At 39.2% G+C, this 144,179-nt stretch overlaps 4 protein-coding genes and 1 pseudogene across 5 annotated transcripts; 1 reads left to right on the top strand and 4 right to left on the bottom strand.

Annotated features, from left to right (window-relative positions):
- Positions 1-2,927: 2,927 nt before the first annotated feature.
- Positions 2,928-4,153, bottom strand: LOC308338383 (small ribosomal subunit protein eS6-like; annotated as a pseudogene). Its single transcript has 2 exons — positions 4,081-4,153; positions 2,928-3,644 (listed from the first exon to the last, which is right to left on the bottom strand). The product of its transcript is annotated as a small ribosomal subunit protein eS6-like (transcript).
- Positions 4,154-16,390: 12,237 nt separating this feature from the next.
- On the top strand, positions 16,391-25,501 carry JCHAIN (joining chain of multimeric IgA and IgM). The gene is made up of 4 exons (XM_080796126.1): positions 16,391-16,550; positions 20,805-20,931; positions 23,801-23,881; positions 24,553-25,501. Exons 1-4 carry the CDS (start codon positions 16,487-16,489, stop codon positions 24,755-24,757), a joined length of 477 nt encoding a protein of 158 aa, XP_080652252.1. The 5' UTR covers positions 16,391-16,486; the 3' UTR covers positions 24,758-25,501.
- Positions 25,502-42,267: 16,766 nt separating this feature from the next.
- On the bottom strand, positions 42,268-55,192 carry ENAM (enamelin; the record flags this gene model as incomplete). The annotated part of the gene is made up of 8 exons (XM_080797168.1): positions 55,181-55,192; positions 53,324-53,392; positions 52,950-52,994; positions 52,220-52,261; positions 50,370-50,642; positions 49,132-49,212; positions 47,640-47,690; positions 42,268-45,117 (listed from the first exon to the last, which is right to left on the bottom strand). The coding sequence occupies exons 2-8, from the start codon at positions 53,375-53,377 to the stop codon at positions 42,268-42,270; spliced, it is 3,396 nt and encodes a 1,131-aa protein (XP_080653294.1). The 5' UTR covers positions 53,378-53,392; positions 55,181-55,192.
- A 20,623-nt stretch (positions 55,193-75,815) lies between these two features.
- Positions 75,816-102,312, bottom strand: AMBN (ameloblastin; the record flags this gene model as incomplete). The annotated part of the gene is made up of 13 exons (XM_080796378.1): positions 75,816-76,352; positions 78,379-78,423; positions 78,832-78,876; positions 78,970-79,029; positions 79,294-79,332; positions 80,225-80,461; positions 82,070-82,180; positions 82,672-82,719; positions 84,034-84,084; positions 86,817-86,885; positions 99,226-99,327; positions 101,568-101,742; positions 102,122-102,312. 13 exons carry the CDS (start codon positions 102,310-102,312, stop codon positions 75,816-75,818), a joined length of 1,710 nt encoding a protein of 569 aa, XP_080652504.1.
- Positions 102,313-105,280: 2,968 nt separating this feature from the next.
- On the bottom strand, positions 105,281-136,250 carry AMTN (amelotin; the record flags this gene model as incomplete). The annotated part of the gene is made up of 8 exons (XM_080796377.1): positions 105,281-105,498; positions 122,885-123,149; positions 125,791-125,817; positions 127,127-127,162; positions 131,283-131,372; positions 132,287-132,352; positions 134,149-134,235; positions 136,197-136,250. 8 exons carry the CDS (start codon positions 136,248-136,250, stop codon positions 105,281-105,283), a joined length of 843 nt encoding a protein of 280 aa, XP_080652503.1.
- Between the last annotated feature and the right edge of the window lie 7,929 nt (positions 136,251-144,179).

Genomic DNA, 144,179 nt, shown 5'->3' with positions numbered 1-144,179 from the left:
ATTCCCCTAGCCAGCAGCACAGGATCTTCAAGCCTCTCATTCACTTTTTCACTGACTGTCCTACCTCCCTCTTTTCTTTGTGATTACGCTGGACCCATATGGATAATCTAGCATAATCTCCCCAGCTGAAGGTTAGCTGATTAGCAAGCAAACGTCCACCTGCAACCTGTGTTCCTCCTCACCATGTAATGTAACATATTCACAGGTTCTGAAAATTAGGACATGGACATATCTTAGATGGGCCACTATTCTGCCAACCATTATACCTTAGCATTTATGTAATTCTGAAAGAAGATGCTATCTTTTCTCAACATAAAAGAATAATAGTGGCGGGATGCCTGGGTAGCTCAGTCGGTTAAGCCACTGTCTTAGGCTCAAGTCATGATTCCAGGGTCCTTGGATCGAGCCCCTCATGGGGCTCCTTGCTTGACAGGGAGCCTGCTTCTCTCTCCGTCTCTGCCTGCCACTCCCCCTGCTTGTGCGCACGCTCTCTCTCTCTGATAAATAAATAAAATCTTAAAAAAAAAAAAGAATAAAAGTGACTAAAATAATTGAGTGTTTATATGTTGCTGGCATGTTCTAGGTGCTTTACAACTGTTAATTTTCATCAATCCCATCTAGTATGTACTATAGTTATGCTCACGTTAAAGATTAAATTGAGGAAAATGGAGGTTAAATAACTTACCTAAGTGCCATTTGAACCCAGGCAATCTGATTCTAGAGCCTTTGCTTTGTTCAGTAGGAAGATGGTAGATAGAATAGTGTGTCTCTTAAAACATATCTTTACAGTGTAAAGTATTATGTTGTTTTAGGTATTATATAAATTATTAAAATTAAGATACATTTATAACTATAATATTGCAAAATTGGTTGGGAGATAATCAATTGTTGCATACCTTTTGGGCCAAAGCAGCTCATTTGAAACTCCGAGAGATACAAAAAATTACTGCGATTGTCTTGAAAAAATGCATTAAGTATTTGAAAAATAGTTGACTCTGTATTCTCCATCATGAATTTATGCTTTCTTATTATTAGGAAAAACAGAATTAGTATAGTACTTATACATGATGTAAAAACTCTGAATAGAAGAGTTAGAGCAAAAAAATTTTTATTTTTTCCTCCATTTTTCTAACTGATTCTTTATAATTCTTTTTGGTGTTTCCTCATATCCTGTTCTTTGGTGCCAATTGCTACTTCTCTTTATTAGCCCCCCTTCTGCATCTAGAAAGCGTTAATTTAGCATATGAGATAAATTGTACACATATGAAGAGAAGTAATAAGAATGTAATATGCTAACTCATGTAAAATGATATAAAGAGATATCAGATGGGCAACCAAGTACAGAGAGTAATAGAGTGAACAGAATGAGATGACATTATGTGGGGAAGACTTATCAGAATTAATTTTAAATGATTTCAGGACTTTTGAAAAGAACCTGCAGAAAGGAAGAAGAAATTTACTGTGAGGAAAATGACAGAGTAAAAAAGATTCTGCCAACAGGAATTAGCAAATCATGTATAGGAAAAGGAAAGCAGACATATTTGAATAGAGCAGAGGCCTCCTCTGAAAACAGCTTAGAATTTCCTTAAAGCATCAAGGGACCAGACCACTGGAATTCATGAATTGAAAGGAACATGTTATTGTTTGAGAAGTTTCCTGGAAATCTTGTTTATTATTGTGTCTCTGAAAAAATAACCGTGACATCTGAACTGTTAGCTTTTTTTAAAATGGATTTTTGGAAACAGGTTATTTATAAACTAGGACCTGTCCAGAAAGTAGTGGTAAGAGGAACAGCTCTGCATAATAGTCAAACGACCGACATGTAATATCCCAAATAGCAGTTCTTTGAAAAGCCACTGCAGGTGCAAGTTTATTTAAAAACAGACCACAACACAGGTGCAGTTCTCCTTATAAACATTTAACCACAGAAGATTACCCTAAAAGTCTCTGTGGAAAGCCGTTGGAAAAAAGAGAGTTCAGTTTTTTGTCTTAATTTTTTAATTTTTAAAAAGAATTTGGGATGAAGTCTCTTCTTCATGTTTTGTATTCTTTTTCAACTTAGTTTTGGTCTCCTGATATCTAAATATAAATTTTACATATACATGATTAGATACAGATCAATATTAAGAAATTCTGTATGCAATAAGCAAAAATGTTTAGAGTTAAAAAATGTCAAATAGAAGAAATTTCTCCATGTATATATGAAACAACTAATATTAATGACTTGTAGCTTCATAAGGTGAATTGGACTAGAAGTTAGGAGGCCTATGCTCCACATTTAATGACTTAATTCTAAAATTCAAAATACATTCTAAATTTATACTCAAATGGGAAAAATATGACTCCTATAAAGAAGTGCATGGTGTCATTCCTATAGTTCTCTCCTTCACTCTGCTACAGTTGTAGGGCCTTCCTCCCTGCTACCTGACCTGTCCAAATTCTTTCCCATCTTGGGCCCTTTACTTGCTATTTCCTTTCTTTTTGGAGCAGTGTCTGTGTGATTCTATTGTAGGCAAGATAATGTCCCCTCCAACCACCCCCCTCCCAAGTACGCGCCCTAATCCCTAGATCCTGTGAATATGTAAAACTGTTAAATAGGAAAAGAGATTTTGCAGATGTGGCTAAGGGTGTGGGCCTTAAAATGGCGGAGTTTACCCTCAATTACCTGGATGGGCCAAGATAATCACATGAGGCCCTAAAAGCAGAGAACTTTCCCTAGATGGAAGCAGACGAGATGAGGCAAAAGCAGAGATCAGAGCAGGACTTGAGTCACTATTGCTACCTTTAAAGATCAAGGAGGCCCGTAGCCAGGGAATGCTGTCATCATCTAGAAGCTGAGAACAACCTCCGCCTGACAGCCGAAAAAGGAATGGGGACATCACCTCTAAAGCTTTAGGGACCGAATTCTGCCAAAAACCTGAATGAGTTTAGAAGCGGATTCTCTGCCAGAACCTCAAGATAACAGTCAGGCTGTGTCTCTTGGCGACCTGTGGCTGGTGTTTTTCTTTGGCCTCCTTCATTCTCTTGGCCAAAAGTTTAGCATATTCTGCAGTCTCTTCCTTAGTTTTCTTAGTGCGCTCTTTCTTCAAAGCAATATGTTGATGTTCGTGTTGGAGGACATGTGTAGTAACAAGACCCTGAATTTTGGGCCCTTTGGTTCTAGGCGTCTCATCTTCTTTGTTTAGGGGCTTTATTACAACACACTGTGGCCATCTTTTTTAGAGTTTGAAAATTTTGTGGGTTCTGCTAGTTATTTTAAGCTCCAGACAATGAGGCACAGTCATATCGGTGAGTCTAGAAATATGCTTCTCACCCTTTTTTGCAATGATGAAGTTGAGAGCACTGAGATTAGCATCCACAATGCAACCCCAAACAGATTTGCCCTTTCTTTCTCTAGTCCTCCTCGGTTTGTGGCAGGAATGCTTACTCATCTGCTGATAGACACAGCCATGGGTCAGGACACCCTGCTTCATGGTGTTGAAGCCTTCGTTCCTCACTCAGACTGTTAACAGCAACTTCTGTGGCCCTATCTCCTCCTAAAGGGTACAAAGTTGCATTCATCCTCCACTTCAGTAAGTTTCTGGCGCCAGTGGCTGGGAAAGGGATGTTTAGTTTCACCCTAAAGTAGCTTACGGCCTCCAAGGCTCCATGGAAAAGAGCTGATAATGGTTCTTGTTAAGTTCCATCTGCTCTTGTGGAGTTGCTCTACAGGAGCAATCCAGCCAGGACCATCCCGTGGGCAAGAGTAGATTGCCGGTCAGATAAAAGGCTTTAGCTCACTTTAGAAAACCCCCTCTTCAATCCTTGCGAATAACTTCATACACAACAGATTTGTGGAACTCTGAGTGGCTATAGGATGTTTGGGACTTTCAGGATGTTTAAAATTAAGCCGGTTGCAATTATATATTCATTATATCGGGTATATATAGACACATAAAGAATTTTCCACTTTTGAATGCTTTATCTTGTTTCATGTCTCTTGGAGATCACTTATTTTAGCTTGTCTTGGCTGAAGTCCCTTCCTCTGTTGCTAATAGGATCTTCTCTCAGTTTATTTTTCTGGGTTGATTCAAAAGTTACTTTTGTATTCTGTAGTGTCCCAAAGGTCTAGAAGGTAGAGATATGGTACATATAGATTAGGTATAAAGGCCATGTTCCTGATGACCCTGTGACGTATTTGAGATGGTGTGTTTTTGGAGATAATTTGAACAATACTATTCATTACCAAAGCTTGTTTTTAATATATCAACTTCAAGGACAAATGGGAACAATGATTTGTTAGACTGAATGCAGAATTTAGTCCACTAAAAGGAAAATAAAGGGAGTCCAGCTACATCTTTGGTTTAAAGCCAAGAAGGCTATTAAAAAATATCATCATCCCTTGTAAGTGTTTAAGTGGCAAGATTCCAGGAAGTCAAGGTCTTTGTATATTATGAAAGACTTTCAAGGGGAGAAATCACATGATATTAAAGATATAGGCTAAGGAGAGACTAATTACTTAAGATAAGTATTCATACAATCCTTATGGATGACATGGAGAATTATAGTCTGTGTGATAGTATGGTATTGTATGAATTAACTTAAAATGAAGTGCTATGCCCCAAATGTGCTTATGAGTGGATCAGTATTAGATTAGAGGCGAGACTTCCGATGCGTGCCAAAGAAGTCTGTTTTCAGCACTAGCCCACTGAACATTTCTCTAAACAATTTAAATAAGGACCCTGTTGGCATGGGTATCAAGTTTGTAGATGCTGTGAAGTTGAGAGAAGTAACCAATGAGCTGAGTTTCAGAATCTGGGCTTAAAAAGAATCTAGTAAATTATAATGTTGGTCTGAGTTTAATAAGATAAATCTTAAGGACCAATGCTAAATCTCATACCCAAATCCCAGCTGTTTAAATATTAAATGTTTATAGAAGCACTTATTTATTTTTTTTTTAAATTTATTTTACAGACAGAGATCACAAGTAGGCAGAGAGGCAGGCAGGGAGAGAGGAGGAAGCAGGCTCCCTGCTGAGCAGAGAGCCTGATGTGGGGCTCCCAGGACCCTGGGATCATGACCTGAGCTGAAGGCAGAGGCTTTAACCCACTGAGCCACCCAGGCACCCTAGAAGCACTTATATTTTAAAAGGGGGATTTAGTTGACTATAAAGTTGTTAGAAGGCAATAGTGTGACATAGCTGCCAAAAGTGTGATACTGTTCTCTTAAGTGGCATTTATTGAAAAATATTACTGTTCTGCTGTTTTATACTTGATCAGATAACGCTTGGACTACTGTATGCATATCTGGGAACAACACTTAAAAAAGCAGCATTGACACTATAAAGCCTGTTCAAAAAAGAGATTAATATTGCTGCATACAGTTAAAATTAGAGACTTTTTGACTCCTTAGGAAAATGTTCTGCATTCATCTTTTATTCAATCAATATATTTTAGGTTTTTGTGCTGTGATCTTGGAAACAGAAGTGAGCAACAGGGCAATGCCATTTTCAGAAGCTTTTATTCTAATGAGGAGACAGATACTAAATAAACTAAATAAGAAATTCAAGTATGGTAAATACTATGAAGAAAATAAAATAGGGTCATACGACAGTGATTGCGGGTGGGTTAGGATGGTTTGCAACCAGGGAAATTCTCTGAGGCAATGATCCTTAACTTGAGACTTGAATGATGATGAGGGGCCAGCCATGCAAAGATTTGAAAAGCGTTTCATGCAGAGGGACTAAAAAGTCCGAAGACTCTGAGTAAGTAGCTGGAGAATGATAAGTGAAAAAGAGAGTTATGGGAAATCAGGCAAGATAATGAGTTTGAATTTATTCTAAGTGTAATGAGAAGCCAGTAGAGGTTTTGAATCACATATGATCTAATTTACCTTTTGAAAAGATCACCGTCTGCGGGGCAAACAATGAGTAATGGGGGTAAGACTGGATGTAGAGAGGAGTTTGGAGCAGTGAAGAGTTTAATGAGTTATAAACATGAAACCATTTTTTCCCCCAAATTTTGCTTCCAAATTACCATGATTAAATTTTTCTTTGCCTTCCCGTGACAGTGTTTTAAGACAATACAATAATTTTGCAAATTTTCTATCATTAAATGTCTAGTATATATTTTTTGAACCTAAAACAGGTCTAAAGAGTAGTCAGTTAAAAAAAAAAAGTCCAGGGCGCCTGGGTGGCTCAGTGGGTTAAAGCCTCTGCCTTCGGCTCAGGTCATGATCTCAGGATCCTGGGATCGAGCCCCACATTGGGTTCTCTGCTCAGCAGGGAGCCTGCTTCCTCCTCTCTCTCTGCCTGCCTCTCTGCCTACTTGTGATCTTTCTCTGTCAAATAAATAAAATAAAAAAAAAAAGTCCAGTTCAGTGTAAAAACATATCTAAAATTCACTTTTCACTTCAAATCTCTAATACTCAGTTTGAAACAAGATGGAGTAACAGAGACCAGATCTACTCTCCCACCAGAAACAAGTAGAAGAAACGGACAGACTTATGAAACAATGGTTTTTGAGAGATTGGACATTAGGCAACAAAAGGCGTCATCTCTGAGAGACAGACAACAAATGCGAAGGCCTCTGCCATTGCCCCGGCTTCTTGCCTTGAGAGAGTTTCCGGGACCCGGCCTCGCTGCCGAAGTCTGCCATACATGTAAAGAAAAAAAAAAAAGACTAATTCTACACAAACTCCTCTAGCACATTGGAGAGGAAAAGATACTTCAAAACTTATTCTGCTGGGTAAGGATTATCCTGATAACAAAACTAGGCAAAGACATTATAAGGAAACAATTTCAGACCAATATCCTTGATGAATATAAATGCAGAAGTTCAAGGCAACATTTTAGTAAATTGAATCCATCCGTTTACAAAAAGGATATTACATCATGAATAAGTGGGGTTTACCCCCAGAAATGCCAGATTAATTTAACATTTAGTCATTATAATTCACTGTACTAAAAAGCTAAAAAATGAAAATCATGTGGTCATCTCAATAATCAGAGAAAAACCATTTGAAAATGTACAATACCCATTTCTGAAAAAAAAAAAAAAAAAACAAACCAAAAAACCAAAAAAACAGGAAACTAGGAATAGACGGGAACTTCCTGAGCTTGATAAAGAACTTTCAAGAGAAACCTAAGATCATACTTAAAAACTGAATTCTGAAGATATGAACTTTTAATAGCTTTATTGAGATGTAATAGATACACAATGAAATGCCCACATTTATACAGTAACTTTTGACATGTATATACAGTCAGGAATCTGTAACCACCGTCAGGATAATGAACACGTATCCTCCCCAAAAGTTTCCTTAGATACCCTTGTAATCTTCTTCCTCTCTTCTCTCCCTGCCCTACTTTCCCAGACAATCACTGATCTGTTTTCTGTCACTGTAGGTTTGTTTTCACTTCCTAGATGATTTGTATTAAAACAATAATTTTTATTAAATTACAATTTTATTATAATTATTTGGATTAAAAAAGTAATATATTATTTAATACAGCACAAAATTTAATACCAATATCTTAAAACATAATTTAAAAATAATATTTAAAATGTACTACTACATATTTTTATGGTATATATTCAAAATTTTTTTTCTTTTCAGATTTTATTTAAGTTCAGGTTAGTTAACATAGTGCAGTATTTGTTTCAGGGGTAGAATTTAGTGATTTGCCATTTGCATATAACACTCACTGCTTATTACAAGTGCCCTCCTTAATGCCCATCACCCATTTACTCCACACCCCCCACCTCCCCTCCAGCAACCCTCAGTGTTAACCCTATAGTTAAGAATCTGTTACGGTTTGCCTCCTCTGTTTTTTGTCTTATTTTTCCTTCCCCTCTCCTATGTTCATCTGTTTTGATTCTTACATACCATATATGCATGAATCATATGGTATTTGTCTTTCTCTGACTGACTTATTTTGCTTAGCATAATACACTTTAGCGCCATCCATGTCATTGGAAATGGCAAGATTTCATTCTTTTTGATGGCTGAGCAATATTCTATTGTATATGAACATCTTTATCCATTCATCTGTTGATGGACATTTGGGCTCTTTCCATAATTTGGCTATTGTGGATAATGTTGCTATAAACATTGGGGTGCATGTGCCCCTTTGAATCACTATTTTTATATCTTTTGGACAAATAACTAGTAGTACAATTGCTGGGTCATAGGGTAGCTCTATTTTTAACTTTTTGAGGAACCTCTATACTGTCTTCCAGAGTGGCTGCACCAGTTTGCATTCCCACCAAAAGTGTAAGAGGGCTCCCCTTTCTCCACATCCTTACTAACATCTGTTGTTTCCAGACTGGTTAATTTTAGCCATTTTGACTGGTGTGAGGTGGTACCTCATTGTGGTTTTGATTTGTATTTCCCTGATGCTGAGTGATGTGGAGCATTTTTTCATGTGTCAGTTAGCCATTTGTATGTCTTCTTTGGAGAAATGTCTATTCATGTTTTTCTGCCCATTTCTTAACTGGATTTTTAATTTTTGGGGTTCTAAGTTCTTTATAGATATTGGATACTAACCCTTTATCCGATATATCATTTGCAAATATCTTCTCCCATTCTGTAGGTTGCTTTTTAAAAAAGATTTAATTAATTAATTTAGAGAGCCCATGAGCAGGGGGAGGAGCAGAGAGAGGGGGACAAGCAGACGCTGTTCTCAGCTAAGAGCCTGATGTGGGGCTTGATCCCACAACCCTGAGATCAGGACCTGAGCAGAAACCAAGAGTCAGATGCCCAACCCAGACACCCAGGCGCCCTGGCTGCCTCTTAGTTTTGTTGGTTGTTTCCTTTGCTGCGAAGAAACTTTTTATCTTAAGTCCCTATATTCAAATTCTCTCTCTCTCTCTAGAATCATACAGTATATACTCTTTTTTAAAAATTTTAAAAAGATTTACTTGTTTGAGAGGGAACGTGTGTGTGTGTGTGTGTGTGTGTGTTAGAGAGAGAGAGAGAGAGAGAGAGAGAGAAGGAGCAGGGGAGGGGCAGAGGGAGAGGGAGGAGCAGACTCCCCGCTGAGCAAGGAGCAGAACACAGGGCTTGATCCCAGGACTCCCGGATCATGACCTGAGCTCAAGGCAGACGCTCAACCAGCTGAGCCACCCAGGCGCCCAAATATATACTCTTTTTAAGATATTTTGTCTGGCTTCTTTCACTCAGAATAAATTATTTTGAGATTCATCCTTCTTGTTGTTATATGTTTCAACGGTTTATTCACTTTTATTGCTGAATAACTTGCCACAATTTGTTCACCCAATTTGTGTATGGATGTTTAGGATGCTTCCAGTTTTAGGCTATTACAAATAAAGCTAACAGTTCTTCCAAGTGCTGTCTTCCTTCCCCACGTTAGTAAAACTGGTTGTATTCTTTTTCTTTTCCAGCTTTATTGAGAAATAATTGGCATATAACTGTTTAAGGTGTAGAAAGTGATGATTTGATACATGTATATTGTGAAATGGTTACCACAGGAAGGTTAGTTAACATATCCTTCACCTCACATAATTATCATTGTCCTTGTTATGCAAAGAACATTAAAGTTCTCTAATAGCAACTTCTAAGAATACAAAACAGTATTATTAACTATAGTCACTGAGCTATACTTTACAACCCCAGGGCTTATTCATCTTATAACTGGAAGTTTGTTTTGTTTTTAATTTAAATTCAACTAGCCAACATATAGAACATTATTAGTTTCAGATGTAGAATTCAGTAATTCATCAGCTGCATATAACACTCAGTGCTCATCACATCATGTGCCCTCCTTAATGCCCATCACCCAACTACCTCATCCTCCCACCCAACTCCTCTCCAGCAACCTTCAGTTTCTTTCCCATAGTTAAGAGTTTCTTATGATTTTTCTCCCTCTCTGATTTCTTCTCATTCCATTTTCCCCTCCCTTCCCCTATGATCCTCTGCACTGTTTCTTATATACCTCATATGAGTGAAACTATATTGGTAATTGTCTTTCTCTGATTGACTTATTTCCATCAGCATATCAGTTTGATATAAATGGTGAGATTTCATCCTTTCTGATGGCTGAGTAATCCTCCATTGTATAGATACACCACATCTTCTTTATCTATTCACCATTGATGGACAACTCGGCTCTTTCCATAGTTTGGCTGTTGTGGACATGCTGCCACAAACATTGGGGTTCATGTGCCCCTTTGGATCACTACATTTGTATCTTTGGGGTAAATACCTAGTAGTGCCATTGCTGGGTCATAGGGTAGCTCTATGGGACCTCATCAAGATAAAAGCTTTTGCACAACAACGGAAACAGTCAACAAAACTAAAAGGCAACCTATGGAATGGGAGAAGATATTTGCAAATGACATATCAGATAAAGGGCTAGTATCCAAGATCTATAAATACCTTTGTCCCCTTTGACCAGCATCTTTCCATTTCTTCTACCCCTCAGCCCCTGGAAACCACTAATTCTACTCCCTGTATCTATGAATTCAGTGTTTTTAAGTTCCACATGTAAGTGAAATCAGTAAGTGTTTTTGTCTTCTTGCACTTAGCACAATGCCCTTAACGTCCATCTGTGTTGTCATAAATGGCAGGATTTCCTCCTTCTTCTTTTTTTTTTTTTTAAAGTCACATGCTCTACCAACTGAGCCAACCAAGTGCCCCTAGCCTCTAAACTTTTAAGTTTCTAGTCTAGTGGGTGCCTGACTGACTCAATTGATAGGGCCTGCAACTCATTTTTTTTTTTTAAGATTTTATTTATTTATTTGAGAGAGAGAGAGAGAGAGAGAGAAAGAGCACGGGCTCATGCACAAGCAGGCAGAGTGGCAGGCAGGGACGGAGAGAGAAGCAGGCTCCCTGCCAAGCAAGGAGCCCGATGCAGGTCTCGATCCCAGGACCCTGGGATGATGACCTGAGCCAAAGGCAGTGGCTTAACCGACTGGGCCACCCAGGCATCCCAAGAGTTCCCTCTTTTTTATAGCTGAAAAATATTCCACCATATATATCACATTTTCTTCATTCATTCCTGTGTTTATGGACCCTTGGGTTGTTTCCATGTGGCTATTGTGAATAATGCTGCAATGAACTTGTTGTGCAGATATCTTTTTAAGATAGTGTTTTAATTTCCTTTGGTATTCTTTTGGATATTGCCCAGAAGTGGGATTGCTGGATCATACTGTAGTTCTGTTTTTAATTTTTTGAAGAGCACTTATATTGTTTTCCATAGTGGAAACATTCCTGCCAGCCACGCACAAGGGCTCCCTTTACTCCACATCCTTACCAGCATTTGTCATCTCTTGCCGTTTTGGTAATAACCATTCTAACAGGTGTGAGGTGATATCTTATTGTGGTTTTGATTTGTGTTTCCCTGATGATTTGTGACATCGAGCACTTTTCATACACATGTTAACCATTTGAATGTCTTCTTCGGAGAAATGTCTGTTCAAGTCCTCTGCCTATTTTTAAATTGGATTGTTTGGGTTTTTTGCTATGTAGTTGTAGGATTTCCTTGTGTCTTCTATATGTTAATTTCTTATCAGATATATGGTTTGCAGATATTTTTCTCCCATTCTGTAAATTGTATTTTATTTTTGTTCATTATTTCTTTTGCTGTGCAGACGATTTTAGTTTGATATAGTTCTAGTTGTTGATTTTTGCTTTTGTTGTTTATGCTTTTGGTGTCATATCCAAAAATTCACTGCCAAGGCCAATGTCAAGGAGCTTTTTCCACTATGCTTTTGCCTAGGAGTTTTATGGTTTCAGGTCTTATGTTTATGTCAATCCATTTGAAGGTGATTTTTGTGAATGGTGGAAGATAGAGGCCCAATTTCATAGTTTTGCATGTGAATATTCAGTTTTTTCAAGGCCGTTTGTTTAAAAGAATCTCATTTTAGCATTGAATATTCTCATCTCCCTTGCCAAGTAATAGTTAACCCTATGTGTGTGAATTTATTTCTCGGCTCCAGATTCTGTTCCATTGTTCTATGTATTTGTTCTTATTTGTTTTTTATTTTATGTGTGTCTGTTTTTATGCCAGTACCATACTGTTTTGGTTATTATAGCTTTTTTTTAGACATTTTCGTTCATACCTTATAAGGGTCATATAGCATGAACACATATCAATTTCTATGTTCCTACATGCCCACAACCTAAGGGGAAGTGTCCAGTTCTCCCATGAATGCTTTCCTCAAAGTAGATAGCTCCAGGCTGGGCTTGCATTTTGTGTAACTCAACAGGGAGTGACCACGATGGTGGTTCTGATGATAATAATCACTACTCATGGAGTGCTTACCATATGCCAAGATCTTTTCTAACTTCTTTATATGTTATAATACATGTTAAGTTCCATAACAATCCTAAGAAATATGTATTGTTATTATCCCCATTTTACAGATAGAGATTACACGAGTGGTCAAGGTTTGTCCATTTCACCCAGCTAGTAAATGATAAGTTGGGTAATAAACTCAAGGAATCAGACTCAGAATACTTTCTCTTAACTATTATGCTCTCTTGCTTCTCAATTTTCCTTTTTTGCAGCATCCCTGATTTCTTTGAATTATTTTCTTGAATCTCTCCCTCACTTGACTTTGAGGAGGAAAAAACTACCCTGTCCTTTCCTCTCTCAAGAGTAAAGGGGGAGAGGCACCTGGGTGGCTCAGTGGGTTAAAGCCTCTGCCTTCGGCTCAGGTCATGATCTCAGGGTCCTGGGATTGAGCCCCACATCGGGCTCTCTGCTCAGCAGGGAGCCTGCTTCCCTTCCTCTCTCTCTGCCTCCCTCTCTGCCTACTTGTGATCTCTGTCAAATAAATAAATAAAATCTTTAAAAAAATAAAAAAAGAGTAAAGGGGGAAATTGTCTTACCACAAACATTCCTATTTCCACAAAACCAAGAGCTCCAAAGATGTTACTTCCCTTTTCCTTCCAAAGTCCTCTAAAGACTAGAAGAGAGAGCTCAAGAATGGGGGGTGGGGGTTGATGGCCATAAGTTGAGTTCTGTTCTTCCTTCCTTCCAAGTTAAGCCTTGGGGAAGTATCTGACTCTCTTTAGAACTTGGGGTACTTAGCCATTCTTGTTTATTAGCTGTGAGCCCTAGTAGCCAGTTCTGGGGCAAAGGAAAAATAACTTTATGACTGAGGCTATTGTAGTAGTCTAGGCTAGAGGACAGAGACGTGGGCCGGGGTGGCAGTGAAAATGGAGAGAATCAGGTAAATTTGGGATATATTCTTCAAATAAAACCAAAAGGGTATGGTGGTAAACTGAATATGGGGGAGAAGAAAACAGAGGCATCAAAGAAGGGGATTTGGTTTGAACAACCAGGTGGATTTACTGAGAGAAGGAAGGCTAGACACAGGAAAAGATCAGATTAGAAGTGTGAGGGTGTCTTGATTGTCTAGAGTACTGTTTGCCTGGTTAAGTTTTGGGTACCTGTCAGACAGAGATATCAAATAGCAGAGATATCAAATAGCAAGTTGGGTGTAGGAGTTTGGAGCTCAACAGGCAAGGTAAAGTCTAGAATTATGCACTTGAAAGTCATGGCATGTCCTGAGTCAAAGCCATGGGATCAGATAAAGTTAATTAAGGAGAAGATGAGAAGAAGAGAAGGCTGAAGATCAAACCTTTGTATTCACCAGAAAATTCAGCAAGAGACTGCCAAGGAGTCACCAATGAGATGGGAGCAAAACAAGGAGAACGTCTTTTGTGTCCCAAGAGAAGAAACTCTTTGTCATGGTTTGACCGTCCCAGGTATAGAATAAGCTATGTCCAGAGGAAGTGATCCATTGACCTATTTCAGATGGTTTTGAAGCAAATGCTGAACTCAGACTGTCTGCCATATAGGAAATTCAAACAAAACTTGAGTGGGAGTCAAGAAGGTGAGACTAAATTATTTTAGGATCTCTTTAATCCAGATGAGTCTATCACTGAACCATTTACTTTCAACAGTCTTATATATGAATGTAGAAAAATAAACCATTTTCGGTGAAGAATTTAGAACAATGTGGCTAAGCTCCCAGTACTTAACTTAACTAACTTGCATGGGAAGTGTTCTACGATTCACATTTTGTATTTTTGGTGGGAAGAACATAACTAAAAGTGGAGATTGAAATGGTTTAAAGATTAAACCAGGACCTGTTATTTATATACAATTGATTAGTGCTGAAAAGATTATGAAACAATTTGCCTATAGCACAGAACTGTAAAAATAAATAGAAGCTTCAGCTAAGTTGTTTTCAATGTAAGCCTGTTTGTTTGTTTATTTATTTATTTATTTGACAGACAGAGATCACAAGCAGGCAGAGAGGCAGGCAGAGAGAGAGGGGGAAGCAGGCTCCCCGCTGAGCAGAGAGCCCGATGCGGGGCTCCATCCCAGGACCCCAGGATTCATGACCCAAGCCGAAGGCAGAGGCTTCAACCCACTGAGCCACTCAGGCGCCCCCCTGTTTATTTTTTTTTAAAATTACCTTTATTAACCTCTTGCTCTTCTATAAACAGATAATACTGCCAGTTATTATCCCCCCCGCATGCTTCTAGCCTATGAATTTTCAAACTTCACTGTACATTAGACTCAACTGGAAGGCTTTCTAAAAAATACACATTCCAAGGTCACATCTCCAGAGATTCTGATTGGGTGTGGCCAGGAAATCCGTATTTTGACTAGTATTCCAGGTGATTCTAGGGAAGATAATCCCTGGACCACACTGGGCGATACACTGGTCCTGATCCTATATTTCAGGTATAGGTAACTCTCTTCGGGGGCAAAGGTGCCACTTGGGTCTCCACCCTTATTTTAATTTAATTTTATTTTTTTCTCTTTTAGATGAATAGTTTACATAACAGAAATACAAAACTGTAAGATTAAAAGCCTAGAAACATCAAATGTAGAGCTTTTCTTTGGCATAGTAATTATGAATAAACTACTATTTGCTTTTATAAAAATAAGATTTGGGGAAAATTTTTGTCCCCAAAGATTCATCCAACTTGCTTTGGGGGAGAAATCTAGACTTGAGTTTATTTTCAAGAAAATAATGACTTAAAAAAAAAAGTATCCAGCTAACTTGTAATTACTCCGTTTTGAAGTGAATGAATAAATCAGTTATTTAGAAACTACAGCTAGAGATGAAGAGTCTTAAGTGTTGATACTTGTTTTGACATCCTGGCCATACATTAAAGTAATGTGTTTTCAGATTTGTTTTTTCCCCCTAATAGATACAATTGTTCTTGTAAATCCAGTATGTTTTCCTTAACACCGAATAGTTTCTAAGTCTTATGATAGTAGAAGTTAAAATGACAGTAAAGTTTGACAGTATAGTAATATTATATGTTTATTCTCTATGGGGCTTTGTTCATGTTAGACATTCAGTACATGACTGGAAGAGTGCAATTATGTGCGAGTCTTTAATAATTAGTTTTTACTCTGCCCCCTTCTGTTCTTAGCTATGAAATCTGCTTGCCTACTTGATCCTGAAGCATTTTTTTAGTGCCTCTCAAGATTCTAGGAGACCCTTAAAAAATTAGAGAACTGAGAACCAAAAGTAACATAATTGATGTTGCATATGTAGATATATAAACAACATGTTCCTGGAACCAACCCTGCCTAAGAGATAGGAAATTCTAACATGTTGGGGCAGAGGGTAGGGGGAATGTCCTGTCCAAAAGCTCAAGGTTTTGTTTACTTGTTTGTTTGTTTGTTTGCTTTGTTTGTGTGTTTGTTTGTTTGCTTTTTGACACTAATTAATAACAAAACATTACAGAAATACTGCAGTGATTAAGTTTTCTGTTCAGGCATCTCAGATGAAAATCATTTCATGGGCTCATAATTCCAAAAGCCGGTATCAGACACAAGGTCTGCCTTAATGCTATCAAATTAAACCATGGCAACTGATACATCTAATATCCATCTGTTTCAAATTCCAATTTTGTGTTTGAGTTTATAAAGTCACTGAAAGCAATCAGATTATGCATATATTATGTATGTCATATATAATATGTATATTCAAATCTGGTAACTAGGTTAATTAAGGACTAGGAGAAAAAGTTGACATAAGGTACAACTGGGACCTTGAAAGGTTTTAATTAATTTCTCCTTCTTCTCTTGCCTTCATTTACTGCTCTAGGCACAACAAATGTCCCATATTTGATTTGAAACTTTATTATCTAAGAACTAAAGTTGAGAACCCCCATTTAAACATTCTTCATGTACTCATGACTTGAAGTTATTAATAATATTCACATCTAATTTTATAGAGTAATTGTAAAATAAAGAGTTACTGCATCAAAGCATGGCTTTTGGGGAGATACTTTGGAAGAAAATACAGAAACCTGAGACATACATCTCTGTACAGGGCAGCATTTAAATTTCTGACTCCAACCACAACTGTGATTGTTTTTAGTTTGTTAACTGCCTGGGAGTGTTATTTTAAGAAAGCAGAAGCACCATCATTTGCACAGTCCTTATAGATCACACACCTTAGCCCTGACTTTTCAGCTTCGGTTTCTCAAAAGGATTGAAGTCAAGATGAGGAGCCATTTGTTTTTCTGTGGAGTCCTCGCCATTTTTGTTAAGGCTGTTCTGGTAACAGGTATGTGCTATTTTGAAAATTAACCCACATAAAAGGAAAAATGTAACACAGATCTGCTTTTCAGATTTAAACTTTGATGTTTGTGCTTTGGTTAGCTAGCTAGCTGGCTACTTTTTCTAACATGCCTTAATCTTTCTATGGGCAGTGATCTTTATGCAGAGAAGACTCACTCTAATTCTTTTTATTCTTTTTTTTTCTCTTGTTTACCTACTATAACTTAGAGAATAAGAAAATATATATTTGTGAATAAGTATTGATAGCTATGCTTACATAAATATCCATTTTAAATCTTGAAAATCAGTAATGCTCTCCTTGAGTATCTTAAATGAATATTCTGGAGATACGAAGTAATAATTACTATAACTACCATATGGGATGCATTGGGCTTTTACTTCCCTAGAGAGACTGATACTAGTTCTAACAATTTCCCTGAATATGAGCCTACAGATTTAGTATGATAATTTAACAGTGTTTAGTGTTATACAGGTTGCCTATAACTCAATGGCGTAACTTTGGTTGTTTTGTTTACTAACCTTTCAAACTACTGTAGAAAATGGAATACACTCTGAATACAGATGTAATAATTGTCCTCTAGAAGGGTAATGAGTTAGAAGTGATGTAATTTGGCCTGATGTTTTCTAACACTTACTGAGCTTATTATTTCAGAACAGGGTATGATGTAATTAAGAAGAGTCATTTTACATATATTTTTATACTAATTTAGCATTAGAAATAATGCATTTCTTTTTTTTTAAGATTTTATTTATTTATTTGACAGAGAGAGATCACAGGTAGGCAGAGAGGTAGGCAGAGAGAGAAGAGGAAGCAGGCTCCCTTCTGAGCAGAGAGCCCGATGAGGGACTTGATCCCAGGACCCTGAGATCATGACCTGAGCCAAAGGCAGAGGCTTTAACCCACTGAGCCACCCAGGTGTCCTGAAATAATGCATTTCTAACAATATTTTAAACACAAAGATAGTAGTATTAAAACAGGTACAGTATATGTATCTATATATGTAAATAAATGTTCATGAACATGTTTATATACCTACAAACATATGTAAAAATATATAAAAGATCTATCATTGAGTACATACTATTTTCCAGGCATTATGCTAACTGCTTTACATATACTATTCCATTTAATTCTCACAATAACCACTTGAGGGTAGGTACTATTAATATTTCTAACATATAGGGGTGCCTGGGTGGCTCAGTCGTTAAGCGTCTGCCTTCGGCTCAGGTCGTGATTCCAGGGTCCTGGGATCAAGCCCTGTATCGAGCCCCACGTCAGGCTCCCTGCTTGGCGGGAAGCCTGCTTCTCCCTCTCCTATTCCCCCTGCTTGTGTTCCCTCTCTCACTGTGTCTCTCTCTGTCAAATAAATAAATAAAATCTTTTTAAAAAATATTTCTAACATATAGTTGAATCCACTGAGCTTCAGAGAGGCAAAGTAACTTACCTACAGTCACACAGCAAACATGTAGAACCCAGGCCATCTGACCCTATAGCCCATGGTCCCAACTTCTATCCTATTCTGCCTATATTGGAGAATCACCCTTTAGTAAACTCATTATGTTCATATCTACTATGTGTTGTTAAGTATATTTTCTTATTTGTTTGAACTGAATTTAACAAATATTTATTGGCACCTGCTATGTCTCAAGTACTTTTGGGGTAAAGCAAGGCACAATCTATAACACAGGTTTATTTGGAAAAATATTGCCTGTAAGTGAGAATGTTAGAAACTTTTAAGGCTTGGTGAATTGACTGTATTTGTACATTTCCTGGTAGATATAGTAGACTGCCTAATATTTTTATTTAGTAACAGTAAATAGTAATAAAAATTAATAGTTTTTTCCTAGGTTTCTGGTAAGAAAATAAATTTTATCCTAAAAATAAAATACAGAAATTTTCTATTTAAGACTTAAATAGTCAAGTCACATACTTGACTCAAATCTGTATTTTTGTCAGGCATTACACATTCATTTGTATTTTATTGAGAACAACATTTAATAAAATAAGATGAAATCAGAGAGAGAGATAGACCATAAGAGACTCTTAACTATAGGAAACAAACTGAGGGCTGCTGGAGGAGAGGTGGGGGAGGGGATGGGGTAACTGGGTGATGGACATTAAGGAGGACACTTGATGTGATGAGCACTGGGTGTTACATGCAACTGATGAATCACTAAACTCTATCTCTGAAGCTAATAATACACTATATGTTAATTAATTGAATTTAAATAAAAAATAAAAACACTTAAGAGTCATGAATATAGGAGTAGGGAAGAGGACACCATTTAAGTCATCTTATTCTTCTCAAAATGTTGAGTTATATTATTGTCTTGTATTCATAATGTTTCTTCTCCAATACTATACAGACTTTTATCAGAAGATGTATTAAGAAGTTATGAATAATGCCATAATAATGCATGGTAAAATACTTCCAACAGTTAGAAGTACAAAACAATGGTCTTAAATGTTTTTGTAATGACTGTTATCATCAAGACTGAAATACTACAATTAGGTCCTCTCTGCTTTGGGACACCTCTGAAATAATTAGACTTCCAGTTACAATTATATCTATCCTGATCATTTAACCTTTGTAACTTCAATTAATGTGTTAAATATATATATTTTTAAGTTGAGACTTGATGGGAGAAATTTTAAAGGTCATTTAAAATTAAGATTAAAGTTTAAATTATAGAAATAAAATACATATTTAGTAGGTTAATTTTATGGTAGTGGAGTATAAGTTTGTTTTAAGTACCCTACACTGAGTAAAAGCTAACATTGGTAAATTCTATCAAATTGAGTATTCTAGTTGGGAAATTGTACTATAGTTTTTCAGTATGTTACCACTGGGAGAAATTGGGTAAAATGTACATGTGTTCTCTTTTTAGTATTTATTATAACCGCATGTGACTTTACAATGATTTTAAAAAGTTTAATATAAAAACAAAACAAAAATATATCAAACATCATCATTATTGTTTAATTAGCACTAATAAAGTTGTTATTGAGTCTTCAAATGCCTGTTAACTGATCTGAGTCCAGATAATGTGAAATTTTCTTTGCTTCTTCCTTGCAACACTTCCCAGACCTCTTTGTCCAATATTCAGATTCAACAATAAATGTTGATACTCAGAGTTAAGGCTTTAATGGTCATCTGTGTATCCATTCCCTTACTATTTTTTCTGTAAACAGCATATTAAGTAGAGCTTGTACCTCACAATATCTTCTAAAATGTTTTTGTAAATTCATAGCACTTTACATCTATATATGCCATATCTTTTAAAATAATTCCTATAGGAATTATTAATAAATATAACACTTATTATTTTATTTGATTGAATCATTATTCCATGATAGCCTTGTTATTATTATGAAAAAGAAGAATACAATTAAGTTTAGGAAAATTGTAGTAAAGAATATTTAAACATCTCACAAAAAAGTAGGGTTACCTTGGGGAAAATGTGCCTGTTCTTAACTGTAATCCAATCTATGGAGAAAAAAAAGTATATAAGTGGGAGTTCAGGAAGGATGTGACACTTCAAACTGGGACTTATAAAGGCTAATATTATTTGTTGTTCACTTTTGAATTATTACTTTGATCTGAGAGACATCTCGTCTAGATTTTTTTTTTCTCTATCATTTTGTCATTTGGCACTGATATTTGTAAGGCTACATTATTCAGAGCTGTGCCTCTATTAAAAACATTAGATGAAAACTAGAATTCTTCTAGCCCAGGTTCCCACAGACAGGGCCAAGAGAAAAAGAAAACAATTTGTCTGAAGCGCATTTGGAGTTCCTTCACGATGCTGTGAGATTCCACTTAGCATGTTAGATTAGCAAAGAAGACAAAAATGGAGAAAACTGAAACTGATCAACCATAAAACTTAGTTTTTCTACTGGAAAAAAGATAAATCAACCCAATAAAAGTACAGAAACATACCTTTCCCCCTTTCTTTTTTTTTTAAATTATTTTTATTAACATATAATGGATTATTTGCTTCAGGGGTACAGGTCTGTGAATCGTCAGTCTTACACACTTCAAAGCACTCACCATAGAACATGCCCTCCGCAATGTCCATGACCCAGCCACCCTATGCCTACCCCCCCCACCCCCCAGCAACCTTCAGCTTGTTTTGTGAGATTAAGAGTCTCTTATGGTTTGTTCCCCTGATGATCCCATCTTGTTTCATTTTTTCCTTCCCCACCTTCCTTTCTTTTTAATATGTTTTATTTCTCAAGCCCAAGACGAAGATGGAATGACTGTTCTTGCTGACAACAAATGTCAGTGTGCCCGGATCACTTCCAGGATCATCCCTTCTCCCGAAGACCCTAATGAAGACATTATAGAGAGAAACATCAGAATTGTGTACGTGGCTCTTTAAATTTCTTTTATTTTTTCATGTTGTAAGCAGAGATACTTTCTGATATTAGCCATTGTTTGAATGTATTGACTGTAATACCTATGTCTCTTCTTCTTTTTTTTAAGGGAGAGAGAGAGAGAGTAGGGTGGGGAGAGAGGCAGAGAGAGCGGGAGAGAGAGTCTTAGCAGGCTGGGCATGGAGCTTGGTGTGGGATTCTATCTCACAAACCTAAAATCATGGCCTGAGTGGAAATCAAGGGTCTGTCACTTCATCAACTGAGCCACCCAGGAGCTTCTCTACTCCTCTTTTTGATGTGTAATACTTACATGAACCTGTTTCCATAGATATTATCTATGTGTGTATAGAGACACATACACTTTATGTGAGGATTAAATATGCTAAATGGACAAAATTAAATATGCTAATGGACAAAAGCATCTAGGACAGTGTTTAAAAACCTATAGTAGGTACTCATACATGTTTATTTTCTTTCTCATTATTCAAGGCTTCTTCTGATATTACTAGAGCCTTTACAATCTAATAAAGAGATTCATTCATTCATCAAACTTTTATTGAGGGTAACTGAATGCCACTGAGGATTGGAGCTGGTGATACAACAATTTATATAAAACACAGTCCATGCCATCAAATAGTTTACAGTCTAGTAGGGAACTTTAACCAACTTAAAAGGCAATTGCAATACCATATTGTAAATGCTGTGACAGGAATAAATGCAAAGTGTTATGGGAGCACTAAGGAGGGGCATCCGGTCCAGTCCTGGAGGGTGAAAGGAGGGTGGCAGTGGGAGTCAGGCAGGGGTGTTGGAGTACGCGATGGCAGTGGCGGTTTAGCTGGCCCAGTGGGAGTTACTGGGTAAATGTGTGTGTGGGGAACGACAGGGATGGTAGGTGAGGCAGATCATTCCAGGAAAAGGAAACAGCTGCCGTGCTGATTGTATGAGATCATCACAGAACGCCCTTCCCACAGTACCAGGCACATTGCAAGTTTCATAAATGTTAGAACTCTTGGTGTTTTGTGGCTGTTAAGACTTGGAGATGAGAAAAGCATGGCAAGTCTGTGGAATTGCAAGCAGGTGTTTCCAGCTGGCGTTTAACGAGGGTGGCCCCGGGGAGAGATGGGGCTGGTGAGCTGCAGGTGTATCATCAGTGCCTTCTGTGCCGTTTTCTGGGTGGGAGATACTGTGGGATTAAAGCTGAGAAGAACATCGGGCTTGTATCTTAGAGGCCGTTTTGGCAAGAATGTGGCTAAGACATTGAGGGGGTCAAGACTAAAAGAGGGCACTGCTGTAACGTAGCCGAGAAATGGCAGTGTCTTGAACCAAGTGCACGGATTGCAAAGAATCAGAGTCAGCGGAACTGTGAGATGGATGAGGTATCGGTCGTGACGGAGAGGGGGCGCCCCGGAATGGTATCTAAGGGTCTGACTTGGTATCTATGTAGACGGGACTGCTAAATCCATCCTCACGTTTTCCTTTGTGTCATTTGGAGGGAGGGGTACATGTGAGGAGGAATGATGGCATATATTTTTGCATCAACACGGATGGGACTGGAGGAAATTATGCTGCATGAAATAAGTCAAGCAGAGAAAGTCAATTATCATATGGTTTCATTTATTTGTGACTCATAAGGAACAGCATGGAGGACATTAGGAGAAGGAAGGGAAAAATGAAGGCGGGGGGAATAAGACAGAGAGACAAACCATGAGAGACTATGGGCTCCGAGAAACAAACTGAGGGTTTTAGAGAGGAGGGGGGTGGGGGGATGGGTTAGCCCTGTGATGGGTATTAAGGAGGGCAGGGATTGCACGGAGCACTGGGTGTTATACTCAAACAATGAATTATGGAACACTACATCAAAAACTAATGATGTAATGTACGGTGACTAACATAACATAACGAAAAAAATAAAAAAATTAAGAAGAATAACTAAAAAAAAGAAAAAATGTGAAATTAATGAAACTACCTCAACTATTTGATGTTACCTAATTTTTCATGGAACATCACCAAATCAAGAGGCCTGGAGTCCAGTTACAGTTTTACTACTTAGTTGTTATGTGAACTTGGGTAGGTCATTGAGATCTCTGCTTTTTTTCGGTATCCCATAAATATGGATAATAATGTCTGTTTATTCCATAAATATTGAACATATTCCACATGCCACACATCTAGAAAAGCATTGAGAAAACGTAACTGGTTTTGCCTCAAAAAACTTATGTAATCTGGGGAAGCAATTTCTCTACAGACAAGAAACTATATGGCACTTATAATAAAGATATGTGAACTTTGGGGCGCCTGGGTGGCTCAGTGGATTAAAGCCTCTGCAGCCTCTGCCTTCGGCTCAGGTCATGATCCCAGCGTCCTGGGATCGAGCCCCACATCAAGCTCCCTGCTGAGCGGGGAGGCTGCTACCCCCTCTCTCTCTGCCTGCCTCTCTGCCTACTTGTGATCTCTGTCTGTCAACTAAATAAATAAAAAATCTAAAAAAAAAAAAAAAGATATGTGAACTTCAGCGAGTTGAAAGAGAAGGAGTTTGTTCAGGAGTGAGAATGGATTATCATAAAAAGGGGGAAACTTGAGTTGATTTTTAAAGGAAAAGCAGGGATTTGCTAAGTGAGCAATGATCATTGACAGAGGAGTTTCTGTGAGGTTTACTTTGAATGGGAAATGTTTAAAATATGCAAATTACTGTGAAATCTGAGTAATAGTATTACTGTAGAGTGGTTTTAGTCTTATAAAGTGCTAAATGTGCTAAATTCCTGATGAAATAGTAAATACTGTCCCAGCAACATACCTATTACCAAAAAAGCAGTATCTGTTCATTTCATTATTTTGATTTATTTTCTTTCTTTTTTTAGTGTTCCTCTAAACAACCGGGAGAATATCTCTGATCCCACCTCACCAGTGAGAACGAATTTTGTGTACCATTTGTCTGACCTGTAAGAGATTTTCCTTCATGCTAATATACATATGGAAGTTAATAACTTTAAATTTGTTAGTAAGAATGTTTCTGAAAATATGGGGTATAAACATTTACCAATATAATTTGAGCTTTTGAATACATTAATTTCTATGTTAATTAATAGATATCATAAATTTATAAAACTTTATCACAGATAAAAGTTAGCTATAAATTTATTCTGAATAAGAAATAATTGCCAGTAGTACAGAAGGGCCAATTTGTCTTAAGTTAAATAATTAGATTTCAGACATATTAACATGCAGCTGTTTCTTTGGAAGCGATAGAATCCAACATCAAATAATTTCTTTTTCTTAAAAATATTCTGCCTTCCTTGTTTAGGAACTTGTTTAATCCCAGTAAAGAACTTGTTTAATCCCAGTGTACAGGTCGGAAAAACCTAAGAGAGTAGAAGTTGCTGTATGGTATAGACAAAACAATCATATTATCATATCATTAATTATATTGTTTACTTTCAACTAATTTTTATATATTAAAGGTTGAAAAATCCCATTAACTATTCCGTAGAGTAGCTGAGGTCTGAAAGGAGTTATGAGCAAGAGCTGCTAATTTTGGATAGAAACGAATATTCACTCAGATTCCGAGACAACATTTGATGGGGATTGTCTAATGAATGTATTTGTTTTTCAGCTGTAAAAAATGTGATCCTGTAGAAGTGGAGCTGGATAATCAAATAGTTATTGCCTCCCAGAGCAATCTCTGTGATGAAGACAGTGAGACCTGCTACACGTACGACAGAAACAAGTGCTACACAAGTTGGGTCCCATTTACGTATGGTGGTCAGACCAAAATGGTGGAAACAGCCTTGACCCCGGATTCCTGCTACCCTGACTAATTTAAGTCATTGCTGACTGCACAGCTCCTTTTCTTGAAAGGCTCTTCATTTTGATCCAGAAAGTTCATGTATTTACTACCAATGAATTTGAAGCAGTGATTTTTTTGTTAATATAAAGCTACCCCCCAAATAGAAATAGTAACATTATTATTTTTATTGAAATTACTTCTCAACTATATGTTCTAAGTACTGAAATCTCTCATAGTCCTTGCCCAGAGGGTTATATGAGCTTGAGAATTTAATTTCTAGTATTTAAAAATGGACAAGAGGAGAAAGTAAAACTCAAAGAGTAAAAATAAGAAGACATAATTAAATTTCACTTTTTTTTTTTTTTGGCCTTGCCTTGGAGAGCCGGAGCTTTTGCACTTTCCACACTCTTCTCTTTTTAAAAAGTATCACTGTGCAGAGAAAATTTATGTGTAAACATAGGTCAGTTACATGTTTTCACTAGAAAAATAATAATTGGAAAACATGTTTTAGAAATGATTGCAAAAATAATTTAAAATGGGATCTCCATTTATGAAACCAATGGGCCAAAAGTGACATAATTAAATGCATAATTGAAAAAATATATTTTGACATAGTACAGATTTGGTGGCAGATGATGCAGACGCTTTTTGATAATCAGGAGAGTGTAAGAAATTCCCATTGGAAATATCTATGTTGTAACTGTATCTAATGAAGTATGTATCCAAAATATGTATTCTCTAGCACAGCTTAAACAATTAAATAGATTCATAAGCATATACCTGTGTGAAATAATTTATTGAAAAGTTTACTCGTGTTAACTTCGTTGCATGTAAGGTAAAATATAATTTATTGCTGATGAGCAGTTTGTAAGTATGGTATAATTATGCATTGATCACTGAATTCATACATGTACATATTTGAAGTACCTTTGTCATTTAAGCCTAAAATTAAATTAGAAGGCAAGGTCCCTCTTGACAAACATAGTGTTTACCATGGCACATAAAATTTCTCATGGCAGAAAACCCAAGGCCAACTGACATACACATCCAAGGGTTCTGTGGAAAGTAAATGCTGACTCAGGATTTAAAATAACAGGAGGCTGTTTCGTAAAAGTCAGTTTCCCGAAGAGGCATTGTTCTTTTTAAAAAAAATTTTTTTTTAATAAACATATAATTATTTTTATCCCCAGGGGTACAGGTCTGTGAATCGCCAGGTTTACACACTTCACAGCACTCACCATAGCACATACCCTCCCCAATGTCCATAACCCCACCTGATCTTTTTTTTTTTTAATGGGAACAGTAATTACTCATAACTTCCACTGTGTTCATATGGATTATTCAGTGTCAGGTTTTTTGTTGTTGTTTTGGGGGGATAAAGCTAGGAAACTCTAGTGCTTCAGTAGGAATCATAGTTGATGCACGAAAGACACATCATTCTTGACTAATCTAGTGTGTGGTTTTAGCCAAGTTTTTAAATTTTATCTAATTAGTAAACATTTATTAAATATTTATGCCATGCAAGGAACTGTGCTACATTTTTTGGTGATTAAGCTGTGATTAAATGCCCTCCAAACAGCACCACTCACTCCCTAGGCGTCTGCTCAGTTGTCATCTTCTCATGAAGCTCACCCTGTTTTTAAGAACTGTAAACTCTATTTCCTTATCCTGGTTTACCTCTCCCTGTATACGTATTACCTTCTTGTGGACTATGTAATTTACTTATTTACCATTTTATAGTTTCTCCCCCCCACTAGAGCATAAGGTCCACAAGGGTGGCCATTTTTGTTTTACTCGGTGATGTATCCCCAGCACTCAGAACAGTGCCTGGTACATTGAGGTTCTCAGTACATGTTTGTTGAATGACTGAACATGAATACAGTTTACTTGAGGAGACAAGACATACACATAAAAAACGACAATCATTTGGGGCGCCTGGGTGGCTCAGTGGGTTAAAGCCTCTGCCTTCGGCTCAGGTCATGATCTCAGGGTCCTGGGATCGAACCCCACATCAGGCTGTCTACTCAGCGGGGAGCCTGCTTCCCCATCCCCCTGCCTGCCTCTCTGCCTACTTGTGATCTCTGTCAAATAAAAAAAAAATCTTAAAAAAAAATGACAATCATTTGACAGAATCTCATAAAGACAAACAAATAGGGTCCAAAGTGTTATGAGGATTTATGGGGGACTTCCTGTTGGGGAATGTGGTCCAAAAAGATGTGACCACTGATTGACTCGTGAGCTGCACCTGGGCGCTTAGAGGCTTCTCTCCCCCTCCCTGTCTCTGGAATGTGGGTTCTGCTAGCCTATCCCACTCCTGGAGGCTGCGCCAAGGACATTGCCTTGAGATAGTGATGTGGTGTTGAAAACACCTGCATAGTATACATGCTTGAGCCAGTTAAGGCCTCTTTATAAGATTTTAAGATTTGACGGGCAGGTGCGGGGATCCATTCGTCCTGTTGGTGCCCAACATATGTAAGTTTCCTTTGCTATTATTAAAATTGCCACCTACCAGCATGGAGTGGCCTGCTTGTTTCTTTGGTTTCTCTCTGACCTCTGTCAAGGGGCTGGTTTCAGATTATACCAGGAAAGTCCCTGAGAGGCCTGTGAACCTACATTTCTCCCTCCCCCCCCTTGTTTTATTGAGATATAATTGACATAAAACACTGTATAAGTTAAGGTGTACAACATAATAACTTTGCATACATATCTATTGTGAAATGATTACTGCCATAAGTTTAGTTAACATCTGTCACTTCATACAGTCACAAAAATCTTTTTTTCTTGTGATGAGAACTTTTGGGGGAGACTGTTTCTGAAGAGGGTCCTTCATTCTTTCCGCACCCTTGCTGTAGTTTTTCTGCATACCCAATAGAAAACATTTTGGGGCTGGGGCACCTGGGTGGCTCAGTGAGTTAAGCTTCTTCCTTCGGCTCGGGTCATGATCTCAGGGTCCTGGGATTGAGCCCCGCATGGGGGGGGCTCTCTGCTCAGCAGGAAGCCTGCTTCCCCTCTCTCTCTGCCTGCTGCTCTCCCTACTTGTGATCTCTCTCTCTCTGTCAAATAAGTAAATAAAATCTTAAAAAAAAAAAGAAAACGTTTTTGGGGGATGCCTGGGGCTCAGTTAGGTTAAGTCTGCCTTATGCTCAGGTCATGACCCCAGGGCCCTGGTATCGAGTTCTGCATCGGGCTCCTTCCTCAGCGGGGAGCCTGCTTCTCTCACTGCCTGCTGCTCCCCTGGCTTGTGCTTTCTCTCTCTCTCTTTCTCTCTCTGACCAATAAATAAATAAATCCAAAAAAAAAAAAAAGGAAAGCATTTTAGGGTATTGTGGACATTGCTACCATAAGAAACTCTTAACCAAAGGAAACAAACTGAGGGGTGCTGGAGGGGAGGAGGGGCGGGTAGGAGTACGGGGAACCGGGTGACGGGCATTAAGGTGGGCATGTGACGGAAGGAGCACTGGATGTCATCCGCAGACGATAAACGGCTGAACTCTACCTCTGATACTAGTGATACACTCTAGGTATGTTATTTATTTATTTTTTTTAAGATTTTATTCATTTATTGACAGACAGTGGTCACAAGTAGGCAGAGAGGCAGGCACAGAAGGGGGTGGGGAGGAAGCAGGCTCCCCGCTGAGCAGAGAGCCCGACGCGGGGCTCGATCCCAGGACCCTGAGATCATGACCGGAGCCGAAGGCAGAGGCTTTAACCCACTGAACCACCCAGGCGCCCCCACTCTATGCATGTTACTTAATTGAATTTAAATTAAAAGAAAGAAAATGATTGTGTTACCACGTGGCAGGTTCTTGTAAGAAAGACCCTTACTCCGGTGTGGTCGCCTCGTCACACGCCCGCTGGGAGAGGACGGCAGACCCCGGTTCGGCAGGTCTTCCCTCTTTCGGGAGCTCCGAGAAACTCTAAGACCCAGCACGGTAATAACACTTTGGCCACTTACCGTGTGCTGAGACACCAGTCTCCTTGCTTTGTTGAGCATTAACTCATTCCGTATAAACCCAGAGCAGCTGCTGCCTTTTAGGCGAGGCTTGTGGGAGAGAGACTGTCCTACATTTGCTTGTATCACGGGACCCTTTGGCAGGGGGCGCTCGGGCATCGGCGCAGAAGAGGCAGCTCTGAAGGGGCCCTGGGCTCCTTGCAGGGGGGCTTATGTGACTGGTGGCGCTAGTAGGAATCACTGCGTTCGTGTGAGAGCTCCACGAGCGGCCTCCCCGCCAAGAGTGATCGAGTGTGGCAAGAACACCAAGACAGGCTCGTTCCCGGGAGACACAGGACTCCCCTGACGGGTGACTGACTCGACTTCCCAACCAGCTTCACTAAAAATTTCTTGGCACTGAACTGCCCTTAGGTGTCACCTACCCAGCCTCCCTTCCTATCCTCTTTCCTCCACACGGGCCAGACCTGCATCAGGGTCTCATAGTTCTCCCAGTGTTCTTGGGCTCCCACCCATATTCTCTTACAGGCGTTTTTTTCTAATAAATCTCTTGCACCTTTAATCTCATCTTGGCTTCTGCTTCTCCAGGACCTAAATTTAATTAATGAAGCTGATTATGAAGTATCTGATTTAATGGTGGTGATACTGAGCATTCTTCCCATGCCAGGCGATTCACCTATGCCATCTCATTTAATCCTCACGCTAACGCTCTGGGTGTTACTTTTATATTGTAAACGAGAAAACCAACTCAGTGCGTAATTAACAATTTGACCAGTTCATTTGTCTAGTAAATGGCAACGAAAACTGAATCACTGCTACAGTCTTAACAAATATTAATAGACGTTCTTTGGCAATCATTTATTCTCACTAATAACATTTTCTCAAAACTCATGAAGCATTTTGAGGTTAATGTGACAAATTCATTGACCTGTCAAAAAAGTAAATTATTTTTGTATTTCTTGTCCTTTCTTTTTAGTTTGAATTAAAAAGATATTTTTAAAAGACAGGCATAACTGGGTATTCTTGGTGAGAATGTTTTCCTTCTGTAGAGTTCTTGACAAGTTAGCCATTTACCTAAGTGAGCACACTCAGCACCAGCAGAGAAAAATTATGTTAATTAACAAACACTAGGAGTAATACTTTTTTGTTACAAGCCCTTAGAATCCAATAGACCCAAGCCAAGTGTTCAGTTTTCACTTTAGGACTATTGTTATTTCTAATTGTTTTACATAACTTAATATTCAAAATGAATCATATTTATAGTACCGTATCATAAATACACCGATGTACACACATTCATAATCAGGCATGTGTGGACTCCCTAACCTAGAAGCAGTGGGATAGGGAAATTAACCTTTGATATATTTCCCAGGTCTTGGCTTTGGGGTGGCAGTGTAGTATAGTGGGTAAACTCATGGCGTAGGTTGAAATACACACTGAGTGACTGAATGATAGGTCACTAATGGCAAGGTCATTGACTCTAAGATTGAAAAATGGGGGTAAAAACAACTATCTTACAGACTTAAAAAATTAATTATTTTTTATTAACATATAATGTATTATTTGCCCCAGGAGTACAGGTGTGTGAATCATCAAGCTTACACACTTCACAGCACTCACCATAGCACATACCCTCCCCAATGTCCATAACCCAGACACCCTACTCTTACCCCCTCACTACCCAGCAACCCTCAGTTTGTTCTGAGAGATTAAGAGTCTCTTATGATTTGTCTCCCTCCCAATCACATCTTGTTTCATTTTTTCCTTCCCTACCCCTCTAACCCCTGACTCTGCCTCTCAAATTCCTCATATCAGGGAGATCATATGATAACTGCCTTTCCCTGATTGACTTATTGCGCTCAGCATAATACCCTCTAGTTCCATCCATATCATTGCAAATGGTAAGATTTCATGTTTTTTGATGGTTGCATAGACATGGACATCTTGATGGACATCTAGGCTCTTTCCATAGTTTGGCTATTGTGGACATTGCTGCTATAAACATTCAGGTGCACGTGCCCCTTCGGATCACTACATTTGCATTTTTATGGTAAATACCCAGTAGTGTGATTGCTGGGTCATAGGGTAGCTCTATTTTTAACTTCTTAAGTAACCTCCATACCATTTTCCGGAGTGGCTGCACCAGCTTGCATTCCCACCAACAGTGTAGGAGGGTTCCCCTTTTTCCTCATCCTTGCCAACACTTATCATTTCCTGACTGGTTAATTTTAGCCATTCTGACTGGTGTGAGGTGGTATCTCACTGTGGTTTTGATTTGTATCTCCCCGATGGTGAGTGATGTTGAACATTTTATCATGTGTCTGTTGGCCATTAGGATGTCTTCTTTGCAGAAATGTCTTTCATGTCTTCTGCCCATTTCTTAATTGGATTCTTTTCTTTGTTCTTTGGGTGTTGAGTTTGATAAGTTCTTTATAGATTTTGGACACTAGCCCTTTATCTGATGTGTCATTTGCAAATATCTTTTCCCATTCTGTCAGTTGTCTTTTGGTTTTGTTGACTGTTTCCTTTGCTGTGCAAAAGCTTTTGATCTTGATGAAGTCCCAATAGTTCATTTTTGCCCTTGCTTCCCTTGCTTTTGGTGATATTTCTAGGAAGAAGTTGCTGCAGCTGAGGTCGAAGAGGTTGCTCCCTGTGTTCTCCTCAAGGATCTTGATAGATTCCTGTCTCACATTAAGATCTTTCATCCATTTTGAGTCTATTTTTGTGTGTGGTGTAAGGAAATGGTCCAGTTCCATTCTTCTGCATGTGGCTGTCCAGTTTTCCCAACACCATTTGTTGAAGAGACTGTCTTTTTTCCATTGGACATTCTTTCCTGCTTTGTTGAAGATTAGTTGACCATAGAGTTGAGGGTCCATTTCTGGGCTCTCTATTCTGTTCCACTGATCTATGTGTCTGTTTTTGTGCCAATACCATACTGTCTTGATGATGACAGCTTTGTAATAGAGCTTGAAGTCTGGAATTGTTATGCCACCAACTTTCACGTTCTTTTTCAACATTCCTCTGGCTATTCAGGGTCTTTTCTGGTTCCATATAAATTTTAGGATTTTTTGTTCCATTTCTTTGAAAAAAATTGATGGTATTTTGATAGGGATTGCATTAAATGTGTAGATTGCTTTAGGTAGCATAGACATTTTCACAATATTTGTTCTTCCAATCCATGAGCATGGAATGTTTTTCCATTTCTTTGTGTCTTCCTCAATTTCTTTCATGAGTACTTTATAGCTTTCTGAGCACAGATTCTTTGTCTCTTTGGTTAGGTTTATTCCTAGATATCTTCTGGTTTTTGGGCGCAATTGTAATTGGGATCGACTCCTTAATTTCTCTTTCTTCTGCCTTGCTGTTGGTGTATGGAAATGCAACTGATTTCTGTGCATTGATTTTATATTCTGAGACTTTACTGAATTCCTGTATGAGTTGTAGCAGTTTTGGAGTGGAGTCTTTTGGTTTTTCCATTTAAAGTATCACATCATCTGCAAGGAGTGAGAGTTTGACTTCTCTTTGCCTATCCAGATTCCTTTTATTTCTTGTTGTCTGATTGCTGAGGCTAGGACTTCTAGTACTATGTTGAATGGCAGTGGTGATAGTGGACATCCCTGCCATGTTACTGACCTTAGGGGAAAAGCTCTCAGTTTTTTTTCCATTGAGAGTGATATTCACGGTGGGTTTTTCATAGATGGCTTTGATGATATTGAGGTATGTACCCTCTATCCCTACACTTTGAAGAGTTTTGATCGGGAAAGGATACTGTACTTTGTCAAATGCTTCTTCAGCATCTATTGAGAGTATCATATGGTTCTTGTTCTTTCTTTTATTAATGTATTGTATCACATTGATTGATTTGTGGATGTTGAACCAAACTTGCAGCCCTGGAATAAATCCCACTTGGTCGTGGTGAATAATCCTTTAGTGTACTGTTGGATCCTATTGGATAGTATTTTGGTGAGAATTTTCGCATCTGTGTTCATCAAAGATATTGGTCTGTAATTCTCTTTTTTGATGGGATCTTTGTCTGGTTTTGAGATCAAGGTAATGTTGGCCTCATAAAATGAGTTTGGAAGTTTTCCTTCCATTTCTATTTTTTTGGAACAATCTCAGGAGAATAGGTATTAATTCTTCTTTAAATATTTTATACATTTCCTGTGGGAAGCTGTCTGGCCCTGGGCTCTTATTTGTTGGGAGATTTTTGATGACTGCTTCAATCTCCTTACTGGTTGTGGGTCTGTTCAAGTTTTGTATTTCTTCCCAGTTTATATGTCTCTAGGAATGCATCCATTTCTTCCAGATTGTCAAATTTGCTGGTGTGTAGTTGCTCATAATATGTTCTTATAATTGTTTGTATTTTTTGGTGTTGGTTGTGATCTCTTCTCTTTCATTCGTGATTTTATTAATTTGGTCCTTTGTCTTTTCCTTTTGATAAGTCAGGCAAGGGGTTTATTAATCTTATTAATTCTTTCAAAGAACCAGCTCCTAGTTTTGTTGATTTGTTGTACTGTTCTTTTGGTTTCTATTTCATTGATTTCTGTTCTGATCTTTATGATTTCTCTTCTCCTGCTGAGTTTAGGCTTTCCTTGCTGTTCTTTCTTTAGGTGTAGGGTTAGGTTGTGTACTTGAGACCTTTCCTGTTTTCTTGAGGAAGGTTTGTATTGCTATATACTTTCCTCTCAGGACCACCGTTGCTATGTCCCATAGATTTTGAACAGTTGTGTTTTCATTTTCATTTGTCCCCATGAATTTTTTCAATTCTTTTTTGATTTCCTGGTTGACCCATTCATTCTTTAGTAGGATGCTCTTTAGCCTCCATGTATTTGGGTCCTTTCCAACTTTCCTCTTGTGATTGAGTTCTAGCTTCAGAGCATTTGGGTCTGAAAATACGCAGGGAATGATCCCAATCTTTTGGTACCTGTTGAGACCTGATTTGTGACCCAGGATGTGGTCTATTCTGGAGAATGTTCCATGTGCACTAGAGAAGAATGTATATTCTATTGCTTTGGGATGGAATGTTCTGAATATATCTGTGATGTACATCTTGTCCAGTGTACCATTTAAAGCCTTTATTTCCTTGTTGACCTTTTGCTTAGATGATCTGTCCATTTCAGTGAGGAGGGTGTTAAAGTCCCTACTATTATTGTATTATTATCAATATGTTTCTTTGCTTTTGTTATTAATTGGTTTATAAAATTGGTTGCTCCCATATAAGGGGCATAGATATTTAAAATTGTTAGATCTTCTTGTTGGACAGTCCCTTTGAGTATGATATAGTATCCTTCCTCATCTCTTATTATGGACTTTGGCTTAAAATCGAATTTATCTGGTATAAGGATTACCACCCCAGCTTTCTTTTGATGTCCATTAGCATGGTAAATTGTTTTCCACCCCGTCACTTTAAATCTGGAGATGTCTTTGGTTCTAAAATGAGTTTCTTGTAGACAGCATATTGATGGTCTTATTTTTTTAATCCATTCTGATACTCTGTGTCTTTTGATTGGGCATTTAGCCCATTTACATTCAGGGTAACTATTGAGAGATATGAATTTAGTGCCATTGTATTGCCTGTAAGGTTACTGTTACTGTATATTGTCTCTGTTCCTTTCTGGTCTGTTACTTTCAGGCTCTCTTTGGTTAGAGGACCCTTTCAATATTTCCTGTAGAGCTGGTTTGGTGTTTACAAATTCTTTCAGTTTTTGTTTGTCCTGAAAGTTTTTTTCTCACCTTCTATTTTCAGTGACAGCCTAGCAGGTATAGTATTCTTGGCTGCATATTTTTCTCGCTTAGTGCTCCGAATATATCATGCCAGTCCTTTCAGGCCTGCCAGGTCTCTGTGGATAAGTCTGCTGCCAATCTAATATTTGTACCATTGTATGTTACAGACCTATTGCCCTGGGCTGCTTTCAGGATTTTCTCTTTGTCACTGAGACTTGTAAGTTTTACTATTAGATGATGGGGTGTGGACCTATTTTTATTGATTTTGATTGGGGTTCTTTGTGCCTCCTGGATTTTGATGTTTGTTCTCTTTGCCAAATTAGGGAAATTCTCTCCTATAATTTGCTCCAATATACCCTCTGTTCCCCCTCTCTTTCTTCTTCTTCTGGGTTCCCAGTTATTCTAATATTGTTTCATCTTATGGTATCACTTATTTCTTGAACTCTCCCCTCATGGTCCAGTAGTGGTTTGTCTCTCTTTGCTCAGCTTCTTTATTCTCCATCATGTGGTCTTCTAAGTCACTAATTCTCTCTCCTGCCTCATTTATCCTAGCAGAGAGAACCTCCATTTTTTTTATTCCACCTCATTAATAGCTTTTTTGATTTTAAGTTTGTTAGATTTTAGTTCTTTTATTTCTCCAGAAAGTGATTTTATTTCCCCAGAAAGGGATTCTCTAATATCTTACATGCTTTTTTCAAGCCCAGCTAGCACCTTGATAATCATCATTCTGAACTATAGTTCTGACATATTACCAATAACGTCCATATTGATTAGGTCCCCAGCCACGGCCTCTTCTTTTTTTTTATGGTGAGTTTTTCCACCTTGTCATTTTATCCAGATAAGAATTGATAAATAAGAGAACAAAATATTAAAGGGGTAGCCATGACTCCAGAAAAATAAGCACAAACCAAATCAGAAGGTATCCGAGACCAGGGGGAGAAGAAAGGGGGAAAAAAGAAAAAAATATATATATATATAGTATTTGACTGGTGAATAGAACAGAGCCACACACTTGATTTTGGGTATATTTTGGTCTGTTGGAAGAAACTACCTGCCAAAATTTTAAAGAAAGAAAAATATACATATACATAAATAAGGGTAAACACAATGAAAGGATGGAATATGACTGTAAAGGTGTAAATGAAAGAAGATTCTAAAAAAGGAATTGATAAGGTAAGAAGTTGGTTGAGAAAAGAAAGGAAAAAAGAGAGGAAAGAATGTGATCAGACTGGAGACTAGAACAATGCCATGTGCTAAATTTAGGGTATATTTTGATTTGTTAGAGGAAATTGTATCCCAAAATTTTAAAGAAAAAGAAAAACCTATATGTGTACAAAAAATAAGATTAAATACAATGAAGGGATAAAATATGACTATAACAATGAAAATTAAAACAGATTTTTAAAAAGGTATTGATAAGATAGTTTTAAAAAGTTAAAATAGGAAAGAGGAAAAATTAAAAAAATAGAATAAGAAATTACAAAGTTAAAAAAATTTAACTTTGAAAGACTAAATTATCATGGAGAAAAAAAACCATGAATTCTGTGTTGCTTTCCCCTAGCTCTGGAGTTCCGCAGTTCTCATTGATCGATGTACTTGGTCTTGGCTGGATGTTCTTGCTGATCTTCTGGGGGACAGGGCTGTTGCAGTGATTCTCAAATGTCTTTGCCCCAGGCGGAATTGCACTGCCCTTGGCAGGGGGCCAGGCTAAGTAATCTGCTCGGGTTCGCTCTCGGGAGCAGCTTTTGTCCCTTGATCGCTTTCTATAGAGCTTTGGAGGACGGGAATGAAAATAGCACCCTCCCCCAATCTCCAGCCCAGAGGAGCCAAGACCTTGAGGCCCCACTCCTCAGTGCGCCCTCAGAGAAAAGCAGTCAATCCCTCCCATCTCCCTGGTCTCCCTCTAGCAGCGCTCTGTGCTCACCCAGCATGTGACTGAGCGTTTCTATCTCTGGTGCATGGCCCCATTTGGAGTCTCCAAACCCAGTTGATTCCTGCCGCGTGCTCCCATGCTGCTCCTCCCAGAAGAGGAAGGTGAGTTTCCTTTGGGCAGGGGCCTGAAGAGCAGTGGCCCGACTCTGCCTTCGATCACGGTTTAAGGTAATCCCAAGCTTAGAGCTCACTGCTCAGCTCTGTCTCTGCAGCCCACTTTCCTGCTCCCATACCCGGGAGCTCTGTCTCACGCAGACACCCCCGGTCTTTCTGTGATCCCGGGGGTCCTGAGACCACATCTTACAGACTTTTTTTTTAAATACAAAACCCCAATATACATAACATATATATATCACTTAGGAGGGCTAACTGTCTGTGAACTAACCTTCTGTAAACTGCTGTGCTTTCTGTGTGTTAATTGTGTTTTGGCTCTTCTTTCTGCCTGGGGAACAAATCAGGGGAAGAATGTAAACATGTATTAGATTGGTGATTCTCAAACTCTAGAATTCACGAGACTCACCTGGAAGACTCATTGTAATAGATTGCTGGACCCTACCCCAAGAGATTCTGATTAAGTTGTTCTGGGATGCATTAGGGGAAATAGCAGGTCTCAAAAATTCCCAGGTGCATTGGCTGTTTGGGAATTGCTTAGGAACCACAGCGTGAACTTTCGAGACCTCTCTTGCCCCCTGGTGGTTGATTAATGAAATATACATATGCATTTTAATACACCTTTCATTTAATGCTTGAAACTGCCCTATGAAATAAAAACTGTCTTCATTTTACAAATGACAAAACTGAGATACGAAGAGATAAAATAGTCTTCTTAAGATTTTCATATAGTATATGGAGAACCTATGATTGGATCCAAGACTCTCAGACTCCACCTCCAATGCTCTCATTCAGTATGTTATCCTGTCTAAAATACCTTTGCAGATCATTTCCCTCAGTAATTCTACTTCTGAGGAAATAATAAAAAACACGGACAAAGAGGCACAAAGATATTTATCACAACATTATTTATGATAATGAAGACATAAGAAATTTTACATCTAGTATCAATGAGAATGATAGTATAGGTATATTTCTGAATATTTCACAGGCAATGGAAAATGAAGCATCAAGTATTTTTAATTGTATGGAAATTGCTTATATAATTTGAAGAGGGAAATGTAGGATATTTCATGAAAGAATTACCTTAAGACCCTCGTCCCCCATACATACATATGAAAGAAAATAGGACAAAATATTAACATTAGATGGTAGATTACGTGTTCTTTTTATTTGTTTCCTTTTAGTTCCCATTAGTTGGAACTAATGGGACTACTATTCAGTATTCACTAATAATGGAACTAATATTCAACAGTGTGTGTTTTGTAGTTAGAAAAATATTAATAATTATTAATTTTATTTTACATCAATTATATTAAAATTTGGGAAATTCTGAATTTCTATTCATTTACAAAATGTATTTAAAGAAAAAGCAATGTTTATTCAGCATCCATTCTGTGCTCAGCACAGTCCCAGGTGTTATGAGGCATACGCAAGAAGGATGAGAACTGGGCCTCATTTTTTAAGAGTTTCTTTCTCCTTCTATAGGCAGAACTAACACAGGAAAAAAGCAATATTAAATATAAAAGGTGATGTGCTGTGAGGCCTCAGGGAAGCTGGTGATATTGGGGCTGGGGCAGTCTTGGAGGAGATATTAAAGAAATAGAATGGAAGTAGAACTTTCTAGAAATACAGGGGTCATGCAGAGACAGGAAGTATGACATAAATGTAGGATTGGCCTGCTCCTCTTTCTCTTTGTGTCCTCTATCCAATTACATGCTTTATTTATGCATATACTTTCAAGTTGGTTATATAATTTTTTTCAGTGGTCAAGACCTTTCTGTTTCTACCCTGCTGAGTGTGCAATTGTCCCTTACTTATAAGGAATGGCCTAACACTTCGTGACTCCAACTTTGGTCTGCCAATGGGCTAATTCGTCATCACCCAGGGGCGCCTTCATCCAGAATCGAAGGTCCCACTCCAGATGATGAAATCAAAATCTGCATTTTAACAAGATTGAGGTGCACATTAAAGCCTGCATAATACTGGCATAGTATGCAACACCATCAGAAAGAGCCTCAGTCCTTTGTTGGAGAGACAGCTGCTAGCGTGGTTTTATAGCTAAGGGACCGACAAGGTCCTACCCAAACAAAATTTCTTACCGTTACCCTGTTATCCTTCTGTAAATATGCCATGATGAGATTCACTCTTTAAGGGTGTGCTGATTGATTTGGGAAGACTGCATATTAGCCAACATTTGGGAAGGAATTTTTTTGCCAAGTTAGCCACAGCCAATACCTACATTGTGCAGTGCAAAAAAAGGAATGAGGCACGGTTTTTTTGATAAACTCAGAGGAAATTACTGTCCAAGTTATGATGAAGCACAGAAATGGAGGGTTCTGGGTCCTCAGGCAGATGGAATGGAGTGTTATGAGAGCAGAGGACCATGCCCAGCAGGTGATGGGGGATCGAGGGCAGTGTCATCAATTTCACAATTTTGTCTGTGTCAAATTATAGCGTGGGTGCACCTTTCTCTCGTTGAGGCATTTTCTTCAGCCAGCATGGAATTTTGTTTGTTACCAGCTGATCTTGTTTCTCCATATCATTGACTATGAATTTAAAGTGAGAGAAAAGGTCTGGTGTTGCTATTACTGGGTTAGGGGTGAGGTGCGGAGGCAAGGAGGAACAGGTGGCCCAAACCAAAAGCTATATTCTGTTGTGAAATGGTGGTGGCCTACTTTTCATCAAGAGTGGTTTTCTTCTCGATGTTCATTGGGAAGTTGGCCTGAGTCACAATGAAATCCTTGAGGTTTTGTGAAGGAGGGACCGAGCTGCTGATTTTAAGTCCACCTTTTCTAGTTCCCCTTTTGGTTTTTAGAAACGAAGTTTGGTTTTCTGAGAGCGAGACGGTTCTTCTTTAGAGTCTTTAGGGTCATGACTGAAGGAGAGGGGGGTAGGCAAAGGCAGAGATGGGCCAAAGCAAGCAATAAGAGTAACTCAAAGGTCATGTCCTGTTCTTGTGACTTTTCTTCAAAAATGTGTAAAGTTGAGACTCTGATAGGAGTAAAGAGTAAAACATGTTCAGATCTGAAAAACGAGAGGAAGAACCTCCATGACTGTGGCTACCAGGCCAAGTTTTCAGAGGTAGATGTCCCCACATTTCATCATCTTACTTTGCTTCCTACTTAGTGTGAAAAAGTGTAAGATCTCCCCCAACCAACTGGATCTACGGCGAATACTCTCTAGAGAAATGTATTACAGGCTGGGCGACAGGAAAGCTTATAAAGCAGGTGTGTGCTAGTTTCGCTGGATTATCTTCCCTGTTTGCTATCTTCAGGTATTTTTGTCTCGTTCTCTATTTACTTATTGACTGAAGACACCACCAGGCTATAGCCAGTCACTTTAGAACCAGCAGGTGACAGCCTCTAGGCATAGGAACTCTCCATAGAGGTGGGGCTGTGGCAGTGGAGTGTGGGTGCTAGAGAAGGAGGGGATCACGCTCAGAGCCTTCCATCTTCAAGTGTGCACCTTGAACTTAGCTTATTGATAACTTACCAACAGCACATAGACTAATCACTTTACTGTAGGGAACTCAGGCCTGGTGTCCAGGTTTGTATAAGGATACCCAAACGATGAGATAGAGGGACTTTCTACAGGAACATTAACCACCCCCTTGTTTTTTCACTCTATATCCTCAAATTCAGTAGATATTTTTGTCCCACGTGCTTTTACACTTTACATTATGGAGGTCTTGGATGATAATTTATGCTATGGTGCCTTGTAGATGAAGATGTCTCAATATATCTGCTGAAACAAATATAAGATTCAAATATTTTATGAAATATTGAAGTGAATGCACATCTTACAATGAAAGTATTCATATCTAGATTAAAAATCATTTGGAAAGAAAGTGAAACAAAAAATGTAGTTTTATTTTGATGAGGATAATTCTTAAGAGACAGTTTTATATAGAAAAAGTTAATGACTTTTGAGCATGTGATTAAGATGTAAAAGTGTGGGTGGGAGGATTTTAGCAACTAGTGGGTGGCCTAAATAATTTGCCTCTAAGATCCCTTCTTACCCTGAGATTCTATGTTCTGCAAATGTTGCTGAGTATCTAAAGCTACAGAGTATGACATGGCTAATTCAGAATCATGTATAGTATACCCACAGGAAAAGCACACCAAAGGATTTTCATGGGAGCTGTGAAAGCCATTTTAAAATTGGTCAATCAATAAATATTTATTGGGTATCAACTATATGCAAGACACTGTACCAAGAAGTTCAGAAGACTCAAAGGACAAGACTCCTTTCCCCTTGAAGTTTTCAACATTGTATATTCTTAAATTTCTGAGCTCTTCTTATGAAATCTGTCCCAGGAAATTTTCTCCTAAGAAACTCCCTAGAGTTAGAAGTAACTTTCTAGATAATTCCAAGAATTCTTCCCCTCTAGGAAGGACTATACAGAGAGTCGGCCATCACGCCGTTATTAAAAAAACAAAACAAAACTCCTGGATCTATTCTAGCAAGGCAATACAGAAATATCTACTTTACAAAATAATTTACACTATTTAATCAGGATACAAAGGAAGTATGTCCGCAAGTAATTCTACCAGGACATGAAAAATAAGACTTTATGTTGGTAGTAGCATACACTGGTAGAATCACTTATATTATGCTATCAAGGAAAACTGACCATTGAGTGTTTCTCTTATTTGATTAGGATAGTGTTTCCTCAAATGTGCTCTCCAGATCCTGCAGAGTGTGAATTGGTGATGGGTTCTGGCAAGTCCCACACCTTATTTCTGTGTTCTCAGTCCCAGTGTGGCAGTTTCCCTCCCCACATTCCTAAGCCTTGTCCCCAGGCCGCTAGTTAACTAGCCTGTCTTCCTTCACACTTCCTGAATGTGTTCCACAGGCCAAGCTCTATCTACCTGGTAAAGGCCATAAGAAAATTAAAAACAAAAGTAGGTACCAGTATTTACTATTTCTGAAATATATTCTACAATGATGGTTAGACTGGGTCAAAAAAACTAGCACGGGATTTGGAGCGTAGATACAAAAAGGAAGAGAGATATGTGGTCTTATGATGTGAAAATGGTATAACAGGGAAAAAGATAAATTGAAGGGAAGTGAGTCAGAGAAGAAAAGGTTTGATTGACACGTGATCCATTAGGAGACTGAACAGAAAGGTGGGAAGAGAGGAAGACATCATGAAGAAGGTAGAGGTAAAGACTAGTGATGGCTGAAGATACCTTAGGATGTAAAAAAGTGTCAGAAAGTGGGAAAGATGAGCAAGAAAAAATAGGAAGCGAAATACAGAATGGCTGACAGAAAGAAAACACAGAAGGAAGCAAAGAAATGATAGAGTAAAGAGAGAAACAGTGGAAGATAAGAGATGTCAAAAGAATATTAGGGAAAGAAACTGACAAAGACTAACACAAGAAAAAAAATATACAGTCATCTGGATTATACTGATGTATCGATCTCCATGCACAAAATGGAAAGTTCATCTGCCTTTCTGTCTTGCAAAACCAGAGAATTTTGCAAGTACGAACCTTTGAAAGAGAAAGGAAGAATCAGCAAACAAAGGGAAACTAACCCAGACAAATGGCTTCCAAGTTTCAAAGTGCTGGAGGTCATAGCCTTTCTGGTTATTTTTAAGGGCTGCGTTTGTGACAGTACTGAATCTAGAGGCCCAACCTCATCACCTGGGCCACTACTCCTATTGCTGGAATGGGGAAAAACTTAAGGATCACCAACAAGGTCAGATACTTAACTGAGTCTGGCGAGGTGGGGGGGCAGTGTGGGAGGGGGAGAATGTTGGGGAACCACTGTAGAATATCAGGTACTTTCCTTCCCCAAAGAATGTTTGGTTGCAATAATCCCTAGGCCTGAAGTAGTAAGCAGTCTTGCACATGGTCCTGCGGGTTGGTCCCTAATTGAAGAGGATCAAATGGAGTGTGTTCATCTGCATTAAGTGGGTCTACATTTATACTCTGAAACTCTGCCCCAGTAGCTAACCTAGACAATGAGTTCGGACTTTCGGTAGGCATAATCGGCTCTTCATCAAATGGGTCTTGCCTTCCGATGCTGGAGGGCGTTCCAGTGCTGGAGGAGTGATAGTTGGCTATTTTGGAGCCAAAGCATGGTAACTGCAGGATGCTTGATGGTCTTTGTTGCTGCCTTTCCCCCTCATTTCCTTGCACTTCACTTCGGATTCCTTCTGGCGGAGGGCCCTCATCAGGTGCGCCAATAACAAGCTGTTCTGGAGTAAGGTCAACAGTCCTTTCGTTGAACTGGTTGCCTTCAAATATTGGTTCCAAAACTTTGTTTCCATCTCCTCCAAGATCACTTGTGAGACAAGGTGTATTCTTCGATTGAAGGGAACTGGCCTCAGGAAAGGGCATAATTCCCCTCTGGCTCAGTTGATTCTTCATAGAGCATGGTGAGTTTCTTCTCAGAGTGGACACATCATCTCTAAAAGAATTTGGGTTTTGACTTTCCCCAGGCAGTCTTTTCTCTGAGCTGTTTCTTTGGTCAGGCAGGTTGCTTGTAGGGGAGATGGTATGTCTTGCATGTTTAGTATGGCTATCTTCTGTGTACAGAGGGTTGGTGTCTTGATTCTCCCCTGGTGCAAGACCAAAGGATGGAGTGTAGTCCTGGAGAGCAAGTGGATTGTCCTTGTGTCCCGTGGAGCCACCAGCACAGCAGGGACCTCTCTGGCTTAGGTGAATTACATGTGCTTCTTTTTGACCTGCTGGGTAACTTGGAGGAATTAAATTTGGGAAAGCCAGATGTTCTCGCTCTGGTGGATTTAACCTGGTAATTTGCATGCCATAATTCAAATTCTCACCTTCATGCCATGTTGGGTTTTTCTGAAGCCCAGCTGGGGAATTACTGGGATAGGGCTGGTTCTCTTTCTGGTGTGGTGGACTAGGGGGCATTTTGTGTAAAGTTGTTGGCTGATCCCAGAAATTTCTGTTAAAATATGGCCTTCTTTCTTTCTGTCCTTGGGTTTGAATCTTGTGCTCCCAGGAGTTCCAAGAAGGAAACAGAGGGCTTTCTTCTTGTCCAACAGCATTATTAACATAATAGCCCCTGCTCTCCACAGGTGGTGGTACAGTGGGAGCTGTATTATAGGTTGGAAAATTCTCATCTGGGTTCCAGGGGTAAAATTCACCATAAGGGAAATCCTCCTTGGGTTTCGATGGATTATCTAAGGAATAGGGAAAGTATTCCTTTGGTTGATTTGAGGTGTATTGCTCACCTTCATAGTGCCTAACTGTTGGACCTTCTTTAAAGCTTGTTTCCTCCATACCCCATCTACTTTGTCCCGGGAAATGTTCATCTCCAGCTGGATCAACTGGGTCCTCTTCATTATAGGGGACAGTTTCTTTCAGCTCTGGAGTATTTATGGGGTACAGCGAATTTTGGGGTTGCCCTATATTATTGGGAGAATCATCTCTCTCATCCCACGTATTGCTTCTAAGGTATGGTGAGTTTTCCCTGGGATCATAAGAGTTATAGTCAGGGTAGTAAACACCTCCCCGAGAGCCATGGGAAGGATGAGGTAAGCGTTCCTCCTGCCTCCCAGGGTCTTCCTTAAACGATGGAGAGATTTCTTGGTGATTCCAAGTATTTCTTCCAGCAGGAAAATGTTCTCTTGCAGGGGAAGGAATTTCCTCAGGATATGCAGGTTGATATGTACTGTGCTTTAATTCTGGCCGATTAGTTTCTGATTCATATGGATTTCTTCTTGGCTCCAAAATAATCCCTTTGGGCAAATTCTGGTTTTGGGTTTGTCCATCAGAATTTGGGGCTCTACTGGAATCTCCTCTTGGGTAATAAGAGTTTTCACGTTGGTCAATAGAATTAAAATTTGGGACTAGCATGTTACTCTCAGGGTGAGGCAGTTTATAGTTTGGTTCATTAACTCCATAATCTTGAGAGTTCCTCCAGGGACCAGATGGATCCCTTGTAGGAATGACTATTCTTTCTTTTGGACCTACTGGTTTCTCTCCGGGATTTTGGACTTTTTCATTGTGGACAATAGTACCATGTTTGGGATCCAGAGGAGGAACATTGGTTCCCACAGGGTGTTTATTTGGTCCCTGAGGCTTTCTTCTGATATTTCCCAGATTTGCTGCATGATTGGGAGAATTCCCTCTTGCAGTAGACGCATAAGCCCTGCGATAAATTGGATTTCCTGGACGAACTGCTTGTTTGCGTTCCAAAGCAAAGGAGTTCCACCGAGGCCCCCTTTGAACCTGTTGATTTCGGTAAAAAGGCCCATTCTGTCTGTGCCCCATGACAGTACCAGTGGGACGCCATTGTCTCCCTGAAGGAAAATTTCGGATGTTAGGATTTGGATAATTTTCACGAATATTTGGCTGACTTGGTCCCCATGTGATTTGAGTTCTTGGTACTCCCTGGCCTGAAACATTAATGGTAGGGTGTGAGATAACCCCATTCTGAGCAGTGTTTGTACCATGGCCACTGTTTCCTGTTGGGCTGGTGTCATTTCCACCCTGACTCCCTCCAGAACTGCGTGCGTTTGGTTGAGTAGAATTAGTCTCCGGACCTGTTGAATTAGCCGAGGGCTCAGTGGCTGGACTCTCTGTTTTAGGAGGATCTTCTTCTTTGGGTTTTTCAAAATCTTGTTCAAACATCTCTTCTGAATAATAAGGAGGACGACCCCCAAATCCTTGATATCCAAAATATCCAAAGTAAGGATTCTGTAGGGAAAAAGATGGAAATGGGTAATTACTCTTTGTTTCCCACCATGTTGTTGCTAGGAATATTTTTAAGGTAATAGGGAAATTATCAACATGCTTCTTTTAAAACCATTAGCTATGCTTTCTTTCTTGAAAGTTAATTCCACCTTGGTTTCCTTGACCCTAGTCCCTTCGGGTTCTCTCTTTGGGTACTCTTTCTGACTGTTAACGTCTCAGTTTTCTCTTCCTAGGCCTAGATCCTAAATCTGAGGGGGTTTTTGTTTTGTTTTTGTTTTTTTAAAGGATCCCATTTTCTACCCTTCCCATTCTTCTGTTCCCATTTTACACACCTCTTGAGCAATCTATGGCAGGCCAGTTTTTTCAGTACAGATATATACCGGCGACTCCCAAAGCCACAAGTCTGGCCCATGACCCTCTCTCCTGAGGCTGAGGCAGCAAGACTTCATCACTAAAGATTTCATGGCACCTCCAACTGAATGTAAGTTGAACCTAATACCCCCAAAACTTCCTTCTCCAATACTCTATATCTAAACAATATTCACTGATATCCACCCAGTTTTCCAGGTTTCTACTCTTCTCTAATTTCCCCCAGACAGTTAATAACCAAGCCCTATAAAATCTAAACTTCCATCCTGTCCCTCCTCTTCTATCCCCAGTACCCTTGACTATTGCAATAGTTTTCTTACTGGTCACTCTGCGTGCACATAGAGTGTACACCCTGTGTACTTTTTTCTAGTCTTGTCTCTCCACTGCCATCAGAACATGAGAGCTCGGGGTGGGGGTTGGTGGAACGTCCATCACTTTCCTCTTTAAATATTGTTTAAAGTTGCCCTTACCTTTAAGGATAGACTCTAAACCCCATTGCATAACATCAAAAGCAGGTTTAAAGAGTGGAGTTCTACACAGATATGGGTTAAAATCTCTGTTCCATCAGTATTAATAGTATGACTCTGGGATAACCTCAATTTATGATAACCTCAGTTATTTATAAACTCAATAAAAGAATATCTACCTCATAAATTGTCATGAGGGTCAAAAGAGATAACATCTGTCAATCTCAGTGCCTGGGACGTAGTAAGTACCTAACAAATATTATACCTTGTAAAATGCTGCTACCACCACACTAACAATTTTTTAAAATCATCTGGCCCATAACTAATCCATCCAGCCTCATTTCCTCCCCCTTGTACTTTATGCGGTTGCAAATCTCAACTACTACCTGCAACACTGTTCACAATAGAACCTAAATGTCCATTGACAGATGAATGGAAAAGGCAAATGTGGTAAAGACACACCACAGAGTACTGTTAAGCTTTAAGAAAGAAGGAAACTTCAATATGTGAGAACATGGATGAACCTCGAGGACATTCTGCCAAGTGACATCCCAGGAGGAGGAGAAACAGACTTTTTCATGCCTACGCTGACTGTCTGGGCCATTCTGCTTTATTTTCTCATACTATCTTTTGAAAATTTGAAGTGCCTCTTTCTGGGTTGCATACAATTATCTGAATCATTTTTATCTGGTAATTCCAGTCTCAAAATGATATTTTAATTTTATTTTCTAAACTTCTAAACTTTTTAAAACATTTTTAAAAGTTTGTTTATTTAAGTAATCTCTACATCCAATGTGGGGCTCAAACTCATGAACTTGAGATCAAGGGTCGCATGCTTTTCTGACTGAGCCTGCCAGGCACTCCTTTTTAAAAGCACCTTATGCCATTACTGACCTAGTGATTTCCAGCGTCATTATTTTAACTCCCTTCTTGCTCCATTTCCCATCCCCTGATCCCCTAGAGCCATTTCACTGAGGACATATATATTTAGGGGAAAAAAGGAAGTAAGCCCCAGGGGTGGGGTTCCATGCCAGAATCACTATAATGACTTTTTTGATGACACAGAGTATTTTCACAGTGAATCACTCTGTGACATGCATTTGGCTCTTATAGTGTGGTGTGGTAAAGAAGCCATTGGACAGGGTGTCAGAAGAGCTTGGGGTCCAGTTTATCCACTAACTCTGTGGGTGAAATTGACTAGTAGTTTATCTTCTTTGGGCTTCAATTTATTTGTGCAATGAAGGAGTAGATGATTACTTCATTCCCTTCTGGTGATAACTTTATAGGATGCATTTCCTTCTTTCTCTGTTTTTAGTTGCTCCATCACTATCCAGAGTCCAAAGATTCTGGAGCAAAGGTTTTTAGGTTGGTCTTCTTAGAGAGAGAGAGACAGAGAATAAAAAAGAGAAATAGGGAAGGAGAGAGGGAGGGAGAGGGAGAGAGAGAGAAAAAAAGGGAAAGGGAGGGAGTGAGGGAGAAAGGGAGAGAGGGAGGGAGAGAGTTCAGGATATGTAGAGGAGAAATGATATATCACATTTATTTTTGTTACTGGATATTTTTCTTATATCATGGGCACTTGAGTTATAAATTCTTATGTTGAATTTTACTCTTTTTATTAGATAGGAATAAAAAAGCATAGGCTAATGGATTGCAGTTCCTAATGGGGAATGTAGCTTTACTTGTACTCACTCCTCCTTCTTCATTGCTGACTGGTGGACGTCCATAACCTGGTGGTACTCTCTGAAATGTGAAAAGCATAATGAATGCAAGGGAAAACCATGTTCTGTGCTGCCATTTGTTTGCACAACTCATGGTGTCTTAAAATAGTTCAAGTCAATGATTGGGTGTTAGCATTGTTCGTTTTTAGCTCCCACATTCTATTGATTATAATTATTATAATTATAATCCATCAGTGAATACTGGTAAATACAAAGGTTTCAGCTGGATTCTAGATTATCCTACTCAGAATACTGTATGTGGCTGCATTTCCTAACAGTCGCCCCCTCACCCCCCAAACACACACACACACACACACACACACACACACAGGAAGAGAGAGAGGGAGAGATTTGAGTGCTGTTAGGATCTAAACATCCATATTAGAACATGTAATAATGGAGATTAAATAATGATGCTATTTTTAGAGAGTCTATGTCACATTTTGGATGACAAACTGACAATTGCTCCTGGATTATTACTATAACTTTTTTATTTGAGCAAGGTTTATTTTCCTAATCAAACTTGGAGGCTGAGTGTTTGCTCAGGGGAGGGTTTAGAAAATCAGTCCAACTCCCACAGACCTTCAGATGTTCTATGTGGATGAGATCATAGTTGAACATGAGAATCATGCTTATCTGCTTTTTTTTTTTTTTTTTTTTTTTTTGCTTATCTACTTTTTGAATCTTCACCTGGTACTGCCTTAGTTTCCTGAGTTCAGAATGGCCAGTGAAAGGAAGTCACTCTTAAAGAAAAAAAAAGTAAGGAACTCTTACTCCTTGAGTGACTTGTTCCTTATCAGTAAGAAGGCTTCTTGATTATAGAGTTATAGACAAGAAAAACCAATGCCATAGCTGAAAAAAAAGTCATCAAATATCTGCTGCTTCTGTTAGTTTAATAGCAATTGGACTTTAGCTTTTCTTTAGTTCAGTTTATTTTGTGATTTATATTTTTAATTCTTGTGATGTAATTTCAATATTATGTTTTATTTTAATGATTTTAAACTTTAAAGGATTCTCATAAATATTATTTTGTAAGATTCTTTATAATGAAGCCTCTGTGGCTAGAAATAATAAGATATCGTGGAAAGATCTTAGTCTAATCATAACTCATGATTTTCAAACTCCATTTTGTCTCAATTTCCCCATGACATTCAATGAAGATCATCTTTGTATTTTCTAATCTTTTAGGGAAGTGGGGAATAGTAGCAAAATAGCACGGTCCTTTCAAATCATTCCATTAACTAAGTTATTAGTGGTTGGTGATTCCAACTGTTCATGTCACCAATTTGTCCGAGTAAAAAATTCATTAAACCCTTTTTTCCCCTACATGATTGCTGATGTGATGATTTTATCCCCTCATGTTCTCCATAGAGCATTTCATTTAGAGAGTGTGAACTCATACTAGTTTGAGATATAACATGTTAATATTATTTTTCACTTCTAGTAGAAAGAGAAAAACTCACATGTGGGACTTGCCAGGGTGGCTGTTGATAGAGCCCGTTGCCAAATGGTGGGAACAGCCCGTTGCCGAATGGTGGGAATGCCTAAAGAGGAAGAAAGATTCGGTGATGGGGACGTGAGAAAGATAAATGGAAAACAAAACAAACCTATTAAATACAAGGTACAATATTTGATCCTTGGGAGTCTGCATCTCCCTTTGCATTAAACTGTGATTTCCTTTCTTTAGGGCTGAGAAGATAACAACAACAATTAGTATGAGCATCATTGAACACTTCTGCGGTGGGTATTGTGCTGTGCATTTTACGGAGGCAAACTGATTGGATCCTCATATGAACGTAGAATACTCATGCCAAAGACATAATTTCCTTTTCACAGAAGATTCTGGGGTTCAGAGAAGTAGAGTCATTTGCCCAGAATCTCTCAGTTGGTTAATGATCCAGGAGGGTCTTTTTATTCAATGTTGTGTTCTCTACATCTGTAATGGCATCTGATAATAAATAAACAGTGTCTGTTAACTGATGAAGAGACGGCATTTTAGAAGCTCCACACTGGGTAATACCTTGAGAAATCATTTGCACATCTTCTCGTTTTACATCAGGACTGTTCACACCACACAGGAGTACTGGAAGCATTTTTACCTTTCAAGTATTTTGGATTATCATAGCATAGATCTGGAAGGGACTTAGAGATTGTTTCTTTACTCATGGGGAGCCTGGAGCCAGAAAGGTAAGGTAGGTACTCAAGATCAAGCAACTAATAAGGGCTGGGGGTAGAACTTGAATCTCTGTTCCCTGACTCGTCTGTTAGTGCTCATGTTATAATACCATGCTGTCTCTGCGTTTTAAAAGGAGCCTCTAAGGCAACAGTATTTTGGTAATTTTTTTAATAAAAAAAAAGTGTGTGTGTGTTTTTTTAAAATAATCTGTGCACCGAGTGTGGGGCTCAAACTTGTGACCGTGAGACCAAGAGTCACATGCTCTACGGACTGAGCCAGCTGGCCTCCCCTGTTTTGGTAATTTTTAATCACACAAAGACTGGAGGTAACTTGCAAGGCAATTTTCCATAGGTGGTGCAGCGTCACCTGAGAAGAATGTAAAAATGAACGATTTGATTTCATACATGGCAGTACCTGTATTGAGAAACTTTGGACAAAGTGTGTATGTGGGGATGGTCTGGTTCTCCAAATCCCTCTGACACCATTTATGGAATCTGGTTTGGAATTTTGCTGGGCAAGCCTCACCTGGGGTGGCTGGGTTTCCTCTTCTGGCTGTGCTGGGGTAGGTGGTGGCTGCTTTAAAGGCCGCTTTGGTGGTGGCTTTTTTGGTTGAGGCTGGCTGGGTTTCTGAGTCTCCGGGGCTTGATCAGTCTTGCTCTTTTGGCGTTTGGGTGCTGACGGGGATGAGGGTTTCTGTGGGTGGCCCGTGTTGGGCGGCGGTTGAGGCCACATGGGCATCTGATACTGTGGGAAGAGCTGAGGCATACCATTCCCATACAAGGGGCCCAGCTGTGCCATCTGCAAGGGTAGCAAAGAACTGTCAAATTGTAGGAGGGCCGAGATTCCAGCTCTCCTCATCCACTAATGTTAGTCTCTAAAAGTCAGTCAAGGATCTTAAAAATTCTATGAAACTTAACTCAACCATAAAAGCCTCAAGATCTTTAGCATTTCTTTAAATGTTGTCTTGCAGAAATGAATCTCTGTCTTTTAGAACACCAACCAACCAAGCAAAGCAAAAGATAGGATAAGGTGAAAATTTTTCAATTTAAGAGTTTGGCTGATACTTTTCTACCTCTGAAACACTGACTCACGTAAGTGTATGAGTCAGGTTACAGAGGAGTTGGCATCCAGTTCAAAACTCCCGTGACTTGTTACAGGCTGGAAAAGGAGAAAAAGCAAAAAGAAGATAAAGGAAGGGAAAGTGACAAAGAGAAAAAAAAAAAACAATGAAAAAGAGAGTGATAGAATAAAAATTCTCTGTGTAAACATCCTTAAATGGTGCCTATGATTTTTGATTGATGGTGATGAATTTTCATTAATTCCATCTGCATTATCAGAATCTCCACAATTTCAAGGTTGGCAGGGAAGCAAAAGTAGTTATAATCTGAAGAAGCTAATTTTTGAATTGACCTCCTACAAAATCAGTTCCCATTCAAACATTCCTGCTTTGGTTTAACACCAGTCTCTATCCCCAGTCTTCATTAATCAGTCTCTTGCTGTCTATTGGGTGATGGACACAAAGACAGCACAAACACCATATGGACTGATGGAAGGTGAAATTGCGAATCTTGCATTATGATGCAGAATTTCATGACCATTAACTTGGTGAAAATTTCAGATCATAGACAAAGTCACTAAAACCGAGAATGACAATTTGAAAGAGTTTGGCCAATCAATAGTTAGAGAGAAAATTGACCAGGATGATGATGGTAGGTGAGAAGCTTTCAAAGAGAATGGCTTGAATAAAGGATTAAGAGAAAATTGAGGAAGTCCTTGATCTTTCCTCCCAATGGTTCTTAGGATCATCACAAAAGTCAACAGTGACATATACTATTGCTGCACTGTCATATAATTTTTTCAGAAAAACTATGCCAAAAAGATCCAACAGATACATGATTCATTATTAGTTGCTTCTAAGAATTAGCACTAGTGGTAGTTTTGACTTAAATTTATTTAAAGAAGATAAAAAATTATTTCATAATTTTAGTGTTATCTTTCAAGATAATCCAAATAAAATTTACCCCCCCACACACATACAACTGGAGTATTTACTATGCTATTTTTTGTCCTCATTATTTGTGAATGTATGTTGTGTGATCTTTTCCTAGAACTAGTTTCTCTTGGATATAAAGAATGTTGGTAATTAATAAATAATTTTTATTTATGTAAGAGAACAAGAGTAAAGAATAAGAAGAAAATTTGGGGTGAGGAGACAGGTGAAATGATTTTTCCCCTTTGAAACTCTTATAATGATTACATTATAATTAAAGCATGTGGATAGCTATTAGCATCTTTATTAGCTATGACAAACCTTATAATGTAATTATCTGTATATAAACAAGAAATTGTCAGAAATAATACAAAGCAGAACTTACATGTGGGGCGTTCATAAAGTTGAATTGACCATATCGCATCATCTGTGACCAAAGGAATGCAAAAGTACAAAGTGAAAACTTTTTATCTAATCAATCTACAAACTACCAGAAATAAGATGAATTTCTGATTTTAACATATAACAGTCATAATGTCTTTTATTAGTTATGCATGAATTTAAAATAAGTATGCAATTAAAACCCTAGGTCACTTTAATTTTTAAGTCAGAATTTTATTTTGAGAAGAATTGATAAAGGATAATAGAGAACAAAAATCTTGTCTACTTTAAAGGTTTTGAGTGTTCTACTCAACTTTTGATATTCGGGATTTGAGAATGTGCTAATTCTATGAAAAGATGATTCTCCTTTCTGATGTGTATTGAATTTGACTAATGGTCTTGGCTAAGAGTCATGAGAAGATACTATATGCTTATGTATTTACCTTCTAAAAACCCTTGGTACAAATGTCTACCTTTGCTAGTTTAAAAACTTAACAAAGAAGCTAACGTTAACTATACATGGACCCAAATTCACATTTACCTTGAGAAGTATGTAGGTGGTATGAAGTTGGGGAAATTACTACTTTGCCTTGATTTGAGAGTTTGTCTTTCAAATTTCCTTCCCTCTGTTTCTTTCATAAGAAATTTTATATATCATAAAGTTTTCCCTTTTTTTAATGGACTCTCCAGGGAGGGCTTAGGAAAACTTCTCCCCAGAGACTTAATACACATACCTCCTCACTTTTACTGCTAAATCCAGGCATTCGGGGCATTTGCATCTGAAGTGAGAGAATATTGGTGTCAAATTCAGAACATCAGTTGAAATGAACCCAATAATTATTTCTAAGCTATGCAACAATAGAACACAAAGAAAAGTCCTAAATTTTGTTATTTTTAAAGATTTTACTTGTTTATTTGACACAGAGAGAGAGATCACAAGTAGATAGAGAGTCAGGCAGAGAGAGAGAGGGAGAAGCAGACTCCTCGCTGAGCAGAGAGCCTGATGGGGGACTCAATCCCAGGACCCTGAGATCATGACCCAAGCCAAAGGCAGAGGCTCCACCCACTGAGCTACCCAAGCGCCCCTTAAATTTTTTTTGATACTCACTGGCATAGCAACAGAATTACCAAGCAGACCTAGGAAGACCAGGAGAATCTTCATTTTTCCACTTGGTACCTGGAATATAAAACTGGATTTTATTTTTGGACTGTGAAATGATTCTGCTGGTGACATTTTGCCCAACTGTCTGTCGAGGAGAGCGCAGAAATAGACCGTGCTGGGGGCCTTGGCTGCCATTTTTGCTTTACAGTAAGAAACTGCTAGTTATTACCTGGTACTGTCCTAAACTGTGAAAAGTGTCAGATTAAACAGGAAAGATAAAAATGAGGTAGAGAGAGAGAGACAATTGATACTTGAGAAGATGGGAGATGGTTTATATCACTGGAATGTGACATTAGAAACTAGGAATCTACCTGAACAATATGAATATTGATGATTTTGAGGTGCAGTTGCTAGGCTGGTTTAGAACAGCATAGTAATATCTGATTATAATCACCATTCAGAATAATCTCAGTTTCAGTGGGTGTGCAATCCAAAATCAGTACCTTGAGATACTTTCTAAGGTGCCATAGACAACATTCCATTATATACAGGCTTATTAAATAAGCTAGAATATTCCGGAATCCTATCCTTTTATTCTTTCCTCTATTGTTTTTATTATTATTATTATTTTATCTTTAAAATATCACTTCTGCTCAAGGGCTGGTCAGAGAAATAGAAAAATATAGGCAAAGATATATTTATTTCTTTGTTAGACACTTTAAACATATAGAGGAAAAGACTGAAGACTGTAGACTTACATGTGAAGTTTGAGAATGTTTTCATGGATTTCATTTATCCCACTTTAGTTAATTATGCAAGCCTGTGTAATTAAGACTTGTAGTTACATCTTTGAACAAGGTTTTTTTTTTCTTTTTCTGAAGCATTTACTTGTATAATTCCTTAAGAAAACTCTGTTCCATTTGCATATACAATAGAGGAAAATGAAGGTTTTAATCAGAATGAATTATTTTCATGGTACATCAGATACAACACAATTCCTAGCATAGTAACTAGCATGTAGACACCAGTGGTAGCTCAGTCTTTTTTGCTCCTCTTTCCTTTTTCTGGGCTTGAAGTGCATCTAGCAGTATTTTGAGCCAATGCTCACCCTTCTCTTTGCTTCCCATAAGAGCAATATAATTAAAGGACACTTCAGTGTTTTCCTAAATTTTAGGGGTAATCAATTACCCTTTATATATCAGAGGAATCGGGAGAGTTTAATTAAACAAAGAAAGTAGTAACATGTAAATGCCTTTCTGCTTAATTAAAGATTTTCAGAGTCATGATATCATAGAAAATGAAAAATAACGACTGAAGCTAGTGTCTTCAGTATAGGCTCATAAGAACACAAGAAAGCTAATAAAGAGAATATTGGTGAATGCTTTCCTTACTAAATCCACTTGCTAAGATTGTAGCCCAAGATTTTGGGGAACTGTTAGATGTTTAATTTCTTACCTAATCTTCTCTAATCATCCATTTAATCTCTATAGCAGCTGTCACTGAGATTTTTGATAATGTTACACACTTAAGTAAGACGATGTAGCCTTTTACTTTGCCAATACAAAATGCCACTCATTTTCTCTTTTGTGAAATTAATACATTATATTGGATGACTGATAGTTTCCTTCCATCTCTAAAGGTTCATTATTGGATGAAAGTCTATGATTAACTCTTTCTTTTTAACTGAAAACACACATTATGGTGGCTGTGGAGTACAAAGACTATGTAAGTTCTTACTTCTTCATCCCATCTTTGTTCCTTCTGACATACTTAGTAGTGTCTTACCCTCTCAGTTGTACTTCTGACTGTATTTAGTTGATATGTGACCTGTAGGTATTATAAAAAGTGAATAAAAATACTCACCAAGTTATCTAGCTTAGGAAGAGAGGCTCCATGCCTGTATTGAGGCAGCATGTTTTCACCAAAATTTTGAAAAATACAGATTTGGCATGAGAAGAAACTCAAATATAGAAATGAAACAAATAAATGAAATGGATAAAAATTTAGCTCTAAGGCAGCACGTGTCATGTTAATTATTTTATCCAATTTTTTTATTTTACCCAATCCAAAATAAATCCAATTTTAATTGAATTAAATCCAAAATTTTGGATTTAATTTGGATTATTAAATCCAAAATCCAAAATAGTTATAAAATCCAAAATATTATTAAATGCAAAAATAAAAATTATTTTATCCAATTTTATCCAATCATAGCCTTCTTAGAGGGACTTTAAGTTGAGTCTTCTGTTGTGTTAAGAGAAGGGTAAAAGCTAAATCAGAGAGAAAATGACCCAGGAATGGTATTTTTGAGATACTTCTAATGCAGTATTGATTAAACTTGATTGCTCTATAGGGAGATGTACAAAAACATAGTATTAAATGAGATCTAAGTAGGTTGGAAGAAAAATTAGAAGAAAAACAATCCGCCAAATAAACCCAGTTTTTAAGATTTATCGGAAGATCAGTATGCAAACAATGGCTATATAATCAACATCAGATAATGCAATAAGGAAGTCAACCAATATCTATGAATTAAGTTCATTTTTGGCACTATATTAATTATGCTGATAATCTCTAATACTCACCCAATTTCAGTTAGTAGCTCCAATATATAACAAATAACTTTTACTTGAACTTTGTTAGCCTGTCTTTGAAATATATTCTTACTGGTCTACAGTGGAAATAATACAAGTTGCTGAAGCCAAGGAGATCTCAAGGAGCAAGACACGTTTATTTCTTAATAATAAAACAAAAATTCTTCACGAAGATGTCATGTTGTGTAACAAAAAAGGCTTAAAATAAAAAAATTCCTCCTGTAAGAAAGTTTGGGATAGCAAGGTCACATTTAAGCTCTGTTGTAGACGTGCACAACCAATCAGCTTTGAGAAAAATGGTTTTGCCATCACAAGAGTTTAAGGTTAAAAAAACACATCCAATGTAAACTTGTAATGTGTTATTATAGGAGCTGTCAAATCAAGTCTCTTATTATGTATAATAACAGTCCAGGAAAATGAGCTTACAGCTGTAAGTTTTGAAAGATGCTTTCCTTGATGAATTTGGAGTTTTTCAAGTATAGAAACTTTGTTTTTGCAAAGATATTTAGGGAACAAAAGTGAATGTTAACTGTATCCTATTGTGCTAAATCATGGACTATCATCGAAATGCAGGCCAACATATACTATAATTTAATATATTTAATTAATATTTATTTGGTACATAATTAAAATGAGCTGTAATGTTATCTCCATAGACAACTCAGGGACTTCCTTTGGTTTGTATTACATAAGGTTACCAAGACATAGTTTACCAAGACATATGAAGACGTCTTTTTTTTTTTTTTTTAAAGATTTTATTTATTTACTTGACAGACAAAGATCACAAGTAGGCAGAGAGGCAGGCAGGGAGAGAGGGGGAAGCAGGCTCCCTGCTGAGCAGAGAGCCCGATGCGGGGCTCGATCCCAGGACCCTGAGATCAGGGTCCAAGCCGAAGACAGAGGCTCAACCCACTGAGCCACCCAGGCGCCCCGATGAAGACATCTTTTTGAAGTCAAATATATTTCAGTCCCTTGGGATTCAGCATTTGGAACAGGCAGGCAAAATGATAAATGAACTCTCAGGTATTGGTGATGATACAACTTCCTGAAACTATGAGTTGAGGAATTCACTGAAGGGGTTATGTGATGGATGTTTTTTGAAACCTGACTTTTTATAATAAAGATTTCACTTGTAAATAAACGGGGAAGTTTTACTTTTCATCCATAGGAGTGACTTTGCTGTCTTTGTTGTCCGTGGATTCTCCTGCTCTCTTATGGCTCCACAAGAGAAAAAAAAAATTGTCGTGGTGATCTTTGCATATTTTCACGTTGGCACTTAAAAATTAAGAATGTTTGAATTTGATGCCTCAAACTGGTTCCGACCCGGTATGACCAGGCACGTCATTTCCTCCAGCGGTTCCGCAGGGCGCTGCTGTTCTTCCAAGATGCCCGGGGTGCCGTGTCCTCCCTCTTGGGCCAAATAACCCCCCGTGTCTGAGCACCCCCTCTCCCTCCCATGGTCTCCCTGAATTTAGTACCACAGAGAATAAAATTGCACCAGAATATTTGCCTTTCATTTGAGTTCTAAAGGTCTTTTAAGTCTGTGTGTCTCCAAGATGTACAAAGGTCTACCTGCTGCAAGTGCCGGTCTGTCTTTGATTTTGTAGACAGAGAGGAGCAGCTGTAATTTTGTTTGTACTGTGCACACGCTGAGATGAATTTGCAAGTGGTAGGACACCGAGGGGACAGTGTATTCATGGAGGTGAAATGGGGATCGTGAAGCAGGAAGACACTGGCCTCTGCCTGCACCTTTTGCTGAAAGACTGGAGTTTGTTTGTTTTTTTAAAGATTTTATTTATTTATTTGACAGACAGAGATCACAAGGAGGCAGAGAGGCAGGCAGAGAGAGAGGGGGAAGCAGGCTCCCCGCTGAGCAGAGAGCCCGATGCGGGGCTTGATCCCAGGATCCTGAGATCATGACCTGAACTGAAGGGAGAGGCTTAACCCACTGAGCCACCCAGCTGCCCCCCCCCTTTTTTTAGATTAGATTTTTTAAAAAAATGTTAATATATAATGTATTATTAGCCCCAGGGGACAGGTCTGTGAATCGTCAGGCTTACACATTTCACAGCACTCACCATAGCACATACCCTCCCCCATGTCCATAACCCAGCCACCCTATCCCTCCCTCCCCTCCCCCCAGCAACCCTCAGTTTGTTTTGTGAGATTAAGAGTCTCTTATGGTTTGGAGACACTGGGGTTTTGATGTTGGCCTGAGCCATTTAGGTTATTTTGAGTTGCCACTAAACTTCACTTTTTTATTTTTTAAAGTAAGATCTAGGCCCAGTGTGGGGCTTGAACTTGTGACCCTGAGATCAGGAGTTACATGTTTCACCGACTGAGCCACGCAGGTACCCCTACTTTTGACTGCTTTCTTTAGTTACCCTAGTCCCTCTGCCACAAGGCTGGTTAGTGGCCGTGAGATAATTCATGTTTTAAATATTCAGCTGAGCTACTGAATGGGTGAATTCTTAGTAGTGATGGGTAGGCTGGAGGAAAAATCAAGTCTCTGTTTTCTTTCAAAACACTGAAAAAGTGCTTACCTTGATAAAATATTTTGAAACCGGTCATTTGTGAACTTTCCCTTTGACTCTGGTCATCTCTGCTGATTTTATAAAAAAAATTTTTCCCCTTCAGACAATTACTACTACTAGTAAACATGTTAATGGTTTGACTTTTAAAAAAATTTAAGCATTTCTCCTTTCTTTTTTCTGTGTTTCCCCTCATGTGCATAAGACAAGTCTTAACCTCTTAACTGGGATCTGTAAATGTATGAAATTGTATGAAAGAATTTGTGTGTTTGGGTGTAAATGCTTTTTTTTTTTTCTTCCTGTGAATGAGAACCCATATCCTCCAACGGTCTCTGACCTCCCCACTTTTTTTTTTTTTTTTTTTTTTTGCCTCCAGTTATTAAGATTCTTTCATTGTCCTAGATGTGAGGCCATTAGGAACAGAAAAGTCTTTTGGTTTCTTACTGTAGATACGGTAAAAAGAGGCCAGGCTTTGGAGTTGGCAGGCCTGAGTTTAAACCTTCCACAAATATCCAATTGTTAGTTTCTCCATTTAGCAAAATGGGGATAATATGTTTCTTCTAAGAAGTAATTAAATAATGCATGCAAAGGGCCTAGCGCTTAGTAGGCATGGAATGATGATCAGTGACTGATCAGTACATGGTTCCACGTTACACTTTGTAATGATTTATTTTATCTTATTTATTTTATTTTAATTCTACTATCATTAACATTAACCTTGTAATGATTTACTAAGGACTCAAGGAATAAAGGCCGTCGGAGTTCTCAGAGAAAATAGATTGTCCTCTAAGCACAACTGTGGACCTGAAGTTCTATGAATTATTATTAGTAGAACATTCTAACTCTGCAGGATTAGTGAATGAAACCCTTGAGATGAATAGAGCCTTAGGAATTTGTTACTGGTGGCCAGATAATCTCTAAGTATCCATAACCTTGACTTCTCTCTGGAACGGCTCCTACAGCATACGCACAGGCTCTGAACGTGAGACACTCTTCTGTCACAGCAGAAGAGGAGTTGCTGTTGAACTCTTGCAGATTAAATGGCTGACAGTGTTTCATTCTACAAACATTTCCTGAGTGGCCTCGTCATGGGAAGCCCCAGCTTAGGCGCCCACTCTTCCTGCACAAGATAACCAGGATAGGAAATTTTCCCGGTCAAAACTCAGCGTCGGGTCCAAACTTCTGACTTCTATGACTTTCTTGTTTTAAAAAACTTGGTCCAGTGAATTAATCTTTTTTTTTTTTTTAAAGATTGTATTTATTTATTTGTCAGAGATAGAGAAAGAGCGAGCAAGCACAAGCAGGGGGAGCAGCAGGCAGAGGGAGAGGCAGGTTCCCCGCAGAGCTGGGAGCCTGATGTGGGACTCGATCCCAGGAGCCTGGGATCATGACCTGGGCCAAAGGCAGCCACTTAACTGACTGAGCCACCCATGTGTCCCTGAATTAATCTTACTAAGCTTTAGTTTCTTCATTTGTAAAGTGGAAGCTAATAACAGTATTTCCTTCATTAGTTTGTTAAGAATTCAATGAGATAATTCATTGAAAGTTCATAGCATAGGGGCTCCTGGGTGGTTCCGTCATTAAGCGTCTGCCTTTGGTGGTCATGATCCCAGGGTCCTGGGATGGAGCCCTGCATGGGGCTTAAGCCTGCTTCTCCCTCTCACACTCCCCCTGCTTGTGTTCCCTCTCTCTCTGTCAATAAATAAATTTAAAAAGGTCTTTAAAGTTCATAGCATATAGCTCAAATAAATCTTATAAATAGATAGATGTTACCCACGATCATGATTGGAGCTTGCTTAATAGCTGCTTTAATACCGACCACTGATACATTTCCTGGACTTTCTGAGGAATATATCACCTCACTAGTCTTATTCATTAAAAAAACAAAGCAAAACTGGAAAACAAATACGTCCCCTCTCTACCCTTGCTCTCCCCCGGAGCAACCAAACATACATAAATAAAATGTAGGAAAAAAAAAAGAAGTGGGATCGTAAAGTTGACCAGATTTATCCAGTTGAAGTGCAGCTTTTGGCCTTCAAGTACAGGAATTATTCTGTGATTATCCGTGAGCTCCTGCTGGTGGGTGCCTATTTAGTTGGACCACACTCCGAGGTAGTGTTTACTTCTTGGAACTCTGAGTCATAACTGTCTTGTATGTACTCAAGATCAGTTTTAAAATGATTCGGAATCTCGGGGAGACTATCTTGTTCTCTATCGTCCCTCTTCACCCGGAGAAGAAAATGTAACCCAGTGGCTAAGAACACAGGCCTCGGGGTTCAAAATACTGAGTAATGTCTACACGGTGCTTAAGAACAGCACCTGACTCCTACCCAAGTCCTTCATATGGGTTAAATGTTTTTCTACTTCTTATACCTCATTTAAGCTGGTTGTGATCTCGTCTCAGGGTAGAGATAATTTATTTGTCGACCATTTGCTGTGTATGTGGAGAGCTGTTTTAAGCACCTTTTATGGATTAACTTATTTATTCCTAACCACATTCCTATGAGATAGCTTCTATTATGACACACATTTTACTATAAGGAAAGCAACATACACAAGGATCAAATAGTTTGTTCATGGTTCCACAGCCAGTCGATGGCGAAAGCCAGATGGTCCGCCTCCAGGGCCCCTGTTCTGTCCTCCACTCTGTGCTGCCTTGGCTTGAATTGAAGCGATAATGGGAAGATAGAGATTTTATAGCTTTTCCTTTCAAAACAAAGGTTGCCAGTGTCCCTATTTAGGTGTCTCAATGTTAACTATGGAGAAAAGTCACAGGAAGTCGGACTATCTAGCTTCTAGTTCTTGATAGTTGACTCACCAACCCTGGGACTTTGGGAATGTCATTAGACTTCACAGTTAAGAAACTTTCAGTTTCTTTAACAAAAACCTGTTTGTTTTCCCAAGCATATTGTTCTTTCCCAGTAGAATAAAATATTAGCGGGCTGGACATTCAGTCTAAGAGAATCCTAAAATAGTTGCAGTGCAGTTCTGATGAAATGCCTGATGGAGGAAAGTGGTTTTGGAAAAAGAGCTCTCGAGGCTCCTGGAAAGTCCGAGGTCTGTCCCTGGATCATTCATACTATCAGTAGCCTATGCTTTTAGATTAGCTTACTCCTTTAAAAAATCACCTTCATTAAGTAACACTTACTAAAGCTCACAAATGAGACAGACATAGGAAATCTGCTTTTATTAAGTACCCATGTATGTTGGGCACAGTGCAAGTGAGTGGTGTTAGAATGGTGAGCACCACAGATAGTTTATACCCTCCAGGAGCTATTTACCCAACAGTAGATCTAGACTCTGTAGTATCAGGTGGATACTGTGTAACGAGAAATAAAGTTGGAGAAGTTCCTAGCACATAGAGCGATTTTATGGGAAGCATCCCAGAGGAAGTGAGATATGAGCTGTGACCTGGTCTCTGAGTTGAAGGTAGCCCCAAGAGCATAGGAAAGGAGGCAGGACAGAGAACAGCAATTGGTGAAGTCTGGAGGGAGAAAGAGAGAGCTGAAACACAACTGAGGGACCACAAGAGTCAAAAGAAACAGCAGTTTCAGCTAACCTTGTGCAAGTTTAAAAAAAAACTCATAGTCATGTGAACACGTTGCCTGGGCCCCTCTCAGGGGGGGAGCGGCCCTGTGCTTCATAAATGTAATGGTGAATCCACCTGTGACCCTATGTTGAGCCTGTCTGTACTTCCTTTCTGCTTGTGTCTAGACCTTCTAATTTTACTAAGCTTCCTACTATTTCTTGCTGTTGTCTAAAGTATCTTTTGAGAAGAGATAGTTATAAAAATTTAATTCATGAGATAAAATAGTGACCACAAACCCTGCCTAATTACCATTCTTTTTTAGTAATAAAACCTTGGAATAGAGATAACAGTAATAACTTCACGGACTACGTGCTGGGCACTGTGCTAAGTGCTTTAGGTGATTTTTCTTATCTAATATTCACAAAAACCCTCTGAGATAAGGACTCTGATCCTCCCACCAAGAGTTCACCATTGAAAAAATGAAATCTTAATGAAATTAACTCACTGCCGCAAGACTAAGTGGTAGAATGGGGATGTGAACCCAGCTCTGCCTGTGGTTAATCCTGTCACTCTAAATAGTGTAGACTTACACAGGATGCATGTTTTCACCCATGGTGTCAAGACACCAGGACCAAGATTTTATAAAGGACTTGTCTGGAGAAATGAAGTGGGATGTGAACTTAAATGAAGTGGGTTTGTGACGTTTCAATCTCAAATACCAACACAAATTATGGCTTTTTAAAATTCAATTGCATGGAAAATAAAGCAAAAACAAAAACAAAAACAAAAAACAACAACTAAAAAACCCCTTCCTTCTCTTGAAAGCAAGAGGCTGTCTCTTTGCATTGGGAATGTAGTGCATGATGGGCGAGATGAATCAGCTTTTAAATGAGCAGTTAGAGCAGACTAGATAATTGAGTAAGTTGAAGCTTATTGAGTGTATCACATCATTTCTTACCAGACATCATCTAATCACTTTTTCCAGAAAATGCTAGCATTTACACCGACACAACTACATTGAAATGGTGCGTACCTTTCAAACTCTTCTCCCTGAACAGGCTCTTATATATGGGGTGCAGCCCTCTGTTCGTGGCTTTTGTATAGCGTGGGTTCCCTTCCCACCCATCACCACCAACATTCACCCACCTGTTCACAGTGAATGAACCTCAGAAGCCCACCCACAGGATGTTCGATCAGCTCCTTGGATCCCAAGGGGTTGACACTCATTTGTTTGGCATGTGACTCAGGGATCAATTATGTACTTCCGATATACAGTTTTCTGCTCAAACTCTGAATGGTAGATATTTAACGATTACAGGGACTGAGACTCAGGGTGATTGAGTAACAAACATGAGCTGAGGCTCCACAGACAGAGTGTGGGTTTGCACGTGAGGTCTGTCTGTCCCCATTTTCCATTTGCCGCGAATCATCATCTCAGGGTTGGGCAAACGGCAGCGCAAGGGGCACCACTTGACTGAGGCCACCAGAGTTAGTAAGTGTTACCCGCAGGCAACTTCCCCCTGTTTCTGGCCTTAGTCCCGTCTTTTACTTTCCTCTGATGATGATGAGATCATTCTAGGCCCAGTAGGAATTCAAGACTTGCCTTATCTACAAGCAATGTAGGGACCCAGTATCATCTAGTGTTCAAAGGATAAGTAACTGGAAAAGACTAGGGTTCTAAACAATGGATATTTTTCTTTTATTATTGTTAAAGAAAGGCTTTTGTCACAGATTTTTTTTTGGTTATAAAGCTTTCTGAAGAGAGAAAATAATTTTAAAAAGATAACATATATTTTCAGTTTTTTAAGAACTAGTTTCTAATTGAGTGGTAGTTTCCAACCGCAGAAAAAAGAGAAGAAGCTTCTCAACTCAGAGAGTTTCAGAGTCAGAAGATACTTTAGAATCACCTGAAGGGGTGTGTCTGCATCTTCCTAGTTTCACAAACCTAAAACCTTGGGGTCGTCCTTGACCCTTCTCCGAGTCCTGGAGAAATCCTGTCAGCTCTACCTTCAACACAGATCCAGAATCAGACATTTTTCACCACCTCCATCCTCTCTGGCCCGGTCTTACCACTTTAGTAGTTGCTCTGCTTCTTGCTCCCCTTCAGTTTGTTCTCAGATCAACAGCCAGAATGACACATGACGTATATAAGTCAGATCATGACTCTCCTTATCGCAGCCTGCATTGAAGATAGTCCTACGTGGCTACAAGTTCTCATGTGATCTGATCTCACTGGATGTCCGTCTCCTCCAGCCTTCTATCCTTCCTCTGCTCCAGCCATCCTGGTCTTGTTACTTTATCATGATACAGGTGTGCTTCTGCCTCAGGACCTTTGCACTTTGCAAAGTGCCCTTTGGTTGGAATGCTTTTGCCCAGAGCTGACATGGCTCACATTCTTGCTTCCTTTAGGTCTTTCACACAAATGCTACCTTCTCAGTGATGGTTTACCTAATGAAAATTGTCATCCCATCACCTTCCCTAATTCCCTTTCTGCTTTATTTTTTTCTGTTGTACTTATCAATTCACTCGTGTTTTCCTAACTTAAATTTTGTTGTCTGTCTTTCCTTTACAATAAAGGCGGGGACTTTTGTCTGTTTTTCCATTACTAAATCCGTAGCACCTAGAACATAGCAGACCCTCAGTAGATACTTGTGGAATTAAATAAAATCTAGTAATTTATCCCCAATATCGGCCAGATGACGGAATTAGAACCTAGAGAGAATACATGATTTTTCCAGGGTTTCATTGCAGGTTGGTCTCAGTGTTTGGGTGCATTGACTTTCAATGTGGTGCCCATTTCACCACATGATATTTTGTTTTGAGCAACTCCTAGCAACTGATGCTATATTCTGTGTTTGAGCCTCAATACATCAAATAATGACAATGGGAGAGACAGAGAGATGGAGAGAGAGAGAGCAAGAGAGGGAGAGAGAGAATGAGAGAAAGCAGAGAGCCAAAGAGAGCAAGAGGCCAAGAAAGGTATACAACCCAGGGTTTGTACACAAACACACTCACAAGCACCCGTTAGGAAGACAGAGAGACCAGAGACAGGAAGAAAGACTCAGAGGACAGAACAACCCTAACTAGATACGTGCCTCCAACCATGCCCCATCCAAGGACACCCTCCAGCCTACCACCCAACTACCAGGGTTCATTTCACTCAAGCCCGTTCCTGTCATACAACACCTTTCTCTGGGAGCTACAGAACAAAACATAAACTCCTTAGCTTAGCATAAAAGTCACCATCTGCCTTTTCCTGTTTTTCCTAACACAGCACTGCAGAATTTTTCCTGACATCATCATACCTCTTGCCATATTGTTCTATTTCTTCTCCACGGGTTCTTCAGCTCTTTCCGCAGATGTACCCATCTGCACATGTGGTTTCCTTAGCCTAGAGCTCCTGCTTTTCTCCTTCCACTTGGAAAACTGTATCTTTCCAAAGCCAGCTGCAAAATCCCCTCCTCGGTGAAGCTTCCCTCTTCTCTCCCAGCGGAGTCAACTTTTCTGTCCTTTGAGTCCTTTTCTAGATCGGAGCATTTCCCACAGCATCTGAATGGCCGATTCGTCTTGGTGCCATTGCGTCTCTAGGGGCCAGACAGAGTGCCAGGGCCTAGAAGGTGCTCAAGACATCTTAGCTGAATGAATTTAGAACGTTGCAGCAGCTTAACTAAGCTTGCTTCTTCTGGTGTTTGGTGGTGGGGGATATGAAGTAGGGGCCACCTAGACGAAGCTGCTTGTGTAAAGTAAAGCCAGGCTATGGCTTACTTAAAGCCCTCTCTTGTGACAACAGATAACAAGTTCTACATGAAAGCCTCATCCAGTCAAAGTGGGATTTGGCAGTTTTTCCTGGCAAAAGTCTCATCAGCTTTACTTCCAATGACTATGGTAATTGTGCATTTTAAACTCATTAATTTATTCAGTATATGCTTATTGAGCACATTCTGAGTCAGGTACTGTTCTGGGGTCTGGGAACACTGAGGGAAAAAGACAAATATAGTCCTGCCACCAGAGAGCTTATCCGGCAGAGAGCTAGCGGGGGAGGCAGATTTTTAAGCAAATATGAAACACATAGTTCATTGCCCTAGTAGTCATGATAGATGATATTATATACATCAGCAGTTCTAAAAAGCACAGCAATACCTAGTATTTATTGGGTTCCTCATACGCAAGTCATTACCTCTTTTAACCTTGAGTGTTTTGTTTTCAATAAGGAAGTTGTGGCACAGAGAGGTTAAGTAATGGGGTCAAGGTCGGGAAAGACAGAATTGGGATTTAGACTACTATGTTCCATTGCTGCATAGTATTTGTGTAAGAACTAACGTTTTCAAGTTCAGATGAAATCCAGGCATAAAGTTAGGGTTAATCTATGTGTTTTCTTTCATCTGTCTAACACCCCGACTAGGAAGGTGCCTCAGACTGTGGTAGAAGGGAGCAGAGGATACCAGACTAGAAGCGCTTCCTTCAGGCTGGCTTCCGACTGTGGGTCCCATAGTCTTCTCTGTGTCACCTTGAGCAAGTTACTCGGCTTCTTTAGAATTCAGTGTTCTATTTTTAAGATGTTAAAAGCGTGTATATGACTAGTTTTTCTCTAAGGACCTTTCGGTTTTGAAACCATTGCATTCAAATGTCAGCTCCTCGGGGAGCGCCCCCCGACCACCCTGTCTTCCCTGCTTCCTCTTTCTTCCCTCCCCCTGCTTTGGCTTTCATCACGGGGCTTGTCGTTGCTTGACACTGTACCACACGTTTGACCTTCTGTTCGCTGCTGTTTTCCTCATGCCTAGAACGGGGCTTCGTGTATGGTGTTCGCTTGAAGCTTTGTTGAGCAAACACGTTTTCCAGAAGACCGGGGTAGGGTATGGGTACAGTCCTTCAACCGGCTGTGGTATCGTCCACAAGAATGTATGCTTTGTGCTAACGTTTCCAAAACTGGAAAAAAAAAAAAAAAGCAAATACTATGTTTTTGAGAATCTGCTGTTAAAGGGAAAACTACATTTCATAAACTTGGCTTGAAAGTAGCTCACTTGGCATATTCGTGCACTGGGTGGATACGAAAGAAAGCCCTAGAAATCCCAGACAGAGAGACCATCTCAGTCAGGGTTTCTTCCTCACTCTCCTCCTCCCTTCCTTCCCTCTTTCCTTCCTTCCTCGCTCCCTCCCTCCCACTCTCTCTCTCTCTCTCTTTCCTTCCTTCTCTCTTTCTGTCTTCCCTTTTTGCCAGGGCTGCTGCCTGTGGGCGGTAGCTTGGGTTCTCCTGGACACAGCCCTCCTCGCTGCACCGAGACCGCAGAGTCCTAGACGGTCGCGTCGAAATGATGTTCAGAGTGTGCTAGACACTTAACTCTAGGGTTGACCTTTTTTATGTCAGTTTCTCCAAACCCACCTTTAAATATCGCCTGCACATTTCTAGTTTGTGAATAAATTAGAATGTAAATCCCCATCCACTCTGGGAAACCCACACTCATTTCCTTCCCCGCGCTCGCTGCAGCTAATCGTTAAGTCCTTTTCAACCCTGTTGTTAGGTGGGTCTCTGGGCGGGAAGCTGCCGAAGCCTGGGGAAAGATGAAAGCGCCTCGGGGCGCTGAAGGCCTGGGCAAGCACTTCACGACCGACGGGCCCCGGCCCCCGTAATGACCGTTTCTCCGTGCTCGGGGATTGTGTTTCTAACGTCTGGCTTCCGAGCCATGTGGTTGCCGTGGGGTCCTTCTGCTCTCTCTCCAGTCTCTAGTGCTTATGGAAGAAAGGAATTGTCTCAACTTCTGGTTTGGTCTCCCGCTTTGCCAAACACAGCACCGTCTGCGTTGACATCATTTGGCTGGTCGCTGCGCGTTGTCCGTACGAGGCAACCCTTTAGTGCTGAGCCGTTTCGGATGGAAGCAGGATATGTTTAGGGATGCAAAGCTTTTATGTATTTGAGATTTAGTTTCCCAAAGAGAAGTATATTCCAGTTCTAAAGACATTCAGATTGTGAGTCTGGGCCAGTGGGAATATTCGCCTCGACTCATGCACTACCATGTACTGGTGGGCATTTGAATGATTACACTTTGGGCCATCTGACTCATCACTGAAATTTTTGGCTGAATTTTATGCACTCTTTCCATTTACTTTTTTTTTTTTTTTTTTAAAGGAAAGGTGTCTCATAGCTTTTGTTAGGTTCTCAAATGAATGCTCGACTGCTCTGAGGGGTGTGTGTGTGGGAGAACCCTGAATGGGTTCTGAGCCTGGGTTCTTCAGCCTCTAACAGCAACTAGAACTTGAAAAGAAAACATTACTCTTCTGGGCACCGAGTCTTCTCATCCATAGGTGAGAAAAGTGAATTAAATCAGTGTTTTCCCAAACTTCATTCATGCACATAGTCATTTATGTACTGCCTCTGTGATTATTACGTCTTATTATAACCTGTGCTATCTACTTAATATTTTTATTTGAACACTGAAAAAATTTATTTTTAAAGGAACCTCATTTTTGCATCTGTGAATGGGAAACCAGCATCACTTGATCTAAGTAAAAATAAAGTTATTTATGCACTACGTAAAAATTCTTATTGTGTATTTACTACATAAATATTTTACCATTGGCAGGCGTGTGACCCCCTGAGACACACGGGCACCGTGGATCTGTTTTGTTTACCACTCCAGATGAGCTCTCCTCCCTTCTCTCCCCAGGAAGTGCCAGAAAACACTTCCTTCACTAAGGCATAATGAAGACCTCTGTGGTTTTATCCTCTGGAGGGTGGATACGTGGATGGGGGAATGCTGCTTTGGGAGTCTCAATGCGAAATATAGGATTCTGTGATGGGAGAGGCCAGGTGGGGGTGATGGGATTATCACAAGAGGCCACAGGCTGGAATGGGAATCAGGGTTCTTTGATCAACAGCTATCTGTGATGGTGACTAGTAGATGATGGTTTCTAGGTAAAAATAGGTGGACACTCATGAAAATATTGCTTGATGTGAAAAGACAGAAGGATATTATTCACTGAGCCTAACTCAAATCACCTGGTAGGATTCATGGTGTCTTATTTAGTTCCCAACCCCTCACCTGAGGGGACACCAGTTCCCTGTGAGGAAGGACTACATATATATGCCATGGAAGTTTCCCCAAGCCTCCTCCAGAGGAACATGTAGCAGTTTCCTAGAGTGTGTGGGATGGGGGGGAGAGGGAAAATGCCCAAACTGCAAACAGGTTATTAAAAGGTAGTTCTGAACCTGCAATGCCTTCATAGTTGATCAGTTCAAGCTTAAAGAAGTCAGATGACAGATGGAATCTTAGTCCGTATCCATCTGGCAGTGGGTCCAGTGGCTCTATCTTATAATTATTTTTCCAGTCCCAGAATGTACAGTGCGAATAGGTGTATGTGATAACTGGCAGAATTCCACATAGTTTCCTACATCAATGGAATGAAAGCTATAATGGTTAGAAGGAAGCTCCTGGAACTGTCCCCCTTCTTGCAATGCCGCCAACAGGACAATAAGTCCTGTAGGGGAAGTTGCAGAGATTAGTGTCACCACTGAAGACTCGGAGGATACAGGGAAGGTATCCCTCCACATCCCCATTTAACTCACTTGTTTGGCTGTTGCAAAAGGTGTACGGGTCATGGGAAATCATTGCAGATTATTGCAAACTCAGTTGGTGATGATGCCAGTTGTAGCTGGCTGTAGATATGGCACCTTTATTGGAGCAAATCAACATAATCCATGGCACCTAGTACATAGTTATTGATCCAGCAGATGCTTTCTTTCTGTTGCAATCAGTAGGAAAAATCAGAAGCAGTTTGTTTTTAAAAGGCAGGGACAATATCATAAATGCCATATACAAACAGCCCACAGCGAATACCATTCTCAATGGAGAAGAACTTAGACCTTTCCCCCTAAGGTCAGGAACGCAACAGGGATGGCCACTCTCACCACTGTTGCTCAGCAAGTTGCTAGAAGCTCTAGCCTCAACAGTCAGGCAACAAAAAGAAATAAAAGGCATCCAAATTGGCAAAAAAGAAGTCAAACTCTCAGTCTTTGCAGATGACATGATACTCAATGTGGAAAACCCAAAAGACTCTATCCCAAAATTGCTAGAACTCATACAGAAATTCAGCAAAGTGGCAGGATAAAGTGCACAGAAATCAGTTGCATTTCTGTACACTAACAATGGGCAGAAGAAAGAGAGATTAAGGAGTCAAGCTCATTTGCAATTGCACCAAAGATCATAAGATATCTGGGAATAAACCTAACCAAAAAGGCAAAGGATCTGTACTCTGAAAACTACAGAACACTCATGAAAGGATTTGAGGAAGACACAAAGAAAATGGTAAAATGTTCCATGCTCATGGATTAGAAAAACAAGTATTATTAAAATGTCTATGCTACCTAGAGCAATCTATACATTTGGTGCAATCCCTATCAAGATACCATCAACTTTTTTCACAGGGCTAGACCAAATAATCCTAAAATTTGTATGGGGCCATAAAAGAAAAGCCTGAATAGCCAAAGGAATGTTGAAAGAGAAAACCAAAGCTGGAGACATCACAATTCCAGACTTCAAGCTCTATTACAAAGCTGTAATCATCAAGATAGTATGGTACTGGCAAAAAACAGACACAGATCAATGGAACAGAATAGAGAGCCCAGAAATAGACCCTCAACTCTATGGTCAACTAATCTTCAACAAAGCAGGAAAGAATGTCCAATGGAAAAAAGACGGTCTCTTCAACAGACGGTGATGGGGAAACTAGACAACCACACACAGAAGAATCAAATTGGACCAATTTCTTATACCACACACAAAAATAGACTCAAGATGAATGAAAGAGCTAAAGGTGAGACAGGAATCCATCAAAATCCTTGAGGAGAACACAGTCAGGAACCCCTTTGGCTTCCTACAGCAAATTCTTGTTAGACATGTGTCCAAAGCCAAGGGAAACAAAGGCAAAAATGAACTATAGGGACTTCATCAAGCTAAAAAGCTTTTACACAGCAAAGGAAATAGTCAACAAAACCAAAAGACAACTGACAGAATGGGAGAAGATATTTGCAAAGGACACATCAGATAAAGGGCTAGTATCTAAAATCTATAAAGAAGTTATCAAACTCAACATCCAAAGAACAAATAACCCAATCAAGAAATGGGCAGAAGACATGAACAGACATTTCTGCAAAGACATCCAGATGGCCAACAGACGCATGAAAAAATGCTCCACATCACTCGGCATCAGGGAAATACAAATCGAAACCACAATGAGATCCCACTTCACACCAGTCAAAATGGTTAAAATTAACAATTCAGGAAATGACAGCTGTTGGAGAGGAAGTGGAGAAAGGGGAATCCTCCTACACTGTTGGTGGGAATGCAAGCTGGTGCAGCCACTCTGGAAAACAGCATGGAGGTTCCTCCAAAAGTTGAAAATAGAGCTACCCTACGACTCAGCAATTGCCCTATTGGGTACTTACCCTAAAGATACAAATGTAGTGATCCGAAGGGGCACATGCACCCGAATGTTTATAGCAGCAATGTCCACAATAGCCAAACTATGGAAAGAGCCCAGATGTCCATCAACAGTCGAATGAATAAAGAAGGTGTGGTGTATCTATATAATGGAATACAACTCAGCCATCAAAAAGATGAAATCTTGCCACTTGCAACAATGTGGATGGAACTAGAGGTTATTATACTAAGCGAAATAAGTCAATCAGAGAAAGACAAATCCCATATGATTTCACTCATATGGCGAATTTAAGAGACAAGACAGAAGATCGTGGGGAACGGATTGAAAAATAAAACAAGGCAAAGTCAGAGAGGGAGACAAACCATAAGAGACTCTTAATCATAGGAAACAAACTGAGGGTTGTTGGCGGGGCGGTGGGTGGGGGGATGGGGTCCCTGGGTGATGGACATTAAGGAGGGCACATGATGTAACAAGCCCTGGGTATTATATAAGACTGATGAACCACTGAGCTGTACCTCTGAAACTAATAATACACTATGTGTTAATTAATTGAATTTAAACTTAAAAAATTATACATTTACAAAGCCAAAAAAAAAAAAAAAAGGCAGGGACAACACAAACTTTTACTGTGTTGCCTCAGGACTGTGTCACTTCTCTTACAGTCTGTCCTAACACAGTCCTAAGGTCGCTGGACCGTCTTTCTATCCCGTAGGAGCCAGGCTAGTCCCTGACACTGAAGGCGCAGCTCATCAGGTTCTGGTTGGCATAAACCCCAAGCCGGAAGGTGGGAGATCAATACGGCACGACTTCACAGGGATGCTGACATTCCTGGAGGTCGGGTTGTCTGGGGCGTGTCAGGAGATCTAAAGTGGGAGGCCTCCACTGCCCTGCAGGAAGAGAAACCAGAGTGCTTGTTGGACTTCTTGGTGTTCCGAAGAGAACACGTATCACTCGAAAGCCTGCCAGTTTTGAGCAGAACTTAGCGCAAGCAAGGGGTCCGTGCCATAGCCTAGGTGTCCCTGTCCCTGGGGCATTGTGACTCAGGGACCCACATGGATGGGAACTATCAGTGGCTGAAGGGAATTCTCTGCCCTGGCAGGGGAGTAACAGCACAGAACTTTGGAGTTTTCTTTGTGAAAACAAGTTCTTGCCTTGCTGCTGGACCCTGATGGAGACAGTGTGCCTGACTATGGGAGGCCAAAGTGATAATGCTGAGTTGCCTGTTGAACTGGGTGGTACATGTTCCACTGACACCGTGAAACAGAAGACGGGCAGCAGCCTCCCCTGTACGTGGAGATGGTGGATACGACGCCAGGTTCCAGCAGGCCCTGGAGGGCGCTGGCAAATTGCACAAGCAAGTGAGTCAGACTTCCATGTATATCCTCTTTATGACCTTGATGCCTTTCCCTCAACGCACACCTCTAGCTTCACGGGGATTCCATAAGACAGACAAACCCAAACCAAAATAAAGTCCTGAAAACAGATGTCCCGCTTTGCCCTAGGTAGTACTGGTTTATAGCTGTTGTCAGCATTCATTTATCATTCATGACACCACTTTTCTTTCTTTCTTTTTTTTTTTAAGTGATTTTATACATTTCCTTGACAGAGAGAGAGAGGGAGAGAGCGAGCACACAAGCAGGAGGAGTGGCAGGCAGAGGGAGAGAGAAGCAGGCTCCCCGCTGAGCAGGGAGCCCAATGTGGGCTCCAACCCAGGACTCTGAGGTCATGACCTGAGCCGAAGGCAGACGCCCAGGGACTCAGCTACCCAGGTGCCCTATGACACCTCTTTTCGTTATCAAAAGTGTCCCAGTTTGGAGAATCAATTTCCTGGCTTCCCCATCGACGATCGGTTAGTGGAGAGGAAAGAGTGTGCCCCTGGTTTGCGGACTTCTGCATGGGATTGTAGCATCAGCTGCAAGTGCACAGTCAGGGTGCCACGATCCTGCTCAGTGGGTAGGACGCTGAACGGTATGTCTGGTTGCCTATTTTGTTTGGAAGGAGAGAGGGCCCGAGAGAGATTCATCCTGCCTCAGCCTCAGTGCCAGATTGGTCAGCGGGTTAGGGCCTTCAAGAATAAAATTGGAAAATTGGCCATAAGGAGGTCTAGAAGGCAAGCTATTAGCATAGCGGATACCCCAGGATGGGATGTGTTATGAAAATATTTGTTTCTCATGTAAATGCCTGAGAGAGGGGAGCCACCATGGAGGAATTCTCAATAATTAGGGTGGCTCTTGTGGGTGACATTTAGCCTCTATCCTTGGCCAACTTGGTGTTTGCTCACCGGACCCGTGTTTGAGGTGGACGTGGCGGCAGGGAGAGAGGTTATTCAAGGGCTCAACAACACAGTATCCCCCCAGTCAAAGCTGATCTGCCTATCAGTGCTGTTCAGTGTCCAGCCTGCCAATAGGGAGGCCACCTTTGAGCCCTTGGTATGACAACATCCACCAGGGAAACCAGCATGTGCGATCTCACAAATGCACACTCTCAACTGCAAAGGAGCAGCCGGCAGTGTGCGGAGTGTACGTGGAAAAAAGCACAATTCATCAGATAATGGGAACAATTAGGTTCCCTTCTCATTGCTGCTCTCTTGCTGGGTTCTCTTCATGAGAAGGACCAGTAGGAAAAGGAGGAAACTGCTGGGACTCAGCGATTTTCTCTGAGAACTTTATGTCCTATGGTTCTCACAACAACCTTGGGAGGTGGGTTGGGTCGTAGCGCCATTATAGAAATGAAAACGCAGGATCAGAGAAGTAAGTCTCACTTCCAAAGGCTCATAGATGAAGGTTGAACCCAGATCTGTCTGTACGTCTTTTACCGCACTCTTGGTCGGAGACCGTCTGGCCTGCTACGGGGTCTCAGTGGGCATCTTGCTGGCTCACGTGGACCTCATTTTCCTGCCCTCGCACCTCTACCGGAGCTGCTACAAGACACACACTGAATTGTAATCTGCAGGTCTCCCGCCACAGAGTGGGGGTGAGCAGAGCTCTGCCTGAAAAGAAGGAGACAACACGGGGTGCCTTTGTCTCCTGCCAAGACTCCTGAAGTACCCAAAGTCTGGAGGCCTCAGAGCGCCTTTCCTGGGCTGTATCCCCAGAATCTCTATAGGGGATAGAGGGGGGTCTGAGTTCTGTAGAGTCTAAGAGCTGGCCAGGCAACTGGGGAGGAGGTGGGCAGAATGGGGCAGGAGGCTACTTTCCACAGGAGACCAGGTCTGGTCTCAGAACCTCTTCATTTAGGCCAATAGTCCTGACTGACCCATACCTAGCTTCGGTGACAAGTAACAATCATTTTCTGGTTCCCTTTTTATCCAGAGCAGTTCACAGGAATGAGCTAATTCTCACACGGCACCCACAGGACTCTTCTTGGGTTTCTTCCTCCTGGAGGCCTTGTTCTGCAAATGCTTTCAATACTGTTCTGAGAAAACTCATCTGACCCCCCCCCCAGGCCCTCCAAGGTTTCTTAGGCTTTTGTGGCTTGGGGGGCACCCGGCCTTGGCATTTTCACAGCACGTTTCACACGCGCTGTGGGTTTGGGAATATCTACTTTTGCAGGGTTGTTGTGAGATAATACATGTTAAGTATGTGATTTGGTCCAGAGTGGCTGTTTCTATAGAAGAACAAGTTGTGACTGTCTGCTGTTCAAACATTCCCACTGTAAGCACTAGGGAAGGGACTGTGTCCCTGTGCCTAGCCAGGGCCCGGGACATTGGTAGATACTCAGTAAACTTTCCATGAAAGAATGAACAAATCAAATAAAATGGGCTAAAGAGTGGCATGGGTAGGGAATGCATATGCCTTTCTTAACCATTTGATTATATGTAAATAATGAACGTATAATTCCTGATATTTTCCAATGAGAAAAACTCTTTATTTAAAACAGGCTAAGTGTTTTTACTAGATTAAATAAAATACTCTACAAATGAGAATTTTAAATCCAAAATACCAAACCCAGTAATACCAGTCGGGGATTGCTCACCAATCCCTGTTTAATAATGTTGGAATGATATATCTCATAATTCTGCAAATATGTGCCTTTGCCTAGAGAAACATTTCCGAAGCAATGTCACATTTCCTGGATATAACAGTGTCATGCTAGTTAGAGAAATTCTGTAATACCAAAGACAGCTGAGAAACAGTGATTTTCCAACACAGAGACCCTTAGACTTGCTCTAATGTCATTAATAGTGTTTCTAAATCGTAGAGTCGGTCGACACATTTTATTTCAGTAAGAGAGTGAAAGCAAGAAGGGGACCTACACTATTTCTAGCCACTTATATTTATTAATATATGCTTAGCATTTTCAATGCCTTTGCTGCAGAAGGGTAGAAAGTGTGTTAGCAGAAAGATATACTATGGGGACAAAGCTGGGGAGCTTGTGCATACAGAAGGTAGCTGATAATCTCCAGGCTCTCAGGGCTCTTGGAAATGCCACACATCGTGCATAATCTGGGGCTGCTGTGCGTTGTTTTCTGGCATCAATGTTTGCTGCGTGTCCGGCATCGCTGTGGTATCTGTGGGCGTTTCTTCCAGAGGTGTGGTCACATCAGCACCGTAGTTCTCATAAATATCAGCTAATCCAGGGGTCATCAGTGGGTCAGCGTCTGCTGGGGTGACCCTGAGGGGTCCCCCACTCTGCCCAGCTGGGCCTCTTGCCATGTTGGGGTCGTTGCCCTTTGGATGAGCAAGAAGCCCTCCCAGGGCACCCGGTGCTACCTCTGGAAGGAGAGCTGGGTCTTCTGGATTGGCTGGGTCGACCTCGGTCAAAGGGGAGCCTTGTGCGCCTCCTTCTCCCTTCTCAGGGCCTTTGGTTCCGGCGACCGGGGAGTCAAATTCCAGAGTAAAGTCTCCACCCATAGCTGGATTGTGGGGCATCCCTCCAAGGTTAGGCCTCATGCCTCCAAATCCTGGGAACATGGCTCCATAGGCCATGGGGCCTCCTCTGCCTCCCTGGGGAAAAAACCATTGACCCAAGATACCATTATCACATATTATGAAGTACACTAGGCAATCATACCTGGTCAGCTTCACCAAGAAACCATGAAAGCGGATAGGAAACAAGGAGTTGACTGAGAGCTTTGTGTGAGCACACTTCTCACTAAAATGGCTTTGACATAGAAAGGAGAGGATCTTGGACTTCTCTGGTTGCTCAGGTCTGTGAAAGACAGGTGGACACCCTTTGCCATGTCTGGACGAAAGCGGGAGAAGGAGAGATGCGGGGAAGCAGGGCAGAAGCAAGGCTCTAGGCAAAAGATAGTTTGAATTTAATTTTAAGAATACAATAAGCAAAAAAAAAAAAAAAGAATACAATAAGCAGGCAAAATAGACAATACCATCATAAAACAAAGAAAAATGGATCCGTTGCTGAGTTTGTTGAGGGATGTTTTAGAGAACTAGATCAACATCATTTCTAAAATAAAGGAAGCCTCACATAAGATTTCCTTCTTTCCTCCCTCCCCGCCCCCCTCTCTTTCTTTCTCTCAGAACATGTAAAGAAAAAGAAGCTTGATGTCTCCGGAGGGGTGGAAATATTTTCTTCCTGTGGACAGTTAGAATCGTAGAACTGACCATATTTCCTTTTTCTGCCTTTGCTGTCAAAAATGCCCAACCCAACATCTTGGGCTATTTACAGTGACTGTGCAGAATCTTATAACTTGCATTTTTGTAATCTCTCTTACAATTTTGACTCATTTAAAATTTTATCTTCAATTTTTGGTTACATTTATTGTGGTTTTTTTTTTCATAAGCTACAGCAAAATCTTTTGAGCATGAGGCGGACTATAAATTAATTAAAATTACAAGATGATAATTTACGCTCACTTGAATTTCCAGCCAGTTGAGTTGGTGGGATGTGGATCCGGTATTGGTTTCTCCTACCTTCCCCTGGATCTCCACTCTACATCTCCCCTTCTCCGATCATCTCCTTGAGCCCCGAGGCTGGGCTAACTTCCTCTCCCTTCTCCCTCTCTCAGAGCCCTGTTGCCCTTTATGCCATCATTTTGACACTCTCTGCCCTTGTAGCTATCTTTTCTATTGGCGAGACAGTAAGCTCCTTATCTAATTTTTGTTGCCTCTGTAGCGTCTTCCTATGCATCTAGTTCACAGAAGGCCCTCCATAATGTTGAGAGGTGAGTGTTCTGCCACTGATAGCGCGTACCTGTATTTATTAGTTTGATAGGACTGTAGTGGATAATGACTTAATTTAGTATGGTGTTTGTCTTGATTTGTGCTCTAACAGATGGAACTGGTAGAAATCGCTGAGGGAAAATATAAAATTGTGCAAGTCTATTAGTCTCAAATTTTAAAGTGGTCATATGCATGGATAGTAGAAAAAGAATATGCTCACATGAACTCACTCATGAACTTTGGATTTTATACTAATCACATTTTAAACTTGGTTGGTTTTCTTTTCTTTTTTTTTAATCTGAATATAGTTGACACCCAATGTCATGTTGGTTTCATGTATATAACATTGTGAAGTGTTGTATGGTGACAGATGGGGAATTACACTTGTAGTGAACATGAGATAATACATAAACTTGTTCATTTTCTTCTTCTTTTTGACCTCTCAATTTTGAGGTCTAAATGACTTGCAACACTGTTGAATTGTTGTCTCGGTTAATAGTCCAAGAGAAAGTGGGAATTCTGTACAAATGATATATATCTTTTTTTGGTTTGAGCATATGCTATTCAGTGATAATGGCTTTTCAAGAGTGGTTTCTCCCATTTTCATATTCAAGAAATGGGGCAAATCCCATGTTCTAGAATGGTCATTACTCAGAAATGATGACATGGGAAACATGGGGAAATCTTTGCATGTTGCATAAGAATCAAGTTTTTGGTTTTGGAGTCGAACCATCTGGAGTCCTGTGCAGTATATTCAATGACATTCATGGCCAATGCCTCTTGCAGGAAGTCATCTGTGACTGCTCTCCCCAGACCACTATTTTAATAAGAATTTGAAGACATTACTCACCGCCATTTCTTCTGAACTCATGATGCCAAGTCTGGCAGGAGCGTTCTGTTCAAAAAGAAACAGGCATCTTATTACAGCAGATTCCCATTATCCTATTAGCTACTCAAGACAAAGTTAAAAGTCACTTAGCTTTTCCTGAAGACTTAATGTTAATGCTGTCCCCAGAAGCAGAGTAAAGTGGAGAGATGAGTCATTATTGAATAAATGTGGCCAATTTGGATAATTCAGATAGAAAATGTACCTTTTCTTTAATGCCGCTGTGTGTGTGTGTGTGTGTGTGTATGTGTTTGACCAGAGTTATTAAAATAGAAAGTGTGGCTCCTGGCCATTTCAGATGCCCATTTAGGCATTCGGAGAATAAGGGCTCTTTTATGTGAGGCCTAGATTTTATAATTTTAGCTCTTAAGATAACATTTAATTTAAAATGATATTTTTTGCAGGATACAGACTTACCAGTTGATTTGCTCCATAGGACATGTAAAATATTCCCGGATAAAGCTAAATATAAATGCAATAATCATTATAAAATGCATTTTCCAAGATAAAATTTTAAGTAAATTGTAGGCAAAGACATATTTAAAAAAAACTTACTGGCGATGGTTTATTTTGTGGCATTGGTCCCCGAGATATCAAACGGGCTATTTGGAACACCTTTAAGTGGTAGAAATCAGAATCAGTAATTCATTTTTGCTATAACTTAGGAAAGCCTCCCATTACAGCCATTTCTAAGAGTTATAGGAAATAGCATTTTCTGGTGCATTAGCATAACAAATAAGTATTTAATATTTCAGAAAACAAAGGAAATCATTATACTTCATATTCATGGATAAACGGGGCAACGAACATTTTGCACTCTTCTTTCTTGAAGTATAGATATTTCCCCCAAGAAAGTATGTCACTGAGATCTGTACTTACCGATGGACCTTGTAGATCCGCAAAATCCGTTGCTGGTAGCTGCATCACAGATAAACATGAAAATTACTAACCCATAAAAATAGAACTGGATACACTCTTATCTTATTTGTGACTATGAGAAAACAATCTAAAATGAGTTTCCTGATTTTCACTTTCATGTAGTCTTGGACAGTACACCCAAGAGATAACAATTGGGTTTTACTGTCATGTCTCAAGTGCATGGGCTGGGAGACAGGGTTTGTCTACCACGCATTTGCTTTGTTTTGCAGAGTAGAAAGTAATGAGTTTTTGAATCAGAGCATGCCAGGTTGGTTTGAATCCTGGTGCTGCCACTGAATTATTCGATAATACTGGGAAAATTTTATAACTTGTCAAAATCTGTCTTCTTTTTAAAAAGGATGATAATATCTATCTTTATAAGAATGTCATCAGGATGATATGGGGGACTGTCAAACACCTGCCACATACATGTTACATGGTACCTTCCTTTCTTCCCACTGCTCTTGTGTCTACGTTATTACATGATCATCTTCTCTCTACCAGACAGAGAAATAATAATCCCAAATGCTACTTGCAATGCTGTGGGATCAATCACTTCTTTCAGTCCTTCCAACAAAGAAAAACATCCGATGATAAGAAGAGCGGGCTTCTCTGGGCTGTCCTGTTTCCTCCGAAAGCTTTCATCTTTTTGCAACTAAGGAACAATCTTACAGGCACGGTATCTTTTAGGATCCATGCCTTGTCTCTGATGACAAAGGACAGGAATGGAAATTTATGTCCTGCTCCCAGATATGTCAACTGCTTAAAAACACATTTGTACTGTCGTGTATTATGCCTGAAAGGTCCGATTATTGAAACGGGCTCTGCCAATCAGTTTCCCTTCCCTGAGTTAGTGGGGAGCCCTGATTTGATTTCAGAGAAAGGGCAGTACCTCGGCTTTTGGTGGCTTGTCTGTTGGCGCCACCTGCTGTTCGACCATCGGCCCTTCTGCTTGCTGCAAGGGCGGTTGTCCCTGGTAAACCGGAGGCTGAGGTCCTCCCTTCGGGGCTGTGTCCTGGACGTCAGTCAGAAGAGCGGACTGGAGGAAAGGTTTCTGTCCCGGCTGTTGAGGCTGCAGGGATGGCTGCGATGGGAGAGGTGGGGGATGCACAGGCAAAGAATATTCATACTGCAGAGAAATTTGAGAGGAGTGTCAGGACGGGAGAGCTCTCTGCGCTGTGGCATTTAGAAGTTCTAAAGCAAAAGGGCTTGGGAAAAGTCCTGCTTGCAGGAGAGTCTAGGGGAATTGTCTTGGAGCTATGTTTATGTAGGAAGCACCAATTTATGTGCGGGCAGTGTTATTTGGGGGGGGGGTCTGTTGTGTCTCCCTTGCTTCCTTTGGGACTACCTGTGCTCAAGAATGGAGAACTATTGGGGCGCCTGGGTGGCTCAGTGAGTTAAAGCCTCTGTCTTCAGCTCAGGTCATGATCCCAGGGTCCTGGGATCAAGCCCCACATGGGGCGCTCTGCTCAGCAGGGAGCCTGCTTCCCTTCCTCTCTCTCTGCCTGCCTGCCTCCTTACTTGTGATCTCTATCTGTCAAATAAATAAATTAAAAAAAAAAAAAAAGAATGGAGAACTATTGGACTTCCCGGTGGAGTCGTCATTTCCTCCTCCGAGTTCCTACAGGCTTGTCTGTTCTACCACTTTCTCACTGGATCACAAAGATTCGTTAGTTATCTTTGCCCCCAGTCCACCGAGACACAATAATATGTGTTTCTTGTCTTTTTGGCCTTGGACTTAACATGGTTCATAACAAATGCCCAGCATAGGATAAATAATATATATTTTTCTGTTAATGAAAGGAGAGTGAATTATTAAATAAAATGCCAAGTTCCTGCATCACGGAGCCCATTCTGGAAACAAGCACGTGGAGAAAGAGTCACTGCTAACGTAATTTATGGTCCCGTGAAATGTGGATTAGTGAGTAATGCTGCTTGTCACAGAAAGCCTTCTGGAATCAAAGGTTCTGGTTAAAACAACCGTGTTTATTTGTTCCTTTTTGAAATTAACTGTGGTGAAGGGCTCCCTGTTATTTTTAAGTCCTTTGCAAGCTCCTCAGAGCGTCCTGGAAGTCTCTCCTTGGTCTGGCTCTGCCTCGTCTCTCCAGCTACTGCGCATCTCGAAACGCCCACGGCTTTTATTACTTATTCCTCACAATTTGGCACCTTGTCATACAGTGTCTTGTCTTATCCCCCAGGCGGAAGTGACACTTCATGGACCTTGGAGCCATTCTTAAACGTTTTCACTTTCACTTCCACTTACAGTCTGGCTTATGCGTTTCTCAGACACCTAACAACGAACGGTGAACTGACGGATGTATTTTTGATTGCTTCAGGGTTTGTGGTGTTTTACCCAGGGCTTTGGCATCATTTTAAACACGGCTTTGAATAATTGTTTGGGGAATCTTGACTGACATGAGAGGTGTCCAAGCCGTCGTCTGCTTCTGCCTTGAAGACAGTTTATCTGTTGTTATTGTTCGTGTCGTTAATGTAAGTCTCTTACTGTATTTTGGAGGCCGTATCTTCCTATGCGAAATACGTGTATAAATTGGTCAAAAGTTTGGACCACTTTATTTTAAATTTTCCCAAGTACTAAGGATTTGATTTATTAATATTTGGATCATTTTCTGTTCATTAGTATTATCTGTCTGTAGCTAGTTTATGACCATTTAGAGAAGACCAAGAGGGGAATATTTTTAAGCTTGAAGTTTCAAGCACATCGATATAAGTAACCTACCTGTTGAGTTTCATGTTCCCTGGGTCTCATCCATGGGAAGGAAGAATGTGGTGGGAGGAGACCATGCATCCACAAAGAATTAAATGATTTTCCAAAACCAAATCTTGAATACTAAAGACATGCGGGGGGGGAAAAAACACATGCTTTTATTTCAGTATTGGCTTAAACTTGGTTATCATTTTCTATAAAATCCACAGAAAGTGTAGAGATAGCAAAAGTAAGTGTGACATCAGTGAATTTAATATGGGTGGGTAAATATTCTCTTCCAACGGACTTCCCTTCCATTCTGAGCCAGACTGCAACATTTCCGTAAACTTACTTGAGATTTAGCTTTTTAAGCCCCCGTATTTTGGACTGTTTAATAAAACTAATGGCACAAAATTTGAGCTTTTTTCTTACCCAAGAAAATTCAATATTGTTTTACCTACCATCCCATCCCAGGATCTTATTTTATTATAGGTTATTTCAGTTAGTCATTTTTTCTTCCAATATTTAGGATAATGTCTACTCAACACATTTTGTGAGTTATGATGTTGTTGTTAACATCACTATCACCACCTCCATTAATTCTTGCAATAAGAGATATTTGAAACGCAGTTTACCTGAGAAAGCATGTTTAGTCCCTGCAAACTTCCCAGCTGTCTCATTGTCTAGCAAGAAAAAAAAAAGTGGGTTAGCGTTTGCCACATATATTTTCTGTATGATACAACTATTTTGTCAACATATGGTATTATTAGCACAAAGTTTGTGGTGGGTCATTTTGAATAAAATAAAAATAGACACAAATCATTACTGAGAAGTGGAAATGTTGAATGTGGTTTTGCTATTGTTGCTGTTATTGCCATTAGATGAGTAAGCTTGCTTTTTAAATCACTAATCAAGTAAAAGAAAAAGTATCATTTAAGTGAAGCTCTCATTGAAACATTGGAAAATAGCTCATTCAATTGAAATAGAAATTTAGCTGCGAGAATATTGTTTCATTGACTCCCCCCACTTAATTTATTTTGCCTTTTATAAATCCAGCCCCCAAATAGGCAAACAACAACAACAAAAAAGACAAAACAAAACAAACCCTACCTCCTTTCCAAATAAAAAAGGCCTCAAAATAATGAATACAAAAAATCTTGGGGAAAATGGTGACCATCTGGATAGATGACCAAGAATGCTGACAATTCAACGTAAAGTCAATCTCAATTTAATGGGAAGAGATTTAGAGTGCTTTGAGTTGATTTTTAAGCTAGAAAGTGAGAAAAAAAAATAACTCAATGAAATTAGCTTCCTTTCAAAATAAGCTTCTAGCCTATGTAAGTATTGATTCCCCCAGATTGTCATGATATGAATAAATTCTGCAAGGTCTTACGAAAAATTTGTGATCTCATAAATATTTTTCTATTCAGAACTGTCAATATTTTCTATTGGTGTGGTCAAATATTTCTATCGTGCTGAGATTTTTCTAAGCACTATTATTAGTTATGAGAACTGCAGGAAGGCAGACACAAGGTAGGAAACAGGTACCCTAGAACCATAGAACAAGGTTAGTGTGATCTATGGGAGTTCTTATGAACAACTACATTTTGTAAGGTAAGTTTTCTTCATGGGAATATTTTCATATAAAATACCACGAGGTGATGGAATTAAATATAAACCATTTGTGGCTTCAGAACAATGTTTTAATGAATGTAGTAATTATGTTAATATAGTTATTATGTAGATATAATATATATTAGGTATTAAATATTAGTATTGTTCTGATTCACACACAGATGACATTCCTAAGATACCTGAGAGTTTAAAATTGCAGTAAAATGATAATATGAGGCTCTAATAAATGTCATACACTCCTTTGAAGCCTCTCTAGACAAGCCCCAACTTCCAGCTAGGAAAACAGAACCAGCCCATGGCGTTTCTCTCTTTCTAGGACTATACGATGTAAAGCTTATATGTAACACTCTGACAATACATACCTCCAGGCTCAAACTAGCCATGCCTGGTGTCCCAGGTTGCTGAGGAAACACCTAGATGGAAATAAGAATAATTTTGAGATCTCTGTTGAGAACCTTCCTTAAATGCACTCTGGAAATACAAAGCTAACCCAGTGCATAGAGGTCAGCTGAGGGCTTTTGACTTGAGCCTTCAAGCGGGAGAAAGAGGAATTTAAATCATCTGGGGAATTCACACCGTATTTAATAATTTTGTTTCCACATGAACTATCTATCCTTTGTCTGTATCTTAATGCAGCAAAATTTGATTTAGTTGGAGGTCACATTGAAAACAAAAAATAAAATAAAACTACAAAATAGAATACCAAGAGTACTTTGTATTCTAAAAAATTATCCCATGGAAAAACAAAGGGGACAAACTTAAGCTCAATTTTCTTGCACATTTGGCAAACTTACATGCTTCTGGTTAATGGAATGTGACTGAGATCATGGCATTCAGCAAAACCAAATGAAAAACCTAACTTGCCACCCATTCAAGGGGATTCAATAAATCCTCTGTCATCTTTCATGAGAGATTATTTTATGTAAAAATCTATTGATCTGTGTTTATATTTTTGGGGTCATATCCAAGATACAATTTTTTAAAATAAATTTTAAATAAAATTTAAAAAAATCTAGTATCAAGTGTCATTATACTTAATGTGCTTAATGTGCTCGTTTAAAAGTCATTAAAAGTTGTTAAAAATACAGTTATACTTACACACTTTTTAAAGTGGGAGATATTTTTCTTTCTAAAGCAATCCTTATTAATATGCACAAATACTGGTAGAAGAACATGGAGAATGGAGAAGTAAGAATTAGAGTACATTTTGACAGTCTCTGGTTCTTTGGAAATCTTTATTATTGAGAGTCACAGGTTCTTAACTCCTTCCTTCCTTCATTTATACCCCAAATACTGACAGAGTGTCCACTAAATGTATTGAGATTATTTATTTTTTATGAGTAAGAAGTTCAGGGATATTTTCTTGAGTATGTTATCTACCCTCCACTTTGTGCTTTTTTTTTTAAATTAATTTATTTATTTGACAGACAGAGATCACAAGTAGGCAGAGAGGCAGGCAGAGAGAGAGGGAGGAGGAAGCAGGCTCCCCGCCGAGCAGAGAGCCCGATGCGGGCCTCGATCCCAGGACCCTAGGATCATGACCTGAGCCGAAAGCAGAGGCTTTAACCCACTGAGCCACCCAGGTGCCCCACTTTGTGCTTTTTTATACAGGTAAAACCTCACCCTCTGGTGCAAATTTCTCCAAAGAATTCAGTTTTAGAACGGATCGTGGGAAAGGAATGTGTAACAAATACTCCAGGCAGAGAAAAAGATTAGTTGTGTAGACAGGAAGAGTGATGTGTGTGTTTGTGGCGGAGACGTGAGCAGGTTGTTCAGCATTTGAGGGGACTGTGAGAGTCAAGTCTTCCATCCTCTCCTTGGCCAGTACACAAATAGGGTACCCTGGACAGATCCAACTACAGGACAAAGTCTACTTTGCTTTCCATTTGCGCCAAGTCAGGATTCAAACAATATTTACATGAATGTAAATGGACAGAGGATACATTTCCAACAAGGAAGTAAAAGCAGAACACCTAACTTGACAGGCAGTCAGTTGGCAATCCCAAGCAATTGGGTCCCTTGGGGGTAGACCTGATTGACACAGGGGTGGACCAGCATAGGTTCCAGAGGTGTCAAAGGAGTCAAAGTATTAGACAGATAGTTGATGGCTGTGGCTGACCCCGATGTCACTATCACAGAAAAGCAAGCTAGGGTGGCGGCTTCAATTTTTCTTTCACTTAAGGTTCACGTTGGGTAATAGAATAGAGCTCTTTTCATTTGTAGAATTGAGATTTTCATCCTTGTAACCAGTTTTATCCCCTTCCTCCCAGACATTTAACTTTAAGTAAACCCAAGTAGCTAAGCTCTTTTCTCAGGGAACTGGAATATTTTAAAGTTCACTGGAGTCCAACTATGAGTTAGTTCCTCAAGACGGGAGACCATGTCATATTTACCTTCATGCCTCCAGTGCCCAGCACAATTCTGGGTACATGGCAAGTGCTTAATCAATATCAGCGAAATGCACATAGAAGCTGAAGAAAGTCTTCATGAAAACGGAAACACATACTACTGGCAGAGTATTTCAGGACTTAGAGGATTGCATTCGTAGGAGATCAGATCAATAAGTGATAGAGTGAACCCAGGGTACGACTGTGACACACAATTAGCCCCATCGCCATGGCATGTTTTGACTTAAGAAACTTAAGCTGTCAGTCACACAGTATCTCCCCCATGAGACAAATCTGTTGATTAATTACTAGATTCAAATGAATCTCTTTAGCTCTGTTTTGGGATCATCATAACTTGGCTAATATTCTTTTAAGAATGAGGAAAACATACTTCACTTTTGTGGAGGAATTTCTTCTCCATTCCAATTACATAAAGGTAGCAAGTAGTTGACAATGAAATGGTGCCATGGCCCTGTGGAGGCTACGGAAGTCCTTTATCTTTGAATGAATGGAATAAGACTTCAAAATTGCCTTTGGAAGATTAAAATATCTTTTTGAATAGAAAAGTTATATATTTGAATTACTCCTTTTGGATGGTAAGACTGATGTCTGGGCAACCATGACTTTGACTCAGTAGGAAGTCTGCCACTGGATTCATTCAGATGAGTCCATGCATGGACTTCAGGCCACGCCCTTCAGTACTGCATAGGATCCAACAATGTCCCTCTTAGGGCCCAGTCTAAAAAACTCTGACTTACCGGCACAGCAGAACTCATTTCCAGGAGGCATAAGATCAGTATCAGGTCCTTCATTTTGAAAAGTGGGATCTGAAACAGAGTTAAGTCGGAGAATTAAATCAGATGCATTTTTATTTCAGAGCGGTTAAAAGACAATATTTCAAATGAGCCGCATCTCTGTTCTGCCAAAACAGTTTCAAAAAACAAAACAAAAAATACAACTAAATGTTTCTAAACAACTTGTTTGTATTTGCTAGTTTTTGGAGTGAATTGGCAATCAATTAAAAAATATCTAAGTAATTTTTTTTAATGGAGCTACAACCTAAATGAACATGAGGAACAACTTCTGTGCTGTGCTCTTTAAATGTTGTATTTCATTTTGTAAAATGAATTATGAGTTTGAAATCCCTTCCCACTATGTGAAATTTTGTTCTATTAAATATCATCCATGTACTTTCTTTCCAGAGTAAATTTTGAAATTCATTCAAATTATAATACAACCCATTATTTTAAAGCAAACTTTTATTTGCAGGTATGTTAGAGCATATGACTCTAGGCTTCGGTTACCCAGAGAGCCATGCCAAAAATCTATCTTTTTAAAAATAAGAATACACTGAATTTTTTAATCGCCTTTGACATCAGTGGGAAATATGTCTCAAAATTGAGTTTTTCTCTTTCTTTTTATTTTTCATTTTTAAGAAGATTTTTTTTTAATCTATGAGAGAGCGAGTGAGAGAGAGCAAAAGAGAGAGAGTACAGCAAAGGGAGGAGCAGAGGGAGAAGCAGGGTCCCCCCAATGCGGGGGTCCCAGGACCCTAGGATCATGATCTGAGCTGAAGGCAGATGCTTAGCCAACTGAACCACCCAGGTACCCTGACTTTTCCCCTTTGTAAAATGAATTATCTCTTTAAGTTTATTCTGTAAGTTGAAAAGCCTCTTTACTCTTACACAAACAGAAATCTGACTAGCCAAGAGATTTGCTCATTCTTTTAATACCCTTCTAAATTAGGCACTCTCACTAATAATAACAAACAGTAAAAAAAAAAAAAAAAGTCTATAGATTTGTTTTCCTTAGCTGGTAGGGTATAAAAGACATGTCTTTTCTGGAACATGCTAATGGTTTACAATAAACTATTATTCAGCTTCTGGTGACCTATAAAAATCCTCTTTATAAAAGCTACCCAGAGATAGAAAAAAAGAATGTATCGGAATCACATGGAAATCATAAAAATCACATTTTACCTTCAATGCTGACATGCACTGTGTTCTCAGGGCCTGGTGATGCCAACCAAGACAGTTCTAAGAAGATAAAATTTTTTTCTGGACTGTGCCTAGGACTCGCTCTGTATCTCTCATTCAGGGAAGACCAGAAACCTTTATTTAAAGTGCCAATCCACCAATCAAATTGGAGCGAAACGGGGAAAAAACCAAACTCTGCTCCTGTAATTAGCCCACACCCTTTTATTGCATGCAAGGACATTGGCCCCGTAGAGGCGCCTTATTTTTAACTGTAAACCAACCCTTGTATATATTCAGAGAACTCAACTGCACGCAAGACAGTAAAGAGTAATGGACATAGTTCTGAAGACAATCCTTTTGGTGAGCTGAAGGGAATATATATAAAATAGGTGTAAAATTAACCATTATCTGTTTGTGCAGATTTTTTTTTTTTTAAAGATTTTATTTATTTATTTGACAGACAGAGATTACAAGTAGGCAGAGGCAGGGAGAGAGGGAGGAAGGGAAGCAGGCTCCCTGCGGAGCAGAGAGCCCGATGCGGTCCTCGATCCCAGGACCCTGAGATCATGACCCCAGCCAAAGGCAGAGGTTTTAACCCACTGAGCCACCCAGGCGCCCCGTTTGTGCAGGTTTTTATCTGCAGATAAAGCTAGTGAGCCAGTGCCTGTTTTCAAGATGTTCACCCTCATATTTGTTGTCATAAAAGTATCCTCCCTCCCTTACCCTAACACACGCATAGTCTAAAAGGAAACATAAAATAACGTTCTGAGCTTGAAGGAGAACATGGAAATATTAGATGGATAATGAATACATTGTGATTTTTTCTTCAGATTTTCCTGGATAGGTTTATATCTGAAGATAATAGAGTAGAATTAACCAGGCTTTTTTTTTTTTTTTAAAAGATTTTGTTTATTTATTTGACAGAGAGAGAGAGATCACAAGTAGGCAGAGAGGCAGGCAGAGAGAGAGGGGGAAGGAGGCTCCCCACTGAGCAAAGAGCCCGATGCAGGGCTCGATCCCAGAACCCTGAGCCGCAGGCAGAGGCTTAACCCACTGAGCCACCCAGGCGCCCTAGCCAGGCTTTTGTAAGAAATTTTAACGGGACCCTCTGAGAGGATCACTTCAGGTAAACCTTTGGTGCACGTTCTTTGCAAGGAGAGGGGTATAAATCAAAACATTCTCCAGGAAACAATCAAGTCAATGGGCACTCATCTCACCTCACTCATCTTCAGACTCACTTTCACACATTCAGTACGAAGCCAGGTTAGTCATATTTGTGTCACTGAACAGGCTGACATCAACATGGATGGGTTTTTCTCTGTGAGCAGCTAAGAATGTCTTGGATGTGGATTGAACTTTAACTTCTTTTGTTATTTTTCTGCCCTCCTGATCTTTCCAAAGCTGTGATTTCAGATATGGTAGGGATACGAATTTAAGATTCGTTTCTTAAGAAGGGATGAGTCAGTACACTCTTCAGGGAAGTAGGGATGTTGCCAATTAGAGGGAACACCGCAGAAGCTGGTATTTTGGGAGAAAGATGTCTTCATACCTACGTGTCGGCCTAACGTCTTCAAATGATGTTATCCAAGAAACTGTCCCTGAAAAACTCCATCTCCTATTGATAACAGAATTATTTTTAGGATGCAAAGAAGTAAGGAATGTGGATATGCTTTGTAAATAGCAAAGTGTTATTGAAATAAAAAGTATTATTTTTGACCCTATCCTCCTCCTTCTCTTTATTCTGGTTCTGGTATTAATCAAGTCCTTTAATCTTTCTGAGCCCTCGTTTCTTCCTCTGTAATATAAAGATGATCACTTACTACCATTAGTTTGTTTGGAAGATTTGGTGAGATGATAAAGGTATAGTAGTTGCCATACAGTGGGTTCTCAGTAAATGAGTGATTGTCCTTTGCATGGGAGAAGCTACATGAGACATGGGACCACAAAGGCAACGTTCGGGGTGTGTGTGTTGAAGGAGAAGCAGTGGCAGTTAGGTCTATGAGTTCTAAGGAGAGTAGAGAAGGGACCTGACGGAAGGCATTTCCCCTGCATAGGTGATGTAAATTCATGGGATTAAGATTCCCAGTTTTTGGTTAACCAGGGAAATGGGACGTGTGTGTATATATCTTTTACGATTTATGAGCATGATCATGACATGCTAGTAATGATGTTTTGGTAGAATTCACGTATTCTGCCTTTCTCTTAAGCCAGGTATCTGATCTATTATAAATGATGTTGCTTTTACCAAAAATGACCTTCACACTCAGTCCTGGATTATTGTGTTCCAGATGTTTACTTGTTAGTTTCTTTTTCCTCCAATTTCCTGTATACCCAACTTATCTTCCTAAAATATTGGTTTCAGCATTTCACAGCTCCGCTCAAAGACTTTTTAAGATCCCTAAAGCTATAATGTGAAGTTTGCCCTCTGTAACTAGACAGCCAAATTAACATTTCAATTCACTTCTCCAGTATTATCTCCCATTTTACATGAGACTATACATTGGTATATATACATATAATCATGATTATTGTCATCATTTGGAGTTGGTTTCATTTTGCATCTAGTAAGCAGTTTTTTATTTTTGGTTTATATTACAGGAAAGTTAGCAAATATAAAATATAATCCCATTACATCTCATGTTGTAATTAAAAATTAAAAATATTTTAGTTACAAAGAAATATGGATTTTATTATCAGCATATGAATGAGTGACAGTGATTATAGACATTAAGGAAATACTACAGCTGACAAAAGCTATGTTATGCTGATCAAGACCATAACTGTATAAAGAAAAATGAGAGCACCAATTAAAAAAATGCCGTGTCCAGCATATAGCAAAAATAAGAAAGCTCAGAATGACAGAAGATCTGAGATACATAAGGGCACATGTACCACAGAAAAAGTTATAAAGAAAAAGCCAGAGAGAGAATATCCTGTGGAAAATGTCAATACAGTAGCTGGAGCATAGCTTTTGAAGCCTTTCTGTGACACTGATCATGTGACATTGGGTGAGCTACTCAACTGGAATATATATAGTATTTTCATATAATTATTCAATATGTGAAATGTGGTCTACCATAGGATGGCATTGATTTAATTTAATTTATTTAAGTTAACCATACTAATGAATGCTCAGCACACTATCTGATATGCAGAAAATATTCAGCGACCATGAGTTATTATTGTGCTTGTTGAAAGAAATATATGTTGCAAATCTGCTTCATATTGGACTATGGGTCTTGCCACAAATATTTTAGCCACCAAGGGCAATTATAACGACTAACTAAAATGTGTAAGAATGATTTTGATTGCTAATGAGCATGTCGATTGCATGGGACAAAACATGGACTTTGAATTTTGCTTTGTTCTCACACGCGGTCCATTTCTTTTTTTTTTTTTTAATTTAAATTCAATTAACAAATAGTGTATTATTTGTTTCAGAGGTAAAGTTCCGTGATTCATCAGTCTTATATAATAGCCAGTGCTCATCACATCACGTGTCCTCCTTAATGTCCATCACCCAATTACCCCATCTCCCTACCCCCTCCCCTCCAGCAACCCTCAGTTTGTTTCCCATGATTAAGAGTCTTTTATGGTTTGTCTCCCTCTCTGATTTTGTCTTGTTTTATTTTTCCCCTCCCTTCCCCTATGATCCTCTGTTTTGTTTCTTAAATTCCACATACGAGTGAGATCATATGATAATTGTCTTTCTCTGATTGACTTATTTCACTTAGCATAATACCCTCTAGTTCCATCCATGTCATTGCAAATGACAAGATTTCATTTTTTGATGGCTGAGTAATATTTTATTGTGTGTCTGTGTATACATATATATACACCCCACATCTTCTTTTTTTTTAAATTTTATTTATTTATTTGTCAGAGAGAGAGTGGGAGAGAGAGTGAGCGAGCATAGGCAGAGGGAGAAGCAGGCTCCCTGCCAAGCAAGGAGCCCGATGTGGGACTCGATCCCAGGACGCCGGGACCATGACCCGAGCCAAAGGCAGCTGCCTAACCAACTGAGCCACCCAGGCATCCCGACCCCACATCTTCTTTATCCATTCATCCATTGATGGACATCTGGGCTCTTTCGATAGTTTGGCTATCGTGGACACTGCTGCTATACATATTGGGGTGCAGGTGCCCCTTCAGATCACTACATTTGCATCCTTGGGGTAAATACCCAGTAATACAATTGCTGGGTCATAGGGTAGCTCTATTTTCAGTTTTTTGAGGAACCTCCACACTGTTTTCCAGAGTGGTTGCACCAGCTTGCATTCCCACCAACAGTGTAGGAGGGTTCCCCTTTCTCTGCATCCTCACCAGCATCTGTTGTTTCCTAACTTACTAATTTTAGCCATTCTGACTGGTGTGAGGTGGTATCTCAATTTACCTGATGGTTGAGCAATATGAACATTTTTCCAACACATGGTCCTTTTCAACCTTCTATTCCAGTCAGACTTGTTTGCTCACTCTGTCTAGAATATGCCATGGTGTTTCCCTTTTTGAGTTTTTGATTGAACCTTTCTCTCCTAAACTCTTTTCTTACCTCTTCACAAATTGTTTTTCAAAGTTCCAGTCAAATTTTACCTCTTTTGTGACTCCTTCCCCCGCCCATTCTATTCCACTGTGATTTTCCCTTCTCTGATTCCAAATATTTTATTAGTCATTTGGCAATCATTCATGCACTACATTTGGACAAACTGCTTGTTACAGATCACTTTTTGCATGTGATCCTCTAATTTTTTGGATAGATTCTCATAGTTTGTAAGCCATATCAAACATTCTTGTGGGAACAGAAATCACTCATTCCACTAGATTGCATCCTTTGATTTTGTATGTACATTATGATAGGTAATATTCAGATAGTGTTTACTGTGGACAGGCATTACTTTAGTGTTTTACAAATATTAATTTATTTAATCCTCACAATGAATTTATGAAGAAGATACTATTCTCTTTTTATGCATGATAAAACTGATCTATAGAGATGTGAGCTAACTTGCCCCAAGTGATGGTCAGTGGGTGGTAGGACCAGAATGTAGACACAGGCATCTCACTCTTATGCACCATGTCAAAATGAATTAGTCATCCAATAGCAGGTGACACTGACCATTCAATCATTGGCAGATGTAGTGAAGTACAATATAGTGTGCCTGTCTGTAGGGAATTTATCAGCTATTTACTCAAAGAAGAGAGATGCACAAAAAATAGTTAGTGAAAATATGGCACACCAACAATAATTTCATTAAAATATATTTATTTTTTATATTTATATTTTATTTTATTTATTTTATTAATAATATATTTCATTGATATATTATATCAAAAGGCACAATCCCACATGGATTAACTGCTAAAATAAGAATGCTACAGAACAGTGATTCTCAATTAGGGATGATTTTGCCCCAGCAGGGAAGATTTAGAAATGTCTGGGAGGTAAAGGGATATTTCTGGTTCTCGCAGTTGGCTGGCAGTGAATGTGGGGGAGGGATTAGCTATTAGCATCTAGTGAGTAGAGACCAGAGATGCTGCAAAACATCCTATGATGTACAGGATAGCCCCTCACGAAAGTAATTATCCAGCCTGAATCATCAATAGTGCTGAGGTTGGGAAACTCTGCCGTAAAATTTTTGAGGTTGGAGAAATCCTTTGGATGCTTTGGGGTCAGGCATGAGGGACATGGGTTCATGCTGAGGCCTGAAGGAAGGATATTTGTCAAAATGCTCAATCAATAGCTGATAACTGAGTGAATTGATAAGAATTAAGTTTTCCAGGCAAAGAATCTGATGGCGTGTCATGCATTAAGCTTTATTGGAATGGAGCAAGGGGCGGAGAGCAGCATCATGTCAGGGAAGGCCAATTTTTAAAGATGATTTTTATATGTTAGAATGATAAAAGGAATAATAGAGGTTTCATGGATCTTCTGCTAAAGTCTACTATATTTGCTATTAATGGCTTATTTTATCGACAAGTTACCATATGCCACATGCTGTACTTTATATTCTTTCTCTTACTTCATTTTCATGAACCACCTCATGAGATAAGTACTGCGAAAACAGGAATTTGGGAAGGGTACTTCCCTTCTAACTCTGTCCTTCAGAGTTAATAGCATAGCTGGCAGTCCATCTCCAAAGACCGTGCGCCTGACTCAAGGCCACCACACTGATGGGTATTACTCAGTGTTTTGCAGAACGCATTATCACGTTGTTTTGGGCTAATGTTTATATCTGATTTTTAATCTTACAAAATATGGATAATAAAGTTTTGTGAAATCTATTGATACTTTGTTACCATATGGTCTTATAGGAGTCAAATTTGAATTATTTTTTGCCTGCTAGTCAAAGTTATTTTGAAAACTGCAGACAATATTAGAAATTTGTATTTTTATTGGCTTCTATTTATTTCATAATCAAGGACAATAACCAGAAAAATAACATGATGATGGTAATAATTATATAAATATAAAACAAAGACATATTAATAGGATTTTACTACCTCACCAACTCATTTCATTTTTTTCTCTGACAATACTTATACATCTTGGACTCATATTTAGCATAGTTATAATTATAGTGTAAGTATAGTTTTATATCAGGCTTTATGCTCTATAAATACTAATTAGCTACAGAGATAAATCTTATATTTTAAATTGTCTGAGTAATAGCTCTTTAAACTGATGCTCAAGATTCCTTTTTTTAAAAGATTTTATTTATTTATTCATGAGACACAGAGACAGGCAGAGGCAGAGACAGAGGGAGAACCAGGCTCTCCACGGAGCAGGGAGTTCAATGTGGGACTCGGTCCCAGGAACCTGGGATCATGACCTCAACTGAAGGCAGATGGTTAACGGACTAAGCCACCCAGGTGCCCAAGACTCCTGTCTTTTGATCTTTGATCATTTCTAATTTTTCACCGTAAGTAAAAATTAGTAGATACTTTTAAAAATTATATTTTGAATTAGTTTCTTAGCATAATTTACCATGAATATGGTTCCCTGTTAAACGCATGCATATTTATATGAATCTTAGTAAGTATTGCTGAATTGTCCATGTTGATACACTACCAACGATTTACACAGAGCAGTTCACTTATCAGAATTTGTTCATCTAATTAATTTTCCCCATAATTTAATAGGTTAATACAGTGTTTTGTTTTTTTTTTTAACTTTCTTTTTTTGCTCTTTTTGTTGATGTTGATTGAGGTATAATTGATATGGGACATTATATTAGTTTCAGGTATAATATATAATGATTTGACATTGCAACTGATCATGATAAGTTAAGTTAGCATCTGTCACCATAGTTACATAATCTTTCCTTGTGATGATGACTTGGTGTTTTAATATATATTTCTTTGATCACTATCAAGTTTGAATATTTTCCTCACATATTTGTTTACTACCATATTTCCACTTTTTAAATTGTTTATGTTTTTGCTTATTAGCCAGAGGGAAACTGACATTCTTATTAACTTGTATGTGTTTCCATATATCATTGAGCATTTATTATAAAACATTCTATATAACAAATTGATCTCTTGCCATGTTTGATATAAATTTCTTGATAGACATTTAAAAAATATGTAAGTTAAAATGCATTCCATATAAAGGCTTTGTATTTCACCGTCTTTTCTCACTAGTTTATTTCAAATATACTTATTAGAGTCAAGTTGAGCTCATTTTCCATTCCTTTTGCCTTCTTTGCATAGTGGATTCCAAAGTCACATACCAGGAAACTCTTGACAGTGGTAAATTTGGCATTGGTCCTTTGCAAACAAGGGAGCATAAAGCAGAAATATGTGTAACAGATGCAGTAGTTCTTGGCAGATTGCCAAGTAACACACCTGCTTGCTTTGTATATTAGAATGATGATTCATTTGTTTCTCTTCTGGATTATTATCTGCCAGTTGACAACCATTATAAACCCACTTCAGAAGGATTTTTGGAAGAATGAGGTGACCACAAGCCAATACAGAATGACTTCAGCTCTTCAAAACTTGACCTTGCCTGATGACATCAGAGTCAGTTTTCCAGCAATTTTTTTACCCTGCCCGAAGAAGTCTCTGGTAGATCATTGGAAAGCAAGGCAGGAAAATGTTCTGTGCCAGTCACTTAGTTGCTGAGTTTGTTAAAGAACATTTATTAAAGTCTCACTATGAACAGACTGTCACATGAAATTCAATGACGATAAAGAGACACCCAAGCTCTTGTTCCTCAAAAATAGTTATAGTCCAGTTGAGGAAACCATACTTGACATTGATCCATGAATTAGGATGAGCCTTATTATGAAAAGTCTTATCATGTAAGAGGAAATAAGTTACAAAGTGCTTAATTGCAAAGAATGTGGGCTCTGGGGTTGGACTGGTTAAACTGGGTTAGAGCTTCATGGTTCTGTAGCTGTGTGTCTTGGGCAAGTTACTTCAGCATTATGTGGCCCAGTTTCCTCATCCGTGAAAGACAGTCAGTAAAAGAATTGACACAGGAGAAAATGAACAGTGTCTGATACATTGCAAACATGCAATTAATGCAAATTATTCCTGATGTAGCATAAATATTAAAGGAATGTCATATAAGGAGGTTATTAGAGCGGGAGAGACTTATAGATGCATTCTTGTGGAGTAAACATCTAATATTTGGATACACACATGATAAAAATTAATGCATACAAAAATAATAGATTATATTTATTAAGTCTTTTCTATGTCCAAGGCCCTGGACATTTATTTCATTTGTACTTATAATAACTCCATTAGGCAGGTGCTGTTTTTGTCAACATTTTGCAGATGAGGAAACTGAGTTGAGTGGGATTAAGTGATTTGCCCAAAGTCACACAGCTAATATGTGGCAGTTTGGATGCAATCCATATCTGTCTGATGCTGGTGCCAAATTGCACCAAAACATTTAAAACTTCTCAGTGAAAAAGAGCTGACTATTTTAAAAGATGAATTATTGTTAATTGGATGCTTGAATTCCATTGCAACTTAAATGAGAGGTTGAAATCGCTCACTTACACATTCAACCACTGAGCATCTAACATGTACCAGGCAGTATTCTGGGCACAGAATGACAAAAGCCAGCAAAAAACCCTCACGGAGCTCACCTGCTAGGGGGTCAGTCATACAATCGGGTAAGTGTCAAGGAGAAAGAATTAGATATTAAGCAGGAAAGGAGCATAAAAATTGCTAGGAGTGTGTTGACGTTTTAGATAGGGTGGCCATGGAAGGTCTCCGTGTGAGGAGGCCATCTGAGGAAGAAACGAGGAAGAAAGAAGTGAGGGAGACGTCCATTCTAGGCAGAGGTGCAGCCTCTGCACAGAGCGATTTTTCCGGGTGTGCTTAAAGACAGGTGACAGAGGCCAATGTTGGTTGAGTTGAGAAAGAGTCGCAAGAGAGAAAGTCATGTAGGAACTCGTAGGTCGTGGGCTTTGCCCATTACTCTGAGTGAAGTAGGAAACCAGTGGGAGGGTCTGCGCAGACGAGGGGCATGGTCTGCCATCAGATTGGGACCGTTCTGGCCAGGTTCAATAGACAAAGGCAGAGGCACAGAGGGAGGGTAGGTGAGATTGCAGTAATCCAGGCGAGAGCTGGTGGTGGCTTGGGTCACGATAGAGGCTGTTGAAGTGGTGAAACATGGGTCGGCTCTGGATATTTTTCAAGGTAAACCTTACGGAACTCCCTGTTAGAGTGTATATAGGGCGTGAGAGAATGAAATGAATCAAACAAAGGGTAGCATGATATTTATCCAGTGGAGTCATCTCTCACTAACTGAAGCATCTTTTTTATCTTTAAATGCAACTCTCTATAACCTATTCAAGAACGGAGAAATAAACAAAACATTCTTCAAAGCCACCAAAACAGAGAGCACGTAGTGCTAAAGCCCATTAGACTTACAAGAGATTTTGTTGGCTCCTTTTATCCTAATTTGAGTTACAGTTCCAATACAGGTCATCATTTTATCATGTTCAGATCATAAGAAAATCAGAAGGGATGGGGAGATATTTCTAGTTTTAGAGACACTTAGAGTCACCAGTAATCATAGCTGAGACCAACAACGAAAGATAAAAACCAGACAAAACGAAAACATAAAAACACAGCCCGTGGACACCTGTTACAGAATCTACTGTTTCTTAACGCTTGAGAAGCCCCTGTTGAAACAGGAACACGTGTTTGTAATAGTCACTGTGATGTATGATTAGGTTAGATAGTATTTTTATCTTTTAGTCTAGGAAGCAGAGAGGTGGAATTATAGACGTTTTGCCTCTAAAATAATGGAATGTGTTGGAGTTCTTTATCCTCATCCATTTCAAGGGCAACCACAAGCAACATTCTAGTAGATAAAAAGAAAATGGGCCTCCAGTTATGATCTCTTTTCCATCCCAGCCTGGCTTAACAAACCAGAAAAAGGTGACGAGACTCTTTTAACTCCCCCTTTCTTTAAAATTGGAACCTGGAGCAAGCGTATCAGTGAATTCCTTGTTTCCTTTGTTCTGAGTCCCTTACGGACACATTCTAAAGGACTGCCCATGCCCCAGAGACTTTTAAGACTAAGTTCTTTAAAATCTTTCAGTTTTAGGTCAATGACTATAGACCAATATGCCACAGAAATTTCCAGCTTGAAACACCTCTATTTTCAACCTGTCTACACTGCTCTGCATTTGGAATGTCACGTTTGCCCCTCTCCCCCCATGTCTGCATTTTCTACTCTGTTTTCTAGAACTCACTTCTAAATAAGTTGAGGTGAGTGGAGCAGGAAGTGGGACCACTGTAAACTCCATTTATTTGAAAACGCACTCATGTGACATAACTCACTCTCTGATAAGCCCAAGGAATGCCGCATTCCTGGTTCTGTGATGTATATGAGAACTTGTGTTTCACACGATTACCTACTCCAGATTTAATTTTAATTTAAATTAAAGAGAAGTACATTTCTGAGAAGTGATTTCAACTATTTCTAGGCAGATATGGATTACAGTAGTGATTCAGGAATCTTATTCTGACTCTGAGACACTATATTTCACAGCATGTATGAAATGTTGAGTTAAATGTCATTAAAAAAATTTTTTTTTTTTAAAATTCCCTGACCATAGGAGTCCCAGGGATGAAGAGTTTGGAGGATTTTATTGAATTGTAGATAGAGCAAGGTAATGTTTGGTTGATATTGGTAAAAGTGTTGGCCCCGAAAACGGCTGACCTTCAAGTGTAAGAACGACTTTTTCCAGAAGGCACCCAGGGTTTTGTATTCAGACAAGACCAAGATCCTGTTGCTTTCCTTCTGTTGTCTCAGCGTTTCTGGCTGAAACACAGAAGTGCAGAGAGATACAAAACTACCCGCAAAAATAATAGAGGAAGTACACAGGATGAATCACATGTATTTGCTCCTTAAACCACAGGATGTGTTTATCCCTGACCGGTTGTTCTGTGCTTCCCAGGACGTTACAAAATCTAGCATCAAATGAGGGGGGCAGGGAAGACTCTCTGGTAGGTTCGACTTTCACTCTACGCCCCGTACTGTCCCTGTATTATTATATTCGTTCTTCACGAGAACCCCAGGAGACAGACATTATTATGGTCCCTGCTTAGATTTAGAAATAAGCATCAAGGAGCTCAAGGCCACGCAGATAAATTGTAGAATCAAATGGCTGATTTGTCTGGGTCCGAAGCCCACAGCTCTTTCACTGTAGATAGGTAGCGGTGACTTCATAGGGCTCGATATTTGGTAAATAAATGACTTAGCAAATAAATAAACTAAATCGGGCCACTCTGGCTGCTGCAGACAGATGTGCCTCAGATGAAGGGGCAGCAAGGCATCAGGGCGAAGGTCCTTCCCCGTCGTCCTCCGCAGTGTGTCTAAGGACGTTCAGGTCCCTTCTCCTGGGTCCTGGGTTGTCTCCTGCGCGCGTGCAACCGGGTTGATCCTTGCATTGCGCTGGGGGAAGAGGGGATAGAAACGAGAAAAAGTACCATTTGTTAAATGTCTGCTGCATGATGGACAGGGGACAGGTGTTTTCCTAGGGTATTTCATGTAGTTCTCATATCGGCTCTAGAAAGTAAGCCTTATTTTCCCCAGCCTTAGAGATGATGACTTGGGCTCTGAGAGGTTAAGGACCTTCTAAAGATACATTATCTGATAAGCATGTCAGAATTCGAATCCAGGTCAGTCTGACTCTCAAATTCACACGGTGCTGTTGCCCCAGAGGAAACTGGACCTCAATGGGTTATATTAATGCAGCATTATTTACACTGAGACTTTAACATGCTTTGGAGGTGTTGTATATTAATTCATAATGTCAATTCACAATATGAATTCATAGTAGTTATTAAAACATAAGGAAGCCAAGGGCATTTGACTGAATTACTTTCATTTTGGTAATGGGCTCCTCCTTTTTTCCTTTCTTTTCTTCTCTTCTTTTAAGAAAACAAGACAGGGGGCACCTGGGTGGCTCAGTGGGTTAAAGCCTCTGCCTTCGGCTCAGGTCATGATCTCAGGGTCCTGGGATCGAGCCCCGCATCGGGCTCTCTGCTTGGCGGGGAGCCTGCTTCCTCCTCTCTCTCTGCCTGCCTCTCTGCCTACTTGTGATCCCTCTCTGTCAAATAAATAAACAAAATCTTAAAAAAAAAAAAGAAAACAAGACAAAAGCAGGCAGTTTCTACCACACTAATGCATGGAGTTGCAAGCAATGGCATAGAGGTCTGCATGTGTATATGCTGTGTTGTCATACTAGTGTTACAGCTATGGGCTCCTTGTCCATTTCTTCCTCTCTTTTTTAAAGATTTTATTTATTTATTTGACAGAGAGAGAGAGAGATCACACATAGGCAGAGAGGCGGGGGGGGGGGGCGGCGGTGGGGGATGGTGGGAAGCAGGCTCCCTGCCGAGCAGAGAGCCCGGTGCAGGGCTCGATCCCAGGACCCTAAGATCATGACCTGAGCAGAAGGCAGAGGCTTAACCCACTGAGCCACCCAGGAGCCCCTCCTTGTGCATTTCTTAGCTAAGCTTCATCATTTGTACCCGTCCTTCCGAGGCAGGAAAACCTACTGGCTTGTTTTGGAAGAGCTGGTCAGAACTGGCCGTCTCTGATTAAAGGCCTAAACCAACTTGGAGAAGATCACATTATGTTCAATCCACATTTCTGTCTGATAGGCAATGTCTGAAGGTGTCTCTGGGGGTAATTACCCAGGGAAAACATAGGCTAGAGAAACCAAGAAGTGGATAGGCCATCTTTCCCCAAAAAACCCAAAGAAATGGTCATTAACAGAGAGTAAACCAGTAGAGTCAGCGCACTTTAAATTTTAGGCTTCTTGTGATTCAGTTAAGAGACTCATTAAAACAGGAGCAGCATTTCTCAAAGAGCATGACCTAAAAATATTTCTGAGATAAATAGACATTAAAGAATTCAAAAATGTACATTTGCCATGTCTTTTCATTTCTCCAGTTGATTCGCAGAGAAGTGTGGTGGCTGATAACGATTTTGACATAAAACTGTAATCATGAAGATTCATGAGGTCTTGCCATACGCTAGGTGGACGGACGTACGTTGTTGGACGTTGTAGCAAACAGTGTCTCTCCTTCTGAATGATCGCTCTGACCCAAGATGGGGTGCGACAGGACAAGCACCTTCCTGTGCCGTCTTACACCTGGCTGACTTCTCTCGTGTACGTTACCTGTCTTGCCTAGGAAGGCATCGTGGTTTGCGATGCCTGCTCTAAACCTGAAGAGATTTTCACGGCAGCATGCAGGGTAACCATTGCTAAATTGTCTTTCGACTCTCACGGAGCTTGCAGCGTTATGTGGCTTACACCGCTGCAAACCGTAAGAGCAAAACATGCTTTTTTTTAAAAAAAAATTTTTATTTATTTATTTGACAGAGAGAGAGAGAGATCACAAGTAGGCAGAGAGGCAGGCAGAGGGGGAAGGGGAAGCAGGCTCCCCTCCCTGATGTGGGGCTTGATCCCAGGACCCTGGGCCAAAGGCAGAGGCTTTAACCCACTGAGCCACCCAGGTGCCCCCCAAATATGCTTCTTAAGTAATGAAAGCAAAGTAGGAACAGATGTATTTTCAGGGCTCATGGAGATGGGCTGTCATCCTACAGCCTGTAATTGCTCTGGCTTCTGTTGGCAGCGTCAAGACTTTGCGGCATTCTAGCTCTTTCTTCTAGTAGCAGTCGCCTGTCGGGAGACACAGCTATTGTCTGAATGATCTGGCCGCTACTAACCCTCTCTTCCAGAGTCTCCGGTGTAGATTTCCTGACCGGACCTGATTCCATTAGTCGTCTCTCCATATAGGAGGTCTGCACTGGGCAGAGCTTTTGACTCTAGTTCACTCCAGAGATGGCCAGAAAAAGGACCCATCCCTAGTCTGATCAGTGCTGTCCCTCTTACAAGGGGAGGTAGGCCTGGCAGACATTTTGAAGAAGCGCCCAGAAAGGGTTATGACTGTCAGAATAAACTTGTTCAGACCTTTAGGATGACGATGATGATTATTATTATTGTTTTAAAAGATTTATTTATTTATTTGAAGAGAGAGAGAGAGCAGTGGGAGGGGCAGTGGGAGTGGGAGAGAATCTTAAGAGAGAATCTTAAGCAGACTTCCCACTGAGCACAGAGCCCCAACGCAGCGCTTGATCCCAGGACCCTGAGATCATGACCTGAGGTGAAGCCAAGAATCTGAAGCTCAAATGACTGAGCAACCCGGCAACCCTTAGGTATTTTTAACACTACAAAATTCAGTTTTACAAAAACTCTGCAAAATACATTCTTCTCATATTCCAATAATGAAAGCTTTCTAACCCGGGGTGGGCTTTATCCATTTATTTTTATTTTAAAACTCTATTTTCATATTGCACGGAGCACTGGGTTTTATATCTGAACAATGAATCTTGGAACACTACATCAAAAACTAATGTATGGTGACTAATGTAACACACACACACACACACACACACACACACACACACACAAAACCCCTCTATTTTCTTTCAGATTTTTTTTCGAGGAGTTCCCTTAGAAAATTTCTGCAGAGGAAAGGATTGAAAATTAGGCATGATATCATGACAAAGTGATACTGAATCTAAAAATAAAATTCTGGGAAACTCTATTCTGGGATTTGTTCTGTGGCAATGACCTTAATTGCATTCATTCCCATTCAGTTGTTTCCACATAATCTACAATCACGCTGGACTCTGTTTCATTGACTTAATGAATGCTTCCATCTGGTCATTTGCAAACACTCCCTGGATGGTTTCTACGAACTAGTCAGTGTGTTCTGATGCTGAGTGACTAATGTCATCTCTCAGATCTCTCATCTCACCTCAGATGCTGAGGTGACCAATCACGGTCCCTTTCCTCAAGGAGCTAGTAAGAGTCCAACATAAAGAACTAATTTGGTCTGGTGAGCTTTACAGCAGAGGGACGTGCCAAGAGCTATGCTACCATGTACGGTTTAGAGGTTGGTTTATTTACCAAACCAGAATTTATTGAGTTCCAACTTTGTGCAAAATATAGTGCTAGTGGGTGTAGGGAATGGCAAATGATTTTGTCTTCTAGAAGCTAACTGTCTAGTTGGAGAGGTAACGCACACACACACACCAATGATCAGCAGTGGGAGTTCACGGCAGTGTGAGATTAAATTCTAACTATTTATCATAAATAGAAACATAGTATTTCAGAGGAGAGACCTTCACAAGCAAGAGCAGTTTCAAAAACCTAATTTCAAAGCCCCTTGAATGAGCCCCGAAGAACAGGTAGGACCACAGGACGGAGAGGAGGGTTGAGGTGTCCAAGGGTCGGGGGTGGCAAACAGTGTACACTCATCGTTCTCTTCAGAACGGAAGCCCCCTTCCTGTAATAAATATTTCCTTTTCTGACATTACATTCATTCCGTAACCTATATGCATGCAGGTTTAAAAATGACAGTACACTAAATACAAATATAATGTTCTTACTGTAATTTAAAGGAGAAACAGAAGTATAATAAGTGGTATACATTTCAATATATCACCCTTGAGCACGACTACACAAGTAGCCAAAATGGAGTAGTCAGAGGTTTGCAGCCACTTGTAATGACTAAGAGAGAAGGTAGACGAAGCAAAATTAGAAGCCAGGCTGAGCGAGAAGTGGAGGCAAATGAAAGAGCACAGGTAAAGTTGACAGAGAATAAAAACTAGTTCTCGGGTAGGTAATGACAGACCAGACCTGTCTCTATAGGGTAAGAGAAAGAGGGAAATAACCTTAATTGCAGGAGGGATAACACGTCAAGACAAATTATAGATTGTTGATGTGAGAAAATGAGGAAGTATGATACTCTTGCAAATGAGCAGGACCTTATTTATAAGTGTGTGTGAAAATAATTCTGTGTTGCATGGGATGGAGGCGAGACAGAAACTTGAAGTAAATAAAGTCTGTCATAAGGGCACATGCGGAGGTGTACGTTCTGTCTTGGATATCCAAACAGACCACAGAGACCAGATGTGTTAATAGTCAGTAGGAAATGAGAGATCTACTGAAAAAAGAAATAGCAATTCAAGGGACAATCCAGGTGTACTGTGGTGGGTCTCTGGGGCTGTAAGTTTGAAAAGAAAGTGAGATTGAAGAACAGCAAGTGATTTCAAGTTGCAATTTTCATAACATAAGTAACAAGAAACCGTTATGCCAGAAATTAAAGTAATAGACTTATATATAATTAAATGTGGTACGGTCTTTACATTTCAGGTATTTCTTTCTTTCTTTCTTTTTTTTAAATATTTTATTTATTTATTTGACAGACAGAGCTCACAAGTAGGCAGAGAGGCAGGCAGAGAGAGAGAAGGGGGAAGCAGGTTCCCCGCTGAGCAGAGAGCCTGATGCGGGGCTCGATTCTAGGACCCTGGAATCATGTGACCTGAGCTGAAGGCAGAGGCTTAACCCACTGAGCCACCCAGGTGCCCCATTTCACGTATTTCAATTAATGGTAAATATTTGCCTCTAATTGTCCCTGTAAAATATTTGCGACCCTCAACTACAAATGCAAGTGGTACAGTGTGGACCATGGGTTCAAATGCCATGAGTGGTGCTTGTATTTAGGGACAAGATGTCCCACGTGGTTAGCAACCTTGGGACAAATTTGAACAAAAACAAAGTCTGCCATTTTCATGCCTAAAAGGAAATTGCCAACCTAAAATGGTCTGTGTATGTTAACACTGTGCAAAAAATACATTGTGTCATATATCGAAAAGAGTCGACTCCTAGGCTTAGATATACAAGTTGTTTTATTTACTCCCATGAAAATCTGGTGGGAGTCTTGAAAATCCTGTAGTACGTGAACGTAATCTTCTGTGTTGGGCACGTCCCCACATACTGCAGGACGTCTAGCAGGACTAGTCCTTTGATGCTGCCCAGCAAGAGCAGTTTCAATCGTATGACAGTGAGAAACGCCTGCCAAACTGCCAAAATACCCTCATATTTCCCATCTCCATTACAAGATTCCGTCACTAGACAGCAATGGAAAAGGCTTAGGCTGAGTTATGTTATACTCAAAACTAATGCAGTACAGTGGATTTGAAGGGGAACGAGAAGGCCTTCTGTTGGGTAGAGCCAACTGGGAGAGACTTTTAAACCCAAGGCTACAGATTTTATTCAAAAGTCTTGAGAAGTGGGGTGCCTGGGTGGCTCAATGGGTTAAAGCCTCTGCCTTTGACTCAGGTCATGATCCCAAGATCTCTGCTCAGTGGGGAGCCTGCTTCCTCCCTCTCTCTCTGCCTGCCTCTCTGCCTACTTGTAATCTCTGTCTGTCAAATAAATAAATAAAATCTTAAAAACAAAGTCTTGAGAAGTTATTGGAATGCTCTAATGCCTTAAGTGAGTCTAAAATTCGTTCATCTGTAGTTTTTCATGTTTTTGTAATTATTATAGTATCACAGCTCCAAAGGATCAAACTCCTTGGATAAAAAACAGTGAGTTTTCAAGTTGTATTGACTCGCTAATAGATGTTTAAGCAGAGTTCAACGCCCAGCTCTCTGCCATGGGTATCTGTGGCTAAAACATCAGTTGCAGAGAATGCTCATCTCAGGAATGTCCTTCCTAGAATATCATGTCTTCTCACATATCAAATCCATCGCTACCAGTCAGGTAATGAAGGGGTTAAGGAGAGAGTGCTAGAATTTTCATTTTGTGAAATTTTATAGCTTTGCAACTATGCAAATATTTATGTCTGAGTTTGGAGAAAAAAGAACATACCCTGTTTTTCTTGGGACAACTGAGCACATTTTTACCCCAGCCTTCCATGGTTTGGGATCCCTTCCTTTAGTGTCTAGGTCTTTTACTTCATGCTGACTGCTATTGTTTGGAGAAATCAAAGCTTCAATATTTCCGTACCTTCTAGAGAGTATTGTAGAAGGCTGTCCCTGATTTTCACAGAGATGTAAGTTATTTTCATAACCCAGCATGAATACATACCAGTCTTCCTTTCTAGGCAGAGAGTGGATGCTTTTTCTTGAGTCTACGCACAAGAAAGCTTCTGGGATTGGTAATTTCTTGGAGAAAAATATAGGAGGATTTCAAGGACAGGGATTGCAACTTTTTTTTTTTTTTTTAATGTTTCCAACACCTAGCTAGTCCATAGTAGGCATTCAGTCAGTGTCTTTGGATTGAGTGAATGAGGGAGAAACCTGTAACGTGGTTATGGTGCTTTGTGATTTCCCAGGTTTGTTCTCAGTTCAGTCTTCTTCTCCGGTGCCATCTGGCCACCAGAGGGAGTCCAAGATCCATGTCAGGATCAGAATTAAAAGGGGAAAGGAGGACATTTTTAATATAGGAAAGCAACAGTCAAAAAAAAAAAAAAAAAAAAAGGAAGCATAGTTTGAAGTTGCCAAGAGGGGTTAATTTAAGTCTTTCAATAATATGTCACTCTTAGAGTGCTAAATAATCTTGATACCATGTGGATAATATATTAGAGGAAAATATTTTTATCTGATTTTGAAACATGGAGCTCCCAGAGAGTTTAAAGGAGAAAATAAAGATTGCTTAAAACTAATTTTGACTCGCATTTAACTGTCTCTGATTTTGCCTTTGTTACATACTACATAGAATGTATGCTTCTTAAGGAAGGGGATTTTTGTATTATTTCCTGAATTATTCCAAGTGCCTATTAGAATACTGCCTGGCACATACAGGCATTAAATAATTAAGCTGTTGAATTAATTAACCAGTAATTAAAATTATACTATAATATAGTTGGTATTAAATCGTCCACCAATGGATGGTTGAAGAAAGAAGATGTGAGATGCACACGCACAATGCAATATTATTCACCACGAGAAAGAAGCAAATCATTCTTACTTCCATTTGCAACAACGTGGATGAACTGGAGGGCATTACGCTAAATGAAATAAACCAGACATAGAAAGACAGATACTGCATGGTATCGCTTATATGTGGGGTCTAAAGAACCCATCAAACTCACAGAAATAGAGGGTAGAAAACTAGTTGCCAAGCGGTAGAGGGAGGGGAAACTAGGAGAGCTTGGTAAAAGGGTTCAAATTTCTAGCTATAAGATGGATAAGGTCTGATGATCTAATGTAAAACATGGTGATTATAGTTAATAACACTGTACTGTATAACTGAAATTTGTTACGAGAGTCAATGTAACTGTTCTCAACCAAGAAAGAAAGAAAAAGATAAATATGTGAGGAGCTGGATATGCTGATTAACTAGGTGGGGGGAATTCTTTCACAATGTATGTGTCCACTAAATCACCACAGCGTACACTTTAAATATCTTACAATTCTGTAGGTTAATTCACCTCCATAAAGATGAAGAAAATTCATCATTATATTGTAAACACTTTCCCACCTTATATTTTTATCACATATATATTTCATTAATTATCCATAGAATCACAATTTTATCTATCCAGTAAAATACTCATTATCTTTTGACTGAAAATACTCACTCCTGGGGCACCTGGGTGGCTCAGTCAAGTCAAGTTAAGCTTCCGACTCTTGATTTCAGCTCATGTGGTGATGTCAGCATTGTGGGCTCCAGCCCCACATTGGGCTCCCCGCTCAGCAGGGAGTCCACTCAAAGATTCTCTCCCACGGCCCCTCCCTCCACTTGTGTGTCCTCTCTCTCTGTCAAATACATAAATAAACCTTAAAAAAAGAAAGAAAGAAAGAAAATACTCACTTCTAGGCTCCATTCCCAGAGATTTTGATTTAATTAGTCTGGAATGGGACCTGGGCATAGATAGTTTGGAAAGTTCGCCAGGAAATTTTATTTATTATTTTATTTTATTTTATTTTTTTAAAGATTTTATTTATTTATCAGAGAGACAGAGAGAGTGAGCAAGAGAGAGAGACGCACACACGCCTGGGGGGGAAACAGAGGGAGAAGCAGATTCCCTGCTGAACAGGGAGCCCGACGCATGCAACCCCAGGACCCTGAGATTATGAGCCACGCTGAAGGCAGACTGAGCCATCCAGGCGCCCCTCGCCAGGAAATTTTCATGTACAGCTAGGAACTGGGAAACATTGCTGTAAGGTACACAGCCAAACTACTTTCCAAAAAGGTTGTACTGATTTACAACCGAATCAGTTACAGGGAGCACCACATGCTTCCACCAGTCCTCATCATTCCGGTTGGAGATTGCCGAGTGTTCAAAGCGTGGCCCCCAGGCTCAGCAGCACTGGCATCACTTGGAGGTAATGCAAAGTAGACGTTCTGGCTCTTTCTCTGCCCCAGCGAATCAGGATCTAAATTTTAACAAGACCCTCTGGTGATTTGAACACACATTAAAGTTTGAGATGTAATACAGATGCACTGATGTAATACACTTTCTTACTCTGATAAGGCAAAAATAGTAGTTGCTTTTATTTGAACCTGCAGAAATTCAATTTCTGAGGCTAAACTTTCTCTTCCATATGTTTATTGTTCATTTCTAGATCCTCATCTTAAATTGTCTGTTTCCATCTTTTGCCTGTTTTTAAATTAGGGCTGTTTTCTCAGATGTTTGGATATATGAAAAAACTGATGACTTAATGAGGGACATGAATGAATTATGAAGGAGAGATCTATTGGCACTGAGATTTAAATCTAACTAGAAGCAAATGACACCAAAGAGAGATAGAGGAGAATGTCCTGAGTGAGGAAAAATATTCAAACTAATCCTTATTTAGGGACCTTAGCATTTGTATCTCTCTTAGCCTTCATCAAAGGCTAAGTATACTTAGTGGTTGTAAATCAGTACAACCTTTTTGGAAAGTAGTTTGGCTGTGTAACTCACAGCAATGTTTCCCAGTTCCTAGCTGTACCTGAAAATTTCCTGGTGAGGGGCGCCTGGATGGCTCAGTCTGCCTTCAGCGTGGCTCATAATCTAAGTATACTCTACTAATGCTGTGAGTCTATGTGGCCATAAAGAAATCTGTCTGATCATCTAGGGCCTTATAATCTATCTGGTCTGGTTACATGTATGCAAAGTTAACTAATGATAAAAAGTTTTGTCCATTCTGGCTGACTGAGTGCTAACTGGATGGTTCAGACATTGGGCTCCTCTGGGCATTCATTAAGGAATGGGTAGCCGAAGGAAGGGGACTCACACCCGTTGAGTACCTATCATGTTCTTTCTCATTCAGTTCTCGTGGTAACTCTGTAAGGTCGTCAGGACATTTGGATCATAAACCATGTGAAGAGTTGAAGGACGATTGCTCTTGGTGACAAATCAAAGTTTATTTTGGGGGAGAAAAGGACAACTTTGCCTTAGGTAAGAATTCTAATTAAAAAAATGGAGAAGAAATGAAGGAAAGAGAAATTCACCATTAGAATCTCATAGTAACCATTGCTGTGGGAAAAATCCACAGATAAATGCTGAAATTAGTGGTCAAAATTTTAAGGGGAAACGGGATATTTGGATAGCTTAAAATAATTTCCCCCAAATATTTAGTAAGGGAAAAATAGTAAATTTATGGTGGAGACACCTAACAGACACAAGTTCAACATCACATAAGACATATTGGTATCATGCATCCCCTGAATAATGCACTGAGAAGGGCACATCACCTCTGTGGTATTCTTCCTCACAATTATAACCTCAATCGGATACCTCAAAAAATTAAAAATAGAATTAATTACCATATGATCCAGTAATTCCACTATTGGTATTTATCCAAAGAATATGAAAACACTAATTTGGAAAGATATATGCACCCCAATGGTTATTGCAGCATTGTTCACAGTAGCCAAAATATGGAAGCTGCCTAAATGTTCATCAATAGATGAACAGGTAAAGAAGATGTGGTGTGTATGCATATGTATATATAAATGTATGTATTTACATATATATATAATTTATATATGTATTATTCAGCTATAAAAGAGAATGAAATCTTGCCATTGGCAACAACCTGGATGAATCTAGAGGGTATAATGTTAAGTGAAATAAGTCAGTCAGAGGAAGAAAAATACCATATGATTTCCCTCAGATGTGGAATTTAAGAAACATTATAAGTGAACAAAGGGAAAAAAGGAGGCAAACAAAACAACGGAGTCTTAAGTATAGAAAAAGTGGTGGTTACAGAGGAGAGGTGAGTGGGGGTTTGGGTGAAATAGGAGAAGGGGATTAAAGACTAGGCTTAAAAAAAAAGGACTAAGCTTACTGTCATGAAAACTAATTAATGTACAGAATTGTTGAATCACTATATTGTACATCTACATTGAATAAAGTGCTGTATGTTAATTATACTGAAATAACAAAAAGCAAATTAAAAAATTATGTCAGTCTAATCATGAGAAAACATCAGAAAAACTCAGGTGAGAGATAGTCTACAAAATACCTACCCATGCACTGCAAAAGTTCTTTAAAGGGGCTTAGGGCAAGGAGAGGTTGAAGAATGTCACCCATCTACGGAGATCTAAGGAAACATGGCAACTAAATGAAATGTGGGATTTGAACTGGGTGCTTGATTGGTTTGAATTGAATTGAATTGGAACAGAAAAAGAACGGTAGTAGAAAAACTGGTGAAACCCAAATAAAGTCTGTAGTTTAGTTAATAACAGTGTATTAATGTTAATTTCTTAGTTTTTATAATTGTACCATAGTCATGTAAGGTGTTATACGGAACTGGTGAACGAGTATATGTAAACTCACTTTGTGATACTTCTATAAGCCCAAAATTGGTTCTAAAAAAGTTTACAAAATAAAAAGCTGTTTATACAACAAAAGAAAAGTGTACGCTTCTTCATCTTGATTCAGTTCTCAACCCATGACTGCGACCCTAACCATCGGTATAAAAAAGAAGAAATAAAAAAATAAATGTGATTAGGTTTTCCTTTTGTGAAGAGTCATCATTTCTGTTACAGAACACAGAGGCCTTGGCTGAAGATAGGCTCTTCTTCCTGGTCAGGTCGGCAAAGCACTGTTTCCAGGGAACAAAAATTATATAATTTACTGTTTCTCTCTTGGCATAGGCATTTCCGGAATGTCTCTTTACAATCAATACAGTTGCATCTGGAACGTCACATAGTCCAGGCTGCTTATTTTCATTTTATAGTTAAAAAAAGAGGATGGAAATAACAGTACATGTTTATATATTACCTTATATTTTGAAAAACAGTTTTATATTTATATTTATATCTCACTTTATTCTCACCAGCTCTAAGCGATAAGGTAATCATTATTAGCATCTCTGATTAATAGATTTCAGAATAGAGGCTCTAGGATGGTCTCTAAGTTCTAAGGCCACAGTTATGTATTGGCTGGCACTTTTTTCTACCTCACTGATGCTTTCCTACACTCTCCAAAAGTGAAAATGGAGAGGCAACTTCTCTTGCCTATACAGGTCAGAAAACAGTGTAATCCTTATGCAATCGTCATCGTCATTATCCAGGCTTTATTGCATTTAAAAAAAAGATTTTTTTTATTTATTTAGAGAGCACATGCGAAGAGAGGGGCAGAAGGAGAGGGAGAGAGAGAGAGAATCCCAAGCAGATTTGCACTGAGCACAGAGCTCCGCGCTGGGCTCTCCATCTCACGACCCTGAGATCATGACCTGAATGGAAACCAAGAGTCTGATGCGCAACTGAGTCACCAGGCACCCCCTTTATTACGTTCGTACGATATGCTAGAGAGTTTGTCGAGTGTTTTCTAAACAGGTAATCTCATGTAATCTTCTTTATGATTTTACAAGCAGGTGGAGGCAGACGTAGAGAGGGTTGGCATCTGATTGGATGAGATTAGCAGGAGAAGAGTTAACATAAAGGGTCAGGATGGTTATCAGCTTTGACGATCTGGAATATGGCGGTACCATAAACAAAAAGAGAGGATGTAAGAAAGAGGAATATGAAATAAGATGACTTCTTTTATGGATGTCGTATGTGTACTCTGAACTCTGCAGTGTGCCCTTATTTGACTTCTTAAAGCACTTAGACTAATTTGTTATGATTCAAAAAACTTTAAATGTGCACGCCATTATAATGGTTCAGAGATTTGATCAGATAAGAGAATGTAAGCTCATGACTTCCAGCAGACCCATCTAGTAGCCACTTGCCTGGCATGGTTTAAAACCTTCCATACGCGTGTTTCTGAGGATTGCACTGGTGCAACTAGCTTCAATTAGTCCGGTGAGACATTCCTTTGAGAAGCGAATCAGACTGCAATTACAGTGTGCGGGGCAGACAGGGCGTGGAGGGGGGAGATGATTGATAATTAACTAGGAAAAGGTTGCTGACACAAAGTCTGATTTGAGCAATGATAAAGAAACGGGTCTCTAGTTATTATAGAATATGAGTTTTCTCCCTCTGCAACCCCACAACTACATCCCTCAGAGTGGGAGAGGGTGGGGAGAGACAGTATGTTACTGAGCAATCCCACATCAGCCGAGAAAGCACATACACAGCCTCCAAAGAATGTACAAAACAGTCCTTCAGGTCAGGGTCAAGTCCTACAACCCACACACTACACAAGGGCCATGGGTGCAGTCAACACTATTACTCACAGACAAGAGTCCCTCCATATCTCATGGAAATAACTGTTTATGATTCCATATTGCTTTATAGTTGTTTGTAGGAGAGAAAACAAACCTTCCACTTGGACTTAAATCTTTCCTATGGCCTCTAGGTTCCTTTAATGTAGGGTTTCACCTTTTTGTGTCCCAAGTTTGCAGAGCCATTTGTTAGTTCCACCTGATTCCCGCCCCCCCACCATCGGGGTAATTGACGGGGGGTCTTGTCCCATGGTGAGGGGCTATGAGCCAGTCAGACCTTTCACATTGTCAGAAAGGACCACATCGTAGTCTGTCTTACAACTGATATGATTCCAATTATCTCTCTCCTCTGTTGCCTTCCTTCTCTTACCAAATCCCCGCTTTGTTACCCTTCATATATATAATGTCACAGTCATGGGGAAGGATGAAGGAGAAAATTCCAAATATCATCCCACCAATAACCAGTGTCAGGTGGGGAGAAGGAGCAAAATGTGCTCACAGTGACAGGGAATTCCAATTTCACTTTTTATGTAGGGAACAGAGATAATTAAAGATTTTTTTAAAAAGATTTTGTTTATTTATTTGAGAGAAAGAGAGAGACCATGAGAGGGAAGAGATCAGAGTGAGAAGCAGTCTCCCCGCCCAGCAGGGAGCCTGATGTGGGACTCGATCCTGGGACTCCAGGATGATGACCTGAGCCGAAGGCAGTTGCTTAACCAACTGAGCCACCCAGGTGCCCCTGTTAAAGATTTTCTTAAGGTACAGAGTCCCTTTAAGAATGTTAAGGGAGGGGTGCCTGGGTAGCTCAGTGGGTTAAAGCCTCTGCCTTCGGCTCAGGTCATGATCCCGGGGTCCTGGGGATATCGGGTTCTCTGCTCAGCAGGGAGCCTGCTTCCCTTCCTCTCTCTCTGCCTGCGTCTCTGCCTACTTGTGATCTCTGTCTGTCAAATAAATAAGTAAAATATTTTAAAAAAAGAATGTTAAGGGATTGGTTGTATAAATGATGGTTAATTAATAAGGTGAAATACAATTTAGACATTAAAAGTATGGGGTTTTGGGGCAAAATAATGACGGGAAAAATATTTATGATATATAGGTAAGTGGGGGGAAGCACGTTACATAATAGCATACTAGCATATGCTACCGTGGCAAAAAACTCAACTTTGTGAAAAAGATACACGAAATATATACAGGAAAAAGTGACTAGAAAATATTCATCTAAGTGTTAATGGCAATAGATGAATGGAAAATTTGAGTGACTTATTTCCTTTTTTAAAAAAAAATATATTTTTTTTCAAAGAGAGAGAGTGCACAAGCATGAGCAGGGAAAGGGGCAGAGGAAGAAGCAGACTGAGGACCCTGGGATCGTGACGGGAGCTGAAGGTAGACACTTAACCGACTGAGCCACCCAGGCACCCCTTGAGTGACTAATTTTCTTATAACTTTCTGCATTTAGAAAATTTTCTGTCTGCTTCCACTTTAAAAAAACAAAGTCACAATAATCAATTGTTGACTGGCTGAAAGTGTCATTATTGGAAAAAGTGCACAAACTCCAAAACACAGTGCATATTTTTACAGTCCTGGTATAATTTTTTTCTTTTTACTTTTTAAAAAATTTTTAATTTTTTTAACTAACATATAATGTATTATTAGCCCCAGGGCTGCAGGTCTGTGAATCACCAGGTTTACACACTTCATAGCACATACCCTCCCCAATGTCCATAACCCCACCACCCTCTCCCTCCCCCTCCCCCCAGCAACCCTCAGTTTGTTTTGTGAGATTAAGAGTCTTATGGTTTGTTTCCCTCCCGATCCCATCTTGTTTCACTTATTCTTTTCCTACCCCCAAACCCACCTCGTTGCCTCTCAACTTCCTCAAATCGGGAGATCATATGATAGTTGTCTTTCTCCGATTGACTTATTTCACTAAGCATAATACCCTCTAGTTCCATCCACATCATCACGAATGGCAAGATTTCATTTCTTTTGATGGCTGCATAGCATTCCATTGTGTATATACACCACATCTTCTTTATCCGTTCATCTGTCGATGGACATCTGGGCTCTTTCCATAGTTTGGCTATTGTGGACTTTGCTGCTATAAACATTCGGGTGCATGTGCCCCTTCGGATCACTACATTTGTATCTTTAGGGTAAATACCCAGTAGTGCAATTGCTGGGTCATAAGGTTACTCTATTTTCAACTTTTTGAGGAACCTCCATGCTGTTTTCCAGAGTGGCTGCACCAGCTTGCATTCCCATCAACAGTGTAGGAGGGTTCCCCTTTCTCTGCATCCTCTCCAGCATCTGTCATTTCCTGACTTGTTAATTTTAGCCATTCTGACTGGTGTGAGGTGATATCTCATTGTGGTTTGATTTGTATTTCCCTGTAAGCATCTGCTTCTTGGTTTGCTTCTCTCTCTTAAATTTTAGTCTGAAATAAATAATTGTAATTATTTGTCTTATGCATTGGTCTAAAATCTATCACACTGTCATTTTATGCTAGGTATATAGTTTCAGTTTTACAAATTTTAAGTTTCAATTATATTAATAATTGAAAGTTCAACCTATGCTTGCTTAGTTCTGGTAAGTTTCCTGAATGTGGTTTCTAATACCTTAGATTAGATGCTTACAGGTGAAGTCTGCCAATATTTCATTGGGAGAATAAGCCTGCATTTTATGGCTCTTTTTTTAAAATTATTTTTTAATTTAAAAAATTTTTTCCTATTTATTTATTTATTTATTGTGTTATTTTAGTCGCCATTCAATACATCATTAGTTCTTGATGTAGTGTTTCAAGATTCATTGTTTATGCTCTTTTAGTGTGATTTCTTTTCCTGACCTGCAGGGGTCTTCCTACCCAAGGGATATTTAGATAGTTGGAAGAGTTATGGAATTTTGTTTCCTCTTTGCCAGGTCACACACAGGGTATAAGGCATCAATCACTTATTTTGCTCATACATTCTCTGATTTTCCTTAGGTATTGTCTTTCCTCTACCTTCTTTCTGACTATGTGAGTTCTAACATGGATTTTATGGATGGATTTCAGATTAGAGACTAAAGTGTTTTCTTATAGTGCCTTGTTCCCCTAAAGGGACTATTGGTTCGCTACACTTTTAGCTTTTCTGTCTCAGGACCACTAGGGGGAGGTATTTTCTATTTCTTGGCCTGATCATTTCTTCTGGCAAACCATATCAATTTGCAAACCTGTGGATTAATGCTTTAAAATACCAACAAACAAATGTTTTCTTGGTATCTTTAAAACACTGATAGACCCTTTTTAAAGAAGTGGCAGGTTTATCTAGAAACTGAGCATAAAGGACAGAAAGTTCCCCTTTGTCCTTTTCCCCTCACCCCAACCATTAATGTTGTTACTAATAACTTACATTGGTGGGTGCATTTGTTACAACTGATGATCTAATAATGATACTTTAAAAAAAAAAGAGAGAGAGATTTATTTACTTATTTGAGAGAGAGTGTGTGTGAGGGCAGAAGGAGAGGGAAAAAATCTCAAGACTTCTTCCTGCTGAGCACAGAGCCCAATGTGGGACTTAATGTTATGACCCTGAGATCATGACCTGAGCTGAAATCAAGTTGGTTGCTTAACTGACCGAGCCACCCAAGGCCTCCCTAATACTGATACATTTTTATTAACTATATTCCATAGTTTACATTACGGTTCACTTTTTATGTTGTAAATTCCGTGGATTTTGACAAATGTCTAATGACATGTATCTATCATCTCTTATGATAAAGAATAGGTTCATTGTCCTAAAAATCCTCTGTGGTCCACCTAGTAATCTCTCCCTCCCTCTGAACCTCTACAATCCTGATCTTTTTACTGTCTCCATCGTTTTGTCTGTTTCAAAATGTCATCTAGCAGGAATCACATGGTATGTATTCTTCTCAGATTGGCTTCTTTTACTTAAGTTTCCTTCAAAAGGTTAGCTTTTCATGGCTTAATAGCTGAAGAATACTTCATTATATGGGTGGTCCACAGTTTGCTTATCAGTCCTCTGCTGAAGGACATCTTGGTTGCTTCTAAGTTTGGCAATTATGAGTAAAGCTGCTGTAAACATTTGTATGAAGATTCTTAAGTTTTCAGCTCATGTAAGTAAACATCAGGGAGTGCAATTGCTGGATCATTTAAGAGTATGCTAAGTTTTGGAAGAAACAACTAACCTATCTTGCAAAGCGGCTATCCCATTTTGCACTCCCACCAGCAATGAGTACGATTTCTTGTTGCTTCACATACTTGCCAGTATTTGGTATTATCCATGTTGAGGATTTTAGCCTTTCCAATAAGCATGTAGTGCTATCTTACTGTTTTTTGAATTTGTAATTTCATGCATATGATGTTGAGCTTTTCCTGTTTTCATATATTTATTTGGCATGTGTATACCTTCTTTGGTGAGATATCTGTTTAAATTTTTGTCCACGAAAAAATTGGGTTGTTGTCTTATTGTAGAATTTTGTAAGTAGTTTGTATAGTTTGGATAACAGTCCTTTATCAATTTTGCCACTATTTTCTCCCAGTCTATCACTTGTCTTTTCATTCTCCTAACATTGTCTTTTGGAGAGCAGAAAATTTTAATTTTAATGAAAGTTCAACTTACTTGTTTTTCTCTCATATAGCTCTTTTGGTGTTGTATCTAAAAAGTCACCGCCATACCCAAGGTCACCTAGATTTTCTGCTTTTATATTCTGGGATTTTTATAGTGTTGCATTTTATACTCAGGTAATGAGCCACTTTGAGTTAGCTTTTGTGAAAGTTGTAAGGTCAGTGTCTAATTTTTTTTCCCCTGCTTATGGATAACTTAGTTGCTCCAGCCCCATTGCTGAAAAGATCATCCTTATTTACCTCAGACTTTTTTTGTCTTTTATGTGACAGTGATTTTTATAGTATCATTTTTTTTTTATAGAGAGAATAGAAAGATGATTTGGTCTTTCCTCCAGCATTATTGATTAAATTTTATTTTTGGAAATTAAAAAAATTTCTCTCAACTGTGTAACTTATTATGCAAACCCAAGTTCAAATGCCATCTCCATCAAGTTCAAATGCTAGCTCTTCTGTGACCTTGGACATGTGACTTACATCAAGCTTTAGATTTCTCGTCAGTTAAATGGGAGTTCCACTTTTAAAACCTGTGGCTCTTTCCTTAAATCTAGACTTGCATTATCCTATATGGTAGCCACTTACCACATGTGGTACTGAGCACTTGAAGTGTAACTAGTTTAAACTGAGATGTAAATGGAAATACTCCTCTGATTATAAAGATTTAGAACCCCCTGAAAGAATCTAAAGCAGATAATTATTTTTTTGTATTTCATGTGTGTAAAATTATAATATTTATATACATTGCATTAAATAAAATGTATTCTCAAAATTAATTTCACTTACTTCTTTTTATGTCTTTTATGTGACTTCTAGAAAATTTAAAATTACGTGTATGACTTGTGTTGTATTTCTATTGGGTGTTATTTCTTTAGACTTTGGTATCCATTATCATGCCAAGAGTAAATTAGAATTCAGTTTTCTAAAAATATTTTGCACGTTCCACGTAGAATTCCACATAGTATATATTATTTTCCCCTTCTTTGGTCTCTAAGCAGGATTTGTCAACTAGAACAAGATAGGTATTATGATGACAATTTGCCTTTTAATAAGGACATAGATAGGATTAATGTAAAAATAACACAAAATACAGGGCAAAGAGCTTGTCTAGATCTGAGTAGAAGTGGGGAGACAGAGATGTATTTCTGATGGAGGTAATGAAGGTTAAGTTTAAGCTTTAGTGCTCTTCACTTGAATGAGTTCCATCCAAGGCCCTAAGAGGGTGCTGGTGATCTGTTCAGAGGGTCTTATGTTTTGTTTTAACCACAACTAGTGAAAACATCTGACTCTCTCCACCTTGGTTTTCCTTTTATCTTACTCTATCTTCTGTCAAATGGCACTGGGGTGATCACAGGCAGTTTTGGGATCTGCCTAAGACAGATTGATTTAGGGACACATTGAATTTGGGTTTAGCAGGGTGTATTTATGTGGTTTGTGAATAATGAAGGTGCTCTGGTTGTTTCATTTCAGAAGTGGCTCTTGGGAATACTCCTTGCCTCCCCCCCCCCCCACCAAATGTTGGGACACCAAAGTGAAAGGCAAGAGTTGGTGTTGAAATATGAACTTGTCTCGTGGTGCTTGGAAGCATAAGTATGTGGTAACTGGAGAGGAGAAAGCTCTATATAATATTTAAAGCCAGAAGCTGGTCTGTGGAAAATTCTACCAATCAGACAGTAAAGTTGCAAGTGGAGGTTTCAGTTTTCATTGGTTTCTTGTTTAGAGGGAAGGTCTCTTCTGCCAGGAATATATTCTATATTGCAGTGCATACATTTACACATTTACTATAATTTTTTTTCTTTCTTTTTTTTTGGTGGGAATTGAATGAAATTGATTGTATCATCATGAATTTGTAGGGCACAGATTGAAGCAATACAATAAGAACAAGAAGGCTTCTGTCGGAAGTCACACACATGTGACCGATCACCATGTATTTTCAATATATTTCCAGGGAGAAGTCTTTAACCCACTGAGCCACCCAAGCGCCTCCCCCCCCTTTTAAAAAGATTTTATTTATTTATTTGACAGACAGATCACAAGTAGGCAGAGAGGCAGGCAGAGAGAGAGGAGGAAGCAGGCTTCCCGCTGAGCAGAGAGCCCGATGCGGGGCTCAATCCCAGGAGGCTGGGATCATGACCTGAGCTGAAGGCAACGGCTTCCAGGGAGTAGTCTTTAAGAAATGGATGTGACATTGCTCAACATTATTTTTAAAGTGTGGTGAGGATTCTTGGGGGTCTCTGATATAATTTTGGTGTATCAGTGGATTAAACTACTCTTCTAATAATGTAAAGATCATATATTGCCTTATTCTCATTTCTGAAGAGTACGTAGTGGAATTTTCCAGCAGCTTGTGATATTGTGAGAGGTACAGATTGAATGCAGAAGCAAATATGAGAATCTTATCTTCTATTAAGTCAGACATGAGGGATATTTCAAAGATAAACCCACTTTTCTCACTAAATTTTGTTAACTAAATCAAGCATTCTCATTGAATTTAATAAAACAGTATTTTTAATGTAAAAATCTGTTATTTGTATCACCATGTAATTTATTTATTACTGATATCTTTAAATGAATGAATAACTAAGTGTTTTTAATTTTGCATTCTTAGTTTCTACCATCAAAAATGTTCTCAATGATTAATTACCTGATGATTCCATTAGGTCTTCATTTAATTTTGTTGAAAGCTAAGAATGAGAAACTACTGAGTTGCAAATGGTTATTTTCATTCTCAACACCAGCCCTGATATTTGGAATTCTTCATTTGTTTTGCGTCTTGGAGATTTTCTATGACTAATTTTCCACAGTAAGATCTATGGTAGGTGAGACATAGGGTTTTTGTTTGTTTGTTTGTTTGTTTTTGCTGATGTTGGAAAAGAGACTACGTAAGGAGAGAAGGAAGAAGAGACATTCTTGGGCAAGGTCAGTCTTTGGAAAGTACACACATGGGGGTTAAGAATGGAGATTGTGCCCTCAAAACCATCTGTTTGCCTGTAATTCTTGGAAAATCTTCAGATTCATTCAGGAGTAGCATGCTCCAGGAAGAGACCTGGGCTAGATGGTCTAGCTGGTAATCATACACCTAAACTAGTAATTAAAGCTCAGTGAGGAAGTATAGGAATGAAGGGTAGGGCTGGAAGGACAGGTTATGTCAGTTGGTTAGAAGGCTATTGAAAGTCAATGACATGACTTTCCATAGTGGTGCAGAGTTTGCAGAGCACTTGAAGGCACTACCTACTTCGATAATTGTGTTAACCTGTGCAACATTTATAAAAGGAGTTTTCGTTCTCGTTTTATAGATGAGAAAAATGAGGCTCAGAGAGAATTATTTTTGATAAAGGGTCATCTAGGAAATCTTATTTTTAAAAAAGATTTTATTTATTTGACAGAGAGACAGAGAATGAGCACAAGAAGAGGGGAAGAGGGAGAAGCAGGCTCCCTGCTTGGCTCAGGACTCAATCCTAAGACCCTGGGATCATGACCTGAGACGAAGGCAGATAGATGCTTAACCGACTGAGCCACCCAGGCACCCCTAGGAAAACTTTTGATAGCACTTTTAATTAGTATTACATGACACTAATGGAAAAATATTTTTTGGAAAATTGAATTCTGATTTACTCTCATTTGGCCATGAAAATCTTGACAATTCATGAATGTGTCATTCAGATTCTGCAAATCTGAAACACTGCGGCTAACAAATGTTTAACCATTAGGAAATCTTTACCTAAAAAACTTAACGTGGAATATATTTTGTGGGTGTATATCTGGATTTGTTCCATACTGATGGGGCTGATTCAAATATAGGGAGGAATGTAATTAAACCTATCCTTGTCTTTCCTTGGTGAGAGTTGTGCTGGAGTTGTGTCAGTCCCTTCCACTCCCTCCCACTCAGAGTGAACTGCAGTTGTCTGAGTGAGAAACTTAAATAAGATTAAATTCTACTTTTTAGATACATGGAGCAAGAGAATCACCTTCGGGTTTATTTCACGTCATTTCTCAGTTTTAGATATACCCAAATCAAGCATTACATGCCCAAATCACCAATTCTGTATATAAGCAACCTGAGGCCAGGCCGTATGATTTATAATTCGTTGTTTCCACTTCCCGTCTTAGATGTGCTTAAAGAAAATTAAAGCTTATGGGAGAGAGTGGGTGATTTGTTGGTTTTGAAGAAATCAGAAATTATCCGTACATTGCTGAATATCCACTCCGTGGCTGCCGTGCTCCCCACTCCAGAGAAAGTCCTCCACCTGCAGCAGGATCCAAGTGTCCTTGGGGAATGTAGTTTCTGAAAGGGTCTACTGTTCTATCCCCAAAGAAGAGAAAGGGTCAGTTTCAAAATATGTTTAATACGTCTATCTTCCAGGTCCAAAGTGGCATAATGTTACATTTCAAAGGCAAATGTATCCATTTAATTATTTTTTTTCAGAAGTCATTAATCTCTAGGAAGAGTATGTTTTCTGAAATTTCAAGAACGTTAGGTAAACTAAGAGTTTTTTTCTGATACTCTCTACTGTGTCTCCGTGACATGATCAGTGAGGAAGATTCTCATGTATCACCACATGGGAGGAGGCTTAGTTGAAAAAACTTGAAACAGCTTACTGAATTCCTGGAAGAAAAGAAAACATTTTTTCAAAAAGTAGGTAAGAGTATATTGGATTTAAACATTTTTACTTGAGATCAAATTTCTTTCCTAAAAGCACGAGTATCAACATCAAATCATTCTTTTGTTATTTCCAAGGACATTGATTCTAGACATCCCTGCATGTTAAATGATTATCTCTGCCTTTTGGTGCTTAAAGAGCTTCGTTCTGCAACCTTCCTTAAGTCCCATCTCAAGAGAATGGCACATGTGTTCCCCTACTGTGCTAACTCCCATCTATGACTAGTGGCTGCTTGCAACACTATGTTAAGAAGGTTTAGGCTCATCCATGATCAGTGAGTGACAAGAATATAATGATTGATTAACTGTGTCTGCTGTGGGTCTGCATATGTTTGGGGGTCAGAAGAAGATGAGGAAAGGAGAGCACAGTCCGTTTTCAAAGACGTCTCTATCCAACCTAAGATAGAAAATATGGTATGCCAGCACTTGAGTGTCTCCTTTCTGGGTTGATATGGTAGGATTGGTGGCCCAGTAAAAATATTCCCTCACATTGCAGGAATCAATTGTGAGTGTTAAGTAGAGGGAATCCTTGATTTTATTAGGATCTGTGTTGGGCAAGGCAAGACAAAGAACTGTTTCCACGCTGCAAGTGATCTTCCTGAGGCATTTTCCTGGCTCAGAGAATTTACCATTTGGAGACCCAGTGGTGGTTTCCTGGGTGGTGTGCATGCCCTTTTGGATGCCTGCAGGGGCGGTCACTCCAAAGTCATCGTCTATGTCGCTGGGAGTTGTGGAAAAGCCCTCTGGAGTCCCCTGGATGGCAGGATTCACTCCGGCTTGCCCTGCAGGAAGGACTCCCTTCTGGGCATCTGGATTAGCTGGACTGGTAGGCAGGATGGATCCCGGGAACAGTGGCTGAAAAAGGAGTCCTGTGAAGATTTGTGGGGCCACCGGCTGGAAGGAGGAAAAGAAAAGGCAAACAAAGTCAAAAGGACACGTTTTAATGCTGGTCAACTAGCATTTCTTCTTTGAGGGCAGCAAGTTGGGACAGGAATAGTAGGATGGAACGGATAGAGTCAGAGAAAAATAATAAAGATTGGGCATTTTTCAGAAGAAATGCCCCTCTCTCCTGAGCAAGCCTGATGCTGGTTTCATGACTACAATTCGATGCTGTATTTTATTTCTCTCAGAAAGGGTAAGCCACAATCATGGGAGAAGCAATAATGAATAATTTGTTCATCTTGGGTGTATTTGGAGGTAGAATGAGGGCAGGAAATCCATATAATTATGCTGGGTTATCTCTCTGCTGTTGACCCAAATTATAGTCTCTCTTTTGTCCAGAATTTTTAAAAATAATTAAAAAAACTAAAAATTAATAGAAACATGAATTAGTCAATCAACCCTCATCTTATGATTTGCATCTCTTCAAGTTTCTTTTGATTTATTTTTTGAAGGCGTTGGAATATTCAGACAGAAATACTTCTCTTGTCAATACAACAACTTGTGTATTCCTTGAGGGTACTCAGTGAACTCCTCTGTGTAGGTCTGTCAATGATTTGCATACTAGAAATAAATGTTGTTGCTGCCTACATTTATTATTTTTTTTCCTGGAAAAAATTACCATGAGAAGTTCCTCTTAAGAAGAAATAATTTAGTGTAAACTGGATTTGGAGAAAGTTCAGGCAGGGACTTGTTCTCTGAAACCCCTCAGTTCTCATTAGAACTGAGAATAAAATAAGAATAGAATAGCATAGAATGAAAAGTGTTGAGGTCTCCCAGTTAAGATACAGTTCAGTTTCCTTGAGCATGGTTCTTGTTACTTTGTATAAGAACTGCCTGAAAAGTTTGTTTAAAAGGTAATTCCCAGGTTCCACTGCTAGAGAGATTCTGATTGAGCAGATCTAGGGCAGGATCCAGAAATCTGCATTTTTTTTTTAAGATTTTATTTATTTATTTGACAGACAGAGATCACAAGTAGGCAGAGAGAGAGGGGGAAGCAGGCTCCCCGCTGAGCAGAGAGCCCGGTGCGGGGCTCAATCCCAGGACCCTGAGATCATGACCTGATCCGAAGGCAGAGGCTTAAACCCACTGAGCCACCCAGGTGCCCCAGATATCTGCATTTTTTATCAGTACCCTGAGTTGTCTCGATTTGGTGGTCCAAGACTAAAGTTTGGGAAACACTGTCTTAGATTTACCAGGTACTATAGCCAGAATTAGACTTATGCCAGAGAGAGACAGGAGTGGAATATAGATGTTTTCAAGCAGGGGGTCATAGAATTTATAGATTTGAAATAAAGAAGGTGGTAATGCCCATCATTAAAAAATAAGACACAAAGAATAGACTATAAATTACTGAGTGCATTCTATGTGGTAAGGGTAAATACTATTTCAGGAAGTGTGTGTGTGTGTGTTAGCTGCATGAAAAATAACTGTTACTGTGGGTTTTACTTAAAAAAAGTTTGGTGGTTATTAAGGAGGGCACGTATTGCATGGAACACTGGGTGTGGTGCATAATCAATGAATCTTGGAAAACTGAAAAAATAAAATAAAATTGAAAAAAAAAGTTTGAGAACCACTGGTACAGCAGATAGAAAAATGACTTTTGATCTGAATCTACTATTTCTTGACCTTGGGACCTAAGTAGCTTAAGTTCTCTGAGCCTCAGTTTTATTATCTATAAAGCTGGGTTAAAAATCTGTGCTTTGTGGGGTGTCTGGCAGATTCAGATTGTAGAGCATGCAACTCTTGATCTTGAAGTCATGAGTTCAAGCCCCATGTTGGGCATAGTTTACTTAAGAAAAAAAAATCTGTAGTTTGTAATTTGGTGAGGATTAAAGGCAATGTATGTAAAAGATCTACCAAGGTGCCTGTTACACAAAATTGGCTAAATAAGTGGTAGATGTGGGTGTTCGTGTACCATTGTTGCAAAACAATCCCACTGCTTGATTTTATTTGTGAACAATCAAGCAAATCTCTACCTTTTTCACAATAGAAAGATTTAAAAACAAACCTGTCTTCTCAGATATTGCCTTGACTCTTAACTTCAGTGTCATGTTTAGGTACATTTTTTCCTAAAAATGACTTATGGACTTATGGGACAATGTGTAAAAGAGTCTGATAATGGTAAAATGAGTCTTACTATTTAGTTCAGCCCTCTAGTTATTCATGTGTGCAGGAAAAGCTTATCCGTCACTATAGGGTGTTAACAAAAGAACATATTTTCCTATAAAAATAAAAAAAATTAATCTTTCCTGCAATATGTATATTATTGTACATCATATGCTTTTTAATAATTTATAATCCTAGATTTTAATCATATAAAGTTAAAAATATGCATTGAATTTCTGGATAGAACTGAATCTAATATCAATATATAGGAAAAAAAATCTATGTCAAATTAATGGAAAAGTAGCTGTAGAAGGAGAGTGAAATTCTCACCTAGACAAAGGTATTTTAATGCAAAGATCTATAAAAAAGTTTATAGTAGGCACCGGGTTTAGGGGTTGTGGTCAAAAGAGACTGTGTGGGGACAGAAAGGAAGACTGTGATTGCAGTGAGAAGACTTTGAAATGCCAGTAATTAATTTTCTTTTTACCAATTCTTCTGAGCTTATGATAGCACCCTAAAAGGAAAATAATACACAAGTTATTAGACAAATTTTAATATTTTTGAAGCAAGATATGTATAACATAATTTAAAAACTTAAAATACTTGTAAAATTTGTAAAGAGACATTTAAAATTTTTAAAAAATTTTTAATTGCCTTTATGACTGTTTCCCATAATTCAAGTCAGCATATGATATTGGACTGCTAATGCCTAATATCTGAGTGATGTGAAATCTTCTGCATTTTAAAAGTTATACACTTTTCTATTGTTAAGTAATACATGCACATTGGAAGAAACTTGGAAAATGCAGAAAGCAACAAAGAAAAAAATACCATCCCATCATACAGAGTTTGATGGATTTTCCTCCAGATGTTTTTCACACATTTCTTTTTTACATAATCTAAGAAGCTACTTATATAACTTATATAAGTCATATAATTTGGGTCTTACTTTTTCTTTTAATAATATACCCACAATCATTTAACCTTAGTAATGACGAATTCAAATAAATGTACTATTTGAATGTTCTCAAAATATTTGCTTTTACTTTTGCACCATCTGCTCAATCATTTTCCTTTTGTTTAAATTTAAGTGGCACCTGATTTTTTTTCTCTACCACAGGTATTATTTTGAGAAATGTCTTCGTATGTAGACCTTTGCTGTATTTCAGATTATTTCACTGAGATGTGTTCCCAGCTGTGGAATTAAGAATTGATACGAACTTTATATCTGACTCTGCTTTCAGAAGTAAAAGCTACCATCTGATGCAAGTCATATATGATCTTGACACTTGGTAATTTTGTCAATGATCTCAAGTATTACCTTTCATAAAGGCAAATAGGGAGAGAGGAAAATGTTTGTATCATTTTTAGGGAAAAGATACATAGTTAATAAATAGATTTGAGATTAAAAAAGAAATCCCCCAAATCATCAATCATTAGATCAGTCCCATTAACTTATTTTTTTATTACCTGTATGCTTTGAAGGACTGACTGGCTTACCCATGACATTTACTAACTGTGATTATAACTGAGTAACTCTATCTCCAATTACTCCCCTTCAAATTAGAAATAAAAATATTATCTTCAAAAATATTATCTTCAAAAGTTGTTTTGAATACTGAGATAATATGTAACAAATAATAAAATACCTAGAATAGTGCCTGGTGCTTAGTAATTGCTCAGTAAGGGCTAACTCGTTATTATCAGTTCACACAGTGCAAAGTAAATAGAAAACTTGGCAACTATCTGGTAAATTGAGGCAGGATGACATATTTCACACTAAGATGATTTAAAATAAAAATCACATCACAAAATAATCTTACATGGGCTCCAAGGTGTGCTACAATAACTGGTAACATCTAAAAAAGAGTGAAAAATTCAATTAAAATATATCCAAAGGTAAGTTCTAGCAGATGACACAGATACTGAGATTTTCTTTATTTTTATTTATTTATTTATTTATTTATTTATTTATTTATTTAAGATTTCATTTAATTTGACAGACAGAGATCACAGGTAGGCAGAGAGGCAGGCAGAGAGAGAGGAAGGGAAGGGAAGCAGGCTTGCGGCTGAGCAGAGAGCCCAATGTGGGACTTGATCCCAGGACCCTGGGATCATGACCTGAGCCGAAAGCAGAGGCTTTAACCCACTGAGCCACCCAGGCGCCCGAGATTTTCTTAAAAGTGTACAATATTCATGGAAGAAGTATTTATTACCAATGTATCAGCTATAGCTATAGATAGAAACCCACAGAGTTGCTTGGGAATTGGAACTCAACCAATTCGTAAAAGGCAGGTTTAGACCCAGAGAGATTTAGAAACTAGTACAAGGAAACACATTCAGGAGGTAGAAGTTACGGAATAGGATGGGCAAAAAATAATTTTGGTCTCAAGCTATCTCCAAACTGAAAGTTATTACAAGTAATAACGACAGTAAAATGCATGTTTCTTTTATATGGCATCTCAGAAGACACATTAAAAATGGATTTTAAAATACAAAGATTTATCAAAGCATATATGTTTAGTTTCATAATGATTACTTGGATATTTTGCTGCTAAAATAGAGAACTGGTAGAAAATTATGGATGAGAGTCTATCATCTTGATACTGGCAGAGTTCTTAGAACTAAATGAGAAATACTTTACTGGTCACTGAGAACCACTTAAATGTTATGAAGTTTTAGTTGAAAAGGTTTGGGTAAGGTGTTGGCATGCTGTAGTACTCGAAGAAATAACCTAGAATTTGTCCAAGTGAACTAGTGTTTTAAAGTTTTTTTTTATTTCTATAGACATTCTCCTAATGCCATGAAAGTCATCTACATGTGAATTCTAACACTAACCAACGCAAAAGATGTGAAAGTCTCAAGAAACAGATTCTTAGTTTTGTTATTTCCCAGGACAGTTTGTTCAGTAATACCCAGAATGCCAAAAGGTACGTACCTTTAAGTATATACATTTAAGAAAAAAGCCTTACTGTCTGTCAGATCCTTGGCTACTGACAAAAAAAAAAGCCAACCAGTCTTCAGAATGGTGATTGGAAAGTAGGGTGAAGGGAAGGGGCACCGATGATTTGGAAAAAAGCATAATTGAGATTTGTTCTTTAAAGGCCATTTCAAAGGAACAGAAAGATACAAATAGGAAACCACAAATGTGTCAATAAAAAGTGTGATAAAAGATAATTTAGTTGATCACCAATATAACGTTAAGGAGAAAACTTTTTATCAGTTTTTGGTAGAGATATTGTTTGAAGTAAAAATAACTAACACTGAGTGTTTACCCTGTGGTAGGTACTGTTTTAAGTGTTTTATGTTTATTTGCTCATTTAATCCTTGTAACAATCCTAGAGGTAGGTTCTACTTTAATCCGTATTTTAAATCATGAGGAAAATGAGCCACGGAGTGGTGAAGTCACTTGACCACACACACAGTAACTAGAGAGCTGGGATTTGACCAGAGTTTTGTGGTTCTAGAGTTTACCCTTAACCACATTTGGCCTTGCTTTGATAAATGAGAGCTGTGGACGGGTCCCCAGGTTTCTGACAAGGATGTAGGGCACTCTGCATAGGGAGACACAGGACTGGAGGGCTGGGACTGCACAGGAGGCCAAGGAGGCGTTGGCATATGCTGGAGAGACTGAAGAATCCCTACTGAGAATGGGAACTGATCTACATTAGTGTACACTAATATCAGACTCTCTCTGCTCGACTTCAGTGACATCTACAGTGCCTACTAATGCCTTGGACTCCAGTGGATATTCTTTTTTCTATTTTTTTTTTTAAGATTTTTATCTACTTATTTGAGAGTGAGGGAGAGTGACAGAAGAGCACAAGTGGGGTGAGAGGTTGAGGGAGAAGCAGACTCCTCAATGAGCAGGGATCTTGAAGTGGGGATCCCAGGACTCTGGGATCATGACCTGAGCCATAGACAGATGCTTAACCCACTGAGCCACCCAGGCGCCCCGCCAGTGGATAGTCTTTGGTGAATATGAAATGTACTAAACTGGGCTTCAGGGTTAGAGCAGGGCAACAATTGAAGCTGAAGCTGGGGAGGTAGCATGTGGGTTATTCAGGATCATGTGTTAAAGAGACTCTCATTTTATTTGCCTGTATCTCTAGTCTTTTTCAGAGGATCACTGTTATTATTAAGATCTAAATGAGCAACAAGTACTTGGAGTGAAGACTCTAATACACCTGTATGAAATAAGCGCTGGTTGATAGGCAAGTAAGTATACATCTCAATATTTTAAAAATGTAAAAATCAGTTATGTCACAGAATTTCACAAATATGAAAGAAACGAAGCAGTGGAGAGTTTCTTGTGTTGTTATTTTGGACAAATGAAAGCACAGAGAGAAGCATTAGTTACATATGATATAGAATTTAAATTCAATTGTTCTGTCAATTAAACTCAGCTTTGATTATAATTACTAATTAATACAAACTTACTCTTATTAAGACCTGGAGGTGTCCTTTGTGGTAGGAGGATGGTAAGAATATATTCGTTCATTGCTGTATTCATGTTTTGTAATTTTGAAATGTGTATTAAAAGTCTTACAATTTTGTATGTCTTTGGACCCACAAATACTGTTTCTAAGAACTGGTCCTAAGGAAATAATCATTGATATGCTCAAAGACTTATTTAAAGGATGTTCACTGTAATACTGTTTACAGAAGCAAAAATTTTGATGGAAAAAACCCCAATTTTTGCAATATGATGGAATACTAAGCAATCAATAAAAACAATTTTATAAGTGAATATTTCAAAGTACAAAGACCATTCAAAATACATTAAGTGAAAAAATTAGATTATAGAACATTAGACATAGTAAGAACATATTGCCTTTAAAAAATGTACTTACATGTGTAGAAAAAGGACCGCAAGGACATGCCCTAGAATGCTGACCATGTTTAGTGCTGGCTGGTAGGGTTATGGGTGAATTTTATTTTTCTTTTTGCTTTTCTACATTTTCTTAATTTTCTATAATTAACACACAATACATGTAATACATAAATAGCTTCTAAAAAAATTAAACCATTCTGTGGGAATGATAGGGGCTGAGTTCATGCATTAGAATAAGTGATCTATAAACAACTTAGTCTAGCTGTAAAGAGATCATTGTGTTTTTCTCCAAATCATTAAGCTATTTAGAGAAGTTTCAAGATGCTGGAACTTGGGCTTTGTCTGTAGTTAAGACGCAACACTTATGATAGGAGTGATGCTATATGCATTTCATTTAAATCCTAATGGGAGAGGGTTTTTCAGGGTTTTTCTGGAAAGCAAGTGATGATGGGAGGAGAGAAGGAACTAGAGACTTGTTGGGGAATTGAGAGGAGGCATGAAGTGAGTGCACAGAAAAGGAGATTAGATTTACCGGAAATAAACTTTATTCATCTCTCATTTTTTTCTTTGGGATGATTCTGGTCGCCCAGAAAGTCTTTCATAGAAAACAGCAAGGTAGAAAAGATTCCTGCTACCTCTCGATTTCCCTCCTTATATTCTTTACCTTTTAATGTTCCCCAGCACCTCACATTTTCCTGTTACCTGTTACAAACATATTTTAGGGAGGTTATGAGGTAGCAGGCTGTTTTCTCTGGGAATTTTCATCAAGGACCAAATTACCAAAGATGTTCTATGTTCAGTTGAACATTCCTCTGTAAATTTCTGGGTAAAACCTTTTTCCAAGATTTATTTATTTATTTGAGAGAGAGAGAGAGAGAGAAGGGAGAGCGGCAGAGGGAAAGAGAGAGAGACCCCCAGCAGACTCCCCTCTGAGCATGAAGTCAGATGCAGGGGTCCATCCCAGGACCCCAAAAACATGACCTGAGCAGAAACCAAGAGTCTGACGCGCAACCCACTGAGCCACTCAGCTGCCCCTCTGTGTAAGACTTTTAAGAACCTTAAAAAAATTCTTTCCTTCCCTTTTAGGCTTCTACCTTATAGAAAATGCTGCCCAATGTTGAACTGAACTCCCGTCTTGAACTTACTTGGGATTGCAGCTGCTGTTGTGTGTTCAGTCCCCCCAGGCTCAGGGGGAGGGTCTGGGTACCAGGTAGCATCCCTGCAGCAGGATTTAGCTGTAGGGCAACGAACAAGATCGTCATTGTGTTGTTCCATGTTGAACATTCGAGAAACTAAAATGTATTTATTAAACGTAAAATACGCTTAAAGGGAGGATTTGCTATGCAAGTATATACGTTTACTATGCACACCCCAAAATAGTATGTGATTAACTATTGTACTAGGAATTAGGTGTGGAGATGAAGGTCGGGGACTTATTTAGTCTACTAGTATGACCATAAGGTCCAGGACTAACATTTCCCATATGAACCCATTCTCTTGAGGATTACTTGGATGATTTGATTCTCACTTTCCACTCTTGATTATAATAACTATGGTTCTTGAGATTTTTTGATAGGTTTCTTATAAATAAATTAATTTCTTCATAGGCCTCCCCATAAAAATGGTGAGGGTCACAATGAAATATCTAGTCTGAATACAGTGTAGTGTTATGCTTAAATCTCACCACCTTAATCAGGAAAGGTATTTATTATGTTTCTTCTCCCAAATAGAGTAAAATATACAGATAGTCCACGAGAAGAATGAAGATCTTTCTTACCCCTTCTAGTTTGCTCTTGTTGGGGTGATGATAGTGGTCATAGCTTTTGTGTGGGTGTGTGGACATGTTAGGGACAGTGAGGAAAATATGTTGGAAGAATGTGCAGAGGAGCTTGAAGAAGAGGTAAGAAGAACTAAAGCAGTTGAAGACATGAGAATTCGATTCATTCCCTTAGAAGTCCTTTTGCTAAGAAAAACTTTTTATGATGTACTGAATAGCACCCCATGCTCTGACTTTTCTGTATTCTCTTTCAACTTATCTACAATAATTGTGTGTGTGTGTGTGTGTGTGTGTGTGTGTATTTGTAGATAAACTCAACATTAGGTATTGTATTTAACAGTGGATATTAAAATGATATAAAAGAGTACTTACCAGCTGCAGATCTGACCCCAGTGTGAACATCTGTGTCAGTGGTATCAGACTTAAAGAGGGGAGTACCTGTAGGGGTATTGAAATTGATGTGAGACCAGAGCTTGTCTGTTTCCACCTTGCTGTCTGTGGCAGATATCCTCATGTTTATACTCCCAATACAGGTGGATTTAGGATGAAGGTAAATGGAAGTGAAATTTTGGGGCCTCTCACCAGCTTTGCCTCCCCTTCTGTGGCCCCCAGTGGCACCCTAGCAATATGTTGTGTTTAAAAATGTATAATTGGCTCTTATTTCTTATCTCATAGTAATTATTCACAATGAGATACCACCTCACACCTGTCGAAAGAGCTAAAAATAACAAGTTAGGAAACAAGAGGTGTTGGTGAGGATGTGGAGAAATGGGAACTTTTCTTACACTGTTGGTGGGAATGCAAACTGGTACAGCCACCCTAGAAAACAATATGGAGGTTCCTCAAAAAGTTGAAAATAGAGCTACCCTTTGACCCAGCAATTGCACTACTGGGTATTTACCCAAAAGATATAAACATAGTCATTCGATGGGGCATGTGCACCTGAATGTTTATAGCAACAATGTCCACAATAGCCAAACTATGGAAAGAGATGTCCATCGACAGAAAAATGGATAAAGAAGATTTGGCATGTATATATATATTTATATGTATATATATATTTAATTATATATATATATATATATATATATATATGAATACTAATCAGCCATCAAAAATTGAAATCTTACCATTTGTAACAGTGCGATGGAACTAGAGGGTATTGTGCCAAATGAAATGAGAGAAAGACAAAGACCATAGAGCTTCACTCCTATGTGTAATTTAAAAAACAAAACAGACGAACACAGGGAAAGGGAGGGAAAAACAAAATAGGATGAAATCAGAGAGGGAGACTCTTAACTTTAAGAAACAAACTGAGGGTTGCTGGAGGGGAGGTGGGTGGGGGGATGGGGTAATTGGGTGATGGGCATAAAGGACGGTACTTGGTATAATGAGCGCCGGGTGTTATATGCAACTGATGAATCACTAAACTCTACCTCTGAAACTAATATTGCATTAAGTGTTAACTAACTGATTTAAAATAAAATAAAGATAAGTTATATACTTTAGTACTTAATTTTACATATCTAATTCTGTCTTCCCTTTCTTAAACAGCATCCTCAAATTGTATAAGCTTCGGTCAGGTTCCTTAAGGAGTGAGACAGAGTCCTGTCTTGAGTGCTCCCTAATGTCCCCAAAACTAAAAAAGAGAACTTTAGACTTGGTGTTGTACTATTTCACAAAGTCTAGATGTAGGTAAGGAGGGATCCTTTAGAGCAGAGCAGGTGTTAGAGTTGTAAGAAGGGGGTAGCCAAGAGACAATACAGTTTTCAAAAGTTTTTACATAAACAAATTTTGCAATAACATTAGCTCATAGGTAACAATGGAATTTAAGAAAGTTATAAGGAAATCCAGGTATTTTTATAGAGCTATCTTAATCCCTGCCAGCTCTGGCAGACAGACCACATATGCTTATGTCACAGTATCGCAAGGGCATTGATGACCAAGCTTTGTCATTAGGTGTCGCTCTTGCTTTTCAGGTTTTACTGTTGGTTGCTAAACCAAATTATTATTGAGACAAAAAGAAAAAGAATGAAGATGGTTTGCTTTTTCTGCTCAAAATTTTCAAAAAGTGTATTGGTTCTTTTTGGTTGTTGTGCTCCCAAGAGTAAGTCGTTTCAACCATGAAAGCTTGTTCAACCATGAGACTGTGTGTAAATCTTGATTTTAAACTCATTATTCTTACCACGTTTCCTTTGTTGGTCTGCAAATGTTCCCCACTGCAGGACTCTCACCTGATTTGGCTGCTGCTGGTTTAGTAGTGTTGCCTGATGTGGAGCCGGTTTTGTTGGAGGAAGTCCCAAAACAGGGTTGAGCTGTGTCTGTAATGACAAATATTAGATGAGGCAGTGATGGGTCTGAGGTTTTGTATCCGTTTATTTCCAGACGTAACAAGATGTCCCCAATGCAGAAATGTCTGCCTTTAGGTTCTGTGTGTTTCTGAATTTAACTCCCTGGGATGTTTTGTGTATGGCAGGAGATGAATTGTAGGGTGGGAAAATGCCAGAGCAGAGGGTAGTGTAGGGAAAGATCTAGGGTGGGGTTGGACCTCAGATAGTAGTCCCTAGGCTTCTTTCTTTTTTCTGTAACTGCCTCCCTCCTTTTTCAGGACACAAAATACATCAGCTGCACCTTAGCTCGGTAAACCTTTGCTTTCCCCCCATGCCTGAAGGTAAGCTGCCATAACTTACCTTCCTGGTTCTGCCTTGTGCCTGACAAGTCATTTCCGGTAATGGAAATTCAATCTCCTTCCTGGCCGGGATATTTTCTTAGTGTATTAAGAATAACTGAATTCTAGGGGTGAAATTGTCCTTGACATCCATATTAGCTATCTAATCATCATTGATTCGTTTTTTTATGCCTTCATGATAATTCAATAAATTCATTTACAAATAATAAAAAAATACCTCGTCCATGTGTCCTGAGTTTTCATTTGATAAATATCACTACTGCACCCTGTAGAGATGTCAGTATTACACCCCACATCTCCTGCTCCACTAACTTTCTGGCTGCTCTCACATCATTGGCTATTAGCAGTCTGCATTAACCTGCAAACCACTCCTTAGTCAACCTTGAATGATTACTGGGCACCTGGAAGGTTTTATTTATCTTGAGTTTTCACAAATTGTATGGTAATTTAAATACACTAACGACACCTTATTTAGAGGAACCATTGAGTAAACTTGTTTGAAGTGAGAAATCACATTTTACAAAAGAATTATTAATTTACCTTATTTTAAAATCAATTTTTGCAGACAACTTCTTTAAAGAAGGACATAAGTATATTTGGAGTGAAATAAGGAGAGTGGTTCTATCTTGTCCCCATAAGATCACCTTGTTCATCTTCGTAGAACTAATCATAGTTATAATTTATAATTTAATGTTTCTTTAAAAAAGTCTTTATTAGTATTTATAGTCCTTGCAAACACCATGAAGGACCGCTCACCATTGTATTTTCAGCACGAGCACAGTATCTGGGACATAGAGCTTTCATTAAGTATTTGTTGATTGTATGGATGACTATAGATGTGTCAAGCGAGTTCAACTAAGAATGGTCTCTTTTTGTTCTTCTGTTTCATAGAAAATTCCTTCTAATTTTTTCCGTATGTCAAATATCATCTCAGGTGGCCAAAGAGAAGTCTGCAAACCACCCACATCTATATAAAATATTGGTGGACAGTTGGAGGACATATTCAAACACTAGTACTCCTTTCTTTCAAACACCTGTTACATGTGAACATTTTTCAATGCTCTAAGGAAAAAAGTTGGCCACTTTGTAATACCCCCTCACTTTTGTACACTTGATCAGTTTTTTAGAGTTTATATAGTCACACAATTTAGTAACATTTTTAGGCTTTATAAGCCTACATGTTTCATGCTTCCAATTAGAAAAGTCATAAAATGTAGTTTACCTCTTTAGTCATGAGAAAATAATTGGTTGCCAAGAAAATCTTCATTTTGGAGAATGAAATAATTATCCGCTTTAAGTAGACACAATGTAAGACATTTCTTTTTTCCCCCCGGTTTCTACCCCACTGTTCTGCCAAAATAATTGAAATTCTATTGCATTAGAGTGGGTGCTTTTTAAAAATCTAAGTATGTTGAAATATGCACTGACACCTTATTAATGTGTCATTTTTCATGTTGGAAAATACAAACAGAAAACTAAGGGGATGGGTCACAGGACAGAGCAGTGTTGATGGAGTGCTGGGAGAAAGCTAGGTCTGCAAGCAGAGGGTGCTACTGAGGCTGCTTGGTAATAAAATAAACATATCGCACTTACCGGTAATGACTGAGTTGACCCTAAGAGATAAAGTAGCAGAATCATAGTCTTCATGTTTCAAAAGGATACCTATAATAACAAAATAGTATCACTCTTTCACTCTATTTTTTCCCCTGTTCAGAGAAGACATTAAAAAAATTTTTTATTTGAAATAAGACCAATTAATGTTACCTTTCTCTCCACTCGGCAAAATGTACAGGTGTGGTGATATTCAAAGTCCTGTTGATTGCCCCAGTGTCTGTGGTGGATAATTTTACCCTTGGATGAGTTGTAAGTTTGTAGAGGAATTTAAACTCAATCCCAGGAGGCTGGCAACTGAGAGGCCAATCAGGACTTAGCTTCTGTGAAATCATTTGGTTTCTTTCATTTCCCAACACTTCATTAGGTGAGTTATTAGCTGCAGACATCGTATTACCCAATGTCTACCATTTGAATAGAGGGTATTTCAGGAAGACATACTTTGTGCAATTAAGAAAAGTGCAGACAATAAAAAAAATTACAATCCTCTTTTACCTCCTCTTTCCCAAATGAGTTCCCAGATGTACCTGTTTTGTCATGTTTCTATGAACATACAAATCAGACATCAGAATGTTCAGCTTTGTGCATAGTTAAAAAATTAAGCCTGTTATGTATTGCTTTGCAACTTTATTTATTTGACAAATGATAACTTCATGTGTTAGTACATACAGTTTTATTTCATTTATTTAATGGTTTTGTTATATTACATAACATTTCTTTTTGATAGACATTTCATCCATTTTCATTGTATTTTATAATGATAAAAGTGGAACAATGGACATCGTTATAAAACTTGTCTCACAGATGTGGGGGTACTTCTGTAGGTTTTATTCCTAGAAGTCCTGAATTAAAGGATATCTGTTTTAAGTTTCAATAGATAAGGCTGAATTGCCATCCAGAAATGTTGAATATATGCTTTATTTTAAGCAAGGAAAAAGATACTTAAACTTGAGCAAAACACAGATGCTCACTGAGGTCTGTTTCACAACAAAAGAACAACTAAGTGCTCACCATAGGTTTTCAGGGCCCCAGGCTGCACCAGGAGTTTTTGAGATTTGCTACTTCTTTAATGATGCTTTTAATGGACCTTGGTTGGGTCTATTCAACAACTTCTGAGTACAAATCAATGATGAATTTATGTCATGCCAGGATTTCATGTGGGAGGCCACCATAGCTTTGGCTTGTTTTAAGGTCCAGAAAGTCTGTCAGTGGAAAATTGTCTGAGATAATGAGGCATTCCAAAAAGCTTTTCTGTAGCTACTCCTTTCATGACACAATCAATTTTTGTTATTGTCAGGTAGGAATGGGAATACTGTCTAGGTGGGGAAAGAAAGGCTAACAAGTTTGGTAAGTGACAGTGATAAGAGCATATGCAGGTATGAAGGAGAGCATGGTTAATTTTGTTGGGGGCAGAAAAGCAGAACAAGTTTCACAAGGAGGTGACCCTCAGCTGGGTTTTGAAGGATAAGAAAAAATTCGCTAAGAAGGCAAACAGAGCATCTAGGCAGACCAAGTGTTCAGGTAGGGAGGGATGATGTTTTTGGTTCCTATCACTAGAACAAAATGGAGTGAGGATAAAAGTAGGGGTTCGGGTTGGAGAGATACCTAATATTAGCCTTCTGTAACATTTTGTTAGTTTCTATTACTCATGGTGGCACTTAATTAGACATTATCTTATAGGGCTCCTTCATTATTGCTCAATTGTATATTTCTCTTGAGTTGGAGGGAGAGTCCTTAAGGCCATGTCTTATATTTGTTTAGTGTCTTCTATGTTAATAACATTGCAAAGCACTAGATGGTCACCATATGTCAATGAATATATGGTAGAGGTATATGCTATTGGGAGTTGGAACAAGATTGAGGTGAAAGAAAACTTCAGAGAAGAGATGGGGTTCTAGGGACGCCTGGGTGGCTCAATGGGTTAAGCCTCTGTCTTTGGCTCGGGTCATGATCCCAGGGTCCTTGAATGGAGCCCTGCATCGGGCCCTCTGCTCAGCGGGGAACCTGCTTCTGCCTCTCTCTCTGCCTGCCTCTCTGCCTACTTGTGATCTCTCTCTGTCAAATAAATAAATACAATTTTAAACAAAAAAAGAGATGGGGTTCTAAATGGATTTGAAGAACAAATATAATTGGTGAGACAGAGAATAACCTGAAAAGTGGGTGTGACTGAGAGGAGCAAAGGAACATAAGTGCTAAAGGATGTGACAGGGAAGCAACTTTATTTATGTTTTCATGGGCTTTCAATACGTTCATTGATTCCTTTACCAACTCAACTCATTCTTCCAACCCATAATTCAGCATATATTCACTCCGTGTTCTGCTAACATTGTTTTAGTCCCTGGAAATGCAAGTGGATGGGAGGGGGAAAAATCCCTGTCCTCAGGAGCTTACATTTTGGTGGGGGAAACATGAAATATTCAAGCAACCTTATTGTGTGGAAACATGAAATATTCAAGCAGTCCATGTGACCCTAGGAAATCCACTTTCCCGGGGTATTATTTTCAATGAATGTGTGGGAGGTTGGGCTTCCTTATTTTTTTTTAATTTTTCTCTTTGGTGGAGGCAGTGTTGAATTTTATGGCACTGTTGTTTCTGGAGTTAGGTGAGGAGACTCATGCTCTGTCTCCAGCCTAGAGCACAGCGCTAGGGAACAGCTCGTAGGAACTGAATCACCGTGACTGTCTGGGCATCAGGTGATTCAGGGAACTGACAGTGCATCCAGTTCCTGTTGTAGACGTGCCTCCAACCCCAGGTGGGAATGGGACACGCCCTAGCTGGAAAACTGAGCCGTGAGGTTTGATCCAAATAAACACGGGAATTCAGAAGGCTGAGTAATTTCTTAGACAAGAAATTTTAAGTCTGAAAGTAGATAACTTGCAATAATATAATTATGGAGTTGAGTGTCAAGAAATATGCACTATAAAAGGAAAGAAAACCCTAAATCATTATAAAACAGAGACATGAGCAAAAACAATGAGATCATTTATTTTTCTGAAACAACTTAGGATATTAGGATTCATTAAAGTATTTTATGAGCTGCAGATGACATTTTTGGACCAGTAGGTCTAGACGTTTCTTGATCTTTCTAATTGGTTTTAGTTTCATTTCTTTCGGTTATGGATTTCTTTGAGCATCTGATTGAATCTATACACCATCTTCTCAGAGAAGTATATATATGCTCCTGAACACAACGTGTATTAGAAAACTTTAGAGGTTTCATGGGTCTCCTGATAGCTCAGGTTAAGAGTCTTTGGTTTAATTTATCTTATTTTATTATTATTGTTTTTTTAAGAGAGAGAGAGAGAGAGAGAGCGTGAGCAGGGCAGGGGGAGGGACAAAGGGAGAGGGAGAGAGAGACTCTTAAGCAGGCTCCATGCCCAGTGTGAGGCCCAATGCAGGGCTTGATCACATGACCCTGAGATCATTAACTGAGCTGAAATCAAGAGGCAGACCCTAACCGACTGAGCCACGGAGGCACCCCAAGAATCTCTGGTTTAGAGGGATCTTTGTGGAAATGTTTAGTGATCCTTGAACCCATACCCAAGGTTCTCTTTGTGAATCCCAGTCTGAGACCCTGTTTGGCAATGAAAGATCAAGGCGAATTGGAAACCTCCCTCTCCTTCCACCACTTGATAATTCAGCCACAGAGTTGAAAGTGTTTGAGACACATTGTTAGTCATTAGCTCTATTGATAGCTTGACTGGATAAGCCAAATAAATGAATAAATGGAAACTGTAGTCAGCATTCCCTGATTCAGGGTAATTTCAGTGATACCTAATAAACATAAACATAGATTATACGGGGCCAAGCATTGTACTAGATGTTAGGACAAAAAATGAATAAGACAGAAGCTCTGCTTGAATTCTTGTGGAAAATACAGTGAGTATCTGATCACTGTCCAATGTACAGGTGAAGTGCAAGTGTGCACTAGAAGTCAGAAGACAGCCCAATGCATTTTCATCGTGTTTCTCTCAGTGATTCATGGTATTCCCTCTGCCTAGGGTCTCCCTTCTCATCTCTGCTGTCGATGTTGTACTCATCCTCAAAGATCCCTCTTTATGCTACAATCTCCATTAAGTCCCTCTTTCTTCCCTAATCTGGAGTCATCCTTTTCCTTTTCTGAAAACTTCTGGGAATTTGTGACTTTCTTATTTATTTAATTCTAATTTGGCTGATGTTATTGCTATTTGTGCTTATGTTTTGAGATACTAGATTTCAAGTTGGATCTTGTTACTGTAGCATTCAGCAAAGTATCTTGCATGTGGTAGAACAATTAATATGAGTTGAGTTGAATTAACTCTTGCTTGACTTTGTCAATCTACAAAATTCTTTAAAATTGTTGACCAGTTTGGGGCACCTGACTCAGTTGTAAGTGTCTGCCTTTGGCTCTGGTCATGATCCCAGAGTCCTGGGATCGAGCCCCACGTCGGGGTTCCTGCTCAGCGGGGAGCCTGCTTTGCTTCCCTCCCACTCTCCCTGATTGTGTTCCCTCTCTTCGCTGCATCTCTCCTTGTCAAAGAAATAAATAAAATCTTAAAAAAAAAATTGTTGACCAGTTTGTAGGATCCCAGAGGAAATCAGGGCATATACTTGGAAATCTGCAGAACAGCCACTTTTTTTTTTTTTTTTTAAGATTTATTATTTATTTATTTGACAGAGAGATAGAGATTACAAGTAGGCAGAGAGGCAGACAGAGGGAGAGGGAGAAGCAGCTTCCCTGCTGAGCAAGGAGCCCGATGTGGGGCTCTATCCCGGACCTTGAGATCATGATCTGAGCCGAAGGCAGAGGCTTAACCCACTGAGTCATCCAGGGGCCCCAGAAGAGCTACTTTTTAATGGAATGGTTTTGTGAATGCCAGAAGGACAGCCACTAAATTAAATATACCTAAAATTCTGCTAAATAGAATATAACTATATAAGTTTTTATTAATCTGTGGAAGTTCTCTGCAGATTAGGCATCAGAAAAACATGTCCAGACTTCTTGGCAGAGTGGGTTGTCCCTTGTTAGAGGTGCTAAAGTTCAGTACGTAATGTCATTATAAATGCTGGATATGTTGCATCAGTTTTCTATATTCTACAATGTGGAGCTCAATAGATTGTGGTAACATTGTACTCTGTTTATGTAGAAAAATTGCAACTCAACATTAAAAGTATATACTTATGGATTAAAAAAAAGTAAGCTTGATTGTAGATGATTTTCTAAAATGGAAAAAAAAAGTCCTGCAAATGGCAACAATTGGGTGGGGATGCTGAGGGGAGGGATACGAGACAGAGTACTGGTGTCATGGATTAGTTCATAATTTCAGTGTTTGGATGATGTGATGGTTTAGATAAGGTTCTGGGACGGTGTTGGAAATTTATATAGTTTCAGAGTCCATATGATACTGCCAATTGGGTAGTGATATTTAGTTTTGTCGAAGTAATTAGGGAAATAGATAGTTTCAAAGTCAAAGGGGAGGTAAGTATATGATCCTGTGGGGCCATATACAGATTCTGTGTTTCAAAGCTAGATGCAGAGTCAGTGTAGGATCGGGTGCCATTACAGAGAGATGCTTTGCTTCAAAGTAATTGTCGTTGGTGCCAGCTTCTGGGCTGTTGTAGGATGGGGTGGTTTGCTTTATGGTTATAGCAGATGCTAGTGTGGGAATTATAGTTGGAGTTGAATTAAACATGTGGTGGTGATGGTAGAAGTTGCTTCAGAAATAGTGGTAGCAGGGGTGATGAAAGTTATGGTAGTGGTTTGTGTTTGAGGATGAGAGTTGAAAATGAAAACATTAGATCTGAATTTCAGTTTGGATAGAGCATCACAGGAGGGACAATTTCTTTTTGATAATGTTGAGTTTGTCTAAGTCTGTTGTTGATTAGTGGATTTGGATGGAGTTTGGTGAGACTGACCAGTATTTTTTTAAGATAGCTTTGGAAAAAATTGAGATTTATGAGTTTTTTAAATGAATAACAGGTTTTAGAAAATATTTTGGTAGATGAGATTTTGACTGACTACAGGGGTTTTATGAGTTTTTTGTAGTGCAAGCACCTGATCAAATAGCTGGTGTAAGAAGATCTTTGGAAAGACAATTCTCTGCTTAAAAGCTATTCTTGGATGAAAATAAGGAAAGGCTACACCTGACGAACCACCTGACTTTTGGGTGCATTTTAGGTGGGTCAGCTCTTTGCTTATCAGTTATTCTCCAGTGGTTTTCTGTACATCTAGGGCTTAACTAAACACAGTGTTTGGACCAGCTATGGACAAGGAAATATTTTCCGGTAAGCTAGTTTTAGATGAGTTCATTTAGAGGCAACCGTGTTTAGGATAAGTTTTGGACAGTACAGCTCTTTGTATATTAGCTTGTTTCAGAATTTGTTTGAGGTAGCTCCCTGCTGAATAATTTCTTTGGGCAAGAGAATTCTTTGCAGATCAACTTGGCTTAGACAAATTTGTCTTGATCCAGGTCTCGGCTAAACAGTTGTCTTTGGATGAGCTTTGGATGGAAAGCTCTTTCCTGAAAGTTAATTTTAGTTGAGCTTGTATAGAACTAGATCTTGAATGAATAGTTGTTTGAGGATGAATTTTGGGTGGGGTGGTTCTTGCTGATGAGCCGATCTCCAGCAAATTTGTATAGAGCCGGGTTTTGGCTGACCAGCTATTTCTGAATGTGTTTAGGGTGGAGCTATTTTCTTCTCATGAGCTGGTTTGCGGGGGCGAAAAACCCTGAATTTGATCAGGCTTGTATTGAGTTGAATTTAGACTGAATGCAAATGAATCAGATTACGCTCTATGTTTTGGTTCTAGCTTTCCTTTGCTGATTGTTATGGGACTGGTCAGAGAAGGGTAACAGTAGAAAACTATCATTAAATCTTAGAGTAGGAAAAGGTAAGTAAACTGATGGCAGTGTTTATTATTTGACCCTCATTTTACTGGGAGGTCTAAGCTAGCTCTCATCTGTCTATATAACTTAGTTGTAGGGTCTTCTTGATTAAATACTCCAAATAACTCTTTAACTGTGTTTTTAAATTACCAGATGTCAAGGAGGTGCTGAACTGCCAATTGTTAGTTTCTTGATCAATTGTTCAGTCCAGGTAATTTATGTTAATTGGTTTGAGAAGCTATCAATGGGGGATGGGGAGGAATCTCTTGTCATGGGGCTTGTTTTAGTGGCTAGTTTCACTATGTGTCCTTATCTTCTTACCCTAAGCCCAAATGAATTCTAGTCTTCTAATTAATTATTTAAAAATATCTGTTGGGTATTTGCTATTTTTCAGACACTGTGCTAGACAGAGAGGATTGAGCTGGTAGATCGTCAATTTGCTATCTCTGATGTAAAATGGGAATAGATGAGGCCTAAGATTCAGTCATGCCACAGGCCAACATCTTGAAGTGTGGATGGAAGTAAAGTATGAGAGATTAAGAAGGAGCAGTACGCACGTTAGGAGAAAAACTGGTGAAGAAATAAAGGAATAAGGGCCATAGGAAGGCAGGATATATTTTTTAAAGATCTTATTTATTTATTTGACAGAGAGAGAGAGATCACAAGGAAGCAGAGAGGCAGGCAGAGAAAGAGGGAGAAGCAGGCTCCCCGCTGAGCAGAGAGCTCAATGCGAGACTCGATCCCAGGACCCTGAGATCATGACCTGAGCTGAAGGCAGAGGCTTAACCCACTGAGCCACCCAGGCACCTGGCAGGATATTTTTGTATTTAGAGCACAAATGGAGAGATTGGTCTTTACTAGGACATTGTAACAGAAATAAGGGAGAAGAATATGGAAACAGACATGGGTAGAATTGCAGATATAGCGGCAGCAAATTGAGGGAACCAATTTGATGAATTCTTCTTGCTCTGTCAAATCGTAGGCAAGTTCATTAACAAGGGTTGGGGGAAAAGGGAGAGAGACGGAGATTTTAGTCTGGAGAACACATAAAGTAATCTTTTGGAGTGTGAGTGAGCATGCTGACAAGAGACTGGTGGTC

This window comes from Martes martes (assembly GCF_963455335.1).
Source record: "Martes martes genome assembly, chromosome: 2".
Taxonomy (NCBI): Eukaryota; Metazoa; Chordata; class Mammalia; order Carnivora; family Mustelidae; genus Martes; species Martes martes.
The sequence above is the reverse complement of the archived record's forward strand: the minus strand, read 5'-3'. Positions and strand labels throughout refer to the sequence as shown.

Coding starts and splice junctions, on each gene's coding strand:
- JCHAIN (XM_080796126.1), top strand. CDS start 16,487: ATGAGGAGCCATTTGTTTTTCTGTGGAGTCCTCGCCATTTTTGTTAAG. Junction 16,551..20,804: donor TAAGGCTGTTCTGGTAACAG/GTATGTGCTATT, acceptor TTATTTCTCAAG/CCCAAGACGAAGATGGAATG. Junction 23,882..24,552: donor GTGTACCATTTGTCTGACCT/GTAAGAGATTTT, acceptor TTTGTTTTTCAG/CTGTAAAAAATGTGATCCTG.